Source organism: Oncorhynchus mykiss, chromosome 26, assembly GCF_057628025.1.
Source record: "Oncorhynchus mykiss isolate SJ-2025 chromosome 26, ASM5762802v1, whole genome shotgun sequence".
Classification (NCBI taxonomy): Eukaryota; Metazoa; Chordata; class Actinopteri; order Salmoniformes; family Salmonidae; genus Oncorhynchus; species Oncorhynchus mykiss.
This window is the reverse complement of record NC_143047.1, coordinates 16,988,785-17,118,817: the sequence shown is the minus strand read 5'-3', so window position 1 is coordinate 17,118,817 and position 130,033 is coordinate 16,988,785. Positions and strand designations below refer to the sequence as shown.

Genomic DNA, 130,033 nt, shown 5'->3' with positions numbered 1-130,033 from the left:
TATGCATTTTGTTGTGTTACAGCATATATTTAAAATATATACAATTTAGTTTTTGTTTTGTCACTGGCCTACACACAACACCCCATAATGTCAAAGTGGAATTATGTTAAAAATTTGAAAAACATCTGAAATCTGAAATGTCTTGACTCAATAAGTATTCAACCCTTTTGTTATGGCAAGCCTATATATGTTCAGGAGTAGACATTTGCTTAACAAGTCACATAATAAGTTGCCTGAACTACTGTCATCTGTGTGCAATAATATTGTTTAACATGATTTTTGAATGACTACCTCATCTCTGTACCCCACACATACAATTATCTGCAAATGTCCCTCAGTCGAGTTGTGAATTTCAAACACAGATTCAACCCCAAATACCAGGGAGGTTTTCCAATGCCTCACAAAGGGCACCTATTGGTAGAAGGGTATAAATAAATAAAAGCAGTCATTGAATATCCTTTTGAGCATGGTGAAGTTAAAAATGACACTTTGGATGATGTATCAATACACCCAGTAACTACAAAGATGCAGGTGTCCTTCCTAACTCAGTCGCCGGAGAGGGAGTAAACCGCTCAGGGATTTCATCATGAGGCCAATGGTGACCTTAAAACAGTTAATTGCTGTGATAGGTGAAAACTGGAGGATGGATCAACAACTTTGTAGTTAGTCCACAATTGGACTAATTGAAATGAAGGAAGCCTGTACAGAATAAAAATATTCAAAAACATGCATCTTTTTTTGCAACAAATCACTAAGGTAAAACATTCCAACAATGTGGCAAAGCAGATAACTTTTTGTCCTGAATACAGAGTGTTATGTTTGGGGCAAATCCAATACAACACATTACTGAGTATCACTCTCCATATTCTCAAGCATAGTGGTGGCTGCATCATGTTATGGGTATGCTTGTAATTGTAAGGAATGGATTGTTTTCCAGGATAAAAAAGAAGAGAAATGGAGCTAAGCACAGGCAAAATCCTAGAGGAAAACTTGTTTCAGTCTGCTTTCCACCAGAAGCTGCACACATTTTGAAAAACATGTTTTCACTTTGTCATTAAGGGTTTATCGTGTGCAGATGGGTGAGAACAAACATCTCTTTAATCCATTTTGAATTCAGGCTGTAACACAACAAAATCTGTTAGAAATAATTTTTATATACATTTGAAATATATTATAAGCACAAGATATTTAGTTACATAGAACACCACTGTTATATTGAGGTCTTTAGTTGGGCCTACCTGTGCCTTACATGATCTATGGGTGGTGGATAACCTTGTCATACTTTCACAGGACACATTAGGTAACCATGAGATAGGTTTTCTAAATGTGGAAGAGGAATGGCTATGCCATGACAGAAGGACCAGAAGGAGTAGGTCCCACAAAAGGAACAATATCTAGCTGTCACAAGATGACCTCTTTACAGTAGCCTTGGGTGGATCTCTTACAATGTCTTGTTACATATTCTCATAACATATTATGTTTAATAGGAATACTGATTTTAATAGGACACCTGCTCCACCCCTCATGAATCCAGTCACTGTTTGGTATTGTTGTACAGATAAAAGTTCAGAATCCTGCTCAAAGGTCAAAGGTTGATTTATGTGATGGCTGTCATTTAAGTGGGCGGTACCTTGCCGGCTTGGCCGCCACTACGCATAAGCTACATAAGCGGGCCCCGCGGCCACTAGGGGGACCCCCCCCCCCCCCAAAAAAAAAAGAAAATCAGTCACTGACAGTCACTCAATTAGCCCATGTCAGCTAACATTTTTAGATTGGTAATTTAGTCTAGCCATCAATCTGAAGGTTGATGGGTACAACAAAACTTCACTTAGGGCCCCCAAAAGGCAAGGGCTATGGGTCAGTGTGGTGTGATGTGAGAGGTAGAGGAGGTGGAGGAGGAGAAGGAAGAAGAGGAGGAGGCGGGGAACAATGCTGTTAATTAAGGCTGAGTTGTTTGTCCATAAATCCTATACATCTTGCACGTAAACAGCTTAAATTGCTCTCTACCTGTGTGCTCTGCTGGAAAGGATAGGCTTGGACACGTGTGCTATACCCGACCAACTTGCTCTCATTACTTCATGTGGGGACAATGTGAACCATCCTACTAATGGTATGCTCCTGCAGTGGTGTGCAGGGGGACTCGAAAGGGATTAAGGTGAAGAATTGCTTACAAACCATTAACTTTGGTCACCCCATGTCACAATGACAGCAACACAAATCACGCAGGGTTCCTTTCTATATTTGTATCTTTTAACCAGATAAGTAGAACAAAAGCAATCTATATTTAAATGTTTGTGTACATTGTTTTCACTAAGGATGGATACATTATCATTCCTTAACATGGTATGAAAAAAAATGTGGAGGAAAAGTCTGTATATGTCAAATGTACTATAATATGGTAGTTTTTAGCTTATGTCAATGTTCCTTTTATCATCTATTGTTTTGTATAATTGATGTTCTGTTCATACTGCATGTCCCCAGCAGGGGACTGAAACAGGTCTCTCACCTCTGCATTGTTTCTCCAAGGCTATGCGAAGCCATACCAGCTATCCTTGCTTTCCCTGAAATCTATAAATGGACCTCTATTTTTCAAGAAATGAGGTCACTAAACTTGTATTTATAATTTGACAAAATAGGATATATTTAGATGGTCTACATCATCTTTAATCATGATATGTGCTACCAAGACAAACACATTGGACATTTACAGAAACTGCAGTGTTAATTAAGATACGACGACTTAGGGATAAAACGATGTATCCCTTTTGAACATGTTAGAATGCTGTGATCAGCCACGAGCTATACGTGTATATCAAAGCTCTCTGGGGCCAGCCAACATCATGTCAAGCCTGCCCTCCTTCCTTCAATGTGTAACTGTTTTGCTCACTGAATTGTCTGATACACAATGTAGATATGTTCCTACATATCCATCCATCGTATAGTGTACATTTGCCATGTTCTGTCTGACTGCTTTGCACAGGTGTTAAGAGAGTCACATTGGGCTCTCTGGGTTATTGTTCACAGAGTGCATGGTAGCCTACATATACTCCAAGAACTAGCAAATGAACTTAAATGCCAAGTAGAGGAACGGCTCAAAGTTTGCATTATGTCCTCCCCTGTCTATACAAACAGTTTCTCTAAACATCACCAATGCCTTTCAAAACATAAATATAACAGTGCACTATCACCGTAAATGTCAAACATGGAGAAGCATTAAGACTACGTTAATATTTGTGATTCATTATGCCTGTTGACATGATGATTTTCATGCAATTTCAATGAGAAAACAACATCTATTTTAGATTAGGAAAACACAATGAGAGGTGATATTACGGTGTGAGGGACAGTAAATATCCACCAGCAAAATGACTCAGACCTTGAGGGGCAAGGTCTGGGTCATGTGACCTTGCTTTTGAATTTATACTTTATCATCTGAAAGGAAATTAAGGCTGCTGCTGTGTGCTCATGATGTACCTAAGGCACTTTTTATAAGTGTGTGTGTGTGTAAACATCCCAAATGCCTCTGCAACATCTGAAAAAGGTTTCAATCTGTCCAGTATCCCCCACAATAGCCACCATTAGCCATGGACAGGATATCAAACAGATGCCTGGGGCGATGTCTCTCTGCCATGCCATCCTGTCTGTCTGCTGTTTCTTAGGCACAAAACTTGCTTCCCTTTCCATTTCCACAGACACCACAAGAAGAGTCTAGCATAATTCTCTGCTTTCTATTCTCGGCACATAGTTACTCCCTTCGTTGCTTCCTTGCATTTCAGGGACCACAATTAGATGATGTTAAATTCTGCTTCAGCGGTGAACATTTGAAGAGGCAACAACTAGAACAATGAAAAAGAAAACACTCTAACATTCCAGCACAAATTTGAACGGAAGGGCTATGATCCCAGGGCAGCTTCTCAAAATGTAACACCTTCTGTGGACTTATACAGTTATACCAGCAGCACAGTGTGATCCTACAGAGACTACTGTAAACTCTTGTCAGTGTATCCTGCTGTGAAGGAGAAGACAAGCTGTATAGCTAATTGAACTCTGATAACTTATGCAGTGTTAAGATTAGTCCACATCGGTCAAAGTCAGCTTCATAAACACGTTCTGCAGAAACGGAAGGTGCCTGCCAGCTCTGAGGATGAGCTTTCACCTGGAACATGGAAAGTGAAGGCAAGTTTTCAGCTTCCTTCAGTAAATTGTCCAAAAAGGATGGAAAGATATTTAAAGAGGAATTACATTTTCAAAAACATTGATAAAAGTAACCGTTTTAATGTGCAGTCAATATGGATGTTCATTTGCATGGACAAAGGGGAATTCCCAAAGATCTCTGTTTAGATCAGAACACAGTCTCTATTATGGTACTACGCATTACTGAAAATAAAACTTGAGAAGTAGTCATTGAGGCAGGGGAACGAAAAAGCATTACTCAAATGTTTTTGCACATGTTTTTGATACAAATTTCATTTGATGGAACAATTAAAAAAACATGAACATTTGGATAACTAAAATAACTAATTAGTGGTGATAAAAAATTAAAGAGGCATGTCTGTGTAAATGTGAGAGAAAGTCAGAGAAATAGAGATTTTCCCTTGATCCTGACTAAGTAATGAATCCAAAGTTAAGACACACTCAATCTTTCATTCAAAATGAACTGCTCCAAAAGGAGTCAAAGCAGGAACAAAGAATCCCAGAGATAAAGGAATGTCCTGTGAGCTGTGTGAGGTTAGCAGAGAGACTGTGGATTAAAAGCTTGAACAAAATGCTAGAAGCTTGACATCACAAGTATTTTTCCTGCATGCGAATCACTACCCAGGACGTGTGGAGGAAAAGGAGGGCAGGGAAAGAGACTAGAGATTTTAATTGCTGCGTGGTTCTGGTGCAACACAATAAAATACGTAACACCATTCTTTAGCCACAAGAGGTCAGTATGCTTCCACACAGTTTAGTGGAATCAAATTCACTGGCAAGTTCCATTATTTGACAACTAACAGTATGTGTTATGTAAGCGATAAACACAGACCAAGATGAAGAGAGAGAGAGAGAGAGAGAGAGAGAGAGAGAGAGAGAGAGAGAGAGAGTGTGTGTGTGTGTGTGTGTGCGTGTGTGTGTGCGTGTGTGTGTGCGTGTGCGTGCTCGTGTGCGTGTGCGTGTGTGTGTGTGTAACAAGCCTGGCTACATCTGTAGGCCATGTGGACCCCAGAAAACACACAAACACATCAACGGGAGAAAACAGGGGTGCGGTTCTCGTGTGTGTGTTGGAAGTCAAGTGTCTTCTCTGCACACTAAAAAAAGCCTCTCTAATATTGGACCTGTAACATTGCACAGATTCTCTATTTTTATTTTTATTTCATCTTTACTTAACCAGCTAGGCCAGTTGAGAACAAGGTCTCATTTACAACTGCGACCTGTCCAAGTTAAAGCAAAGCAGTGCAACACAAACAACAACACAGAGTTACACATGGAATAAACAAACGTACAGTCAATAACGCAATAGAAAAAAATCTATATACAGTGTGTGCAAATGAGGTAAAATTAGGGAGGTAAGACAAGAAATAGGCCATAGTGGCAAGGTAATTACAATTTAGAAATTAAACACTGGAGTGATAGATGTGCAGAAGATGAATGTGCAAGTAGAGATACTGGCGTGCAAAGGAGCAAAAATAAAATTTAAATAAAAAATCACAATATGAGGATGAGGTAGTTGGGTGGGTTAATTACAGATGGGCTATGTACAGGTGCAATGATCTGTGAGCTGCTCTGACAGCTGATGCTTAAAGTTAGTGAGGGAGATATGAGTCTCCAGCTTCAGTGATTTTTGCAATTCGTTCCAGTCATTGGCAGCAGAGAACTGGAAGGGAAGGCGGCCAAAGGATGAATAGGCTTTGGACGGGTGAAATATACCTGCTGGAGCGTGTGCTACGGGTGGGTGCTGCTATGGTGACCCTGCTTCATACTCATCGCCAAACCCACTGGCTCCAGGTCATCTACAAGACCCTGCTAGGTAAAGTCCCCCCTTATCTCAGCTCGCTGGTCACCATAGCAGCACCCACCTGTAGCACGCGCTCCAGCAGGTATATCTCTCTGGTCACCCCCAAAACCAATTCTTCCTTTGGTCGCCTCTCCTTCCAGTTCTCTGCTGCCAATGACTGGAACGAACTACAAAAATCTCTGAAACTGGAAACACTTATCTCCCTCACTAGCTTTAAGCACCAGCTGTCAAAGCAGCTCACAGATTACTGCACCTGTACATAGCCCACCTATAATTTAGCCCAAACAACTACCTCACCCCTAATGTATTTATTTATTTATTTTGTTCCTTTGCACCCCATTATTTCTATCTCTACTTTTCACATTCATCCACTGCAAATCTACCATTCCAGTGTTTTACTTGCTATATTGTATTTACTTTGCCACCATGGCCTTTTTTTTGCCTTTACCTCCCTTATCTCACCTCATTTGCTCACATTTTATATAGACATATTTTTCTACTGTGTTATTGACTGTATGCTTGTTTTTCCTCAATGTGTAACTCTGTGTTGTTGTATGTGTCAAACTGCTTTGCTTTATCTTGGCCAGGTCGCAATTGTAAATGGGAACTTGTTCTCAGCTTGCCTACCTGGTTAAATAAAGGTGAAATAAAAATATATATTGTGCAAGAGTACTGTATACTATTTTATGCCTTTTTTTTCGTACTTTGTCACAAGACTATCTCTAAACTGAGAGCCCCAAAAGGAGGGCAGGGAAAGAGACTATGCTGCCCTGTTCTGTTGTTTTATACTGCCCACAACACTTTACATAAAATACGTAACTCCATTCTTTAGCCACAAGAGGTCAGTATGCTTTCACACAGTTTAGTGGAATCAAATTCACTGGCAAGTTCCATTATTTGACATTGATACATCTTATTTCAACAAGATTTTAAATCCTATCTTTTGCAATGCCTTTTTGTCAATATCTAGAATCCTGTCTTAACCACATGCCACATGCTTACAGCATAACTTTGGAGCCCTCTGTCAATGTAATGGGGAGGTACTGGTGATCAATCGGTGTCCAGGAATTGGATTTCTGCAGGCGAGGAAAGTGGTTTCGATTAGGAGTTCAGGCATTATGTTGCTTCAAGAATTATGATCTTATCCCCCCTCTAGAACTTTTCTCATCCCTCCAATGAATTAGCAGTCTTACTGTCTGGTCTGTAGTTAATGTACTGAAGTGGTCCTATAACTAATGAACTATTTCAGCTATGTCACAGCCTATTGGTTTTCATATGAATTTCTGAACGTTACTATTTTCCTTGTTCTACAATGTTGCAGAGCTGGTAAAGTGTAACAGATATAGGCAATGGACTGCAACCGGTGCATCAAAGTGTGTGTACACTTCAAATACACATTTGCGGCTGTGAGAAAGAAAGTTCTGTGGAGAAACTGGTATATTTCTGCACCTCTGGGAGTCTGCTCTGCCCGGGTGATTCCAGTGTGGTTCTTCCAGGATGAAGTGTTGCAGTGTGGTATGCCTGCGGAGGACTGAGGCACACTGGTTGATGACTGATAGGCAGGCTCTCTGACAAGCTGCACTCTGAGAGATGGAGGTCCAGCCTCCACAGTAACGGCCTGTCAACCACCTGACAGCATGACCCACCCTCTTAATATTGGGTCTCACAAACCAAACCTTGTATCCAAAATACAGTTGTGGGGTAAGTAGAAGGACCCTTCCCACCCTCTCCATAATCTGTACTGTATGGAATCTCTGTCCCTTTCTCTTGCCTCATAAATTACCATGCAGACATTTGTACATGCACACACGCTCATTTCAGAGTGTTACAGTAAGCTCTAAATTACGGTGTATGGTGTATGGGTCAAGGAGTTCAGAAATCATCCATTAGCAAAGGAAGAGTAGAAAAAAACTCTTTAGAATGCACATTTAATTGACTGAACCCTCAGCATGAATGACATGAATTACATTCAGAACAAAGGCTAGCTGTGCTGAATTATTCATATGAATCGGCTTATTGAAGCCCCTCAATTCTGGTCCTTAATAAATTAATTTCAGCTGTCTGAAGCGGCCAAACCTAGCCAATAGAACCATCCACACAGAGTGGTTCCTATAGGAGGTATCTCCAGGGAGTTTCCTATCAGCTCAGCCCAGCACACAGCATGTCTCTCTGGTATTGTGAGAAAGAAAGTGAGACAGCTGTTTATTTTCTGGGAAACCTTGCAGGGCATCTATTTGGCTCTCCTGCAATGAGCAGGGAATTCTCCAAGCATGCTGTTTGGAGCTGTTGGGGTCACGGGGTCAAAGTTGATGGACAGGGGTAGTCCTGACCCAGCTCCAACCGGTTAACATTCCACGCATATACACCTACCCGGATCTGCTGAGACACAGCAATGGCGGACATGAGATCTACAAATTGTGTGGGGGTTCAGGAACCGTCAGAGTCATTGTCCTCTGGCTGATTCCTGTGGCTGATTCCTGTGGTGAGCCCTGTGGTTGATTCCTACTCCACTCACACATCCAGGGCTTCCCACCTGATGAGCAAGCCTGTCTGCAGGAGGAATTTGCTGGCCGCTGGCACATTTTGAGATTAGAGGCGAGGCGAAATCTCTTGCTCTGAGGGGTCTCCGTGGACTGAGGTTCAAATGTTCTGTTTGAAGAGGGATGGAGAAAATGAAAAGAAGAGAAAATATCTTGTATTTTTTTTAAGAGAGAGCCCATATCAAATACTCTAGTTTAACCAACCGAGGCAGTGGGGATATTGTAACAATAAGACACACTTTTACATTGGTATTATGCCATTAATACACACAAAAACCCCAAAATCGGATGGGGAACAAAATGTGTGAGGATGGCTTCCCCGTCCGGATGTTTTTTTTTCTTCCTGCAATCCAGAGCCATAATCATTCTGCTTAATTCCTTGTAAAAAAATATGTTTCTTTTTCTGCATATATAAGCGTACCTCTGACTGGTGGTTATTTTAGGTGGTTATTATAGGTGGTTATATTAGGTGGTTATTTTTTTTTTGTAATTAAGAAACTGCTTCCCTGCATCTCTGCTAAAATCCGGGTAAAAAGATGTCAAGGAATGTGAGTCTTATTCAGTACATTTAGTAATTGCTTGCCAACAAAGATAGTTAGAAAAGCTTGCTACTCTAACTTGATTTCTAGTTTGAAATCTCTTCTTGGGTAGCTAGTTATGAGGTTGGGAGATTGGGAACCTATCTGGGCTAGCTAAAACCAACTTCATAAAATTGCTAGGTGGCTAGTAGTAATACAGAGAAACAACAACAGCAAATTTAACCAGAAAGTGCTATATCTATTTTTAAAAGAGGACAAATCTGAGGGGGCACCTTCCCCTGTGCCCCTATGGGCGTGACGCCTCTGGAGGTGTGGGTGTATTCCTACTTTCCAACAACAGCATAATTACTCACTGATCAAGTCTATAGTGAAACACACATTTCCCACAGTCACCTCTCTACACAAACTCATAACAACAGAAGTTGTGATCCATCATCCTTTGTAAGAAATCAGTCAATGAAATCATACTCTCTGCCTGCCTTGGGTGGTGAAGGCTTTACTGATACAAACATTCTGTAAGGACAAACAAGTTGTACTGTTCCACTTATCAATAACAGCAGCAGTAAACTATAAGCTACATTTAGAACCTGCACAATAGCAAGAAATAAGGTGTATTATCAAATGTTTAGGATTTATAGATTTAAAGGAAGGCTACGGCCTATTTCCATGAAACGGTTGAATAGAGGTATGGCATTATTTGTGTAAGAGTAGACCTGTGTTATATAGTCCAAGGTTTCACATTCTCTACTGTACTCTATGTGCACCACATACTCTGCAGTCTCTGTGTTCGTTTTATTCCCCAAGCATCTCAATCTGTGAGGAGGCTGGAGAGAGAAAGATTTACCCTGTGCTAAAGCCACAGCCCATGACATTTAGCACATCCTTGAGCACTTTATGTATCAGGCCTTAAACGACTCTGTCTCCTCAGTATTTCATCCTCTCCACAGGTGTAAGGTGTAATGGGATTTAGCTCTGACAGCCTGATCATGTTATTGACCTCTATGAAGTGAGTCATTACTACCAGAGTCAAGATTTTCAACAGTGCAATTCACATACAGTACCAGTCAAAAGTTTGGACACGTACTCATTCAAGGGTTTTTCTTCATTTTTAAAAATTTCTACATATGGAATCATGTAGTAACCAAAAAAGTGTTAAACAAATCAAAATATATTTTATATTTGAGATTCTTCAAAGTAGCCACTTTTTTCCTTGATGACAGCTTTGCACACTCTTGGCATTCTTTCAACCAGCTTCATGATGTAGTCACCTGGAATGCATTTCAATTAACAGATGTGCCTTGTTATTGTGGAATTTCTGTGTTGTGACAAGGTAAGGGTGGTATACAGAAGATAGCCCTATATGGTTAAAGACCAAGTCCATATATTTTTTTTTAACCTTTATTTAACTACGCAAGTCAGTAAAGAAAACATTTTTATTTTCATTGACAGCCTAGGAACAGTGGGTTAACTACCTTGTTCAGGGGCAGAAAGACACATTTTTACCTTGTCAGCTCAGAATTCGATCTTGCAATCTTTCGGTTACTAGTCCAACGCTCTAACCCCTAGGCTACCTGCCACCCCACATTATGGCAAGAACAGCTCAAATAAGCAAAAAGAAACAACATTCCATCATTACTTTAAGACATGAAGGTCAGTCAATCCAGAAAATGTCAAGAACTTTGAACGTTTCTTCAATGCAGTCGCAAAAAGCATTAAGCGCTATGATGAAACGGGCTCTTATGAGGACCGCCACAGGAAAGGAAGACCCAGTGTTACTTCTGCTGCAGAGGATACGTTCATTAGAGTTACTAGTCTCAGATTGCAGCCCAAATAAATGCTTCACAGAGTTCAAGTAACAGACACATCTCAACATCAACTTTTCAGAGCAGACTATGTGAATCAGTCCTTCATGGTCAAGTTGCTGCAAAGAAACCACTACTAAATGACTCCAATAAGAAGAAGATGCATGGGCCAAGAAACACGAGCAATGGACATTAGACCGAGTCCAAAGTGGAGATTTTTGGTTCCAACCACTGTGTCTTTGTGAGACACAGAGTACGTGAATGGATGATCTCCGCACGCGTGGTTCCCACCATGAAGCATGGAAGAGGAGGTGAGATGGTGTGGGGGTGCTTTGATGGTGATTTATTTCGATTTCAAGGCACACAACCAGCATGGCTACCATAGCACTCTGCAGCGATACGCCATCCCATCTGGTTTGCGCTTAGTGGGACTATCATTTTTTTTGTACAGGACAATGATCCAGCACACCTCCAGGCTGTGTAAGGGCTATTTGACCAAGAAGGAGAGTGATGGAGTGCTGCATCAGATAACCTGGCCTCCACAATCACCAATTGAATAACCAATTGAGATGGTTTGGGACGAGTTGGACAGCAGAGTGAAGGAAAAGCAGCCAACAAGTGCTCAGCACATGTGGGAACTCCTTCATGACTGTTGGAAAAGCATTTCAGGTGAAGCTGGTTGAGAGAATGCCAAGAGTGTGCAAAGCTGTCATCAAGGCAAAGGGTGGTGTCACGTTCTGACCATCGTTCGTGTGTGTTTTCCTTGTTTTAGTGTTGGTCAGGACGTGAACTGGGTGGGCATTCTATGTTGGATGTCTTGTTTGTCTATTTCTATGTCTGGCCTGATATGGTTCTCAATCAGAGGCAGGTGTTAGTCATTGTCTCTGATTGGGAACCATATTTAGGTAGCCTGGGTTTCACTGTGTGTTTGTGGGTGATTGTCCTTAGTATCATGATGTCCTTGTTCTGTGTTAGTTTTACACAAGTATAGGCTGTTTCGGTTTTCGTTAAGTTTATTGTTTTGGTAGTGTTTGTGTTTAGTGTGTTACTTCATTAAACATGGATTGCAATAGACACGCCGCATTTTGGTCCGACTCTCCTTCTCATCAAGAAAACCGTTACAGAATCACCCACCACAAAAGGACCAAGCAGCGTGTCAACAGGCAGGAGCAGCGCGAGGAGATGCGCAATAAGGATTTCTGGACATGGGAGGAAATCCTCGACGGGAGAGGACCCTGGGCTAAACCAGGGGAGTGTAGCCGCCCAAAGGTGCAGCAGGAGAAGAGGCAACAGGAGCAGCCCAAAGAGGAGGTATGGACATGGGAGGACGAATTAGAAGGAAGAGGACCCTGGGCTCAGCCAGGAGAATATCGCCGCCCCAAAGAAGAACTGGAGGCGGCGAAAGCTGAGAGGCGCAGGTATGAGGAGGCAGCACGGCGACGCGGATGGAAGCCTGAGAGCCAGCCCCAAAAATGTCTTGGGGGGGGGGGGGGGGCTAACAGGGAGTATGGCTACGCCAGGTAGGAGACCTGCGCAAACTCCCTGTGCTTACCGGGGGGCTAGGTGCGGTATATTCCAGCTCCGCGTGTCGGCCGGGCTAGATTGAGCGTCGAGCCTAATGCCATGAAGCCGGCTCTACGCAGCTGGTCTCCAGTGCGTCTCCTTGGGCCGGCTTACATGGCACCAGCCTTGCGCTCGGTGTCTCCGGTTCGTCTGCATAGCCCAGTGCGGGCTATTCCACCTCGCCGCACTGGCAGGGCGACCGTGAGCATTCAACCAGGTAAGGTTGGGCAGGCTCGGTGCTCAAGAGCTCCAGTGCGCCTGCACGGTCCGGTCTTTCCAGTACCACCTCCACACCCCAGCCCTCCGGTAGCAGCTCCCCGCACCAGGCTTCCTGTGCGTGTCCTCGGCCCAGTACCACCAGTGCCAGCACCACGCATCAGGCCTACAGTGCGCCTCGCCTCTCCAGCGCTCTCGGAGCCCTCCTCCTCTCCAGCGCTGTCGGAGTCTCCCGCCTGTTTAGCGCTGTTAGAGCCTTCCTTCTCTACAGCGCTGCCGGAGTCTCCCGCCTGTTCAGAACTGCCAGTCTGCATAGAGCTGCCAGTTTGCAAGGAGCTGCCAGTCTGCATAGAGCTGCCAGTCTGCAAGGAGCCGGCTCTATGCAGACTCTATGCAGCTCTATGCAAGAAGCTGCCAGTCTGCAAGGAGCTGCCAGTCTGCATAGAGCTGCCAGTCTGCAAGGAGCTGCCAGTCTGCAAGGAGCCGCCAGAGCTGCCTGTCTGCAGGATGCCGCCAGAGCTGCCTGTCTGCAGGGAGCCGCCAGAGCTGCCAGTCTGCATGGAGCCGCCAGAGCTGCCAGTTAGCATGGAGCAGCCAGGGCCGCCAGTCAGCATGGAGCAGCCAGGGCCGCCAGTCAGCATGGAGCAGCCAGGGCCGCCAGTCAGCATGGAGCAGCCAGGGCCGCCAGTCAGCATGGAGCAGCCAGGGCCGCCAGTCAGCATGGAGCAGCCAGAGCAGCCAGTCAGCATGGAGCAGCCAGAGCTGCCAGTCAGCATGGAGCAGCCAGTCAGCATGGAGCAGCCAGAGCTGCCAGTCAGCATGGAGCAGCCAGTCAGCATGGAGCAGCCAGAGCTGCCAGTCAGCATGGAGCAGCCAGTCAGCATGGAGCAGCCAGAGCTGCCAGTCATCATGGAGCAACCAGTCAGCATGGAGCAGCCAGAGCTGCCAGTCGACCGGACTCTTCCAGATCTGCCAGTCGACCAGACTCTTCCAGATCTGCCAGTCGGCCAGAATCTTCCAGATCTGCCAGTCGGCCAGACTCTTCCAGATCTGCCAGTCGACCAGACTCTTCCGGATCTGCCAGTCGACCAGACTCTTCCGGATCTGCCAGTCGACCAGACTCTTCCGGATCTGCCAGTCGACCAGACTCTTCCGGATCCGCCAGTCAGCCAGGATCTTCCGGATCCGCCAGTCAGCCAGGATCTTCCGGATCCGCCAGTCAGCCAGGATCTTCCGGATCCGCCAGTCAGCCAGGATCTTCCGGATCCGCCAGTCAGCCAGGATCTTCCGGATCCGCCAGTCAGCCAGGATCTTCCAGAACCGCCAGCCAGCCAGGATCTGCCGGATCCAACCACCTGCCTGAGCTTCCTCTCAGTGCTGAGCTTCCTCTCAGTGCTGAGCTACCCATCAGTCCCGAGCTACCTCTGTACCGAGCTGTCCTTCTGTTCCGAGCTTCCCCTCTGTCCCGAGCTGTCTCTTAGGAGGGTCACCTATCTAGGGACGCTAAGGAGGTGGACAAAGACTATTATGGAGTGGGGTCCAGCGCCAGAGCCGCCACCGCGGACAGATGCCCACCCACACCCTCCCCTATAGGTTTAAGTTGTGCGTCCGGAGTCCGCACCTTGGAGGGGGGGTACTGTCACGTTCTGACCATCGTTCGTGTGTGTTTTCCTTGTTTTAGTGTTGGTCAGGACGTGAACTGGGTGGGCATTCTATGTTGGATGTCTTGTTTGTCTATTTCTATGTCTGGCCTGATATGGTTCTCAATCAGAGGCAGGTGTTAGTCATTGTCTCTGATTGGGAACCATATTTAGGTAGCCTGGGTTTCACTGTGTGTTTGTGGGTGATTGTCCTTAGTATCATGATGTCCTTGTTCTGTGTTAGTTTTACACAAGTATAGGCTGTTTCGGTTTTCGTTAAGTTTATTGTTTTGGTAGTGTTTGTGTTTAGTGTGTTACTTCATTAAACATGGATTGCAATAGACACGCCGCATTTTGGTCCGACTCTCCTCCACACCTAGAAAACCATTACAGGTGGCTACTTTGAAGAATATAAAATATATTTTGATATGTTTATCACTTTTTTGGTTACTACATGATTCCATATGTGTTATTTCATAGTTTTGATTTCTTCACTATTATTCTACAATGTAGAAAATATAACAAATAAAGAAAACCCTTTAATGAGTAGGTGTGTCCAAACTTTTGACTGGTACTGTATGTTTTCCTAGAAACAATGATGACTCAACTTGCCCCACTCTCCCCTACGTTATAAATACTATTTTCCTTCCAGTCTTTCAAATGAATGTTGATGTAGATGTAAACACAATGTTGATGTAAACAAAATTAAGTTCAACTAAATTGGTTGAAAATGTGTCATTTAATGAGTATGAATGCAATACATATTATAGTATTTATGAGTGAATGAGGTTGTGAGGAGGTTGTGCCTTGGAAAATAACTATGATATTAACTTTGCCGCAGTGGGCGAAATCAGAGTGTTTCTTGGTAGTCTTAAACAGATTTACTTTGAAACAAAAGTATACACCCCACACACATGGTTACGGGCTTAATTAAAAGAAGACACCTGTACCATGTCAGACATAGAGTTGAAATGTATTACATTTTGAGTTTGATCCCAATATTTCTATCAGTTTTGAAGGTAAGCCCCAGGTGCAGACAGTGTCGAAGTAACAAAAATGTATTAAATTGTACACAGCAGGCAAAGGTATAGGACGGCAGGCAGACTCAGGGACAGGTCAGGCAGAGGTCGGTAAACCAGAGTGGTGGGGCAAAGGTACAGGACGGCAGGCAGGGTCAGGCAGGCAGAAAGGGAAAAGACTGGAAAATACACAGGGGATAATGGGGAGGATGGGCAACACCTGAAGGAGGGTGGAGACAATCACAAAGACAGGTGAAACAGATCAGTGTGTGACAATTTCACTGTATATACAGTGCCTTGCGAAAGTATTCGGCCCCCTTGAACTTTGCGACCTTTTGCCACATTTCAGGCTTCAAACATAAAGATATAAAACTGTATTTTTTTGTGAAGAATCAACAACAAGTGGGACACAATCATGAAGTGGAACGACATTTATTGGATATTTCAAACTTTTTTAACAAATCAAAAACTGAAAAATTGGGCGTGCAAAATTATTCAGCCCCCTTAAGTTAATACTTTGTAGCGCCACCTTTTGCTGCGATTACAGCTGTAAGTCGCTTGGGGTATGTCTCTATCAGTTTTGCACATCGAGAGACTGACATTTTTTTCCATTCCTCCTTGCAAAACAGCTCGAGCTCAGTGAGGTTGGATGGAGAGCATTTGTGAACAGCAGTTTTCAGTTCTTTCCACAGATTCTCGATTGGATTCAGGTCTGGACTTTGACTTGGCCATTCTAACACCTGGATATGTTTATTTTTGAACCATTCCATTGTAGATTTTGCTTTATGTTTTGGATCATTGTCTTGTTGGAAGACAAATCTCCGTCCCAGTCTCAGGTCTTTTGCAGACTCCATCAGGTTTTCTTCCAGAATGGTCCTGTATTTGGCTCCATCCATCTTCCCATCAATTTGAACCATCTTCCCTGTCCCTGCTGAAGAAAAGCAGGCCCAAACCATGATGCTGCCACCACCATGTTTGACAGTGGGGATGGTGTGTTCAGCTGTGTTGCTTTTACGCCAAACATAACGTTTTGCATTGTTGCCAAAAAGTTCCATTTTGGATTCATCTGACCAGAGCACCTTCTTCCACATGTTTGGTGTGTCTCCCAGGTGGCTTGTGGCAAACTTTAAACAACACTTTTTATGGATATCTTTAAGAAATGGCTTTCTTCTTGCCACTCTTCCATAAAGGCCAGATTTGTGCAATATACGACTGATTGTTGTCCTATGGACAGAGTCTCCCACCTCAGCTGTAGATCTCTGCAGTTCATCCAGAGTGATCATGGGCCTCTTGGCTGCATCTCTGATTAGTCTTCTCCTTGTATGAGCTGAAAGTTTAGAGGGACGGCCAGGTCTTGGTAGATTTGCAGTGGTCTGATACTCCTTCCATTTCAATATTATCGCTTGCACAGTGCTCCTTGGGACGTTTAAAGCTTGGGAAATCTTTTTGTATCCAAATCCGGCTTTAAACTTCTTCACAACAGTATCTCGGACCTGCCTGGTGTGTTCCTTGTTCTTCATGATGCTCTCTGCGCTTTTAACGGACCTCTGAGACTATCACAGTGCAGGTGCATTTATACGGAGACTTGATTTCACACAGGTGGATTGTATTTATCATCATTAGTCATTTAGGTCAACATTGGATCATTCAGAGATCCTCACTGAACTTCTGGAGAGAGTTTGCTGCACTGAAAGTAAAGGGGCTGAATAATTTTGCACGCCCAATTTTTCAGTTTTTGATTTGTTAAAAAAGTTTGAAATATCCAATAAATGTCGTTCCACTTCATGATTGTGTCCCACTTGTTGTTGATTCTTCACAAAAAAATACAGTTTTATATCTTTATGTTTGAAGCCTGAAATGTGGTAAAAGGTCGCAAAGTTCAAGGGGGCCGAATACTTTCGCAAGGCACTGTACATCCCAGAAGACTGGAATATAACGAAACCGTTTGACATAGAAACACCAGATTGTAAGCATAAAAAAAATATAAATTTTTATTCATTATGAAATTATGAAAAATATGAATAACATTCCACCCTTACAATCATGTTTGGCTGGTAACTTATTCTTTATATGTTTGGGGCTGCTGGTGAACCATGATGTGAAGGCATAATCAAAGTTACACTGGACTAGCACACTTGCCAGAGTCTTTAGGATGTCTATGGCCAGGTTTCCATCCAATTGGCAACAGATTTTTCACGTGAATATTTAAAAATCTTCATAAAAACCAAATGCAATTTCAAAGTTTACTTCAGGACAATTTGTTGCCGATCAACATGACAGGGGAAAATTTTAATTTACCAGAAATTTAACGAACATCCACATGCATTCAGAGCCAACCTTGCGCAGCCAGCACCATCAATAAATGAGGGATGTGGGCCAAATGAGCAACAATTACGTATCCTTAAATATAGCCTTTAACAAATTACAAAAACACTATTCATTGCATTTTGATGTGTAGCATATGCAAATCTTTCTAGACAATTTTTTTAGGGGGGGGGGGTTAAGCTCCTTTGCTACTGTCCATCTCACGGTTCAGCTGTCAGAGATTTGTGTACAAAATGTATCAGGGCATTGCATGCAAAGTCTTAGGTGTCCACCGAATGCACTGTATATAAGGAATAAGGAAAAATAAGCTTAGCCTAACCCCAGAGAGATACATATACCGGTGGCATGCTATGACACCGACATGCACTTCTTTATGTCAGATGACTACTGCGTCTGCTATACAGATATAGACATACAGAAAGAGGGTAATTATTACATTTTCGATTAGAATATTTCATGTGAAGTTAAGCATTGTATTGTTAGATTATAGGAGTCACTCTGGTAGGCCTGAAACAGTCTTCCTCACCACAAGGTCAACTGTCTCAGTCAACTGCACTGCCTTCATATCATAGGCCTGCTATAGCTAAAGCTTAATAATAGCCACAACACACCAAACCTTCAAAGGTAAGTCAAGCCATTGTTTATAGGTAAAATACGAGTAGAAGAGCTATGGTCTTGCCATAGCTTTTCAAGACGATTTAAGTCAAAACTGTAACTAGACAACTCAGCAATGTTCAATGTCATCTTGTTATTTATATATTTTTTTATATTTAACCTTTATTTGGTAAGTAACTCCAGTGTATATTTGGCCTTGCGTTTTAGGTTATTACCCTGCTGAAAGGTGAATTTGTCTCCTAGTGTCTGTTGGAAAGCAGACTGAACCAGGTTTTCCTCTATAGTTTTGCCTGTGCTTAGCTCTATTCCGTTTATTTTTATCCTAAAAGACTCCCTAGTCCTTGCCGATGACAGGCATACCCATATCAAGATGCAGCCACCAACATGCTTGAAAATATAAAGAGTGGTACTCAGTGATGTGTTGCATTGGATTTGCGTCAAACATAACGCTTTGTATTAAGGACATAAAATACTCTTCTTTGCCACATTTTTTGCAGTTTTACTTTAGTGCCTTATCGCCAACAGGATCCATGTTTTGGAATATTTATTATTCTGTACAGGCAAAAACCTGAGAAAAAATCCAACCAGGAAGTGGGAAATCTGAGGTTGGTTGTTTTTCAACTATTCCCATTTCCAATACCTCTCGGCAGGTTGCCCTGCCCAGTAATTGACTACTATCTACTAGTCAATTGCTTAATTAGATTGATTCCATAATCATTAAATAATTTACTTGAAAAAATATATTTTCTTACACTGTGCCATTAAAGCTGGAACTGCCATGTCTGTTTGGAATATTACAACAACGAAGAAATCACTGCAAACAAAAAACACTGTTTTTTCCCTATGTACAGAATTTATTAAAACATGCTGTTCACTTCCGGGCGCTCCTAGGATGCTCCTAACCTCTGTTTAGTAAAAAAAAATTTTTTTTACAAAAGCGCCTTGGGCGACCAGCGACACTGTTTCCACTTTTGCAGATCCCAGCTTTAAAAAGTTATGTATATATTCAGTATTGATCATAACACCCAGAGATTTACAGTGTTGGGCACGCATGTTTATCAAGGTTATCTGAATGAGCTGAAGTTTATTCATCGTAATTATCCAGAATCAGTAAGCACTGCATAAATTCTCTTCGGCATAAATTCACACCGCATCTCAAAGACCTGGCAAGCAGAACTGTCTGTCTGTCTCTCAAAACATAAACTTCATAATAACGTTTTACATTTCCTAATTAGTCTATTCAAACATGTTGATCCCATTCTCGTCTCAAAGTTCAGAGTTTGAATTAGTAGGCTAGAGTACCCTCTGACCTTGTTGTAAAGGCACCACTTCAGATAGCAATGCCTGCCAAATACTCAGAGGAAAACTAAGCAGTTTAGCTTAATTCCTTTTCTTTTTATCCTAAAAGTGCTTTATTGGCATGGGAAAAGCAAGTGAAATGGATAATAAACAAAAGTGAAAATGTCTAGTTAAATTAAGGTCAAATAAAATAAACAATAAAACATTTACAGTAAACATTACACTTACAAAAGATCCAAAGAATAAAGACATTCCAAATCTGTGCAGAAGTTCTAGGTGCTGCTGCAGGTCTTCTTTGGTTGGGGACAGAAGCACCAGATCATCAGCAAACAGGTGACGTTTCACTTCAGATTATAGTAGGCTGCATCCCTGTCTCACCCCCCGACCCTGTGGAAAGAAATGTGTTTTTTTCCAATTTGTTGTTTGCGTACATGGATTTTATAATGTCGTATATTTTCCAAAGCACCACTTTCCATCAATTTGTATAGCATGCCCTCATGCCAAATTGAGTCAAAAGCTTTATTGAAATCAACAAAGCATGAGAAGACTTTGCCTTTGTTTTGGTTTGTTTGTTTGTCAATTAGGGTGTTCAGGGTGAATACGTGGTCTGCCGTACGGTAATTTGTTAAAAAGCCAATTTGACATTTGCTCAGTACATTGTTTTCGCTGTGGAAATGTATGAGTCTGCTGTGAATGGTAATGCAGATGATTTCCCAAGGTTGCTGTTGATGCATATCCCATGGTAGTTATTGGGATCAAATTTGTCTCCACTTTTGTGGATTGGGGTGATCAGTCCTTGGTTCCAAATATTGGGGAATATGCCAGAGCTGAGGATGATGTTAAAGAGTTTTAGTATAGCCAATTGGAATTTGTGGTCTGTATATTTTATCATTTCATTGAGGATACCATCAACACCACAGGCCTTTTTGGGTTGGTTTGTATTTTTTGTCCTGTAGTTCATTCAATGTAATTGGAGAATCCAGTGGGTTCTGGTAGTCTTTAATAGTTGATTCTAAGATTTGTATTTTATCATGTATAAGTTTCTACTGTTTGTTCTTTGTTATAGAGCCAAAAAGATTGGAGAAAGGGTTTATCCATACACCCCCATTTTGGATAGATCTCTTCGTGTTGTTTGTTTAGATTTTTCCAATTTTCCCAGAAGTGGTTGGATTCTATGGATTCTTCAATTACATTGAGCTGATTTCTGTTCCTTCTTTATCCATAGTGTATTTCTGTATTGTTTTAGTGATTCACCATAGTGAAGGCGTAGGCCCAGGTATTCTGGATCTCTATGTTTTTGTTTGGATGGGTTTCTCAATTTCTTTCTTAGGTTTTTGCATTCTTCATCAAACCATTTGCCATTGTTGTTCATTTTTTAGGTTGTCTGCTAGACATGTTTAGATTTGATAGGGAAGCTGAGAGGTCAAATATACTGTTTAGGTTTTCTACTGCCAAGTTTACACCTTGTCCAGGAAATTGTCTAGAATGGATTGAATTTGTTGTTGCCTAATTGTTTTTTGGTAGATTTCCACACTACTTTCCTTCTACCTATAGCATGTATTAATATTATTAAGTTCCTTTGGCTTTGATGCCTCATGATTAAGCAAAGCTCTGTTCAAGTAGTGTGATTTTGCTGTGATCTGATAGGGGTGTCAGTGGACTGACTGTGAACGCTCTAAGAGACTCTGGGTTGAGGTCAGTGAAAAAGTAGTCTACAGTACTACTGCCAAGAGATGAGCTATATGTGTACCTACCATAGGGGTCCCCTCAAAGCCTACCATGTACATACCCAGCTTCGGACAGAGCTGCAGGAGTTGTGACCCGCTTTTGTTGGTTATGTTGTCGTAGTTGTGTCTAGGGGAGCATATAGGGGAGGGAATGCTGTCACCTCCACGTAGGTGTTTGTCCCCCTGTGTGCTGAGGGTGTCAGGTTCTTGTCCAGTTCTGGCATTTAGGTCGCCACAAACTAGTACATGTCCCTGGGCCTGGAAATTGTTGATCTCTCCCTCTAGGATGGAGAAGCTGTCATCATTAAGGTATTGGAATTCTACTGGGGGGGATATAGGTGGCACACATGAGATAATTTCCTTATTAATTTCTAGCCAGATGTTCCTGTTTTGACTAATTTAATAGAGTGGGTTAGGTTAGCATACCCCTGAGTCTCTTCCCTGTTTCACACCTGGTAGTTTGGTGGATGGGACTACCAGCTCTCTATAACCTAGAGGGCAACCAGTGGGTCCGCCTCTTTTATAACATGTTTCTTGTAGGATGACAATGTCTGTATTTCCAATTTCTTTGATGAAGTTTGGGTTCCTGCACTTTAGGCCAAAGGCAGATGACCTCAGGCCTTGTATATTCCAGGATGAGATAGTAAAAGCTTTGTGTTCCATAGTGTCTAGTGTTGTTTTGTGTAGGTTAGACCCGGACAATCACAGTTGGTGTGAGCAGGGCACGTTGAGCATCTGATACATACAGTTGAAGTCGGAAGTTTACATACACTTGGGTTGGAGTCTAAAAACAAGTTTTAATAACCACTCCACACATTTCTTGTTAACATACTATAGTTTTAGCAAATTGATTGGGACTCCGGTTTGCAAATGCACATGGGGACAAAGATCATACTTTTTGGAGAAATGTCCTCTGGTCTGATGAAACAAAAATATAACTGTAACTGGCCATAATGACCATCGTTATGTTTGAAGGGAAAAGGGAGAGGCTTGCAAGTCAAAGAACATAATCCCAACCATGAAGCACAGGGGTGGCAGCATCATGTTGTGGGGATGCTTTGCTGCAGGAGGGACTGGTGGACTTCACAAAGTAGATGGTATCATGAGGAGGAAAATTATGTGGATATATTGAAGCAACATCTCAAGACATCAGTCTTGAGTTAAGGCTTGGTCGCAAATGGGTCTTCCAAATGAACAATGACCCCAAGCATACTTCCGAAGTTGTAGCAAAATGGCTTAAGGACAACAAAGTCAAGGTATTGGTGTGGCCATCACAAAGCCCTGACCTCAATCCTATAGAACATTTGTGAGCAGAACTGAAAAGCGTGTGCGAGCAAGGAGGCCTACACCTAAGGTGTATGTAAACTTATGACTTCAACTGTACCTCTTCGGTTGCATGACGGAGCTTGGACGGGTGTAATAGTGAGGGTTGGGCCTGTTGCTCTGCTCATGGCCTGGACATATGTTCTGCTGTCATCTTGAGGTCCTTACTACAGGGGCGGGGGGGCATGGGGTGGGCAGAAGGGGCATAGGTCTGATGTGGGGGAGGTGGCTATATAGAGTTTGGCCAGGGTATGCTTGAGGTGGTCTTAGCTGGTTAGGGTGTGGCTGGTGATGCTCTTTCTCGCTCTCATCGCCCTCTCGCTCTCATCGTGTCCTGGCAGGCCTGTCTGGTTGAACTGCATTGACAATGACATTGATAGCTTGCTCCCTCATGGCATGCAGCTAAGTTTTGTTCCAGGAGTTTGCTACACATGCCGACAGATGTCACACAGCATAGGCACAGAAAGGGATACATCCCCACAGTAGCTGGGTGAGGGATCAGCTGAGCGACTTGGGGACAGGTTCCAGTTGAGTTACAGTAATGTGACTGTGTTTCAGACCTTCTGCTCAGAACAAGGAATGTCAGACATCCAGTAGACATGCCTGTGTGCCTGTGTGTTCAGCTCCCTCAGTCTGTTGCAGAGATTGTACACTGTATAGCCCTGCCTGCTATTGTAGACTGTCAGGAGAAATCAGACTCAAACATGCCCTGAATCTCTGACGCTCACTCACTAATTCAGCAAAGCGACTACATCCCTACAGGCAACCTGACCTGCCTCACATCATAAGAGTGAAGTCAAATTCACTTTTTTCTACCCAACAATACCAAACAACGACTGCTTTAAAGGCTAAGAAGCAGAAAAACTATAATGATTGTCACGTGCTCATACTCCGGCCTGAAGGTCACCAGGCTGCTCGTTATGGCGCACACCTGTCACTATCATTACGCGCATGTAACGGTTTTCTTTATGTGAAGGAGAGTCGGACCAAAATGCAGCGTGTCTATTGCAATCCATGTTTAATGAAGTAACACACTAAACACAAACACTATCAAAACAATAAACTTAACGAAAACCGAAACAGCCTATACTTGTGTAACCTAACACAGAACAATGACATCAGGACACTAAGGACAATCACCCACGACAAACTCAAAGAATATGGCTGCCTAAATATGGTTCCCAATCAGAGACAACGATAAACACCTGCCTCTGATTGAGAACCACTTCAGACAGCCATAGACTTAGCTAGAACACCCCACTAGCTACAATCCCCATACATACACACCACCTACAAAAACCCATGCCACACCCTGGCCTGACCAAATAAATAAAGATAAACACAAAATACTTCGACCAGGGTGTGACAGAACCCCCCCCCCCCTAAGGTGCGGACTCCCGAACGCACCTCAAAACAATAGGGAGGGTCCGGGTGGGCGTCTGTCCATGGTGGCGGCTCCGGCGCGGGACGTGGACCCCACTCAATCAATGTCTTAGTCCCTTCTCCTCGCGTCCCTGGATAGTCCACCCTCGCCGCCGACCATGGCCTAGTAGTCCTCACCCAGAACCCCACTGGACTGAGGAGCAGATCGGGACTGAGGGGCAGCTCGGGACTGAGGGGCAGCTCGGGACTGAGGGGAAGCTCAGGAGTGAGAGGAAGCTCAGGAGTGAGAGGAAGCTCAGGAGTGAGAGGAAGCTCAGACAGGTTGATGAATCTACCAGATCCTGGCTGGCTGGTGGTTTCGGCAGATCCTGGCTGACTGGCAGATCCTGGCTGACTGGCAGATCTGGCAGATCCTGGTCGACTGGCAGATCCTGGTCGACTGGCAGATCTGGCAGATCCTGGTCGACTGGCAGATCTGGAAGAGTCTGGTCGACTGGCAGATCTGGAAGAGTCTGGTCGACTGGCAGATCTGGAAGAGTCTGGTCGACTGGCAGATCTGGAAGAGTCTGGTCGACTGGCAGATCTGGAAGAGTCTGGTCGACTGGCAGATCTGGAAGAGTCTGGTCGACTGGCAGATCTGGAAGAGTCTGGTCGACTGGCAGCTCTGGCTGCTCCATGCTGACTGGCTGCTCCATGCTGACTGACAGCTCTGGCTGCTCCATGCTGACTGGCAGCTCTGGCTGCTCCATGCTGACTGGCTGCTCCATGCTGACTGGCAGCTCTGGCTGCTCCATGCTGACTGGCTGCTCCATGCTGACTGGCAGCTCTGGCTGCTCCATGCTGACTGGCTGCTCTGGCTGCTCCATGCTGACTGGCTGCTCCATGCTGACTGGCTGCTCCATGCTGACTGGCTGCTCCATGCTGACTGGCGGCCCTGGCTGCTCCATGCTGACTGGCGGCCCTGGCTGCTCCATGCTGACTGGCGGCCCTGGCTGCTCCATGCTGACTGGCGGCCCTGGCTGCTCCATGCTAACTGGCAGCTCTGGCGGCTCCTTGCAGACTGGCAGCTCTGGCGGCTCCTTGCAGACTGGCAGCTTTGGCGGCATCCTGCAGACAGGCAGCTCTGGCGGCTCCTTGCAGACTGGCAGCTCCTTGCAGACTGGCAGCTCTATGCAGACTGGCAGCTCTATGCTAACTGGCAGCTCTATGCTAACTGGCAGCTCTATGCTAACTGGCAGTTCTGAACAGGCGGGAGACTCCGGCAGCGCTGTAGAGAAGGAAGGCTCTAACAGCGCTAAACAGGCGGGAGACTCCGACAGCGCTGGAGAGGAGGGCTCCGACAGCGCTGGACAGGCGAGGCGCACTGTAGGCCTGATGCGTGGTGCTGGCACTGGTGGTACTGGGCCGAGGACACGCACAGGAAGCCTGGTGCGGGGAGCTGCTACCGGAGGGCTGGGGTGTGGAGGTGGCACAGGATGGGTTAAACCGTGAAGGCGTACTGGAGATCTTGAGAGCGGTGCTGGCACAGGACGTGCAAGGCTAGGGAGGTGCACAGGAGGCCTGGTACGTGAGACTGGCACCATCTTCACCAGCCGACTAACACGCACCTCAGGACGAGTATGGAGCGCTGACCCAGGTGCCATCAAATCCCCGACACGCTCCGTCGGGCGAATTCCATGTTTAAAACACCAACACAGCAACTCCCTCATTTCTCTCTCCTCCAATTTCCCCATTAACTCCTTCACAGTCTCTGTTTCGTTCACCTCCAACACCGGCTCTGGTTCTGGTCTCCTCCTTGGCTCCTCACGATAAACAGGGAGAGTTGGCTCAGGTCTGGCTCCTGACTCTGCCACACTCTCCCTGAGCCCCCCCCCCAAGAAATTTTTGGGGCTGACTATGGGGCCTCCGTCCGCGCCGCCTTGCTTGCTTCGCAAACTCCATTCTCCTATATCCTTCCGCGCACTGCTCCATCGAATCCCAGGCGGGCTCCAGCACTCTCCCTGGGTCGACCGCCCACCTGTCTATCTCCTCCCAAGAAGTATAGTCCATACTGTACTCCACTTTGGGCTGTTCTTGCCTGTTGACACGCTGCTTGGTCCCTTTGTGGTGGGTGATTCTGTAACAGTTTTCTTTATGTGAAGGAGAGTCAGACCAAAATGCGCTGTGTCTATTGCAATCCATGTTTAATGAAGTAACACACTAAACACAAACACTATCAAAACAATAAACTTAACGAAAACCGAAACAGCCTATACTTGTGTAACCTAACACAGAACAATGACATCAGGACACTAAGGACAATCACCCACGACAAACTCAAAGAATATGGCTGCCTAAATATGGTTCCCAATCAGAGACAACGATAAACACCTGCCTCTGATTGAGAACCACTTCAGACAGCCATAGACTTAGCTAGAACACCCCACTAGCTACAATCCCCATACATACACACCACCTACAAAAACCCATGCCACACCCTGGCCTGACCAAATAAATAAAGATAAACACAAAATACTTCGACCAGGGTGTGACAGCGCATCTGAAGCATCATCAGACTCACCTGGACTACATCTCCCTGATTACCATCCCTATATATTTCACTCCTTTTGGTTCCTTCCCCAGATGTTATTTTTTCTGTTCAAGTGTTAAGTCTGTGCGTTGTTTGTTTCTTGCTGTGTTTATTTAAAAAAAACACTCATTCCCTGAACTTGCTTCCCGACTCTCAGCGCACATCGTTACGATGATGTACCCTGATGATTTAAGAAGTTACAAAAATAAAAACTAAATCAAGGGAAAGTCTGGTAAGACTTCTTTCAGTTTGATGGAATTCATCTCCGGTCGAGCTGTAATGACATATAGATATCAGAAATGTTTACTCCCCATGCTATTCCTTTAAGGCTATGACAGCTCTGTGTCAAATTATTTCCTGTCATCATTAATTGGTTGAGTCATCAAGGCCAAACACAGCTTGAGTGGTGGATAATCAAAGAGATGGGGAGGCTCTGACAATCAAATCAAACCCACATCTTCAGATACTGAGACGGAGGTTCCACTCCCTGCCTGCTGGAAAAGGCTCCTTTGATGTTCACTGTGGTTGGGCTGTGCCGATTCAATATCCGGGAATGAGAAGTAGAGGAGAGGTGCTTGCTTAATTATTTCCTTTAGTACCATAACTCACTGCCGAGACAGGAGAGCAGAAGCTCCAGTCAAACATCGCCTGGTGAGAGAAACATTATATTAAATCACAGGTGGTGTTAACACAAAGTATGAGACTTGAGTATGAGAGAACACAAATGCAATTGCTCTGTTGGATGTTCAGTGTCAACCTTTTTTAAACAGATGAGGCAAAACAAGGTTTTGTCAAGTACCCCTCGCTCTGTGTGGGATTCCATTCCCTCTGTACTCTGAGACTCTGAGAGCTCCTGTCAGGCTGGGCCGGTGATATTCTTCAAATACAATGCCTATTTATCTCCTGCTTTCAACCCCCCCCCCCCCCCCCCCCCCCTCCAGTTGGCTGGATTTAGGACCTTGCAGACACCACAGAGTGTGTGAACAGAGGCAGCTGTTTTCTGTGTATGTGTGGTGCTTTTTCTCCGAGATGTAAAACCAAGCAGAGCAGAAGCTGGCTACTCTTTATTTGACTGATGTAGCTGGCAAGGTAACTGCTGTTTGATTTAACAGAAAAAAAAGTATTTATTCCCAGTGCTGAGCTAGTAGTGTAACTGACATGTAACTACCAATCTCTCCGATTTGGTCCTGCCATACATACCAACAGTGGCTTGCAAAAGTATTCACCCCCCTTGGCATTTTTTCTATTTTGTTGCCTTACAACCTTGAATCACCCTCTCCCAAAGTCAATACTTTGTAGAGGCACCTTTTGCAGCAAATACAGCTACAAGTATCTTGGAGTATGTCTCTATAAGCTTGGCACATGTAGCCACTGGGATTTTTGCCAATTCTTCAAGGCAAAACTGCTCCAGCTTCTTCAAGTTGGATGGGTTCCGCTGGTGTACAGCAATCTTTAAGTCTTACCACAGATTCTCAATTGGATTGAGGTCTGGGCTTTGACTAGGCCATTCCAAGACATTTAAATATTTCCCCTTAGAACACTCAAGTGTTGCTTTAGCAGTATTCTTAGGGTCATTGTCCTGCTGGAAGGTGAATCTCCATCCCAGTCTCAAATCTCTGGAAGACTGAAACAGGTTTCTGGGCACGATAGCATAGATTCAAGGCATAGTGTACAGACAAAGGTAAGGTAGGATGTGAGTACATTGGAGGTAAACCTAGGCATTGAGTAATGAAGAGAGAGATATAGTCTCTAGAGATGTTTAAACCAGGTGGTGTCATCGCATATGTAGGAGGTGGAATAACATGGTTGGTTAAGGCACATTGAGCAGGGCTAGAGGCTCTACAGTGAAATAAGACAGTAATCACTGGGGACACGGCGATTCAGACAGTTAGCAGGCTAACAAGCTAACAGTTAGTAGGCCGGGGCTAAATAAGCTAGCAGCTAGTGGCCTGGGGCAAGCTAGCAGTTAGCAGGCCGGGTTAGCAAGCAAGCAGTTAGCATGGGCCACCAGTTACAGACCGGGCAGGTAAGCTGGCAGTTAGCAGGCCGGGGCCAGCAGCTAGCAGTTAGTAGACAGGGGCAAGCTAGCTGTTAGCAGGCCGTGTTAGCAAGCAGTTAGCAGGGGCTAGCAGTTAGCAGACCAGGCAGGTAAGCTAGCAGTTAGCAGACCGGGCCCGGCAAGCTAGCAGTTAACAAACCGGGTTAGCAAGCAAGTAGATAGCAGGGGCTAGAAACTTAGCCTTTGGGGGACGTCGCGATGGGGGTAAGTCTGTTTTTTGCCTCTTTGTGCGGTGACGTCGATAGACCAGTCATGGAATTAGTAGGGTTCCAAGTAGCTCTAGGTAGCTAGCAGGCCTAGCTGGTTAGCATAATGGGTCTTCAGCGGGCGTCGCGCCTGAGGGGCCTGTTGTAGTCCTTTGGCATATTATATCGGTATTCCGGTCGTAGGGGATCTGCGGGGTTCCATGCCCCCTACCGGCTGTAGAAGGGGTCCGGATATTGTAGCCCATGAGTATACTTCGGTGGTAGCACAGGGGCCCTGGCCGGGCTAGCTTCAAGCTAATTGGTGCTTGCTCTGGGATGGAAATGCTAGCCAGGAGTAGTCATCTGGGATTGCGGTTAGCTAGTTGTGAAGATCCAGATGAAAATGTTCAGTTTGCGGTAGGAATCCGGGGATAAAAATAACAGGTCCGTTATGCTCTGGTTACAGTCACGTTGTTCGAACTGACAAGAGCTTTCCGAGCTGAAGGTTAGCTGATGACCGCTGGCAATGGTTTGCTGACTGATAGCTGGTAGTTACCTGGCTAGCTTGTAGTTAGCTGGCTAGCTTCAGTTGAGGGATTCCGGATCCGAAGTAAATATAAATACTTTAGGAAAAAAAAGCAGATCCACGCCACATTGGGTGAGGCGGGTTGCAGGGGAGTATTTAGATGTTGAGGTTTATCAAAATATTTGAAAGGATATGCGACGAAAAATATGTAAAACAATATACAAGGGACACGACAGGACAAAGACGTCTGACTGCTACGCCATCTTGGAAAAAGTAATTAATATAACGTTTACACATTCCTCTCACAATTCGTATCCTTTGTACGCTTGACAGATTTGAACTTTTTAACACAATTATATGAATGTTATCAATCTCTATCAACTAATTCTGAATGCATGATCTTTTTAACCTTATATGTTTTAAGATCCTCACATACTATGAACTTACTAATACTTTTTAATGTATAACAGGCTATGAGTATTTCCTTTAACCTGTCACACTACCTTGTCCCAGACCTGCTGTTTTCAACTCTCTCTCTCTCTACCGCACCTGCTGTCTCGAACTCTGAATGCTTGGCCAACTGACATTTACTCCTGAGGTTGTGTGTTGCACCCTCTACAACCACTGTGATTATTATTATTATTTCCGTTCATAGATGACCCTGCTGAGAGCCTGGTTCCTCTCTAGGTTTCTTCCTAGGTTCCTGCCTTTCTAGAGAGTTTTTCCTAGCCACCGTGCTTCTACATCTGCATTGCTTGCTGTTTGGGACTTTAGACTGGGTTTCTTTACGATGTAAAAAAGGTAATGTAAAAAGGTATTTTTATAAACATATTTAATTGGTTAGCTAATGTTTAATCCCCTCTCGACTGAAGTTCTGTCTGAAGTGAATGAACTCGCTAGCTAGTAGCTACCACAGCCAGTTCATTTCTTGGCTCTAGCTACCTATCAGGTAGCAGTATGTAGCAGCCTTTATTTTGTCCCTGTTACATCTGCTCCTGCCACGCCCTCTACTTCTTATCCTGTGTCTCTCTAACCTGCCGCCACTGCCCCAGTGCTCCCTCCCTCTTCAGTGAAACTGAATAACATGCAGTCAGAAATGTCATTCCTCTGCTGGAGGTGTAAAACACAAAAGGGGACATATTAGCATATGTTGTGTTCTTGTGAAGGATGGCCTAATTCTGGCAAAGAGTATGTAGTTTTATCTCAGCATGTCTACAGATCCTCCCTTCTCCCTGTTTTTGTTTGTTTGGAAATGTTGATACTGGAGACTGTTATCAGAAGAAAATGTGTAACCTAGCATTTAAAGTGGCTAAGAAATGCATTGCCATTAATTGGAAGGTTGTTAATCCTCCCACAATGTCACAATGGATGGCAGAAATGTCAAGTTATGTTTCACTAGGTTTTATATATTGCAAGATTAAGGGTATATTGTGCAACTTTCATAAGGTCTGGATGCCTTTAATGGAATACTGTATGACAAAAAGAGTCTGCATTGAAAACATGCTCACATCTGGGGAGATTTTTTTATTTTTTATTTTTTATTTCACCTTTATTTAACCAGGTAGGCTAGTTGAGAACAAGTTCTCATTTGCAACTGCGACCTGGCCAAGATAAAGCATAGCAGTGTGAACAGACAACACAGAGTTACACGTGGAGCTTGTGCTGCAGGTGGGTGTTGCCATCGTGACCAGTGAACTGAGATAAGGCGGAGCTTTACCTAGCATGGACTTGTAGATGACCTGGAGCCAGTGGGACTGGCGACGAATATGTAGCGAGGGCCAGCCGACTAGAGCATACAGGTCGCAGGGGTGGGTGGTATAAGGTGCTTTAGTTACAAAACGGATGGCACTGTGATAAACTGCATCCAGTTTGCTGAGTAGAGTGTTGGAAGCTATTTTGTAGATGACATCGCCGAAGTCGAGGATCGGTAGGATAGTCAGTTTTACTAGGGTAAGTTTGGCGGCGTGAGTGAAGGAGGCTTTGTTGCGGAATAGAAAGCCGACTCTAGATTGGATTTTAGATTGGAGATGTTTGATATGAGTCTGGAAGGAGAGTTTACAGTCTAGCCAGACACCTAGGTATTTATAGATGTCCACATATTCTAGGTCGGAACCATCCAGGGTGGTGATGCTAGTCTGGCGTGCGGGTGCTGGCAGCGAACGGTTGAAAAGCATGCATTTGGTTTTACTAGCGTTTAAGAGCAGTTGGAGGCCACGGAAGGAGTGTTGTATGGCATTGAAGCTTGTTTGGAGGTTAGATAGCACAGTGTCCAAGGAAGGGCCGGAAGTATACAGAATGGTGTCATCTGCGTAGAGGTGGATCAGGGAATCGCCCGCAGCAAGAGCAACATCATTGATATATACAGAGAAAAGAGTCGGCCCGAGAATTGAACCCTGTGGCACCCCCATAGAGACTGCCAGAGGACCAGGCAGCATGCCCTCCGATTTGACACACTGAACTCTGTCTGCAAAGTAGTTGGTGAACCAGGCAAGGCAGTCATCAGAAAAACCGAGATACCTACAGTATTTAGGCAATCCATAGCTGCTGGGCTCCTCAGTCCTCGCCATGGGGGCCTGTCATATCGGTGGTTGTCACTCTGGCCTTGGCCAAACACACCTGAAACCATAATGAATGTTTCACTTAGATCATAAAGCTGAGTGAGGTGTGTTGGGTTGGGGCACTGCAGGGTGGTGACCACTAGGGTGCAGGACGGAGCGATCCAGCTATAGTGTGTTCAAGTAAAATAAGCTCTACATGTACAGTACTATTAGGTCTATGGTATGAATTACAGTGCCCTCAGTAATTATTGGGACAGTGAAGTATTGAAATCAAAGAATGACTATGACGTTAAAGTGCAGACTGTCAGCTTTCTTTTGAGGGTATTTTCATTCATATTGGGTGAACCGTTTAGAAATTACAGCTCTTTTTGTACATATTCCCCCCATTTTAGGGGAGCAACAGTATTAAGACACATTCACTTATATGTGCATTAAAGAAGTAAAAAGTAAAGTATTTGGTCCGACATTCATAGCACGCAATGGCTACATCAAGCTTGTGACTCTACACGTGTTGGATGCATTTACTGTTTATTTTGTTTGTGTTTCAGATTATTTTGTGCCCAATAGAAATTAATGGTAAATAATGTATTGTGTCATTTTGGAGTCACTTTTATTGTAAATAAGAATATAATGTGTCTATAAACACTTCTACATTAATGTGGATGCTACCATGATTACGGACAATCCTGAAAGAATCGTTAATAATGATGAGTGAGAAAGTTAGAGTCGCACAAATATCATACCCCAAAGACATGATAACCTCTCATGATTACAACTGCAGGGGGGTGGAGGAGGAGGGGGGGTTGATATTTGTGTGTTTAAAACGTTCTCACTCATCATTATTCACGATTCATTCAGGATTATCATCCACATTCTTGTAGAAGTGTTGAAAATAACACCAAAAGGGTCATATTAAATTGTGTAGAAATGCAGGAAACCCCCAGACTCTCTGACAGGATATGTCCCCCCCCACTTCTAAAACCAAAGTTGCGCCCCTGGTTGCCAATAATGTTTTTCATTGAACGGGAATTGTTTGCTTCACAGTGAGACATTCACAAGAAGCTGCTATTCAGCATTGTACTGAGCCTCACAACAACTATAAAAGTCAATCAGAGCAGTTGCAACACAAAGAAAACACTCCTGTGGCCACATGCCCACTGTTATCACTGCAACCCCTCTATTGACCACTATCTCTGTCCTGTCAGAGAGCTTTCATCCTCCTGCGAACTCTACCCAGCCATGCTCCTCTCCCTCGTTATCTGACTGCCACGGAGGTGTGACTATCACGGATGACTGATTGTCTTTTGGGGGCGAGTTGTCCTTCAGTCCCATAGCAGCATCTAATCTTGTCCTTGTCCCTTGCTAAACTGCACTAGCAGTCAAGTGCATGAATACTTTTATTACAAAATATTGTTTACGATAGGCTGATCCACAGCTATAATTAACTGTATTTCTGGGTAAAATCAAACTCTCTCACCTTTCCTACTGTCTCATCAAGGACAAGGTCACTTTTATATTGTGATAGCTACTGACATGTACTTGTACTTGGAATCAGAATGCTACTCTCCCCTCCAACTGTATATGGGCTTTCTATGTCAAAACAAGGTACATTTTGCATATAGGGGAAGATGCTCTATGTTCCATGCCTTTATTGGTGGGCTTACAAGTTGTTACTTTTTAACATCTGATTCCATTGAGGAAAACATATAGGCTTCTTTATGGAAGATTATATGCATAAACAGAATGCAAATTATTTAGTATCCCATCTAAGTAGGTACCTGAACAATCAGAGCAATGGTTGCCAAGGGACCATAGACAGCTGCCCAGCATAGTAGGCACCCAGAAGGCTAAGCTTGATTGGTGCATCTAAACACTGGCTATCCTTTTTCTGTGTTAGAGAGTTACATTGTATTTCAAATCAATATATTGGTTTTAGATCATTAAAAGGGTGGATTGTTTCTCTTAGCTCTTGCCGATTATACAGTGATGTGCTCCCAGCCACTTTACTGATGAACACTTAAAGTACAGTACTTTGTAGTGTTTTTTTTGTTAGTTTATTATAATCTCTCAAAGACAGATTCTCGTGGACAGATGAAACGGTGATAATCTGTCATGGCTCACGTTGAATTAAACTGGTACAGTGATGTTCAAGCCTGGGTGTGGATGATAAATGTTTCCCACTAAATTCCATAGCCACAAAGTCAAAATTGGCTATATCATAAAAATTCATGAAAACAAACATGTCCTTTTTGACCATGATACATACGGTGAAATTAGTGGAAGGGAGGGGTTTGGCCGGGAGTTTCCGTTTGTGAGGGAGGAGACTACGCTTCCTTCCTTAGCACAAAGGTAATCACAATTGTTAATGGCATTCCCTCCAGAAGTAAAACAGGAAATGACAAACTTTTGCGAGAGAATATTAGGTTTATTCCAATTCTGCTCTCATGTTTATCTTTTCATTAACATGTTTCTCCCCCTGTTGCCTGAGTAATAAAGTGATCCCAATATTCCCTCATCTCACAAAGCTGGGGTAACATAGACATCAGTAGCTTAATCCAATTATAATGAAGAATACACAGACTGTGTAATGGAAAATGAGTAAAAATAATAATCTAGTGGATAACTCCTGCATTTAGTGTCCATCAGTTGACATTTCTGGGATGCATTACAATGAAAATGGAATAAAGTCATTTCTGGGTAGATCAAATATGTTAATTCATATTCCCAATTAGATGTGGAAAACATTTAAGATTTTACCTAATTCCTTATCTAATGAAGTCAATTACAAATCTGCACCCTCCGATTCGGGTACCTTACTCACAGTCAGAGACATCCACAACACTTTAAACACGTATCCAGTTTGGTGAAGTACTATGTAAGAGAAACAAAGCTTGAAGACAATTTAACACTCCTCTTTCCTCTGGTTCAATTTGCTTTGCCCAGCTCCTATTGATTTTGTTTCCTCGAGATTGAGACTGATGGGCACTAAGGTTACATTTAAATGAGATGTGGAAAGTTTTGTGTACTCATTCCCTGGGTGGCTTGTCTCTCACTTTCTTCTGGGCTCTGTGCAGTCACTGTATAATTCATTTTGCTCAGTGTGTTTGCCTTTAGGAAACAATTTACTGCGGCTTAGGCTTTTCTCTCCAACAAATGAGTGACTTTAAATATATTGTTTCAGATACTATTTTGAGTGACTCCAGGATAATTTAAAAAAGATGCATTGCAGTAGGGAACAAATGTTTTAAGCAAATGTGAATTGAACAGGAAGCAAATAATGACAAAACTCATGCTGTTAAACTGAGGAAGAGAGGAGGAGGGATGAATAAAACGTTATAATACACTTTAGTCTAGCCTAATATTTGATACTCTGTGCACTTAGTGATACTGTATGTATGTACCTAACTCTACAACAACAACAAAAACTGAGATGTGTCTGTTACCTTGATTATTACTCAACTCAAAACATTCCAAAACTCACCACCATTTATCGCATATTAGAGTTCATTCAAGTACAACAAACAGATTGTTTGACAGAATAAGACATTTTCAGACGTGGTGTTATGCTGTTGGAGTGGTGTGTCACTGAGCTGTCATCCCCCTGGCAGTGGCCTAATTCTCTGGGTGCTCCATTCCTGTAGACAGACAGGCGGTGTAGCAGGCAGACGCAGAGGGACCACCGTGTCTGCCTGCCTCTTCAAACAGCCACTTCTCTCACACACACACACACACACACACACACACACACACACACACACACACACACACACACACACACACACACACACACAGAGTGTTTGTCAAGGCTGGCGATGCCTGTCACAATATCTATCTCACAATACTACAACAGGCAAAGAAATAATCCTGGCCCATCCAAACGAGCTCTCTCATGAGATGTGGCAAGGACACAATGTGCAGCTCAATGCAGGCTCAGTGATCAATATGTTTGATAAACTGCTGGGTAAAATCAAAGCCCATGCTGTCACTATGACCACCACTCTGAATGACCTCACAGCACTTGGCCTTGCACTTCATCCTTCCCTGGCTGGCAGTCCTTCTGGTCATTCCACAGTCCAAACTCCAAGGGCTTCCATTACTGTGTCTTAGTGCTGATATGAGCACATCATCCCAAATGAATTACAGTAATGACTTCTTCTTTTCTCCCCTCTCTCTCTCTGTGTCACCCAGAGAGACACATTCTTTGTCTCTCTGGGTAAAGTGCTGGCATGGATCAATATTTTGTACTTGCATATTGGTGTGTGTGTGTGTGTGTGTGTGTGTGTGTGTGTGTGTGTGTGTGTGTGTGTGTGTGTGTGTGTGTGTGTGTGTGTGTGTGTGTGACCTTGCCCACTGTTGTGCAGTAGCAAACACCCTCCTCTGCTTACAGTTTTCTCCTGACAGATATCATTAGCATATCAAACTATCTCAGCATCAGTCGCATCCCTTGTTCCGGCCAAGGAAACAACATCAGAGCTGCTCACTGTTAATGCCTCTGTGTTTCATGCTACTCAGGTCAAATGGTCTCAGTGAGGAAGGAGGAGTGAGAGGCATATTAAATCTATGCCAAGTGTTTGTATGGTTTTGACCTAGAGGCTTCTCCTATTTGACTCTATTCTTCTACCCAACACTAAAATGATCGGCATGTCTGTAAATGAATGTTTAGAGAGTGCCATTTCTGTTTTCTTTAACATTGTCAAACCATAACTCCTTTTCATAATCAATACAATTGCATTGTTAACCCCGAGTACAGCAATGTACAGTCGTATATATATACAATATACACTGTATACTGTATGTTTTGTTCAGCGGAGGTAATAAAACACAATCTCACACACTGAAATCTCAATAGCTATTATATTCTATAATCTAATTGTATTTATGGGTAACAATGGGCAACACATAGTTTAAGACCTGAACCTTCTTTTGTCATATCAAAAGCTATCATCTTCTGGCTTGTGGGCAATTTGCTCCCTGGGAAACTGCTAATCTGAAACAATGTGTCAGAGGGCAGGTTTGTCTGCAGGCAGCCTAATCAGTTCTGCAGCCAGGTTGCATTAGCGGGATGAGGATGATAAAACCTGCACCGCGGAGAGTAATACTGCAGCATCTATGAGGCATGGAGCTTGTTATCACACATAGTTCTATCAGCATATTAATACAAAGGTAACGCTCCGTCCTCCATGCCACAGTTTCCCCTATTGTGTTTTGGATCGCAGCCATCAGACAATCATCGAAAGTCAGGAGAAGCGACGAATGAAAGAGAACCTGGGGTGATCACACTTGAAATTACCCATATAGACACTACCTCATAACACACACCTCCTGGCTCCTACTGAGGCATCTGTCTCTGTGGAATTGTTCATATTGTTTGACAATACAAACCACAATATGAATGTGATTAATGCTGTGGTGAGATTTGGTCCTTGTCTAGTATACACAGTGAGCATGATTACTCAGGTTGCAATATCTGTCCAAGATTAAACCTAAATCAAATCATATCATACATACAGTACACAGGCAGCCAATTTCTATTGTAGGCTAAGTTTCTAACCTCTGTTTAAATCTTTTGGCTCCGGGTCATGTCAGCCTTAGAAGGCCAGCCTAGTAGGAGGCATCATTTAGTGTTGCCTTCTGTTTGTATCTGTTCATCCCATATCACTGTTATGTGATCCCTACTTGACACAAGCATGGGGATGTGCTGACAAATGTATTCCTGACCTATCCAATTAAAGCAAATCTTAGCTCAGCTGTATGAAAACACTGCCTCAGTGATTGAGCTGACCTGCCCCCCTATCTACTCCCACCACTATGAAAACTGTCAGTCTTCTTATGGGGGGTTAGACCTCCCCTGTACTCTGAATGTATAAACGAATGGATTTCTTCGAAGTTGCAGTGTATGGCTTTCAGTTATCATCTATCCATGATAAAGGCCTGTTTTTCTTTCCCTCGTAAATTGCAGGTTGATGTTTACTTTCATGAGTCTTGTCCTGGAACTGAGAAATGACTCAGACATTTACAAATCATTGTGCAAACTAGGACTCTAAACCGTATTGCCAGGAAGCACATTATGAGTTTCAATGCCATAAGCAATGTATTTTATGAAGCTGATAATTGAGTCACAAGGCCTTTCAGAAGTATTGATGGGTTTGCAACTGCAATATACAGAGGATTAGGGCTTATTGTATTGTGTGCACAGCCGAGAGAAGTTCACCACCAGGTGGTCATAAAATGGGTCTTTATCCCTGCAAAGTAAATACCATTGAAATATTGAACTCCAACTTGAAAGGTGCCGTTTGCCTAAGAGGTAATCTATGATTAATTTTGAATTTTGGGTCAGTGTATTTGAGATCAAACATTTCAGTACAGCAACAAAGTCTAAAATATTCCTTCACACTAATTTCAATTGATATTTGGTTGTGTTGAGAGGTTTTCTGAGCTGTGTGCATGTCTATTTATTTCAATAAAGATCCACTCACTCTTTATATTGCCTCCCAGGATAGTCTCTCCAAGTGATGAGCTCATACTGAACAGAGAAACGCTGACTCTTTTAAAGATTCTCTCTCCTCTCAGTATGTAACGAATTCAGTTTCCAGACTTGCTCCAAATCTGTCTGCTTCATGACGCCAAGATACCTGGGTAATTTACAGCTTGATTTATTCACACAGAGCTTAACACAAGGTGTGGTTATATACAAGAGAAAAGTAATTTCACAACAGTCCATAGGAGGGTTTGGTGCAATTGGAGGACTGGTACAGTAACTATAGAAATGTATACAGTAAGACTTGGCAAAAGAACAAATGCAAAATGCACTGGTATAAAAAGACAAGCCAACCTTTATTTAGAGGATTGGAACTCTTTATTCAAACACCATTCCATTGGGCAATGGCACAATCCGTCACTGCAGGCGCCGTCAAACAGCAAAATGGTTGTTAGGCAGTAATTGAGGTGTACAGACATACTGTCTGTGTATTCCTTGTGTAAATGTACACTGTCATCCAACCTTACTGCTGTAATCCATAAGCATAAATAAAGTGTGGCACAGGAAATTAGCCTTATCACTTATCGGGGCTCCCTCTGCCTCTGTGATGATCCAGCAGTCTGACAAATACAGAAAGCCGTAATATTCAGCCTCATTGCTCTGTTTGGAGCAGAGAAACTGACACTGGCTGCTTCAACAACTTGCTGTATCATTCTTCTGATCATGACAGACAATCTGACATTTGCTTTGGAGGAGCTTTGAAGTTGCACTAGTGGATGTCCAATCGAAACGAGCACTGTCAAAACAGTGAGGAAATGGGAAAGGACTAGAAAAATACTTCAGAGTAGTTCATGGATGAGTTGCAAGGCTTCAATTCACTTCAGATATGGTTTGTGTCTGGTCTGAGATGTGCAAGGGGTGCCTAACCTCAAACAAGCTGATAGTACTGCATGCTATTGTGGTTGTCTTTTTAATAATTGTGAACCTCCGGAAAGCTATCCATCAGCGCATAGCACACAGCACGCCTCGTGAATGCTCTTTTACTATCTCCATGTCCCTTTTGTACCACACACAGACCATAGTCTATGCAGATATAAGATGTTTGTCAGTCAGTTGCTGTGCATAGCTCAAGGCATTCAAGCATAATATTAAAAGGTCAGATATTAATCCTGTATCAGCAGGAAATATGGATTTGTTGAGTTTGTATGTTCACCTCTGGTGTGACGGCTTGGGATCTGAAAATAGGTGACTTAAATTAAGCAACGTTACTATGGCAACATGCAGTGGTTGAAAAAGTACCCAATTGTCATACCTGAGTAAAAGTAAAGATACCTTCATAGAAAGTTACTCAAGTAAAAGTGAGTCACCCAGTAAAATATTACTTGAGTAAAAGTCTAAAAGTACTTGGTTTTAAATATACTTAAGTATCAAAAGTAAATGCAATTGCAAAAATATACTTAAGTACCAAATATAGGGCCTCCCAGGTGGCGTAGTGGTTAAGGGCGCTGTACTGCAGCGCCAGCTGTGCCACCAGAGACTCTGGGTTCGTGCCCAGGCTCTGTCGTAACCGGCCGCGAACGGGAGGTCTGTGGGGCGACGCACAATTGGCATATCTTTGTACGGGTTAGGGAGGGTTTAGCCGGTAGGGATATCCTTGTCTCATCGCACCAGCAACCCATAGACGGGCCGGGCGCAGTGCGCGCTAACCAAGGTTGCCAGGTGCACGGTGTTTCCTCCGACACATTGGTGCGGCTGGCTTCCGGGTTGGATGCGCGCTGTGTTAAGAAGCAGTGCGGCTTGGTTGGGTTGTGTATCGGAGGATGCATGACTTTCAACCTTCGTCTCTCCCGAGCCCATACTGGAGTTGTAGCGATGAGACAAGATAGTAGCTACTAACAATTGGATACCAAGAAAAGGGGGTAACAATAAAATTAAATTAAAAAAAAGAAAAAGGATCAAATGTAGAAGTACAAGTACAAATAATTTCAAATTCCTTAAATTAAGCAAACCATTTTCTTGTTTTAAAACTGTACAAGGGCACACTCCAACACTCACACATTATCTACAAAAGATGCATTTGTGTTTAGTGAGTCCACTAGACCATAGGCAGTAGGGAATATCACGTGTTCTCTTGATAAGTGCGTGAATTAGACAATTTTCCTGTCCAGCTAAGCATTCAAAATGTAACGAGTACTTTGGGTTGTCAGGGAAAATGTATGGAGTAAAAAGTATATTTTCTTTAGGACTGTAGTGAAGTAAAAGTAGTCAAAAATATAAATAGCAAAGTAAAGTTCAGATACCCCCAAAAACTACTTAAGTAAAAATATTTTAAAGTACTACTTAAGTACTTTACACCACTGGCAACATGAAACATCCTCGAAGAGATGGTATGGGTAAAATGCACTTTAGATTTGGAAAATAACTAACAGGGACATTTCACTATGTGTTGGATGTAGGGTCACACTAAACCAGAGTAAAGCTATTTGACTATAAATCTGTCTCTTTTACAGCTCAGTAAGCTTATGATATATATGCGAAATAGAGATGACAAAGGACTTTACTTTGAGCAGGATTTAATTGAATTTTCAATTGAAAGTTGGCCCCCCATTACCAGCCCCAGTTCTCGTATCCCCTGGGCCCTCCTGTGGTGGTTCTTCTACTTCACTTAGCCACCTGTACCTTACCTGCAGGATCCACAACTGATAAACTCTCTCCTCCAGTGAGTCCTGTGGGACATTTATTATTTCTCAATTCAGACAAGGCTCCGACTCCTTCCATATGCTACCCAAACCTTTTCTGATTCCCCCATAGTGGGCTTGTTTTGTGCCAAGAATATATCTCTCTCAGTCTGTTTTATTGCGGCTGTGTCAGGGGCAGCAGTAACTGCGAGTGTGCATGATTATCGAGGTGCACTCTCTCATTGCCTTTCTCCCAAGAGGCAGAAACCTGAATTATAAATGTGGGTAAGGGTAATGGGACTGTCTCACGCACACAGACCAAGGACACCACTGCTTTATTGGGTTAGGAATTCTAGATTTCTCAGAAAGCTCTGGTTTTCAGATGAACTAAAAAACAAGGAGCGATGCCATTCATAGAATCATCAAACCCGCATTTTGAGATATTGGAAGAATTTTTCAGTGTTCAAAGCAAGATGGTTATTACTCAGTGACGTATCCAGGAATGCAACCAGTATCTTTATGTAAAGTTTGTACGATATCTGTACGATAACAATACCATTTCTCATATGATGCACGTGTTTTTTTGTCATCTTAGAAACACTGTTACTGGGATTGATTGAACAGGTCCATGTTATTGTCATGTAATAAATCACACTTCCATTTATTTGGCTTTAATTCATGAAATGGTATGTAAATCCTAATGCTTTTACTGTGAGTATGAAGAGGCCATTTCAAAGCAGGTGCTATCTCATCATTATGGTCATCTGAAAGGTTTTAATCATTCATGATTAACATTATGCAAAAAAGCCACCTACTGTATGCGTTAACAAGAAGAGCTCCAGTGTCATAAATAACTCAATGTCACGCTGAGATTTAAAGATTTGAATATCTCACTTGGTGAAATCTGTTTGAAGAGTTCACTGTATGTGGTTCCGCATTAGTTTATGAATTTAGAGCAATACAACTACAATACAACTACTGTGACAAGATTATGGTATTCCAGATATGAGAACATTTGTGCATATCAACTCCCAACCTTTGGGAAATCAATTCCGTTTTGAATTTGAGAATGCACAAAAATATTTTCCGGATTTAAATCTGTTAGCGAAGGAAGTGGGTTTGCATGTACACTACCGTTCGAACGTTTGGGGCCACATAGAAATGTCCTTGTTTTTGAAAGAAAAGCACATTTTTTGTCCATTAAAATATCAAATTGATCAGAAATACAGTGTAGACATTGTTAATGTTGTAAATGACTATTGCAGCTGGAAACGGCAGATTTTTTTATGGAATATCTACATAGGCGTACAGAGGCCCATTATCAGCAACAATCACTCCTGTGTTCCAATCGACGTTGTGTTAGCGAATCCAAGTTTATCATTTTAAAAGGCTAATTGATCATTAGAAAACACTTTTGCTATTATGTTAGCACAGCTGAAAACTGTTGGTCTGATTAAAGAAACAATAAAATTGGTCTTTAGACTAGTTGAGTATCTAGAGCATCAGCATTTGTGGGCTCAAAATAGCCAGAAACAAATAACTTTATTCTGAAACTCGTCAGTCTATTCTTCTTCTGAGAAATGAAGGCTATTCCATGCGAGAAATTGACAAGAAACTGAAGATCTCATACAACGCTATGTACTACTCCCTTCACAGCGCAAACTGTCTCTAACCAGAAGCAGTACCCGCAAAACACCAGTCTCAACATCAACAGTTAGGAGGCAACTCCGGGATGCTAGCCTTCTAGGCAGAGTTCCTCTGTCCAGTGTCTGTGTTCTTTTGCCCATCTTAATCTTTTATTTTTATTGGCCAGTCTGAGATATGGCTTTTTTCTTTGCAACTCTGCCTAGGCCAGCATCCCGAAGGTTGCCTCTTCACTGTTGACGTTGAGACTGGTATTTTGTGGGTACTACTTAATGAAGCTGCCAGTTGAGGACTTGTGAGGCGTCTGTTTCTCAAACTAGACACTAATGTACTTGTCCTCTTGCTCAGTTGCGCATCGGGGCCTCCCACTCCTCTTTCTATTCTGGTTAGAGCCAGCGTTGTACGAGATCTTCAGTTTCTTGGCAATTTATCTTCATGGAATAGCCTTCATTTCTCAGAACAAGAATAGATTGACGAGTTTCAGAAGAGAGTTCTTTGTTTCTGGCCATTTTGAGCCTGGAATCAAAACCACAAATGATGATGCTCCAGATACTTAACCAGTCTAAAGAAGGACAGTTTTATTGTTTATTTAATCAGCACAACCGTTTTCAGCTGTGCTAACAGAATTGCAAAAGGCTTTTTCTAATGATCAATTAGCCTTTTAAAATTATAAACTTGGATTAGCTAACACAACGTGCTATTGGAACACAGGAGTGATGGTTGCTGATAATGGGCCTCTGTACACCTATGTAGATATTCCATAAAAAAATCTTTAAAAAATCTGTTGTTTCCAGCTACAATAGTCATTTACAACATTAACAATGTCTGCACTGTATTCTTGATCAATCTGATGTTATTTTTATGGACAAAAAAAAAAAGAGCTTTTCTTAAATAGAAATAAGGACATTTCTAAGTGACCCCAAACTTTTGAACAGTAGTGTATATTGGCATGACTCCCCTGGCCCAGCATGCATGTGGATGCTAACGAGGACTGGCATGTTGAAAACCGAATGCGCCACTCCTCTCCTCCCCTGGTACACACAACAGTCAGAAGAGAAAGGCTTCGACAGAAACAAGCCCTGATTCTAGACTGCTGTCTGCTTCTGTGAGAAACTGATTAGATGCCAGTTCTCAAATGTTCTCCCTGTGCTTATGTGTGTGCTCGCAAAATGTTGTTACATTACTGTACAAAACCATAAAAAAATGACACATGTAGGATATTCATTTGAAAATAATCCTGCAGCAACAGAAAATGTGAATAGTTAAGTGGATTATTTTTCGTTAGGCCAAATCAAGTCTGACATTTTAGAGAGGCAATTACACACTTCAGAAGCTTTTTTAAACCTTGAATACACTACAAGTTCCTGTTGTGCAGGAAAATTCTCAGCAACAAAAGAGTGATCAAATTAAGATCCTACATCTGTATGTGATCATTAATATAATTTGTGTAATCAGCTACCATTAAATAGTGAACATAAATGATTAACTTCTGTATGTTGAGAGAGCTGTAACCTTAAAGGCATGAGCTTTAGGGGAAAAACACACATTCATTTTGATAACATGACATTTGCCTTGTGTCACATGGGACCATACGCACATATGGGACAGCTGGTGGCTGTTTACATGGAAAGGGCACACTCAATATTGTACCATTGGAAAAAAAACCACAGTACCACACATTCATGTAGTATCAGTTCTTTTACTGGCATATATTATAAATATTTTGAATATTTACACTTAGAAAATAGTATATTATTTTCATATATATATATTCCAACATGTTGGCATTTCCCCAAAACTGTACAGCTTAATCGCATAATAAACTTATCCTACAAACCTGAGACACTAGAAGAAAAGAAAACAGCAGAGAACTTTTTGAAATGCTTGCTACACGGTAGCAGTTATGTACCAAGTACAACAATGAACATATAGAACCCAGTACAACCTTCAAGTCAACAGAAAACCAACTACACTCTTCACAAAATATGTTTCATAACGTTGTAGTATCTCATAATGAACAATATCAACCATCTATGGCTGATCCATAGGCAAAAGAAAATGTTTAACATTTATCATGTGATGTCAACTGGTGAACAAAAGACATCATGGTGCTCCAATGACTGTCATTAACCATACACCATTCTCCTTTATCCACAACAGAAAATCCAGAGGAGTAACAGAGTAAGCACCCCATCCAGTCCAGTGTGCTCCAGTATATTTGACCAGTGTTCTCTCAGAGGGGCTCATCATAGGGCACTGCCAGGCAGTGTGTTGGTGATGGACCATTTCTGTCCAGTGCATTTTTGAAGGACAAGCTGGTACCCGAACTCGTTGTCATTGCTGGCCACCAGCTCAAGGCATCTCTTCGATTTCCTGTTCTGAACGGAACCTCCCTGAAAGGAAAAACGGGTAGATCAAATTACAGTGGGATGCTGTCGCATCATTGGTGTGCATGTCGTTGATTGCTGTGTCACCTTAACCCCACAGTGCTATGAATTAATGGATGGGGTTGATGTGTATAGCTTAACAAGCACCCGCAGCTCTGTTTTGTACTGATTTCCCTTCGGCACCAGCACTGGGGCCTTCCCAGATAGCATCAGCATGCTCATGAAGCAAGAACAACACTATCTACCATTATACTCAGTAGCACTCTCAGTAGGAATGCCACGATTATGTGATAACAGAAGAAGATAACATTAGATGGGAAGAAAACATTTTTCACACGTCACCTGAGAAAACAACCCTCACACTTACAGGAAGAAACTCAATCTTTGTCACCTAAGGAATCGTGTGCTTCGAAGTGTCTCTCCATCTCATCTCTCTTTCCCATTTGTTAGAGTGGAGAGTCTCTCACATGTACGTGGAGGCCTTAAAGCTTTGTGTTGGACTCAACTGTTGGGACCAGTGTGATGGGAGTCACTGCACAGATCAGATAAGCTCACTATCTCTAACTTCAGGGCCTGGGATCAGAGAATCTCCCCTGTCACCTCTCAGTCAGGAGAACGAAGACTCAAGCTGGAAAGGCAACCGTTTTAAAATGGCCTTTAATTTTGGATCAAGACTAGATGCTCTATGGGAAATAGGAATGAGAGATGAGATGGAGAGACACTTCGAAGCACACGATTCCTTAGGTGACAAAGATTGAGTTTCTTCCTGTAAGTGTGAGGGTTGTTTTCTCAGGTGACACGTGAAAAATGTTTTCTTCTCATCTTTAAAGAAAGAGGCCAAGGGCATGTTAAGGTTCAGAAATTCAGACCAATACACATCATTAAGATTTGCACTAACCAATTGACAATTAACATAGCTTTTTATGCGGGATTCATCCTTATGTGGAGTCAACAACCACCTGTAAGCAATCTCGTTGTCAACTTGTCATCAATGTTTTGTTGCACATTCAGCATACGGATGATTTGGTCAGGTTAATTAGAAAGTGAATGAATCAAAATGACAAGGAGTCTAGTCGATGTCACTCTGATTCAGGGTATGATAAGTTTTCATTAGAATAGAATAGAATACTGTCTGTTTAGTTAAGAGTGCTTGTCAGGTCTTGCATGCCTAAAAGCTATGGAATGAAACAATTATCTGCTTGAGTGCATTCTGTAAAATACATGGGGGACGGATACAGTTTACATATTCACTAATAGTCTTTCATCAGTAATCAACATCTCCACGTGTAGTAATGGCTGTCAGATGTAGCATGAAATATAACATGGTGGATTCCATATGTTCAACCAAATGAAAGAACCATTAGCCATTAGATACACCTCATTGGCCACATGGTACATATAGCCTGGAAGGAGTCCCAGGAAAACAACATTACCTGCAAATAAGATAAGACAAAGAAAACAAATTGAGCTACACAATGCAGTAGAACCAAAAAGTCCCTATGAACAAAGTTGTACATGTACTTTATGTTATCATTGCTGATGAATTTATTTCAGCTCATCAATTGTTAAGACTATGTATGAAATTGAAGTTGTTTCAAAATATAAAACAATAACACATTTGTTTTTCATTCTGTCATTATCATACTTTGCCAGAGGCGCATCCCAAAATATTTACGAGGCATCTACCAAGCAGCTAAAACACATATTTATTTACAGAAAATATTCATAATTTCATCCTGATTCTATTCATATTTGCAAGATTACCATCTTGCAGCAGGAAGCCTGCCAAGTAACCTCAAGGCTTCGGCATAATGTTCTTAACCTGATGTTTGGGCTATACATGGCTAAATAGCAAACATTTTCTGAGGCAGTTGAATTCCAGTGGGTCACTGAACACTTCAGAACAATTTCACACAATAAAAAATATCAGCATTACTCAGCCTTTCTCTATCTGGGAAGTCAACATCAAAAGATGCTAAAAACCAATAACCATTATAACCTTCAGGGTGCTTAAAAAGCCTGCGTTCTCTCCAGGAGAAGATGCATTACAATACGAGGCCTGAGGTTGAATTCTGTACTGGCAGAAGACCAGTCCTGTTTGCTCCCTGTGCTTGATCCTGTGGGCTGCTGCCAAATCAACATATTGACTTGCTATAGAGAGTGAGCCATTGAGCCAGAATGATAATGGTTCTGGGTTCACAGGCAGCGGTGAAAGGTTAACCAACTCTCCTGTGTTCTTTCATCTAATTGATTATTTTTTAGTTTTTTGAGTGAACAGTTTGGGAGTCTGTGTGCATGCATGTGTTTACGTGTTGTGTTACATAAGGAGATATTATGGGCTGTAGTATGGAGACACAGAGGGTTTAGGTGTAAAGAGCCCTGCTTGGGAGACAATCTTAACACGCCGATTAAACACATCTAATTAGCTTTCTGTTCAACCTCAGTGCTTTTACTGACTCGATGACATCACCTTCCCAAGTGCTTCTGGGAAGTGTTTACAGTGTGTAGGCCGACATGAGAGGTAGAAGATACACCATGTAGTAGAAAAGCACAAAGGATAGTAGAAAACAGAAGCACTTGGGAAGGTGATGTCATCGAGTCAGTGAAAGCATTGAGGATGAACAGAAAGCTAATTAGATGTGTTTAATCGGCGTGTCAAGATTGTCTCCCAAGCAGGGCTCTTTACACCTAAACCCTCTGTCTCCATAATACAGCCCACACTACAGCCACCTTAACTGCTGACAAAATCTTTACAAATACAAAACACCCACTTCTTTTCTTCTGCTTCCCAAGATACATAACAATTATTTAACTTGAGGAGAGCATGTTGAATTTCCACTATAAGGCTCTAAAGCGAAGAAAAGTCACAAAATTGTCAGGCACATTCAACCAGAGAGATTCATCGATTGCTGCTCTTCTCCTCCTCTCCACCTCGTAGAATTTAAGTGTGGTAACGCTTAAGCTAGAATGGGAATAGGAACATTCCTCCTCGCTACAGTACTGTACAACCCTATGCTTGAGTTGTATCGATGCATTTCCTTTTGAGGTAAAAAACACATTTCACACTATGTCTAGCAGAAATGTGCTCAATAATCCATGGTGTCTGACTCTATTCCTTCTTAAATTATACAATGCTAAACCAAGAAACCACCTACAGAAGAGCCATGTAGATATGTGAAACGTGAGATCAAGCATTTCAATCATTTTACACTCCAGAGCTACCTATACTTCACCCCTTTTTCTCCCCAATTTCGTAGTATCCAATTGGTAGTTACAGTCTTGTCTCATCGCTGCAACTCCCGTACGGACTCGGGAGATGCGAAGGTCGAGAGCCGTGCGTCCTCCAAAACACAACCCAACCAAGCCGCACTGCTTCTTGACACAACGCCCGCTTAACCCGGAAGCCAGCCGCACCAATGTGTTGAAGGAAACACCGTACACCTGGCCACCGTGTCAGCGTGCACTGCGCCCAGCCCGCCACAGGAGTCGCTAGTGCACAATGGGACAAGGACATCCCTGCCGACCAAATCCTCCCCTAACCTGGACGACGCTGAGGCAATTGTTAGCCGCCCCATGAGTCTCCTGGTCGTGGCCGGCTGCAATAGAGCCTGGACTCGAACCCAGAATCTCTAGTGGCACAGCTAGCACTGCAGTGCCTTAGAACGCTGCTCCACTCGGGAGGCGCCAACTAAGAATTTTACACAGTTCCATCAACAATGATCTCCCCAACATAACATCCTTCACTCATGCTGCCAAACATATCCTTGTAAAACTGACCATCCTACCAATCCTCGACTTTGGCGATGTCATTTACAAAATAGCCTCCAAAACCCTACTCAACAAATTGGATGCAGTCTATCACAGTGCAATCCGTTTTGTCACCAAAGCCCCATATACTACCCACCATTGCGACCTGTACGCTCTCGTTGGCTGGCCCTCGCTTCATACTTGTCGCCAAACCCACTGGCTCCATGTCATCTACAAGACCCTGCTAGGTAAAGTCCCCCCTTATCTCAGCTCGCTGGTCACCATAGCATCTCCCACCTGTAGCACACGCTCCTGCAGGTATATCTCTCTAGTCACCCCCAAAACCAATTCTTTCTTTGGCCGCCTCTCTTTCCAGTTCTCTGCTGCCAATGACTAGAACAAACTACAAAAATCTCTGAAACTGGAAACACTTATCTCCCTCACTAGCTTTAAGCACCAACTGTCAGAGCAGCTCACAGATTACTGCACCTGTACATAGCCCACCTATAATTTAGCCCAAACAACTACCTCTTTCCCAACTGTATTTAATTAATTTATTTATTTTGCTCCTTTGCACCCCATTATTTTTATTTCTACTTTGCACATTCTTCCATTGCAAAACTACCATTCCAGTGTTTTACTTGCTACATTGTATTTACCTTGCCACCATGTCCTTTTTTGCCTTTACCTCCCTTATCTCACCTCATTTGCTCACATTGTATATAGACTTGTTTATACTGTATTATTGACTGTATGTTTGTTTTTACTCCATGTGTAACTCTGTGTCGTTGTATCTGTCGAACTGCTTTGCTTTATCTTGGCCAGGTCGCAATTGTAAATGAGAACTTGTTCTCAACTTGCCTACCTGGTTAAATAAAGGTAAAATAAATAAAAATAAAATAAATAATCAAAGAACAATTGCATTAAGATGTAAAACTGTGCTTGGCAGCATTTCAATAAAAACCTTTGTACGGAACATACGACATGATTTCCTTCTCAGTAAGTTCACAAGGCATCACACTAATGTCAAAGCTATAGAAGCAAATAGGTTGAATCCATCATTGACAATACCTTGACTTTTAGGAGGTTAGTGACAGAGATTCAACCAATCCCGGCATATGACATACAGTACATACTACTGTATAATATGTTTTCAATGTCTCACTCCTTGTTATCATTTTTTGGAGGGGATACGGTACAGAACCTACAAGTTTCTAACTTGTGCGGGCATCCACTCAAAATAAATAAGTGATCCACCAATGGAGAGAAACATACGTCTTTATCTGAAAACAATTCCTAGAAGTTGAATTCAAGGTTAGCACCCCGCCATTTTGAGTGGATATTTTGAGCGCATACATTATGATGACACTGAACATGATCAGAACGGTTTTAATTGCACCTTCAAAACTGGGTGAAGTGGGTGACGCACTCTTCAGACCATGTTGATGTAGCCCTCATTACAGGCCACTGTGCTCAGTGAGCCAGTCCAATAATGGAGACCGAGAGAGTCATTATGATGCATTTACTGTTGTGGAGAGGTCTGTGGACCGTAAAACTCTGTTATATCTGTGACACTCCTTAATGGAGACCAATCCAATCCCACAGAGCACTGAGCCATAGATTTACGCGAATATTACCCCCTAAAATGTACCCAAGATACCTACCTCCACTGGTGCCACATTTACTAATGATCCAACTCCCTTACAACAAAGTATTAATTTAGATCATTGACTTGCCATTTTCTATCGCTTGCTGGTCTATTTTCAGTGAGCAGTCTGAGTGTGTTGGTCAGGTCTGTATGGTTTCTTACCTGAGTAAATAGCCAGTGGAGCTTCATGCGCTTGGCTGTGGCGTAGCTACACTCGATGAGGCGTGGTCGGCTGTTCACATCCACCAGGCACTTGTTGTCATCGTCATCGATGGTGGGACTGAGCACCCCTATATGTAACTGCTGAGTGCTGGTGTAGTACACATTCTGGAATGACAGAAGAGACAGCACATACATAAGCTACTGAGAGCTGGAGGCATTCAAGCATTTCACAAAATGTTGATTTGTTTTAGGCTTTTCACTAGGACTTACTTCACCCATATGGCATGTCTATTCATGCAGCTACCCTCACTGAACTGAAGCACAGGGCAGGCAATGGCATAGTTTGGGAAATGGCTTATTGTTTATTGAGAGGAGCGCTCTCCATAAACAATACAAATCAATCAGCTAGCCCAAACACTTCTAATTGCACTCTCTGATGCGGTCCTTCCAGCCCGTATTTTCTAAGGGCACTTGAGTGCCCATATTTAGCTAACAGGCCGTAAAACACCACTGGAAGGAAAAAGCATCTGTTTGAACTGAGCGGAGCAGCAGAGGTAGTTGTGTGTGCTACAGATGGCAGCTGCATCTGTGCTCGGACTCCATCGGCGTGCATATGAGGGATGAGGAGGCTTGTCTGCACATGTGGGGTAGCTAGACATGTTGGGTAGCTAGAACCCTGGGGGAGGCGGGGGAATGTAACAGCTGGAGGGGAGGGAGGACATCACAGCTGGATAGGGGTGGGGATAAAGGCGGTAGGGAGCACAGGGTTACATTAGGAGGTGTTTAGTGCTACCTTGTCGTTCGCAAACAGTTGTCATAAATACACTGTGTATGTCACCTTAAACTACCCCATCAATCATACAGGTAGAATAAATCTCTTTAGAATGACAAGGCTGCCAATGTTTTTGTATTGTATCTTTTTACATGTCTATTTTCAAAAGGATAAAGCTATGAACATTAACAACTTCATAGTTAAAAAAACACTATAACGATATGGAAGAAAATAAAACGGATTTTACAGGATCCAAACCAAACAGACTGAGTGCTCACATCCCTATCATTCAATACATTCGCTTACGCAGGATCTGTAGTACACAGAGTGACTATGACAAACAAGCCGACTGTCTGGACGAGCTTTTCAGACAGCAGGGTTACCCAGAGGAATGGCTGCATGACGCAAGGGATTATAAAAAAAACTATGACCAAGAATGACATCCTCACACCCAAATCACCCCTCCCCCCTGACCAACGAGTTCAGTGTTCCTTCAATACTCCTCACTTGGCAAACAGTTTGACCATATCATAAAAAAAACACTGGCACATCTTGAGGCCTGATTCACAAATGGAAAAGACGTTTAAAGAACCCCCGCGGGTCGTCTTTTGACGCGCCCCCAACATCAGTCAAATGGTGGTGACGTCTGATCTTCCACCGGTGCCACGTGACAACTTCCTAGACAATGTGCCGGACGGACGGTAATTACAGATGTGGCCGATGTACCCAGTGTAACTTCACGAACAATGCACACAATGTTCAATCACCCTATCATGGGCAAGGCCATTAAGATTAAGGGCATCATTACGTGTTCCACCAAAAATTTGAGACAAGGATAGCATAACACAGGAGTAATATCAGGACTCTTGATCAGGATTTCATGGATTGCTCTCTGAGATACATTGGTATCGAACATGTTAAGACTCTTAGGAGGGGGGAGATACTGATCATCTACTACTAAGAAGAGAATTGTATTGGATTCACTATTTGTCGGCCATGTCTCCTAAAGGTCTAAACCAAGAGATTGATATCAGACCCTTCCATGAATATGTCACGTAGATTTGTCCTGCCATATTGGTCTCAACTTGGTCATTTTGTAAATATATTTGATTTTTTGTAACTACTGATACCAAATTATTAGAGGTACACAAGTTGTTTTTGAAATAGGTCACTAATTATATCTATGGCCACTGCGCGTTCCGCATGTAATGGTCATTTGGGCGGGTATTCCAACAGTAATCTAATTACTGTTGCCTAGGTTTGAACTTGGACCCATTTGTATGTATATAATACTTTATGACCATATGTACAGTACTTCTGTGATTAATTATGATTGAATATGCGCAAAAGGGAATATAATTGTTTCCAGATGTAGCCATGTGTTGTGTGTGTCTGTAAGTTGATGATCATATGTATAAGTTTGTTTAAAAAAAGACGTTTTAAAAAAGGGAAAATTAAATATTATAATAAAAAAAGTGTAAACTATCCTCACTATCAGTGGGAGGTAAAGCAGGAAGAAAATGACATCAGTAGTGGTATGAAATGAAAACGGATTCTAAAAGGAGTAACAGCACTGTAACCCGACAACTATTCAACAGAGACATCTGAACAGATTTCTAACATTAATGAGTTCTTAAATTAGCCTGCTCTCGGGATGTGAGATTGGGTGTTACAGTATGTTTTCTCTGGAGCTATCTGTTAAGAAAAGTGTGCAAGGCATCTTGGGAAAGATCAGCTCCGACTGGCTTTCTTTCTTGTAAGAGATCACAGGAGATTCCTCCAGAGCTTTAATTTGTAAACCAGCGTAAACATCAATACAGGTGCAATGAGTATGAATGGTTTACCATGGAGATGTTTGAATAGGCAAGGATGACAGTGGATGCAACTTTTTGCTTCACTTTCAAGGATTAAACCACTTTTTACTACACATCTGGCTAAAAGATTACTGTAGCTCTGTTGGAATAACTTTTATAAATAACGTTGACACCTTTTGGAAACAGAAGATACTCTACAGGAATGATGGAGTCCATCTAAATCATGTTGGTACTTGGACCCTGTCCTCCCATTTCAAGGCTGTGTTGAGACAATGACATACCGGTGACCCAAGCCCTGCTCAGATAATCCCTACCATTGTGATGCTGAGTTGTCGTCGTGCTGCTGCAAATGTACAGTTTCCCAAGAGAGTTATCAGTCATAATGTAAGTAACCTAATTTATGTTCCTCTAACTCCCTTGAATGCCTCTGTCAATCCGACAGCTATTGTCAGCAGTAATCATGCGCCTAAACGAACCTGAGTTATGCTGTAAGCACTGATACGGTTTGCCCTAGTAGGAAGCCCACTGGGAGTAGTTCACCTTGCACTATCAGCTCAAATATAAACATCACTGTCATGTCTACTTCTGATAAGCCTCCCAGTAAAGCAATAAAAACAATAACGCAACACAGAAAGGTGCTGAAAATAGCCCACATTACCATACTGTATGTAGCCAAAGAAACAAGGTTGATGAAATCAATACCTTGCTAGTAACAGATAACATTCATATACTGGATCTCTGAATCACACTTGGATAATTATTTGATGATACAGTGGTAGCAATACAAAGCTATAAAATCTGCAGAAGAGACAGGAATACCAATGGGGGAGGTGTTGCTGTTTATATTTAGAGTCATATTCCTTTAAAACTTAGAAAGAATCTCATGTCAAATGCTGTTGAAGTAATATGGCTACAGGTTCAATTGCCTCACCTAATGCCTATTCTTGTGGGAAGTTTCTATAGACCACTAAGTGCTAATCGTCAGTATCTGTATAATATGTGTGAAATGCTTGATGATGTGTGTGATATCAACAGAAAGATATATTTTCTGAGTAACCTAAATATTTGACATCAAGCTGTCAACTGAAAATAAAAGCTTCAAACTAACCAGTGCCTGCAACCTGGTTCAGGTTATCAGTCAACTTACCAGGGTATCTGCTCTAAATGGAATGTAGTGATCTAAGGCGTAGGCATATCTAAGAAAACCAAAGTGTGAGCCTAATATAGCGTTTAAGAGATCATAAGAGGTTTTGTACTGATTCCTATGTTGAAGATGTAAATAATATTTACTGGTCTGTGGTTTTTAATGAGGAGCAACCAGACACTGAACTTTAATAATTTATGAAATTGCTTATTCCATTTACCATTAAGAAATGACTGTAAAAACCGCACTCAAAGAGCTGTATAAGGCCAAAAGCAAACAAGAAAATGCTCATCCAGAAGCAGCTCTTCTAGTGTCCGGGGACTTTAATGCAGGCAAACTTAAATCCGTTTTACCTCATTTCTACCAGCATGCCACATGTGCAACTAGAGGGGGAAAAAAAACTATAGACCTCCTTTACTCCACACACAGAGACCCATACAAAACTCTCCCTCGCCCTCCATTTGGCAAATCTGATCATAATTATATCCTCCTGCTTACAAGCAAAAACTAAAGCAGGGAGTACCCGTGACTCAATACGGAAGTGGTCAGATGACGCGGATGCTACACTACAGGACTGTTTTGCTAGCACAGACTGGAATATGTCCCGGTATTCATCCAATGACATTGAGGAGTATACCACCTCAGTCACCAGCTTCATCAATAAGTGCATCAACAACATCATCCCCACAGTGACCGTACGTACATATCCCAACCAGAAGCCATGGATTACAGGCAATATCCGCACCGAGCTAAAGGCTAGAGCTGCCGCTTCCAAGTAGTGGCACACTAATCCGGACACTTATGAGAAATTACGCTATGCCATCAGATGAAACGTCAAACAGGCAAAGCGTCAATACAGGACTAAGATTGAATCGTACTAAAACTGGCTCTGATGCTCGTCGGATGTGGCAGGGCTTGCAACCTATTACGGACTACAAAGGGAAACCCAGTCATGAGCTGCCCAGTGACTCGAGCCAACGGGCTAAATGCCTTTTATGCTCGCATCAAGGCAAGTAACACTGAAGCATGTATGAGAGCACCAGCTGTACACACCTCCAAGCTGTGTAAGGGCTATTTGACCAAGAAGGGGAGTGATGGAGTGCTGTATCAGATGAGCTGGCCTCCACAATCACCCGACCGCAACCCAATTGAGATGGTTTGGGATGAGTTGGACTGTAGAATGAAGGAAAAGCAACCAACAAGTCCTCAGCATGTGGAAACTCCTTCAAGACAGTTGGAAAAGCATTCCAGGTGAAGCTGGTTGAGAGAATGCCAAGAGTGTTCAAGGCTGTCATCAAGGCAAAGGGTGGCTACTTTGAAGAATCAAAAATCTAAAATATATTTTGATTTGTTGAACACTTTTCTTGTAACTACATGATTCCATATGTGTTATTTCATAGTTTTGATGTCTTCACTATTATCCTACAATGTAGAAAATAGTACAAATAAAGAAAAACCTTTGAATGAGTAGGTGTGTCCAAAATGTTGACTGGTACTGTATGTGTTATGGCTTTACATCATCTTTAATTAAAGCCTCTCCCACATAGTCCAGGTAGAGTCGCGAATACCCCAGGGCAGCTGTCTAGGCCACTTACCTTTTTCAATTTTCACTAATGACCTGCCACTGGCACTGAGTTAAGCCTGTGTGTCTGCTGATGACTGAACATTATACATGTCAGATACCACAGCAAGTGAAATCACTGCAACACTTAAAGAGCTGCAGCCAGTTTTAGAATGGGTGGCAAGTAATATGCTAGTCATAAATATTTCAAAAACTAAAAGCATTGTATTTGGGACAAATCATTCACTAAACCCTAAACCTCAACTATATCTTGTAATGAATAATGTGGAAATTGAGTTACAAATTTTTTCAGTTGCAAATTACAGTTGGCCCGCAACAGAGCAGCACAGCTGGCCCTTTCGTGTTCACAGAGAGCTAACATCAATGACATGCATGTCAATCTCTCCTGGCTCAATGTAGTGGAGAGATGACTGCATCACTACTTGTCTTTGTGAGAGGTATTGACATGTTGAAAGCACCGAGCTGTCTGTTTAAACGACTAGCACATAGCTCAGACACCCATACATACCCCACAAGAGATGCAACCATGGGTCTCTTCACAGTCCCCAAGTCCAGAACAGACTCTATAGAGTCATAACTACATGGAACTCTATTCCACATCAAGTAACTCAAGCGAGTAGTAAAATCCAATTTGAAACGGATAAAACTATCACATGCACTCCACACATGTACAATGTAATGTTGTAATTATGTTGTATTGTGGTATTATACATTTTGTATTGTAGATATGTAGTGGTAGAGTAGTGGTGTAATAATGTGCTGTATGATGTACTGTTTTTTTGTGTGATGTAACTGCCTTAATCTTGTTTGGATCCCATTGGCTCACAGCGAAAACGTTACCTTATTCAAACAAATGTTTTGTTGTCTGTTTTAGTCAAGTACAAAACTACATTTAAGAAAAGTACATGTCTAAAGATGACTTTTCAATATTGCCTGTTCGCTAGTGTTCTCACTACTTAGAAAAACACATTATAAGACTTCCCTCCATCCCCTTTTTATGACGGTGCTAGCAGCCACTAGTGCTAGCTAGCTAGTTACTAATGACCGAAACATTAACCTAGCCAAGACCAACAACACAAAGAAATAGACTATACAGCTATAAGTAGTGAGTGGAGTTACAAACAGACTGTACTTAACAAGTTAAATGTTTTTTTCGATCTTGCCCCTGTAGGTCTACAGACCTAAGTGGAGTCCTGCTGTGCACGAAAAAAAAAGGAAAAAAAAAAAGAAATCAATATAACTTTTCTGATCCAGGCCAAATTATGCAACAATATTATTATCTTGAATATATCCAATTAAATGTCAATACAAAACCTATAAAAAAAAACGAAAAGAATTTAGCATTTGCTGCCCTTCCAGCTGTAGAGTTTGTAGCTTTAGTTGGCTAAGTGAGAAGACATTAGCCAGCCTGCATAGCAACCATTTTTTTAGGCATAGCAACCAAGTATTTTGTTTTTTGTGCTCAGATGGAGGGTTTAAATAGTATGAATTTACTAAATGATGTGCAGAATGCATTAGAGGCATCATCACAAGAATATGTCAATTAAGTGACATTGCAGATTTTGTGATTGGACAGTGAGCATTCCAGGCATTGTCCTTGACCCTGTTTCACACTGGCTATTTTGGCACTGTGTTTTCTGGGGCTAGCCCCGAAAAGTCAATGCTAACCTTAAATGACTGAGCAGGGCCAGCTAGGCCTGGGCTAAGGTTGGTGCTAGCCCACTTTAGGATGTGCAAGTGTAAAGACTTGCTTAAGCCCGGGCTAAAATCTCACCTTCTGCAAACTTGAGAGAAGTCTATTCAGAAACAATAGAACCAAATCTCTAAAAAGAAATGACTGCTGTGCATATTTATGGCCGAAAAATATACAACTAGGTAGCCGTTGTAGAAAGTTATTTTAGTTTCCATTTTGGTTTTGGCTTAACATTTACATAGTCCAAGGTATTTCAGTTTTCAAAACATTATGGAAATTGTTAGAGAAGGTGAGGCTGATAGTGCAGAGGCAGCAGTTGTGCTGAGATAGGACTGTATCAGGCTGCCAGCCTGACCCAGATAGAAACAGTGTCAGGGGATGCTCTCCATCTCAACAGCACTGTAGTGGCTTCCTGGAATTATCTACTAATGCCTGTCTGGAAACCGGGAAAGTATACCTTTTATAAAAAACTATTGGATTCCGTTTTTTTTTTCTCTCTCTCTCTCTCTCTGATGATAACGAATACAAACACAAAGTGAAGAAAGAGACAAGTTTTGTCTAATCTCTGAGGAAGCTTCCTGTAAGTTTACTCCTTCCTGCAGACTTGTCACTTTTGAAGTAGAAACTATCTACAAATGGATTCCACTTTGCATTCTGTCAATACAACACAAATGCAGCTTAGGCTGAAGTTCAGAAACATAAAGCCCATGGTGGATGGGGGCCCTTGGCAGCGAGGTGAATGATAAGTGGAGTCCTGCTGGTCAGCTGGTAGATCATGACGGCTGCTGCCATTACTAAGCCATAAAAGCGACGGGTTGTACTGTAGCAGAGTCGTGGACTGCACTTCATTGATAAGCCTCATGCAAGATAAGAAAGGGTCAAAAGGAGGGATAAGAAAAGGCGGACTATACACGTGGGAGATTTGACAGAGACAGAAATGATGTAGCAGCGATGTGGGCTGAAGAGGGCTCGAGGGGGTTCTAACCTGAGGTGTCATCCCATGACAGAGGTACAGGATGGGGACATTGTCGGTGTCCGGTCCCTGGTCCAGACACAGGTCACTCTTCAGAGAGTTCTTCAGCTGAGGGAGGACATGCACACAAAGGGAGTCATAATTTGATATGTCACTCAATCGTCTAGTTCAGGGAGAGGTTAGCTGTGTGACAGAGAATCAATGAGACCTTGAATTGATTACATTCCCACCTATCACAACGCCATATTTAATCAAACCAGAGAGCAGGTTTCTGGTATAACTTCAAAACAACACATGGAGAGAACACTTTCTGTTCTTAGCAGAACAACATGACATAAAACATAAATGGGATTTTTAATTCAAACATGAAGCCTTGTGTTTGCACAGTTATTTCAATCTGTAGCAACATTTATTTTAAAGATCTAATCAACAAGTTTGTGTGAGGAGAGGGGAGGTACTCTTGAGACTGGGATTGGTGGCTGGGAGGATTAAGATGTGTTTGCCTTGCTGTCCGTGAGGACAGGATTAGGTACGGATATGACATTACAAGGACACAGCCAGAGACTGTGCCTGTCAACTCCCCACTGGCACAGGAAATGTCTCATTCTGTCTGCTGATCATTAAAAAGCCAGGCAGGGAGTGAACATGATGGAATAAAGTCTAACAGACAATGTATTAAAAATTTCACTGACAATTATAACGTGCAAGGTTCATGTATGAGTGAATAAAACCTGGGGCTGCTTGTCAGTGTGGTGTGTAGCATAACCTTTGACCTGAAATGCTGTGCTGAACACAGTCTGCATTCTGGATAACGAATTATCTGACAAAAATGATTGACAAGTTCATGAAATGCACCTAGCAAATGCAGTGTAATGAGGATATGCTATTTTCGAACCCACTTACTCCTTGAATTAATTTTAATAAGGCTGACCTATTTTCCTCTCTGTATCTTTCTACCTTTCATAATAAATGGAAATACAGAGAAGGAAACCAACCATAAAATGAAGACTGTACTCCAATGAGACCACTTTTTGGGTGTGTCACTGTAGATTCAGGCATATTGCACTGATGCACTGTGGCCACACAGAAATAAAACTGTTTGTGTTGAACATGAATTGCTAATATAAATACCGCCAGCGTGCCCTCATGGCCAGAATACAAATTCAGAAACTTTTGTCTAGCATTGCTGAGAATTCCATTTGCCACACAGGCAGATCTCTGTGAGAGGAGGTGATGTAAAACAAGCTCTGCTCACCAGCCCCACCACTGCACAACAATATGTGCATACTCAGTGGTATACCCTCATGAATACACATTTCACTGTTTCTTACACGACAGTGCACAATGCTCTGTTCGTGTGTGCATAGACTACACAATAGACAACCTTTTATATACTATGTATACCAAACAATATTGAGTTGTGTGTGTACCCCCCCTTGCCCTCAGAACAGCCTCAATTTGTCGGGGCATGGACTCTACAAGGTGTCGAAAGCGTTCCACAGGGATGCTGGCCCATGTCGATTCCAATGCTTAACACAGTTGTGTCAAGTTGGCTGGATGTCCTTTGGGTGGTTGACCATTCTTGATACACACAGGAAACTATTGAGCGTCAAAAACCCAGCAGCGTTTCAGTTCTTGACACAAACCGGTGCGCCTGGCACCTACTACCATACCCCGTTCAAAGGCACTTAAATCTTTTGTCTTGCCCATTCATCCTCTGAATGGCACACATACGCAATCTGTCCCAATTGTCTCAAGGCTTAAAAATCATTCTTTAACCTGTCTCATCCTGTTCATCTGCACTGATTGAAGTGGATTTAACAAGTAATATCAATAAGGGATCATAGCTTTCGCCTGGATTCACCTGGTCAGTCCATGTAATGGAAAGAGGCTTCTGTTTTCTCCCAGAGTCTGAGTTCCTGCACCTTTTCCACATCATGCCCACATCATGTACAAGCTTTAGCGTGCCAACCCTGGCAGTGCACACAAAGACTGAGGCTATGGTAGGCATGTCTACATGTTTCAGAGCCAAACTGCCACAGAAATGCATCTCTCTGTGAAATGAATGTATTCCTAACTGCAGTCATCCAAATCGTAACTCAATGGATGATTATTTGTTCAGGCATGGACCGCATGGTTTGTTCTGTGGAGACTTTACTTGACATCGCATTTCCATGTTTGCAGAGGGCATGTTGCTTACCACTCCATATGCAATGGTGTCTGTGTACATCCTCATCTCTGGGTAGATGTTGACCAGGTACCACCGAAACGTCTTACAGTGGAGCCTCTTCCTCAGGGCCTTCCTCTCAGAGATATCTCCAATGTCTATTCCTGAGTCCTGCACACACACACACACACACACACACACACACACACACACACACACACACACACACACACACACACATGCAAACACAGAGCTAAACAGTTCGGCAGTGATTGCTGTAAAGATACAAATGCATAAAGGTATCGTGCATAGGAAAGGACATATGTGCCAAGCTCTTAGGTGGAAAAAGGAATCAGATTCCCAGTTTCCCTGATTTCAGAGAGGCAAGACTCACTGAGGAATAGTTAAGTCCGTTTCAATGTGACATAACTCCTGCGAGCCCTTCATGTTCCCTGTATAAAGAACTGCAGGACTAAGTGACTGACTTCAACATCATCTGCCATTTCCTCTGAGTCCTCACGCTGCCACAGTCACACTCTGGTCCAAACTTCCTTCTGCAGCAAGCTGCCGCTCCTGTCCACTCTACCCTAATTATCTTAATTGCTGCCTCGCTGACAAACTTAAAAGCTGAAGCAGACCTGATAGATCCAACATCAACTGCAATGGAGGCAACTTGCAGCCGACTGAGATACGATAAATGGACTGACGAGAGTCTAATAGACAAAACAGCAACAGCTGTGACTTGAAATAAAGTAGGTTTCTAATACGTTTGGACAAAATAAATTCACGAGACTAATCCTGAGACCAAATTTCCCTCCAAGCTTGTTGAGTAGAATTGCAGAACTCAGTTTATCGATATCAATTTAGAGATTTGCCTGCTGATGCTCATCTATTTGAAAGGAGTTTTTACATAATTGTGAGTATTGAGTGCAAACAAGAAAACTATTAAGCATCTAATCAACTCAGCCTTTGTTCAAAGAAACACCAGGCATCCCTGCTAATGTACTACAACATCTATATGTTACACAGTTGAAGTCAGAAGTTTACATACACCTTAGCCAAATACATTTAAACTCAGTTTTTCACAATCCTGACATTTAATCCTGGTTAAAAAAAAATGCCCCGTCTTAGGTCAGTTAGGATCACCACTTTATTTTCTGAATGTTTAATGTCAGAATAATAGTAGAGAGAATTATATTTCATTTTTATTTCTTTCATCACATTCTCAGTGGGTCAGAAGTTTACATATACTCGATTAGTATTTGGTAGCATTGCCTTTAAATTGTTTAACTTGGGTCAAACGTTTTGAGTAGCCTTCCACAAGCTTCCCACAATAAGTTGGGTGAATTTTGGCCCATTCCTCCCAACAGAACTGGTGTAACTGAGTCAGGTTTGTAGGCCTCCTTGCTGACACACACTTTTTCAGTTCTGCCCACAAATTCTCTGTAGGGTTGAGGTCAGGGCTTTGTGATGGCCACTCCAATACCTTGACGTTATTGTCCTTAAGCCATTTTGCCATAACTTCGGAATTATGCTTAGGGTCATTGTCCATTTGGAAGACCCATTTGCGACCAAGCTTTAACTTATGATGTCTTGAGATGTTGCTTCAATATAAACACATAATTTTCCTTCTCATTGTAAAGGCCGTTGTTGGTGGAAGAAGGTGAGGACCAAGGTGCAGCGTGGTATGTATCCATATTTATTAGAATGAACACGGAAATAACCAAAATAACAAAGAGAAACGACCAAAAACAGTTCTGGCTGGTGCAGACACAACAGACAACAGAAAATAATCACCCACGAAACACAATAGAAAACAGGCTACCTAAATATGGTTCTCAATCAGGGACAACGATTGACAGCTGACTCTGATTGAGAACCATACCAGGCCAAACACAGAAATAGCAAATCATAGAAAAACTAACATAGACAACCCACCCAACTCACGCCCTGACCATACTAAAACAAAGACATAACAAAAGAACTAAGGTCAGAACATGACACTCATGATGTCATCTATTTTGTATAGTGCACCATTCCCTCCTGCAGCAAAGCATCCCCACAACATGATGCTGCCACCCCTGTGCTTCATGGTTGGGATGATGTTCTTTGGCTTGCAAGCCTCCCCCTTTTCCTTTAACGATGGTCATTATGGCCAAACATTTCTATTTTTGTTTCATCAGACCAGAGGACATTTCTCCAAAAAGTATGATCTTTGTCCCCATGTGCAGTTGCAAACCGTAGTCTGGCTTTTGTATGGCGGTTTTGGAGCAGTGGCTTCTTCCTTGCAGAGCAGCCTTTCAGGTTGTCAATATAGGACTTGTTTTACTGTGGATATAGATACTTTTTTTACCTGTTTCCTCCAGCATCTTCACAAGGTCCTTTGCTGTTGTTCTAGGATTGAGTTGCACTTTTTGCACCAAAGTACGTTCCTCTCTAGGAGACTGAACGAGTCTCCTTCCTAAGCGGTATGACGGCTGTGTTGTCCCATGGTGTTTATATTTGCATACTATTGTTTGTACATATGAACGTGGTCCCTTCAGGCGTTTGGAAATTGCTCCCAAGGATGAACCAGACTTGTGGAGGTCCACAATTTTTGTCTGAGTTCTTGGCTGATTTCTTTTGATTTTCCCATGATGTCACGCAAATAGGCACTGAGTTTGAAGGTAGGCCTTGAAATACATCCACAGGCACACCTCCAATTGACTGATGATGTCAATTAGCCTATCAGAAGCTTCTAAAGCCATGACATAATTTTCTGGAATTTTCCAAGCTGTTTGAAGGCACAGTCAACTTATTGTGAGTAAACTTCTGACCCACTGGAATTGTGGGTCAGAGTAGATGTCCTAAACGACTTGGCAAAACTATAGTTTGTCCACAACAAATTTGTGGAGTGGTTGAAAAACGAGTTAATGACTCCAACTTAAGTGTTTGTAAACTTCCGACTTCCGTCTTCTTCACAATACAGGTGTAGGATCTTAATTTGAACCAGTTAACTACAGCAGTAAAATAATCCTTCTGCAACAGTTAATTTGAAGAATTTATTTTTTATTTAACTAGGCAAGTCAGTTAATAACACATTCTTATTTACAATGACAGCCTAGGAACAGTGGGTTAACTACCTTGTTCAGGGGCAGAACAACAGATTGTTACCTTGTCAGCTCGGGGATTCAATCTGGTAACTCTTCGGTTACTGTTCCAACAGCTTTAACCACTAGGCTACCTGCCGCCCACAAGGCTACCTGCCGATTTATGTGGTTTATAATTTATAATTTTGTTTAGGGGTTGATACATTTTTGATAAGGGAAAATTAAGTCTGACATTTCAAAGTGGAATTTACAAACTTCGGAAGCCTTTTAAACCTCAAATACTCTACAAGTTTAAAATGTCCTGCATTGTAGGAAAATTCTCCTGGGTGATCAAATTAAGATCCTAAACCTGTACACTAACGCACTACACATCACTCTTTATTTACAAATTACCACTAGCGAGACAATATTCCCCACCCTGACCACTTGCCCACCCTCCATTAGACATGGTTCAGTAGACATGTTTCAGTAGACCACATCCAGTTAGCAGCTGTCAGACTCTCACCTCCTGGGGGATGTTCCAGGCCATGTAGACATGGCTCTTAAACTCGTCCATCCAGACCTCCGCCACCCTCAGGGCGTTCCTCCTCACGTGAGACGTCAGATCCTCAGTGTAGGGCTTGTGGGCACGCTCTATATGGGCGATACGGGCACAGGGCAGGACTTCCACACTGCCCCCACACTGCCACACCTGGTGTCACACATAAAAAGACAGAGGGAACAACTTGGTTAATCATCAGTTGTGCTAAAATCATGTTGCCAGGCAAGAAAAGACCCAGAGCAGATCTAGAGCTCTAGAGGGTGCTCCAGGAGATAGACTCAGATCTGAAGCCTCTTACTCTGAGGCTGACAAGGCTACATAAGCGCCACCTCTCTACTTGATCCAAAAAGCCTGTCAGATCCAACCAGGAAGAAAACCTGGAGACACCGCTCCTTGGTCCAGATAATACCTCACAGTACTGAGGGTGCCAGAAGCCTCATCAAAAAGGAGCACCATGTTTTCACTGACATCTGACATGCTGTGTCTGACTTAGTGGGGTAACAGTTTTAATTGCTGATGTGAGATGACATTTGGAGTCCCAGTGCTTTATGCTTAATGTCATGATTAATGGCTGCTAGGAGAGCGAGAGGGAGAGAGATAGAGACACACACAGCAAAAGCGAGAGAGGGAGAAAGAGAGTGTGTGAGAGAATGAGAAAAAGGGAGAAGGAGAATTCAGAGTATGTCAGTAACAACATTCCTACAGTATGGCCATATATCCTGCTCTTTCTTAAATCTAGTGTAATGCTGTGAATCACTGTTGTGATAAAACTGTCTGCTCTTTGTCCCCTGTGGCTCTGTATATCTGTGCTCTGCCTGCTTTTATCTCTCTGCTCCGGCCCTGAAGAGCTCATAGCCTCCAGCCAGGAGCCTCTCTCCTCTCGACTCCCTAACACAGCACAGCACTAACTGACATCCAACCGAGCTCCAACGGGCTAACATTCCATCCTGAGAATTCCTGCACACCGACATTCATTCCACATCTCCTCTTGTCAGGTTCAACGCGCAAAAATTCACTACAAAGCTCTGATGTTCTTCCAGAGTTCTTCCAGAGTTTCTGGAGAGGTAATGCTCATTCCACAATGTTAGCATTTTCCTACATTGCTGCCCACAGCACTGCCTGAACTGGCATGGAGAGTAGATCCGCCTCAGCTGTCTGCAAGGAGTTTTCCTTCCTCTGTCTACCTATAGCACTCAGGGACAGCCACAGAAAGCTCTAAATCAAATCAAATTGTATTTGTCACATACACATGGTTAGCAGATGTTAATGTGAGTGTAGCGAAATGCTTGTGCTTCTAGTTCTGACAATGCAGTAATAACCAACAAGTAATCTAGCTAACAATTCCAAAAACTACTACCTTATAGACACAAGTGTAAGGGGATAAAGAATATGTACATAAAGATATATGAATGAGTGATGGTACAGAGCGGCATAGGCAAGATACAGTAGATGGTATTGAGTACAGTATATACATATGAGATGAGTATGTAAACAAAGCGGCATAGTTAAAGTGGCTAGTGATACATGTATTACATAAAGATGCAGTAGATGATATAGAGTACAGTATATACGTATACATATGAGATGAATAATATAGGGTATGTAAACATTATATTAGGTAGCATTGTTTAAAGTGGCTAGTGATATATTTGACATCATTTCCCATCAATTCCCATTATTAAAGTGGCTGGAGTTGAGTCAGTGTGCTGGCAGCAGCCACTCAATGTTAGTGGTGGCTGTTTAACAGTCTGATGGCCTTGAGATAGAAGCTGTTTTTCAGTCTCTCGGCCCCAGCTTTGATGCACCTGTACTGACCTCGCCTTCTCTAAGTCGTCTATCAGGGGATACGAAGCAGGACACATACATACATGCACACACACAGACAGACCCAGAAAGAGAAACAAGAGCACACAGAACAACACACAATTACAGACCACAACAGTCAGACTACAGCGTTAGAGGAGTGATACAGCTCAATGACGCAAGTCCTGTAATTGATGATGTCTGTGACTGCTGTGCTATGATCTACTTCCAAGGATGAGGCACTCTGTCACATTCTCTCACAGTGGCGTTCAGTCTTGCTTTCCAGAGTTACCTCCTCTCCTCTGTTTGCTGTGCTCATTTCTCCATGGTAAACTAACCAACTGGCAATGTCAACACCCACAGTCCTATTTCCCCATTCAGAGTTTCTACTAAACAAACTGAAGGGGCAAAACAGGCATCTGTGAAAAAGTAATGTACATGTATGTCAATATTTTCCCCTGACCTGAGTGAACCAGGTGAACTGGTGTTAATACACTACAGACAGAGAACAGACAGAAATCTGCATCAGTCTTTGATTGGAGAGGTGCAGTATAGGTCCTCAAGAACATCAAACTGCTCTCATCATCATTATCCTCCAATCTTCTCAGCCCTTATGGCATGGGGCAGAGTATGGACACGCCAGATGATGACCTCAGTGAACCTTCTTCAGGAAAACCATTTCACAACCCACTCATTCTCTCTCCCACATGTCAAGACTGTATTTCATGCTACAGGAGCTGTGCATACTAAGCATCACAGAGAATGTGTTATGACATATTTTTCCAGCCATTGGCTTATTACGTCAACATTGTGAATAGGGTGTTGAACGGAGCAGTTCACAACATACAGAGTACAATTGGCTTTGGAATCTATGGAATATGTCCTGACTACAATAGCTAATATAGTAAAACAGTCTCAAATCCTATGGACCTTAACATTAATAAAAAGTAAATAATTTTCTTTTACCTGACATTTTCAGTAAATTACTTCTGTGTGACACATAGGCTACATTAGTCATTCTATGCAGTATGTGTTAATTTCCATGCAGTCTGCAACTACATTTGCAGTTCCAGCACGTACTTATCAACCAGAGATACCTGTTGCAGAGCATACTGTTAGGTGCATGCTATGTCTCCTGTTTATACACAACATGACTGTATTGTATACTGTTTATATGGATAGGGCTAGGATATAAAGCTAGTTATGTTTTATTATGAAAATGTTCATGCTTTCCATACATATCCATAGTCATTCAAAAACCTTTATTTTAACAGGGAGTCCCATTGGGTTATTCATAAACAGTCTTAGAGAGCGTATAACATTTGCATAACTGATCTATAAGCTTCTTCACAGTGTTCAATGATCCCAATTTCTCCATCCAAAAGAAGTCACAATGGCTACATCTCCAAAATGTGCAGGTGTTATGAAAGAATATGCATACAAAGCCATACATTCTCAATAGGGTTGAATGGCAGGAACCTGGTTACCGGTGAATTATAGTAAATTATTTATATGAACAGCATGGCGTGAAATGGAACTGTTAAATTATATGCAATGTCTAAAACTGGTTTCTCTACGGCCTCAGCATGATGAATCAACGCTCAGGGTGGGGACAGACAGTCCATCTCACAATGCATGTAGACCTATCATTTCTAGGGATGTGCGATATATCGGTGAACATATCAGCAACCAACATCGGTATTGGCCAGATGTCAAATTTAACGCGGATGTGAAAAACCGATGTCAAAAGCTGATGTGCATACCTATATAACGTAGGCACGTGACGTAAAGAAGCTACGTTAAATTCCTCACTGTCTGCTGTGTGGATTGAGCAGTCAACAAGTCAAGCAGTCATTTGAAAGAGTAAGAACATTTCAGCGACACAACTCAAAGGCGAAATCCATTAGCGGCAAGATAATGGAATTCATTGCCCTTGAAAATCAACCATCATTTGTCGTGGTGATGTTGACTTTCGTGACTGGTTGAGCACCGGTACACTTTACCAAGTGCACTATTGTTCAGATGTTGCCCTACCATAGTTACACAGTAATAGTGTCACTGCTATTAGCTTCACGACATACTATGGAACGCCGTTTGGGTCTTTGCGTGTCAAAAAAGATACACGTCAAATAAAAATAAGTTTTTAATTTGACACGTCAAATAACACAGTTCTATTATAGAATGTTGTGTGTCCTGAATTTGCACGTGCAAGCCAAGCGCCACCACGATTATAAGTAGCACTGTTGACAGCAGTACAAAAAAAGTATGCAAAGAACCAAACAACAATGTATTTACAATAACGCGTTGGTAATAAAGCATTATTTGTTTGACCGCAACTTCTGGGGTAGCTAGCTAACTTTAGTTTTGTACCTAGTTAGCACCAATACAACCAGCCTGAAACAATGACCAGTAGAAACTGCAGTCATTTTCACTATTCTTAGCAATGATTTAGGAATCCTTGTGAGTAAGTATTAGATAGGTAGCCACTTGTTGTTCACCTATTGAAACTGAACTTCAGTTCATGAAAATAAATAGCTAGCCAGCTACTTAACCATGTAGCCCAAAGCTAACGTTATAAGCAGCCTGCTAGCGTCATTTGGCTAGTGAGGCTCGACCTGAACGGGGCTGTGTTGTGAAGCTAGCCACAATAAGGACTAGGCGGAATTTGCGGCTTGCCTTCAAATGTACCTCTTTGAAAGTGATGCAGAAGTTTACAATTGGTGGAATCATGCCATATTTAGACTTGATAATGTTAAACAAGATTGGAATGTGAGGCAATGAAATGGGATATCAGTCTACTCGGTGACCCCCATAGAACACAACTGAAGAGATTAAGCAAATATTATCGTTGTAGCTCTTATCAAAAAGGCTTCTCAAAAGTTTTTACCCCCAACCATAAGACTCCTGAACAGGTAATCAAATGGCTTCCCGGACTATTTGCATTGTGTGCCGCCCCCAACCCCTCTTTTTACGCTGCTGCTATACTCTGTTTATCATATATGCATAGTCACTTTAGCTATACATTCATGTGCATACTACCTCAATTGGGCCGACCAACCAGTGCTCCCGCACATTGGCTAACCGGGCTATCTGCATTGTGTCCCGCCACCCGCCACCCGCCAACAACTCTTTTACACTACTGATACTCTCGGTTCATCATATATGCATATGTAGCCGATGTGAAATGGCTAGCTAGTTAGCGGTGGTGCGCACTAGTGGCGTTTCAATCGGTGACGTCACTTGCTCTGAGACCTTGAAGTAGTGGTTCCCCTTGCTCTGCAAGGGCCGCGGCTTTTGTGGAGTGATGGGTAACGATTCTTCGAGGGTGACTGTTGACGTGTGCAGAGCGTCCCTGGTTCGCGCCCAGGTCGGGGCGAGGGGACGAGCGTAAAAAGTCTATACTGTTCCATTGATGCTGTTGACCCGGATCACTGGTTGCTGCGGAAAGAGGAGGAGGTCAAAAGGGGGGTGAGTGTAGCCGATGTGAAATGGCTAGCTAGTTAGCGGTGGTGCGCACTAGTGGCATTTCAAATCGGTGACGTCACTTGCTCTGAGACCTTGAAGTAGTGGTTCCCCTTGTACTGCAAGGGCCGCGGATTTTGTGGAGTGATGGGTAACGATGCTTCGAGGGTGACTGTTGACGTGTGCATAGCGGCACTGGTTCGTGGCGAGGGGACGGACGTAAAAAGTCTATACTGTTGCACACAGTCACTTTAACCATATCTACATATACATACTACCTCAATCAGCCTGACTAACCGGTGTCTGTATGTAGCCTCGCTACTTTTATAGCCTCGCTACTGTATATAGCCTGTCTTTTAACTGTTGTTTAATTTCTTTAACTACCTATTGTTCACCTAACACCTTTTTTTGCACTATTGGTTAGAGCCTGTAAGTAAGCATTTAACTGTTGTATTCGGCGCACGTGACAAATAAACTTTGATTTGATATCGGGTGACTGTAACAAATTCCCTCCCCAGTCAGCCTATTAAGTGTATTGACATTCATATGCACTATACAGATTGCACTTCACCTAAGGATTGGGGTTCAATGAAATGGGGCAACAGTCTACTCAATATATTTTTTCCCAACGTCCTCCTCAGAGTTATCTCCAAAATATCCACGCGGTATTGTTTTTCCTCTGGAATAGTGTTCAATACACATAGGTTGACAATAAATGTGGCTCAATTCACAGATGTTTCAGAGTCCCCAATAAGAACTACGATGCTAATGTTCTCTGGGTGTCACTGAGTAGACTGATACACCATGTCATTGATCCACATTCCATAGGTAAGGCTGTACAGTGAAATAAGTATGCCCCCAATGCAATTCTAAAGTCTAATACATCCAGTGTGATTTCAACAGATTTTTGTCAAATTAACAAATTATTGTCTTTTGTTGATTTTATATAACAACATTCCAACCTCGTTTAGCATGATCTATTAAATTATGGCATAATTCTACTATTTGTATTAATTTGCATCACTGCTAACCGCAACGCTCACTATTGTGGCTAATCCTTATTGTGGCTAGCTTCACATAGATGGGTCCGACAACCGTTAATCAAATAAGAACTGTGTTATAAATTAGGGTTGTTTTAGATGAAACAGATTGCCATTTTGCTATATTTTTGGGGAAGAACATTGTTTGCATCCTAGAAGGCCAGCATCCTGGAGTCGCCTATTCACTGTTGACATTGAGACTGGTGTTTTGCTGGTACTATTTAATGAAGCTGCCAGTTGAGGACTTGTGAGGCATATGTTTCTTAAACTAGGCACTCTAATGTACTTGTCCTCTTGCTCAATTGTGCACTGGGGCCTCCCACTCCTCTTTCTATTCTGGTTAGGAATACAGGATCTTGAGTTTCTAGCCAATTTCTCACATGGAATAGCCTTAATTTCTCAGAACAAGAAATGACTGATGAGTTTCAGAAGAAAGTTATTTGTTTCTGGCTATTTTGAGCCTGTAATCGAACCCACAAATGCTGATGCTCCAGATACTCAACTAGTTTACATAAAAGTATTCAGACCCTTTGCTATGAGAATCGAAATTGAGCTCAGGTGCATCCTGTTTCCATTGATCATCCTTGAGATGTTTCTACAACTAAATTCAATTGATTGGACATGATTTGTTAAGGCCCACACATGTCTATATAAGGTCCCACAGTTGACAGTGCGTGTCAGAGCAAAAACCAAGCCATTATGTTGAAGGAATTGTCTGTAGAGCTCCGAGACAGGATTGCGTCGAGGCATAGATCTGGGGAAGGGCACCAAAAATGTCTGAAGCATTGAAGGTCCCCAAGAACACAGTGGCCTCCATCCTTCTTAAATGGAAGACGTTTGGAACCACCAAGACTCTTCCTAGAGCTGGCCACCCAGACAAACTGATTGAAAAAATAATTTAAGCAATTTTAGGACAAGGCTGTAACCTAACTAAATGTGGAAAAAGTCAAGGGGTCTGAATATTTTCCGTAGATGTCATAACCTACATCTTCAGGTCATAAATTAAATGCAGTATTAGCTTTATATTTTGAATGATGGGTTATGCATAATAAGCTTCTAACTTATAGCGTCTGTCTCTTGTGATATACACACGCACCTGTGCTCCGCTGTCCTCTCTCCTTAAAAAACGCTCCTTAGCTCTTGGAGTCCCATGCAGGAAAATCTAGACTCGAATAGTTTGCTGGATTAGCATTTCTTATACCAATAGACTACTCGAAGAGGGACGGTAGCTCTTGTTTGCTGAGTTGAATAGAGCAGCCAGAAGAGTGAACGTGATATGGCGGTAGGCTATAGCAGTTATTTATTCAGACCCACAATCATTCAATCTTCGTGAAGAGAAGTGAAAGCCTTCTGTATCTAATTCTAGTCCTATATTATTCATGGGCGTCATTAGAATGACGAAGGTAAGGACAACAAAGCTTATTTAATTTAACTGTTAAACTTTAGGAAGGAATGAAGCAACAATAGAGAGAGAAAGAGGAGGCAGGCTAATAACATTAGGGGAAATATAATGAAAGGTATATGTGCCAGCCTAGTAATTTGAAAAATCAAATTCTTTAGCTTATACTTGTAACTTTGTAGGCCGCATGTGCTACACCAGAATTGGATGTTCTGTCCATGCTTTATCATGGTTTGATGTGCGTAAAATAGGCTACAATATAATAGGCTACAGTATAATACAATACAGTAATACAGTTCACAATCAAAAGGATTAACCTACTGGAGCTAGTTTCATTTATTTACCTAAGAGAGCATATAGCTAGCTACATCTATGGGCTTTTATGTTTTTCTGTCTTGAGTAATGTGCAGTAGCTTATATAATATCTATTGAATAACGGCACAATCATTAGGGCTTTTTGGGGGCTTGGGCTCATTAAATGTCTAATGTAGGGCCCATAAAATTGATTTAATGGCTCAGGCTTGAATTTTTCGATAAAAGCTATAATCAAATCCAGACATAGGCCTATTTATATACTTTATAATGGCACTCCCGGTTTTGGCGGGAAATACTCAGGATGCAACATTTGTAAAATACCAGGAAAATATTCAAACCTAATTCTCACCCTCTAGCAAAACATTTCTGCTTGTGTTTTATTACCGAATTAGCCTTGAGGGATTATCGTTCAGAAATATAATTTAGATTTGGCCGTCGTCTACAGCTGGGTTTTCATCAGAAAGGACAGAAACATGTTGTGCCCTCTAGCTCCAACAGCAGCCAGTCAGCACTACTGTATACTTCCATTCCCTAGCAACACATTCTGCAAGCTAAAGCAGCACACAGGGGACGGTTATGTTAAATCTCTAACACATACAATAAATAAATGAACACCATTCATTGTAAATGCCCTTCACATGACATTTCATGATCCTTGTATATTTTCTTCCAGTGAAAGAATGAAAACATGGTGCAGCTGTCATCCTGATACACCCAGGACATCTCCCTACAGATTAAGCCCAAGCCTGGACCAGAGAGGTCCAAAGCGCTGTGCAGCAGTGTTGGCCTTGTGTGTGAGTATCTCTGTGAATGTCCCTTAGCGCTGTTCTGGTGTCAGCCAGAGTGTGTGTAGGTAGGTGGTCTGCAGGCAGGACCAATATGCTGCAACAGGCCGGCCCTGCTGGAGCTCAGTGGGGTTGCTGATCTGGGACCAGTTCCAGGGCCTCTATGGGCTCCAGTCCTGCAGCTCTAAGTTCACTGCATCACCTTCTGTCAGACCAACGCCTCCCATCAGTCCACACAGAGGACACAGACAAGGACTGCAGGCTACGCCACATTAACCCTCAAACCAGGGACCAGGGGTCACTTCCTATACGACTCTGTCCAGATACAGACCCCAGCCATTAAAACAGCACATGGCTCAAGCAGCACATCCGGAGGCACAGATTTCCTTTGTCTCTATTTTTAGAGGTAGAGTTAACTGAAATGATTCATCAACTGTTTGTACATAGCGGTATGCAGGACACTGATGTATTATGTAGGTGATAAAATCACCAATGTTTTCAGCAGAAAGCAATCAGCAGGGCCATTATCAAGCCCCAAATCCTGAAAGCATGTAATTTTTTGAAGGAAAATTACTTATGGGACTAATCTCCTCCTCTTTCCTAAAGAGTGACTGTTGATTACATCTCTGTCATTACCGAGGATGGATATTTCCCCACGTTGGCATCACATGGTAAGCCTTCTCTCTCTCTCGCACTGTCTCTGTCTCTGTCTGAGGCTGTACTGTAATCTACAGAGTACAGCTGGAGGAAGACTGTGTTTGTCCCCTGTCTCTGGGTGTTATTGTTGGAGTTGTTTGCTGTTTTAGTGGCGGTATATGTACAGTGAGTGTAGCAGGGTTATTATTAGACCTCCCTGGGGAAGTCCTGCCTCCTCTGGCCCATCTGCTCATTGTACTGCTGAGATCACACTGACTCTGCCTCGGAGACAGAGCTGAGGCAGGGGAATGGCCCGTCACTCACACATACAGGGGATATACTTGACTGGGGGTATTCTCGACAGTTTGAAAATATGACGTAAGATTAACACAGATAAATATAACTGGCACAACCCAAAGCACTCTTTGAAGTGTATAAAAGGTGTTGATTTAAAATCGGACATATTTTTCTTTGCTAGGAACTAAGGGGGCCTTTAAAGACTGAAATAGAAAAGAAATATGACTTTGGGGTGGTATAACTCCTCCTAGTCCTCTTACTACACATTGATAATGTGTTCTAATTACAGACCGCACAATGCTTTGAGCCAGAGGACACTTTACATAAAAAGGTAGGGCTGCCAAAAACAGTGTGGGTCATTATAGCTGTTAATTCTCCAGGATCAGAGCCAATGCCTAAATGAACGATGCCCTGTGCCTGCTGGAGGTGGCGTCATTACTCACCCTGACCCCCAGCTCCACGTTCTCGCCCCCGTACACCTCCATCCCCTCGTCAAGCAGGCCAATCTCCTCAAAGTACAGCCTGTCCACCACGAAGCAGCCAATCAGAGAAGGGCTCCTACACCATCACACATGGAGTAGATACAAAATGTGTTTACATGTGTTAGTCGACCTACTGGATACTTTGCTGAACTAAAAAATAATAACTTGGGAGTCATGAACACAATCAATCAATCAATGTGTATTCCAATGTGTTTTCCTATGTGTTATTTCCTGTTTTTGTCCTACACGAGGAAATACGTGTTTTTACGCTTTCATGTGTCATCGTCTCGGTATCTTGTACTTAAATACTGTATTTTTTTATTTGTACAAACTGTTTTACCCCAAATAAAATATAGCAATCAATCAATCAAAATAATATTGTGTTCACATGACTTACAGTATATTCTAATACACCTGGAGGCTTAATTGGCATGTACACTGTATGTATGCATTTGCCTCGTAAATCAGAAAACACACGGCATGTTTTAACAGGTGTTATGAAACAACGCAACCAACACATTCTGCCTGCATACAAAAGATCTGAAAGACTCTATATTCATAAGTCCCCATATTTCTACCTACCTAATTGGAGCACTGTTGTTGGCCTGGTGAAACCAGGACTTGGGTGGGTTGAGGTAGCGGCACCACAGCTCCCAGTCGAAGCCCTGAGCAGACAGTGGGTACTCTTCAATCTCAAACGTGTCGTATTTGATGTTATCAAACGACGGAGAGATGATGCGTGTTCTGTCCTCCTGAATTCTCATGAGAACAGGCTCAGCCCTTCAAACACATAGTAGAACGCAATTAAGTTTGAGTATGTGAGAAGCTATCTCAATTACCTACCCTACACATGTAAACGAGGACCATGGGCAATATATAAAAGTTCTGCAACTGGCTTTCTGTAGGGTCCATTGTAACTAAGGGTCCAAAAAATTAAAAATATAAAAATGTGTATTTTTCTACTAGCACTGACTTTGCTGATAACTACTTTATTGAGGGAACATGTATTACTACGACTGTGATATGTGGTTGTCTAACCCAGCTATCTTAAGATGAATACACTAATTATAAGTCGCTCTAGGATAAGAGTGTCTGCTAAATGACTAAAATGTATATGTAAAATATAAGCTACTGAGAAAACAGAAACGTGAGAATAGAGCATAGATGTGTTAATGATTCATTCATACACAAAAACAATGCGAACAGTATACAATAATTGTGCAATCATGCTCAGTAATGGCTTGGATTAGCCACATACCGATAGTTACAGGTTACAGGGTGGCAGGTAGCCTAGCGGTTAGAGCGTTGGGCTAGTAAACGAAAGGTCGCTAGTTCGAATACCTGAGCCAAGAAAGTGAACAATCTGTTGATGTGCCCTTGAGCAAGGCACTTAACCATAGTTTGCTCCAGGGATGCTGTACTACTATGGCTGGCCCTATAAAACAACACATTTCTCTGCACCTATCAAGTGTGTGACAATAAAAACAGATTAGGTTGTAGAAGCTGAGTTGGAAAATGTATCTATTGTATTCTGAACAAACCATGTGCGTAGGCGCTCCTGCCAAGTATTCAGACTGAAACAATGAATCAGCCTGTAGCAAGTGCACATCTAGGTAAAAGCATTCCTGAGGGATGCTATTTGTGCTATGTAGGTTTAATACCGAATCAGCACAGATTAAAAACAGAAATACTTGGGATGCTGTTCAAACCCCCCTGACAGATTTGGGTCAGGCTGTTGAGACCACAATTCGACGGTATGAAAACTCTGTCAGAGCAATGATCGTTGTGCCCCAGGGAAGTATGGGAAGGGCCTGCAGAAGGCCTCACACACTTCCTGCCACATTGTCATCATAGACAACACGCCGTGCCAACACACTGGCAACTCTAAGCTATACCTCAGAAGGCAATAGTCTTCGATCAAATGTGGCTTTGAGCATGGCCATAGAGTGCTGTACCTGAGAACCCATATGCTTCACAAATCAGTGTATTGAAGTGTGTTAATGTACTTTGTGTGTATGTCATGTGACTCACCAGCCTATATTGAACTCCACGTGGGCGTCGAACAGGGCCACAACCGGAGCGGTGGCCGCCCTCCACCCACTCACTCTGGAGCGGATCAGACCCTCCTGCTTATCATGGCGCACCACCTTGATGAAGCCGGGCCGCTGGCTGTTGGTCGCAGACACAAAGTCCTGTAGCTTCTCCTTCAGCTCGTCTAAAGAAGAAACACACATGATTACGCACATACATACATACATACACACACATACACACACATGCACACAATAATGTGTTAAACCTTGAGTTTCCTCATAATCTTTGGTGAGGTAAGTAAGAGATGCTACTGATGATACATAGACGACACCACACCCAATAGACTCCATCTTATCCACCTTGGGGTATTTAAGGGTAGAGGGAGGCAGCCAAAAGCACTCATGCTCTACTGGTTTGATCACTAGACCAAAGAACTTGCCTCCAGTTGTAGGGCCCCATAGGGCTTGCTGTACAAGAGGGGATATTGCAATCCTGAAGAATCAGGCCGCAATTCTATCAAAAGCGTGAAAGTAAAAGCAGGAATTGGGCACAGTTCCTCAATACAGTATTTAACTTTCTGACAAACCAACAAGTCACCTCATAATCAGTTCAATATTATGCTTTTGAGTCACACAAACTGTAGGTTAATGGAAACGAATAGGCCTAAATAAAGATGGTGACATAGTGCCACAGGCTTGTAAAGTGTTGCTATAGAGGTCAACCAAAGACAGTTTTTCTCTTAACCCCTTACACTCATGGGTATTGGCCTATAGGGCTAAATTAAAATGTTTCTTACAGACGAAATATGGAAAGAATTCTGTATGCATTACCATGGTAGCAATTAAAAGGGAACAGATTGGAGATTATGGGAAAATTATTAGACTAAACAGTTCAACTGACACAAGACTCAATCCAAACATTACACTGTTGATTTTATTTACATTTTACATTTACTGTACTTTTTGCCGCATTTGTTAATAACGAAATCTTAAAATACTCTGGATACATTCAATAATATAAGAAAATTCACAGGAAATTTGTGGTAGATTCAACATAATTACAAGGGTTTGAGTAAGAGGTCTATTGTCACGACTTCCACCGAAGTTGGCTCCCCTGCCTGTTTGGGCGGTGCTCGGCGGTCGTCGTCACCGGCCTACTAGCCGCCACTGATCCCTTTTTCGTTGTCTGTTTGTTTTGTCTTTACTAGTTGCACCTGTCTATTTGTGTGCTTGATTGGCTTCCTTATTTATAGTACGTTTACTCGTGAGATTACTCATATGTTACCTGTGTATGTTTTTTTTGGTGTTCGTGCTCTGGACCTGGTGCCCTGTTGTGTTGGTCCACATTTTCCGCGCCCTGTTTTGTTGGGAATTATTTTCTGTGCGATATTAAAAGTGCATGTCTTCCTGTGGAACTATATGCTCTCTGCGCCTGATTCTTCCCACACGCACCAAGTTACCTGTGACATCTATCTGGTGTCTCAAAATGGCCACACACCTCTCCAAAGTGTGCACAGTTCGTAAGTTATTGCAATGCACTTTTATGACTCAAAAAATAATCAAGTATAAAGGTGCATTTTTTTGCACTCCTAGCCGTGAGGTTGAGGAACTAGAGCAAGCACACTTGTAGTGGTTTTTCTTGGAACACAGACCTGCATCCCTGCCTTCACACAAATACTACTGTTGTATACGCAATCAAAAAACAGTCCATTATAAATCACAATCTGGGTTAGGTTGGGCATAATATGAAAGCTTGTTCTATTGCCAGCATACCTAGCTAAATTCTAAAATATGATCTTACAGTGTTAGCTTTTCACAAGGCAATTCAGAGAAGCAGATTGTCATTTGTATGGGCATAGAATGGAATCACAAGTGCATGACTCCATTCTAAACTCAGCAAGAAAAGAAATGTCCCATTTTCAGGACCCTGTCTTTCAAAGATAATATGTAAAAATCCAAATAACTTCACAGATCTTCATTGTAAAGGGTTTAAACACTGTTTCCCATGCTTGTTCAATGAACCATGAACAATTAATGAACATGCACCTGTGGAACGGTCGTTAAGACACTAACAGCTTACAGATGGTAGGCAATTAAGATCACAGTTATGACAACTTAGGACACTAAAAGAGGCCTTTCTACTAACTCTGAAAAACATCAAAAGAAAGATGCTCAGGGTCCCTGCTCATCTGCGTGAACGTGCCTTAAGCATGCTGCAAGGAGGCATGAGGACTGCAGATGTGGCCAGGGTAATAAATTGCAATGTCCGTATTGTGAGACGCCTAAGACAGTGCTACAGGGAGACAGGACGGACAGCTGGTCGTCCTCGCAGTGGCAGACCACGTGTAACAACACCTGCACAGGATCGGTATATTCGAACATCACACCTGCGGGACAAGTACAGGATGGCAACAACTGCCCTAGTTACACCAGGAGCGCACAATCCCTCCATCAGTGCTCAGACTTTCCGCAATAGGCTGTGAGAGGCTGGACTGAGGGCTTGTAAGCCTGTTGTAAGGCAGGTCCTCACTGGACATCACTGGCAACAACGTCGCCTATGGGCACAAACCCACTGTTGCTTGACCAGACAGGACTGGCAAAAAGTGCTCTTCTCTGACAAGTCGCAGTTTTGTCTCACCAGGGGTGATGGTCGGGTTCGCGTTTATCGTTGAAGGAATGAGCGTTACACCGAGGCCTGTACTCTGGAGCGGGATCAATTTGGAGGTGGAGGAACCGTCATGGTCTTGGGCGGTGTGTCACAGCATCTTCGGACTGAGCTTGTTGTCATAGCAGGCAATCTCAACGCTCATCTCACAGCAAGAACTGTCAAATCTGGTGCAGTCCATGAGGAGGAGATGCACCGCAGTACTTAATGCAGCTGGTGGCCACACCAGATACTGACTGTTACTTTTGATTTTGACCCCCAAATATTTACACATGTTAATTTTGCTGAAAATAAACGCAGTTGACAGTGAGAGGACGTTTCTTTTTTTGCTGAGTATATATGTGGTCTGTGGAATTTTTTTTATTCACAATACAACATAGACTCATTCTGTTTAGGACACACCAGGGTATAATGCCATGGCATCTTGTAACTGATCATAAACCCCTGTATATTACATGAGTTTTATGATATGGAAATGTGAAGTGCACATGGCTTGCTTGTATGGCATCAAAGCAGTATTTATTATAATCCTCAACATCTCATATTTCAAAATACATTGAGTCCTCGTCATACACACACACCATTTCCATCACTCAAACAACAAAGAAGTTGCAAGTTGCTCAATTAGCGGGAGTGGTGGAGGCAACTTTGACCCTTTTCACACTATGACAGATTCTCTAGAGGTTTTGGGAGAACACCCTTGGCTATACTGTTTAATAATGTGAATTCGCTAACTCTCTACCGCACAACGCTACTTCAGTAGCTACGAGTTTCCCCCTTTGAAACAAGGCAGTATGAACAGAATTGATTTGTTCAGCCCAACACTCCTAGAGCAATAATTTTGAAACAGCTGAAATGTATAGACATTGTCCTCAATTTTGAGACACATTTTATTGAGTTTTTACCTGCACGGAGCCACTTAAAATTATGGAGGCCCATCCCCACCACCAAAATAAATGTAGAATGTCGATAGTAGATCATACAAAAATGATTTTTTTCCCCCCTTTAATTTTTAACATTGTGTGGTGATTTCAGAGGTAGCATCACAGGTCCCAGAGTAAGTTAGTAGCCTTGGCATGTGCGAGCTGGAACAGCACATAGCAGCAGGAGCCTACCGTTGAAGTCAGAATTTTACATACTATAACCTCACGGCTTCAACCGGGGGGGGGGGCAGATAACCGGATGTTCATTCCTGATGCGGTCCACTCCTCGATCCTGCCACCTGGGCCCCCCGGCGGACCATGGCCTTTGTGGGACAATATTTTTGGTGGACTTCCATGGTTCCTGACCTCTTTGCGTTCGTCACTGCATGCACGATCTGTGCACAGAACAAGGCTCCGGCTGGTCTCCATCAACCTCTGCCTGTCCCTCACTGTCCCTAGTCTCACATATCCCTGGAATTTGTCACGGGTCTCCCACGTCTGATGGCAACACCGCCATCCTGAATGTAGGGGAAAGCCACCCACTTCATTCCTCTCCAAGCTCGGCCCAGCTCATGGTGCAGCACGTCTTCTGGATCCATGGACTGCCTGTGGAAATGCCTCTGACTGTGTCGTCAGCCAACCTGTCCTACAGGGTTCCGAACCCCAGTCCAAAGGCCAGTCGGAGCGAGTCAACCAAGACCTGGAGACGACTCTACGCAGCCTGGTCTCCGCCAACCCGACCACTTGGTGTCAGCAAGTTGTGTGGGTTGAATATGCCCGCAACACCCTTCCTTGCTCTGCCCCAGGTTCTATTTCCCCTTGAGTGTTCCCTGGGATATCAGCCCCCGCTCTTCCCTGAGCAGAAGGAAGAGGTCGGCATACATTCGGCACAGATGTTTGTCCGCCTGGAAGGCTCTCGTACCTGGAAGAGAGCCTGGTCAGCCCTTCTCAAGACCACCTCCAGGTATCGAATGGGGGAGGGGGGGGTCACATCCTGATATTTGCATGTCTTTGTGCAATCTTCCCCATTATCCCCAATGTATTTATACCTGTGTTCTCTGTCTGTTTCCGGTTCGTTTTGTTTTGTGAAACCTACCCGTGTTTTTCCCCTTGCTGTTCTGTTCTAGTTCCTGTTTTCTAGTTTTTCCTGGTTTCGACCATTCTGCTGAGTCTGCCTGCCATTCTTTACCTTGCCACACCACACTGGATTATTGACCCCTGGCTGTTCTGACCCTGAGACTGCCTGCCGTTCTGGACCTGTTGCACCCTATCTGGATTACTGACCTCTGCCTGCCCTTGACCTGTCGTTTTGACTGCCCCTGTTCAAGTAATACACTTTTGTTACTTCGACACCGTCTGCATCTGGTTCTTACCTGAAACATGATATCCTAGAGCCATTTTACCACATGTAGACCAAATTATTTGCATGATATTGATACAAATTAAGCCTGACTTGTAATGTTGTAAGGTAGGCCTACTGTACTTTTATATTTGTATGAGAGGGGGTAGTAGGCCTAAGCTTTCATTTTTGACAGGCTAAAGTTACTTGATAAAGACATGCTGTTAAAAACTGTGCTTATGTCTTGAAGCTAAAATGTATTGTGTAGGGGAAGGGGATATTAACTGTTGGGTATTAACTGCATTGCTTAAGGGCAGAACTGCTGACTTTTCCACCTTGCCGGCTCGAGGAGTTGAACCAGCAGCCTTTCGGTTCCTGGCCCAACTTATTGTCTGCTACTGGCCAACTTGCACATGCTTGTGAATTGTTGCCTTATTCAAGAGTGTAATGTGGTTTGGTTCCTTTTTCAAATGTGTTATCTGGTTAAGATAAAAAGTCACTTGCATAGTTAAAGCATACTAGTTGTGGCTATAGCCTACTGGGATAGTTCAGAGGAATATTTACAGTAAATGTCCGTTGTCGAGCGCTGAATCTTCTTGCGGCACATGACCTTCTGTTGCTAATGTGAAACATCACGCTGCCTCATTTTTTATTGTCGTGCACGGTGCTCAAGTTCAGAACGGCAGTCATTCAATAATGAGCTGTAAAGAACCTGAGCTCTGGCGTCATGTATAGCATGCAACTGTACAGCCACTGCGTTCCAATTTAGGTGCTTATCAGTGTCCAAATCTGCCATTTTCAACTCGTATCGGGGTACGAGTGTAAAGGGCCACTAATCAACATAATGTCAAGCCAAGTCTCAGACTGACGGAAACATGAGGTCAACCACCTGATATCAACTGATGTCAGCGGACAGATAGTGGTTTCACCTGTGTGCTAACTGGAACTCTGTGGTACCACTGACTTAAAAACCTGAGACATTACAATTCCCTCTACAGGACAGGAAATCTTTACATTCACACTAATCACACATTGGGGAATAGCAGCCTATGAAATGCCAGCCAATCAAAAAGGTTTCAGTCAATTACAAAGAATATTAAATACACTTTTATGAGCTGTGTTGTGTAAACCTCCAGAGAAATGCCTACAGTGTGAAGAAGATAGTTAGACTTTTCCAAAGTGCTATTGTTCAAGTCTCAGCGTTCTGCAGCATCATTATAAAGCAGAGAGATGTGGTAAATTCATTCGCACACCCCCACCAGGCACCTGCTTGTTTGCATCTGACGTGCTATCAGTCATCTCTCGCAATATTCACCAGATGGTACGTCTACAGGCCAGGAACAGAGGGACCCCTAAACAGTACAGCTACTGTGCTCTGTATGGCTGACAGCCATAATCCAATAATCACACATTTCACCATGTGTAACACCACACCAAACAGTCCACCTGGGAGTAATGACTTACTGTAAACACTAATGGATCCACAGAGAATGGGACAGAAGGCCTCCCTGCCTACATTTTTTTGGGGTGGTTCCCTTTCAGTCAGTATACTCATTACAACACACAGCTATGCGGATTGCGCTCCACCGGGATTCACTGAAGAACCTTTGAAAAAGCATTTGCAGCTACCCAGCAAACTGGGAACCTTCTTAGAACATTAGCTAAGGTTCCCATTAAGTTCTAGTTTGTGTTTTATCTAACATTAGAATGATAACATCCCAAAAGCATTCACTCAAAGAATGTTTTAGATAACAAAATGTTGTTTTTCTTCAGAAAATGTTTGAAATGAAATATCCTAAAAAACGTCTAACGTCTGTAACAACCACCACAGAACATTCCCCAAACATTCGCATTAGGTTACCCGGTTATGTAATAACATAGAAATGTGTTCAGGGAACGTTCTTGCAACATCAGGCAATTGTTTTATACAAACATTGTATACTCATCAGCACAACTGGGCAGTGTTTGTGTTATGAGAATTTTTGCCGCACCCTAACAAATGTTCTGGGAACATTCACAGAACCAATTTTGGTATTCTGGGTAGACACTACACTGTAGACACTGCACAGCTACCAGCTTATAAGACACTTTGATGGTCATCCTGTTCAGAGGGATAGCATTGAGTGTCATTAGCGTGGTGTCACACAACGTCAACAAAACAAAGGAGATGATTGTGGGCTTCAGGAAACAGCAGAGGGAGCACCCCCCTATCCACATCAACGGGACAGTAGTGGAGAGGGTAGTAAGTTTTAAGTTCCTCGGCGTACACATCACGGACAAACAAACTGAATTGGTCCACCCACACAGACAGCGTCGTGAAGAAGGCGCAGCAGCGCCTCTTCAACCTCAGGAGGCTGAGCACTCACCTTCAACCTCAGGAGGCACACCAAAAGCACTCACAAACTACAGATGCACAATCGAGAGCATCCTGTCGGGCTGTATCACCGCCTGGTACGGCAACTGCTCCGCCCACAACCGTAAGGCTCTCCAGAGGATAGTGAGGTCTGCACAACGCATTACCGGGGGCAAACTACCTGCCCTCCAGGACACCTACACCACCCGATGTCACAGGTAGGCCATAAAGATCATCAAGGACAACAACCACAAAACCGCCTATGCCGTTCTGTACCATCACTCATTCATATATCTTTATGTACATATTCTTTATCCCTTTACACTTGTGTGTATAAGGTAGTAGTTGTGGAATTGTTGGGTTAGATTACTCGTTGGTTATTACTGCATTGTCGGAACTAGAAGCAAAAGCATTTCACTACACTCGCATTAACATCTGCTAACCATGTGTATGTGACAAAATTGGATTTGATTTGATTTATACTCAAAGAGGCATTGATTTCATTACAACCCAAGCAGAGGTAAGTAGAGAATGGAGAGTGTTAGCTTTACTTGGCCATTTTGCTTCCTCATTGTTTTCCATAATGCAGCCGTAGTTCCCCTCAAGCAGCAGTCTCCATTCTAATCTTCTCCCATAGCGAACAGCAGCATACTAAACATTGTCTGAGGGAGTTGAGCTCCAGGTACCATAGAATCTCACTGAATAAAAAAGCACATGAGATCTCTACTAGACGTAAGAGACTTGTGATTTCAAGGACAGCATACATTTCCCAGCAAATATGAGAATAATACATGGAGCAGAATCTGAAAAAAAGTCTATGAATCCTACATGATTAAATTAGATTATTTTATAATACAATGGTTACGTGTGTTTATAATAACCACTCCAGCACCATGCAGTCCCAGTTCAGGTCAAGTAGATTGTGTTCTGAGAGAACCTCGTTTGCTGCCTTGAAGCGCAACACCTTGCCCTTGAAATAGTTGTTCTTTTTTGGCTGAGCACCCTAGCGTTTTGTTTATCCTTGAGCAAAATGTGTCCCTCATCAATCATTGGGTAAAGTTCAATAGCCCAACTGGACGTGCTGTGAATGGTGGTGCTGTTCCTTTTCAGAAAAGGAGCGTTGGTTACAAGCTGCTAGATGTTTCACAAATTGTGTTAATGCTTTCAGAGTGGCACATATCAGTTCAGTGATGGAATGGGGAGTAGCTAAATGACATTCTCTGTTCAGATCATTCCCTTTATCAGTCTCCTCAGGAAAGCAATAGGCACCTTATGGGCACGTGCTGATGACGTTTCATCAGCCGCATTAAGTCATTTGTTTTATACAATTAATAATTAAGAGATTCAGATGTGTGTGAATTGAGAAGAATAATGATGAAGTGTAATGGTTTCTAATGAATCATAATAAAGCACATGGAGTTACAGGTTCATTACCCTGGGAACGGCTGATGACCAAGTATATCAATCTTTTATGACTGATATCCTAACTGAAGCTTCCTAAGAAATTCTCATGTTTGAATGTAATAGGCACAGTCCTACAGTTAGAGCTGTGGGAGTACCCAGCTGCACAAAACTGCAACATCCTCTCGATTTGTGAAGTCATCAAGTGCAAAGTGTTTTTCATATAGATTCAAAGTTCCTTTTATAAATATTATTCTGTTTTGTACATTTGTGGAAAAAGCTAATGAAGACAACTGCAGAATCATGGACATAATAGGTTGCTATAAAAACAAAATGCACAGTACAGATGTAGGATCTTAATTTGATCACCCTGTTGCAGGACAAGTTTCCTTTAAAACGTGTAGTGTATTTGAGGTTTAAAAAGTCTTTGGGATTTTTACATTTCAGACATGATTTTTCCCTCACGAAAAATGTATTAACCCCTACAAAAATGTCCATTAATTATAATACACATAATAATTCACATTTCCTGTTGCTGCAGGATTATCTTATATTATTATCTTATCTTGTCATGTCCCGTGTATATATATATATATTTATATATATTTATATATTATCTTTTCTTCACATATCTTTTTCTATATAGATTGTTTTTCTTCTTCTCACCAATTTAAACAAATAAAATTATTCACCTCAAATCTGAAATCCACAACAGAAGCTAGCCAGAAGCTAGCCAGGAATCAATCACCTATCCGGACCCGTTTTACTGCCGATACGGAGCCCCACCGGGCCTTCACAACTGGACTACTGACGTTATCTGCCCGAGGGAGTTATCCAACTGGCCCCTCTGTCGCGATGTAACCTGAACACCCATCTGCGGCCCGCTAATCGTTAGCTGTCTTATCGGCTGCTATCTGAATAGGTCTATCAATTTTCTTGGGTCACTATAACTATATATTTTTTTGCCAATTGTATTTGTCCCCTCTACCACACAGAACCCCACAAATCTACCAACGGAAACAGACGAGGTGGCTAAAAACAGACCTCCATCCTCTGCCAGCTTGCTACCCATGGCCCGGCTAGCTGTCTGAATCGCAGTGACCCCAACCAACCTCACTACTCACTGGACCCTTATGATCACTTGGCTAAGCATGCCTCTCCTTAAGGTCAATATGCCTTGTCCATTGCTGTTCTGGTTAGTGTTTATTGGCTTATTTCACTGTAGAGCCTCTAGCCCTGCTCATTATACCTTATCCAACCTTTCAGGTCCACCACCCACACATGCGATGACATCACCTGGTTTCAAATATGTTTCTAGAGACAATATCCCTCTCATCATCACTCAATGCCTAGGTTTACCTCCACTGTATTCACATCCTACATACCTTTGTCTGTACATTATACCTTGAAGCTATATTATCGCCCCCAAAAACCTGCTCCTTTTACTCTCTGTTCCAGACGTCCTAGACGAACAATTCTCATAGCTTTTAGCCGTACCCTTATCCTACTCCTCCTCTGTTCCTCTGGTGATGTAGAGGTGAATCCAGGCCTTGCAGTGCCTAGCTCCACTCCTATTCCCCAGGTGCTCTCTTTTGATGGCTTCTGTAACCATAATAGCCTTGGTTTCATGCATGTTAACATTGGAAGCCTCCTCCCTAAGTTTGTTTTATTCACTGCTTTAGCACACTCTGCCAACCCGGATGTCCGTGTCTGAAACCTGGTTAGGAAAAAAAAAAAAACTCTGAAATCTCCATCCCTAACTACAAAATTTTCAGACAAGATAGAACGACGAAAGGGGGCGGTGTTGCAATCTACTGCAGAGATAGCCTGCAGAGTTCTGTCCTACTATCCAGGTCTGTACCCAAACAATTTGAACTTCTACTTTTAAAATTCCACCTCTCTAAAAACAAGTCTCTCACCGTTGCCGCCTGCTATAGACCACATTCTACCCCCAGCTGTGCTCTGGACACCATATGTGAACTGATTGCCCCCATCTATCTTAAGAGCTCATGCTGCTAGGTGACCTAAACTGGGCCTTGCTTAACACCCCAGCCATCCTACAATCTAAGCTTGATGCCCTCAATCTATATCAAGATCTCAGCAATCATTGCCTCATTGCCTGCATCCGTAATGGGTCAGCGGTCGAATGACCTCCACTCATCACTGTCAAACACTCCCTGAAACACTTCAGCGAGCAGGCCTTTCTAATCGACCTGGCCGGGGTATCCTGGAAGGATATTGACCTCATCCCGTCAGTAGAGGATGCCTGGTTATTTTTTTTAAATGCCTTCCTCGCCATCTTAAATACGCATGCCCCATTCAAGAAATGTAGAACCAGGAACAGATATAACCCTTGGTTCTCTCCAGACCTGACTGCCCTTAACCAACACAAAAACATCCTATGGCGTTCTGCATTAGCATCGAACAGCCCCCGTGATATGAAACTTTTCAGGGAAGCTAGAAACCAATATACATAGGCAGTTAGAAAATCCAAGGCTATCTTTTTCAAGCAGAAATTTGCTTCCTGCAACACAAACTAAAACATGTTCTGGGACACTGTAAAGTCCATGGAGAACAAGAACACCTCCTTCCAGCTGCCCACTTCACTGAGGATAGGAAACTGTCACCACCGATAAATCCACTATAATTGAGCATTTCAATAAGCATTTTTCTACGGCTGGCCATGCTTTCCACCTGGCTACCCCTACCCCGGTCAACAGCACTGCACCCCCGACAGCAACTCGCCCAAGCCTTCCCCATTTCTCCTTCTCCCAAATCCAGTCAGCTGATGTTTTGAATGAGCTGCAAAATCTGGATCCCTAAAAATCAGCAGGGCTAGACAATCTGGATCCTTTCTTTCTAAAACTATCTGCAGAAATTGTTGCAACCCCTATTACTAGCCTGTTCAACCTCTCTGTGAGATCCCCAAAGATTGGAAAGCAGCTGCGGTCATCCCCTCTTCAAAGGGGGGGGGGCACTCTTTACCCAAACTGCTACAGACCTATATATTTCCTACCCTGCCATTCTAAAGTCTTCGAAAGCCAAGTCAACAAACAGATTACCGACCATTTCGAATCCCACCGCAACTTCTCCGCTATGCAATCTGGTTTCAGAGCTGGTCATGGGTGCACCTCAGCCACGCTCAAGGTCCTAAACGATATCTTAACCTCCATAGATAAGAAACAATACTGTGCAGCCGTATTCATTGACCTGGGCAAGGCTTTCGACTCTGTCAATCACCACATCCTCATCGGCAGTTTCTCAAATTATTGCCTCGCCTGGTTCACCAACTACTTCTCTGATAGAGTTCAGTGTGTCAAATCGGAGGGCCTGTTGTCCGGGCCTCTGGCAGTCTCTATGGGGGTGCCACTGGGTTCAATTCTTGGGCCGACTCTTCTCTGTATACATCAATGATGTCGCTATAGCTGTTGGTGAGTCTCTGATCCACCTCTACGCAAATGACACCATTCTGTATACTTCTGGCCCTTCTTTGGACACTGTGTTAAAAAACCCTCCAGACAAGCTTCAATGCCATACAACTCTCCTTCTGTGGCCTCCAACTGCTCTTAAATACAAGTAAAACTAAATGCATGCTATTCAACCGACCGCTGCCTGCACCTGCCCGCCCGTCCAGCATCACTACTCTGGACCGTTCTGACTTAGAATATGTGGACAACTACAAATACCTAGGTGTCTGGTTAGACTGTAAACTCTCCTTTCAGACTCACATCAAACATATCCAATCCAAAGTTAAATCTAGAATTGGCTTCCTATTTCGCAACAAAGCATCCTTCCCTCATGCTGCCAAACATACCCTCGTAAAACTGACCAGCCTACCAATCCTCGACTTCGGCGATGTTATTTACAAAATAGCCTCCAATACCCTACTCAATAAATTGGATGCAGTCTATCACAGTGCCATCCGTTTTGTCACCAAACCCCATATACCACCCACCACTGTGACCTGTACGCTCTCGTTGGCTGACCCTTGCTTCATACTGGTCGCCAAACCCACTGGCTCCAGGTCATCAACAAGACCCTGCTAGGTAGAGTCCCCCCTTATCTCAGCTCGCTGGTCACCATAGCAACACCCACATGTAGCACACGCTCCAGCAGGTATATCTCTCAGGTCACCCCCAAAACCAATTCCTCCTTTGGCCGCCTCTCCTTCCAGTTCTCTGCTGCCAATGACTGGAACGAACTACAAAAATCTTTGAAACTGGAAACACTTATCTCCTTCACTAGCTTTAAGCACCAGCTGTCAGAGCAGCTCACATATTACTGCACCTGTACATAGCCCATCTATAATTTAGCCCAAACAACTCCCTCTTCCCCTACTGTATTTATTTATTTTGCTCCTTTGCACCCCATTATTTCTACTTTGCGCATTCTTCCACTGCAAATGTACCATTCCAGTGTTTTACTTGCTATATTGTATTTACTTTGCCTCCATGGCCTTTTTTTTCCTTTACCTCCCTTATCTCACCTCATTTGCTCACATTGTATATAGACTTATTTCCTACTGTATTATTGACTGTATGTTTGTTTTACTCCATGTGTACTCTGTGTTGTTGTATGTGTCGAACTGCTTTGCTTTATCTTGGCCAGGTCGCAATTGTAAATGAGAACTTGTCCTCAACTAACCTACCTGGTTAAATAAAGGTGAAATAAAAAAATTTAACATTTAAATCCTGCTGTAGGAAACTCATATTAAGATCTTACATCTGTATAAGAAGCATAATGAATAGGTGATGATATACAGTGAGCTCCAAAAGTATTGGGACCGACTATTTTGTTGTTGCTTTGGCTCTGTACTCCAGCATTTTAGATTTGAGATGATACAATGACCATGAGGTTAAAGTGCAGACTGTCTGCTTGTTTATTATGCTGATGAAAATACCCTCAGATTAAAGCTGACAGTCTGCACTTTAGCCTCATAGTCATTGTATCATTTCAAATCCAAAGTGCTGGAGTACAGAGCCAAAACAACAACAAATTTGTCACTGTCCCAATACTTTTGGAGCTCACTGTTAAGCCGTTTCCTATATTCCAAATGTGTCTTTCTAAATCGAGCACAGTTGAGGAGTTTATAATCCAGGGGGGATGGACCCAATCCTTGTTGTTGAGTCAAAGTTTCTGTATGTTCTGTAGCTAAAAGCTGGGAGTTGGAGAGACACAGAGGCTGCCATCCATCACTCAAAATGAGCTCGGGTTGGCAACTCTGTCAGGGCTGTGAATGTAATACATGAACAAATCCTCATCACTCCGCCCAGACCAAGAGACAGCGAGGGAAAGAGAAAATAAAGTGTGTGAGAGAGAGAGAGTGCGAGAGAGAGAGAGAGAAAAGGCAAACGTTAGAGAGACTGATGTATGGAGTCAGAGAAGATGATGAGGGACCAGAGAGAGACAGAGAGAGTGGACAGACAAAGATGGTTCCTCCTTCATGCTTCTTTCTCTAGCCCTGTGATATACAGCCTTTCTCCCTGCAATGGAGAGTAGCTGGATAACAAGGCTGTTAGGATGTGCCTAAGGGGTTCTCATTGCCTGTTTGTAAGGATAATTATTTAGAAACTCACTCTGATACAACCCTGTCAGATGACCTCATACTGATTTGAATACAGTGAAATACACAAGATGACAGGTTCAACTAAGGACCGACAACATTCCAAACAATATACTGTAAGTTATGCTGTTTACAATTATCCTCAAATACAGTAGTGTGTAGTTCAATGTTGAAACATTGAGGAGTCATTGGCAGCCATTCCAAATTCTGCTTGGCTTCCAATGAAATCCTGAGCCTTCCTCCAATCAATCAGATGATTGGACACCTGTCAGAGTCCCTGTGGCACGGAGACATGTCTTCCTCAGGCCGGGTACATCATCCAATCAGCCAGGTAAATTGGCCCTTCTTCCCCTCAATGGTCACAGTGTCTCCTGCATGCTAATGCTGGGTGGAGGTGGAGGAGAACTCTCTCTGCAGACAGAGATTCACATTATGATGCTCCTGGTGCTGGAGGACAGCAGCTAGATGGTGACCCCCTGAAACGGCCTAAGCAGCACCATGGGTCAACAGGCTGACAACGTTTAGTAGAGATAAGATTAGCAATCATGACGATAATGATAAGGATAAATCTATCAGAGTGAATCTGACAGAATGCTCTGGCAAACAGGTTGCAATGCCATTAGCAAAATGTCACGGCGCAACTAGCTTTCCTGAGGGACCTCAGGGGCTGCTCTCTGCCTCCCAATTACATGATAAAATCAAAGATTCCATGGGACACGGTAATCCACTTGAGCTGAGGGAGGACGGCAACAACCTTTGGAATTTCACCTCACATAGGTGGGAAACAGATGGCATCTCCAGATAAGGGCACTCAGCCTACCCCCCATACCCAGGTAATAATGGACTGTCCCAGGAGGCTGTCAGCTCGCTGAGGCAATAAAGTGTGCCTCAGGTACCTAGGGATTAGCAGAAGGGTGCAGGAGGTTGAGTGCACAACCGGATAGAGAGGAGAAAAGAGACGAGGGAAAAAAGGAAAGAGGGGTATCTTTAAATTAGTTCTTATCCCAGCAGGGAGAGTATGAGGTTCTTCTGGCTGACCTCAACCCACTGACCCACCCATCAGCATTCTCTCCAATCACCAGTCTACACCAACTGATAGCTGGCATTATTGACTTTCAGTGATGTAGTCCTGCACAAACTCTACAACAGCAGGATGTTTGCTTCCACCTCACAGCTGGCGTCATCTTTAAATCAGCCTTCCCCTCCACACCAGACAGTGTGACGGTGGTCATTAGTAACAGTAGACACAGGCCGCTCACCGATATGGCTGCACTGTTTTAAAAGACTGTGTGCTTGTGGTGAGACTCCATAGGATCAGCTGGTGTTTTAAACCACAGTTTGAGACAGATCTCAGAACCAGTGGGCTCACACAGCTGGGAGGCCATAATAACATTCAAAATACTTAATTACCTCTCTGGATAGTAATCTACCATCAGGCAGATCTCCCTGCTTTTCCTGCTAATTAGTATTCTTTCACCTATCCTTTAAATCCAGTGAGCACAGCCCATAATTAAGGACATTAAAGAGCTAGATTATAGAAAGATAGTAATTACCCCTTTGTTTCCTGCAGACTAAGACTAGAAGATTCCCACTTATAAACTGGAGGCCAACAGAGCCAAGACCCAGAGCGAAAGAAAAGTACCGCCGCTCTAGTTCTCAAAGGAAAAGGCAATCAAACAAAATATGGGCAAGCTACGGCTGCTTCAGACAAAACACTTGGTTGCAATACACTTTCATCATGGGTCATTTCAGTTCAATACAGTCTAATGATGCTCACCGTTGTCACTGTAGTCGTCAACCAGGATGATCTCTTTGAGGAGGTGGGAGGGGGTCCTGTGCATGGCAGAGTGGATGGAACGCAGGATGACGGACAAGGCCTCGTTCACAAAGATGAACACAATGCTAACTTGAGGGAGGTTAGATGGATACGTGATGTTTTTACACCTGGGGAGAAAACAGACCTGATGTGAGCGGCGTGTGGAAAGAAGGGACCTGATTTAGAGAAGTGCACATTCAAAGCAATAACATTCTAGCTATATTAAAAATATGTGTCTGTTTCTCAGACGCCTGGGCAATTTGTGGTCTCAATGTTGAGGTGGTTGTTATGTTAATGTCCCTGGCAGACCTCCAAACCCAACAGCAGATGTGACAGTAACAATACGTGTATTTCAGTGTGATCCAGATTAAAGCATCTGAAGCAAATAATGGGATAAGATATGACATTTTTCACAATGTAACGTTATTGTATGAGAGCCGCAGATAGACAGAGAGGGGGAGTGAGGGTCTTTTATGCTCCTACTGGGTAGACAAGAGTTGGTAATTATGGGAGGTAAAATTGCACCCCACTGTTTTGAAGTAACACTTCCCTTCTGGGTTGCCAGTCAAAACAGGGCTTGAGTCAAATGCAGAGGCATATTCTCAACATGAAAACCCACTAGGCAGCTATGTTTTTTATGCTCTCCACAAAGTCAAACAAGTGGGGACTCTAATGTGTGCTCTTCCGTATAGTCTGTATCCCAAACTTTCACAACTAGTGTGTTATAGTCAGACCATAGTGAATTCAGACAGGTCCTGTTAGCCCCTAGGCTACTGGTATGACTTGGGGGGACAGCAGAAGTTTAAGTGGGTGATATTCTCAGTGCTTCATTCAGATAGCTCAGCGTACCCATCAGGTCTGAGGTCTGGGATGGCTCTGTCCAGGGAGAGGCGGTCGCTGAGGTAGCCGTTGTAGCCGTAGTACTGGAACATCTTCAGGGCCACCCTGCGGCTGTCAGCGCTCAGCTCCTGACCCCAGTGGGCAAACAGGGACGAGTCAGAAAACGATTTGTCTCCTAGAACATCTTCTCCTTTCACAGGGGTTTCTGTGGGAGCCAGAGAGAGAGAGAGAGAGAGAAAATGAATATTTGTATAAACCAGCCACACATAGATCCTGCCTGTTAATGAGGGTGCATGAGAGGTGAGAGCAACGCCTCAATAACAAGGTCAATGTAACCACCGTTAGAAGACATAGTAGAGCTCTTGCATTAATAAATGAATTGACGTTACACTGCTTATGTTCACACAGCTATCACACCTTAGAAAGCAGTAACAATACTCATATCAATATACAGTTCTGAATGTTGAGTAAATAATTGTATAGTATTACATTCATATACTGCGATAGAAAAGAGACTGTATTCATTTATACAGCTTTTCAAGATAATAGATTTCCATGGTCACTGAGAAAGATGTAGTCAAGCATGGTGATGTGAGCGTTCATGGAACGCAGCCAGAGGCTAGTAGTTTGTAAACCAAAGACACATTTAACGAAGCCAATAAAAATGAAAGCTCCAGTGAGCGTGATAAAGTGAAACATTAAATCTGTCAAACAGACAGACAGTTGGTACATGTGAATACACTGTTTACTCCTGGACTCCAATTGAATTTAAATAGATCCTGCGTCTTCCTCTATGACTCTCACAGCCACACACTGTATGCCCCAGGGCTGTCATTTAATGCACTCATTCCTTTAAATCCCAGTGTGGAGGGATTCTACGTTAGAGTGAGGACAGAAGGATACATCTGAAGGCTCTGTAAAGCTGAACGCTGCAGTGTGATTTGAATGTGACATTGTTGTACAGCTCGATGACATTTATGATCGCTGTGAAGACAATGAAAAAAGACTCAATACATTTGTGCAAATCGTGAATGTCGCGACATCATAAATTACTCTAAAGGGGATCAGTGGAAAAGGTTACGTTATGATGGTTCAGTGTAGTGTGTCTATCTAGGAGCTTTCAATAGATCCAGAATGATCCAAGAGAAAACTGCTGAAAATCAAACTGAAATGCTGTAGGTTTTCAATCTGCTCATTTTGTTCTGGCCGCTGTGAAGACCTTAAACCTACAAGGTCTCCTATTTCTTCTCAAATACACATCTCACATGGTGACCACAGTGGGCTCAAGTTTACCAGGAGGACAGTCATTGTTTAAGGGGTTTAGCCAAAACCTTGTAACACAAGGGAGTTGGGGATGTCACTGAGTAGTCATTGGTTTCACCGTACACATCACAGACAAACTGAATTGGTCCACCCACACAGACAGAGTGAGAGACTGAAGCCCACTGGTTCTCAGGAGACTGAAGAAATTTGGCTTGGCCCCTAAGACACTCACAAACTTCTACAGATGCACAATCAAGAGCATCCTGCCGGGCTGTATCACCGCCTGGAACGGCAACTGCTCCGCCCACAACCGTAAGGCTCTCCAGAGGGTAGTGAGGTCTGCACAACGCATCACCGGGGGAAAACTACCTGCCCTCCAGGACACCTATACCAACCGATGTCACAGGAAGGCCAAAAAGATTGTCAAGGACAACAACCACCCGAGCCACTGCCTGTTACCCCGCTATCATCCAGAAGGCGAGGTCAGTACAGGTGCATAAAAGCGGGGACCGAGAGACTGAAAAACAGCTTCTATCACAAGGCCATCAGACTGTTAAACAGCCATCACTAACATAATGAAAAAATGTATGTAATACATGTATCACTAGCCACTTTAAAACAATGCTACTTTATATAATGTTTATATACCCTACATTACTCATCTCATATGCATATACTGTACTCTATACCATCTACTGCATCTTGCCTATGCCGTTCGGCCATCTATATATCTTTATGTACATATTCTTATTCATTCCTTTACACTTGTGTGTATAAGGTAGTTGTTGTGAAATTGTTAGATTACTTGTTAGATATTACTGCATGGTCAGAACTAGAAGCACAAGCATTTCGCTACACTCGCATTAACATCTGCTAACCATGTGTATGTGACAAATAACATTTCATTTGACAAAACAAGGCAGAGTGTGCACGGCCATTGTAACAGAACAGTAAGGGAGAACAGCTCCAGAGGCACCGGTCAGGACACTGAGACTGTGGGGTCAGGGAGGTCCCTGGGCTGAATGGTCTGTCAGATGTGGGCATGTGATAGGATGCACACTCCCCAGATAACTACATGAAGAAAAAACAAGGTAACTCATATCCAAATGTACTATTATACAGTGTTTTATTCAGAAACCTGGGTAACAACATACTGTAAGAAAAAAATGAGATAATTAACATGAAAACAAATCTAGATTGCCTCCAGCTATTTCCAGATCAACTCAGCAGACTAAAACAATTGCTTTGACAAGCCAAATTAAATATCCCCTAACATGAGGTCATATGAAAAAAAAAAAATGGGGTGAGAATTAGACTAGAGTTGAAACATCACTATGAGAATCTGTTTGAAGGCAGCACGACAATGAACCATTACCCTTTCACAGAAAGGATGTTAAGCTAAACAGTGGGGGAAAAAACATTTCCATTTCTTTTCCAGATATCAAAAATGTGTTTTCCAAACCAAGAATAGATAAACATTAACAAGTAATGCTACTGTTATACATTCAACAAATTCAGAAGGAAATATGTGCTTTTAATGAATTATCTAAAACTCAAAATAAACATAGCAGATGGTTGATTATTGTTTACCTCAGATTGAATGGTATACTTTCAGAGACAGGAAACAGTACCTCCAATGGTCTGTCTATCTGTAGGTAAAGGTCTTTATCAGGAACACAGTACTGCATTATAAATCAGTGCAGCATCTCTGCCCTTGCTAGCCTGCTATGGTGACAAAGTATAGCATTTAATCTTATTACTTGAGTCAGTGGTATGTATGCAGAGCGGCATTGGACTTTCCTATGAAACAAACAACCTTGTTATTCTCTGCGTTTCAAACTCATTAAAAGACACACCCTCCTCCACTTACCCTGGCCTTATACCCTTGGTGGAATCCCCACGACCATCTTTGCCGTCGGTCCAAACAGTTAGCCAAGCAAGGGAAGTTGGCAACTGTGCGAATGTACAATTCTGTTCACTCTGGGGCCTGAAACGCCGCATAATCCAATTCGCGATGATTGTAGATCCGCTAAGAAAAGTATACCAAAACTTAAAACCAACACAAGTGTAAGTAATTAAAAAAAAATAATAATTAGAAACTGTGCTGTTGATACGCATGACGGCAAAAACACGAATCATAAAAGTAATTATGTTTTAGTTTGGCTAGCTTTTGGAAAAGTTAGCTTGCGCATTGAACTTTCCCTGCTATCACACTTATACATTGTAATTTTCGATTTACTTCATATCTTCGGATAGTATGCGTTGTCTTCCAGCCAAGATATGAAATGCAAATCATAATTGATTAGCGCATATAAAGCACACAACAACACTACTGGTGGTTCCATGATGACTGAAAACACAACCGTGGGACGAACGAGTGACACATTTCCATGCAAGGGCGGTCCATTTAAAATTAATTACTTCTTCCCTCGCCCCTTGTCCTGCAAGTGTCAAATCCTCATACGTCATTAGAAGTGTCCAAGTAATTTGAGGTCTGAGGGGAAGGGTGTGTCTTTCACGTGTTTGCAATGCAGCCAATATCTACTGTAAGTACTGTATTTGGTCACATGCTAATTAGAAAGAACATTGTGAATAATGGTGTATGATTATGAACAATCACGAGAGTCGCTTGAACAACAGTTCAATCACTCAAAGTGCAGTGTTCACTAATATTGGCACCCTTGGTAAATACTGTATGAGCAAAACGGGCTGTGAAAAGAATTCTCTGCTATTTATCCTCTTGGTCTTTCATTCAAAATATTCACAAAAATCGAACCTTTAATTTAAGTATAATGATTGAAAAAAAAGTTAAATATTTTTCTCTGAAACATGTGTGCCACAATTATTGGCACGCCTAGAAATTCTTATGAGTAAAATCTAACTTTAGTATATTCCCATTCATATTCTACATTTTTTAAAGTTCACTAGAGTGATTAGGAACACTTAAGTGGTAACCCATGACTTCCTGTTTGACTGGGGTATACACTACTGGTCAAAAGTTTTAGAAAACCTTCTCATTCAAGGGTTTTTCTTTATTTTTTACTATTTTCTACAATGTAGAATAATAGTGAAGACATCAAAAACTATGAAATAACACATATGGAATCATGTAATAATCAAAAAAGTGTTAAATCAAAATAAATTTGAGATTCTTCAAATAGCCACCCTTTGCCTTGATGACAGCTTTGCACACTCTTGGCATTTTCTCAACCGGCTTCATGAGGTAGTCACCTGGAATGCATTTCAATTAACAGGTGTGCCTTCTTTTAAAAAAATATATTATGTTTATTATTTTCCAATGAAAATCAATTTAAAAAAGACAGTGATACAAACATTGACATTCATTGTACTGTTGAATGGGATGGCCATATAGAGGACAAAACAAAACTTAACTCACACATACACAAAATAAAACTAAATCCTATTAGGTGGTACATGTATAAGAAGACAGAATATAGTAATTATAAGCAGTGTAGTTAAGCCAAAAATAAATATTGATTGGAGTACAGCACAGAAATTAATTTGTGGAATTTCTTTCCTTTTTAATGAGTTTGAGCCAATCAGTTATACAGGGGGTTTACAGAAGATAGCCCAATTTGGTAAAAGACCAAGTCCACATTATGGTAAGAACAGCTCAAATAAATACGTCAGAGTTCAAGTAACAGAAACATCAACATCAACTGTTCAGAGGAGACTGTGTGAATCAGACCTTCATGGTTGAATTTCTGCAAATAAACCACTACTAAAGGACACCAATGAGAAGAAAAGACTTGCTTGGGTCAAGAAACATGAGCAATGGACATTAGACAGGTGGAAATTTGTCCTTTGGTCTGGAGTCCAAATTGGAGATTTTTGGTTCCAACTGCCATGTGTATTTCCCACCATAAAGCATGGTGAAGGAGGTGTTATGGGGTGAGGGCGCTTTGCTGGTGACACTGTCTGTGATGTATTTAGAATTCAAGGCACACTTAACCAGCATGGCTACCACAGCATTCCGCAGCGATACGCCATCCCATCTGGTTTGGGCTTATCCCATCTGTTGTTTTTCAACAGGACAATGACCTGACACCTCCCGGCTGTATAAGTGCTATTTTACCAAGAAGGAGAGTGATGGAGTGCTGCATCAGATGACCTGGCCTCCACAATCCCCTGACCTCAACCAAATTGAGATGGTTTAGGATGAGTCGGACCACAGAGTGAAGGAAACACAGCCAAAAAGTGCTCAGCATATGTGGGAACTCCTTCAAGACTGTTGGAAAAGCATTCCAGGTGAAGCTGGTTGAGAGAATGTCAAGAGGTTGCAAAACTGTCTTCTATGCAAAGGGTGGGTATTTGAGGAATCTCAAATATATTTTGATTTGTACACTTTTTTGGTTACTACATGATTCCATATGTGTTGTTTAATAGTGTTGATGTCTTCACTATTATTATATAATGTAGAAAATAGTAAAAATAAAGAAAAACCCTAGAAATGAGTAGGTATGTCCTAACGTTCGACCGGTAGTGTAAATATAAGATGACACACAGACCAAGTTTCCATAGTCATCCATCACTATGGGAAAGACCCGAGAGAATACAGTAATGATGTGAGACAAAAGGTTGTTGAGCTGCACAAACAAGGAAATGGCTATAAGAAAATAGCTCAATGGTTGAAAATGCACATTTCCACTATCAGGGCAATACTTAAGAAGTTTAAAGCAACTGGAGGTGTTAACAATCGCCCTGGAAGAGGACACATGTCCTCTTCCAGGGCGATTGTTAACACCTCCAGTTGCTTTAAACTTCTTAATTATTGCCCTGATAGTGGAAATGTGCATTTTCAACCATTGACCCCACGCACAGTGAGGAGGATGGTTTGAGTTGCCCAAAAAATCTCTCAGGATCACAGCTGCAGACGTTAGTTGGGTCTTGGGGTCAGAAAGTCTCCAAAACTATGATCAGAAACTACCTACATAACCACAAGTTGTTTGGGAGGGTTGCCATAAAAAGCCTTTGCTGTCATTAAACAAACTGAAGCGCCTACAGTTTACCAAACGTTACTGGATCTTTCTATGTGACCGGGTTCTATGGTCAGATGAGACCAAAATAGAGCCTTTTGGAAACAAACGGCAGAGGTGGATTTGGTGTAGACAGAAAGACAGCCATGCAGAAAAGTACCTCATCGCAACTGTGAAGTATGATAGTGGATCTTTGATGTTGTGGGAGTTTTTCAATCAAAGGCCCTGGACACATGGTATCATGGACTCCAAGTACCAACAGATATTAAATCAAAACCTGACTGCCTCTGCTAGGAAGCTTAAACTGGGCCATGGTTGGATCTTCCAGTAGGACAATGATTCAAAGCACACCTCAAAATCAACACAAAAATGGTTCACTGACCACAGAATCAAGGTCTTGCCATGTCAATCCTAGTCCCCTGACCTAAACCCCATAGAAAACCTGTGGGATGAGCTGAAGAGGATTGTCCACAAGTGTGGACCTCGGAATCTGAAGGATCTGGAGAGATTCTGTATGGAGGAATGGTCTCAGATCCCTTTCCATGTGTTCTCCAACCACATTATGCATTATAGGAGAAGACTCAGAGCTTTTATCTTGGCAAAGGGAGGTTGCACAAAGTATTGAATGAAGGGATGCCTATAATTATGGCACACATATATTTGAGAAAAATAAGTTTTATTTAAATTGAGATTTGTGAATATTTTGAATAAAAGACCAGGAGGATAAAAAAATACAACAACAAAATTCCCCGCCCGTTTTGCTCATATTTACCAAGGGTGCCAATATTAGTGGAGGGCACTATAATGCCTGGAGATGGGTAGCGTAAGTGTAACGAATACTCAGGGAGAAATAGGTGTATATTCACACGCAGAGTGCAGCAGATGTTAATTAAGCCTTCGCAGAAGGCAGGAATCGTGGTCGCAGGCAGGCAATGGTCAAACATAGGCAGGCAGGCAATGGTCAAACACATGTAGGCAGGAATCGTGGGCGCAGGCAATGGTCAAACACAGGTAGGCAGGAATCGTGGTCGCAGGCAGGCAATGGTCAAACACAGGCAGGCAGGCAATGGTCAAACACAGGCAGGCAGGCAATGGTCAAGCACAGGTAGGCAGGCAATGGTCAAACACAGGTAGGCAGGCAAAAACAAACAATACCTCACAACCATACAAACAGAAAGAACTGAACTAAATAGGGAGCTGATGAGACCAGGTGAGAAACGAACACAGGTGAAATCAATGAACAAAAATGAAAGCCAGGGCTACGTTCCAGAACACAAAGAAACAGGGCTACGTTCAAGAACACAAATAAAAAGAACACAAGGTTGACTAAGAAAAGACAAGCAGAACCTTACAGTAAATTAAACATATAGCATTGAAAGTTTCAGTTGCTTTGAATAGCAAGGGAATGCCTCCCTTCTTGATGGGAGAAGAACACAGTGATTAGGCTCAGACCGGGATGATGTTCTAAAAGTCTGCCAATCCCAGCAAACATGCCTCCAGGCTCATTCATGTGACTACTTGTGCTGGTGATTAATTAGGCCTTCTGAGACGCTTTCCTCAGGAGTGAAAGGCTAGAGCGCCGGCTGGGTCAGGGGTTGATGTTTTGCAGACAGGGTAACCTAGGCAACTTGTAATAGTATGGGCAGTGTGTCATCCCAAAGGCTCTTTTGTTGGGACAAGAACTCAGAAACCCCTAAAACATGTAGGCAGCCTCATTTGCCTATTGAACACATTAGAGGAACCACTCAACTGCTGCATGCTCAGTGCTCTCTGACAAAAATGGTACAGTAATTCAGTGATGATCGCCTCTAAGACAAAGGAGAGTGTCGAGAACTCAGTAACACTATGAACCAAGTCTGTGTAATGAATTATAAATGAATGCATTAATATATTTATAAATGCTTATAGCTAGTCGTTTTATCCCACTTTCGTCTGACACACAAGTCCCAATCGCAGTTCAACAAAACAAGACTTAAAAAATGTAGAAGGCAGAAGAAAGGTATCTCAAAAACATGACACGAAGCAGATAAACTGATGTTTCAGTAGGAGAAGGAGAGGGAGAGTAGAAGGAAAGGAGGATGCATGTCAATACATGTCTGGCTGAGGAATGCTGAGTTTTGATAGCTGGTCATGTGATTTGTTAGCAACAACATTGAGTTACCAAGCGCATTCACGCTGAGATGAGCAACACAAATGAGGAAAAATTTGGTGGTTGAATTCAATAAACGTTTTTATTAAAAGTATGAATTTAAGCACACGTCGGAAGGACCGCAGTGGTACAGGACAAACATAGGTACAGGTAAGTGTTTTCAGAATTAAATTTTTACAAGTATCGACAGATGTTGGCTCAATGTTGTTGATAGCAAATCGCGAGAACAGTTGTCAAAACTGAACTCCGTCTCAATACAAGAGAACAGAGTTGAGCGTTCCTCAGCTAATACTGAGCGGTTCCATTTAAGTAACCTACAACTGCAACTCCTATAATAGGAAGAGGAACACCCTGCCTGTCTCTCTCTCCTGGCTTGTTTCTCTGTGGGTGGGAGTGTGTGTCTGTGTGTCTGTGTGTATGCGGTGGGTTTTGAAGGGCTCAGGAAGGGGGACCCAGCGGGGTTTTGCTTTAAACTGTGATGGCTCTGGTCCAGACACAGAGAGCAGCAACATAGGCCCAGAGCTTATCAGCAGCAGCCCAGCCTGGTGAAGTGAGTCAGTCAGTGCGCTCCATTGTGTGCACATCAGGACAAGTCAGTTAGGGCCATGTACTTACGGTGGCACATCCACAGAGGAGGAAGGCTGAGAGACAACATGAAGAGGGAAACAGGACACACAAAGTGCCTTTATTCCTGGTTCAGGAAGGCAAACGGCACAATATAGCGAAGGGATTATGGCAACGAGAGGCGAGGGGGAGGTTTACAAAAGGAGGTCCACCGCAGAGTGAGAGAAAGTTAGATACAGTGAGCAGGTCTGTACGCTGAAGCAAAACGTGTTCCCTATGCTAACCTCCATGACAGAACACACAGAACCAACCCAGGGCAAACCGTATGAGGGAAGATTTCTGCTGTTTTATGGGAAAACAGGGATTTCAGGACAATAAGACACATTGCACCAGAGCTCCACTCTTGCCTGCCGACCGCTGTTCTCCTCAGTTGTTCAGTGAGATGAATGTCTCGTCTGGGGTATAATAGGTAATTAAGACTCAACAGCTCTCATCTGTGCTGCTGTACCATGAGGCACCATATCAAACACTATCAGATGATATACATGACGATGGCTCCCCAGCAGAGTGAGGGGAGGTCAGCAGAGGGAAGAAAACACAATGAAGGTCTACATTAACCCTTTACATCCCCTTTCCAACCCAATTAAATCATTATGACGGACTACAAAGTATTATTATATTTTTAAAGCTATCGTATCATGCGATCATTTTCAATTACACTTTCCCCACAAAACACTAACAGTATCCTTTCTGAAGAAATCACCATTATAAGAGTACTCTGAAGATGAAAAGAGATCACATTACATCTCCTTGTGGCCTCACAGGGAGAACATATTTCAACCAGGGACCGTTTGTCTTTGACACCTCCAAGTTGAGGCACTGCATACATGGTAACTGACTGAGGCAAAGTTGTGTTGACAAAAACACTAAATCTTTGCCTATCGACAGAAAATATAGGAAAAATGTACACCCTCAGTACACACCTTAGGCCCTTATAAATTGCCCTTGTGTGTAACCTTATTACCCCAAAATCCGTCCGGTATGACGCAACATTGTGACAAAGTCACTCTCACTACACGGGAAGTTAATAGGAATACGACTTTTAGATTGCGAAACGTCTATCATACATGTCCGATTTCAATACTGGCCGATGTCATAACTGGAGGATGTCTTCTCTCGAATGAGCCATTGATCATATTTTTGCGATATTCCAACCTCGAGAAATGTATAATTTAATGGAGGGCTTAGGACATTTTTCCTATTTGTCTGCCTCTTTTGTTCAGGGTGCATTGCATGTTGCCATTGCCAGAGATATTATAGAAAGGAGATTGGAATCCAATGAACGATGGACCTTATAATACTCCACCCAGCAGACTGTTGACCAATCGCGCTTATGTTGTCATGCTGCGCCATGCAGTTGCTAAGCTAATAGTCACACAATCCCTTCTCAAAGACAGTGTTATGTCGAGAAACGTGCCTATTTTCCTTGAAAGCCCCTTATGTAACGATTCCAAAGCTATACGATACTACAGATTGCAAGTTAATCTCACATCTTGGAAAATATTTATAATGTTCTTGTTGATGTCTTGCTTACGAAATTCCTGCTAATGTTGGGTTTTTGAGCTAGTGCCCAATAGTGCCCATTCACTCCTTGAAGGAGAGCACTCCTTGTACCAGAATCGCCCAGAATGCACCGCGTTGCTCATTGACGTAGCATGGGCAACGTTTCCAATCTTCTCAAAAGTATATCTGCTGTTGCGAATGTTGACCCCACTCTGTGAGGCACATCGATCTGCAGGTTGAACATGGTATGATTTTAGACTAAATTGACAGCTGTAAAATCGCCTAAACAAACTGCACCAACTACAGCAGCTACGTTACATGCTGATATTGTCTTTGGTGTTATTGTGTCTAGCTACGTTTGTTAGTTACCTAGCTAGCTAGCCAACAAGTCCATAGAGAGAGCATAGCTTTACTCCACACAGGATTACAGGCAATATCCGCACCGAGCTAAAGGCTAGAGCTGCCGCTTCCAAGGAGCGGGACACTTATTCGGACGCTGATACGAAATCCCGCTAGGCCCTCAGACGAACCATCAAACAGGCAAAGCGTCAATATAGAACTAAGATTGAATCCTACTACACCAGCTTTGACTCTCGTTGGATGTGGCAGGGCTTGCAAACTATCACGGACTACAAAGGGAAATACAGCCGCGAGCTGTCCTGTGACGTGAGCCTACCAGACGAGTTAAATGCCTTTTATGCCCACTTCGAGGCAAGCAACACTGAAGCATGCATGAGAGCATCAGCTGTTCCCGGATGACTGTGTGATCATGCTCTCCGTAGCCAATGTCAGCAAGACCTTTAAACAGGTCAACATTCACAAGGCAGCAGGGACAGAAGGATTACCAGGACATGTACTTAGAGTGTGCGGGGACCAACTGGCAAGTGTCTTCACTGACATTTTTAACCTCTCCCTGACCGAGTCTGTAATACCTACAGTACATGCCGAACACCATAGTCCCTGTGTCCAAGAAAGCGAAGATAACCTGCCTAAATGACTACCACACCATAGCACTCACGTCGGTAGCCATGAAGTGCTTTGAAAGGCTGGTCATGACTCATATCAACACCATCATCCCGGAAACCCTAGACCCACTCCAATTCACATACCCCCCCAACAGATCCACAGATGACGCAATCCCAAATCCAACTCCACACTGCCCTTTCCCACCTACATCTTAGCGTTCAACACCATAGTGCCCACAAAGCTCATCACTAAGCTAAGGACCCTGGGACTAAACACCTCCCTCTTCAACTGGATATTTTCTTAACTCCATTTCTAGAACTGCATTGTTGGTTAAGGGCTTGTAGTTAATAATTAGGTAATAATAAGGTCTACCTACACCTGTTGTATTCGGCGCATGTGACAAATACAATTTTATTTTATTTGTGGATTTTGTAGTCGACTTAAGCTGCAACAGATTTCCACAACAATTTTCCATGTTCCTAACAACCTTATTATAATACCAAAATGAAACATTTGTTCACATATTAGTGTTATTTAACACTAAATTAAAGGAATTTGTGTTTTTGGGTGGATTATTTTCAGGTAAACTGGGGTGTTGAATAGACACTAGTGTGCTACTGAGACAAGAGAAACACCTGGCTCATTGAACAGCATCAGCATCCCATGTGGATAGACAGATGGAATACTTTGGCTTATGCACACTGACAAGAATTATTACCCCCAAAAACTTGGACCAGAACACAAACATTACCTTCAACATGCGAAATTGCCACTTAAATAAAGAACCAATGGTGCTGCTATTTTAATGTACTGCATAATCACCTCTTGACATGGAAAACTCTAGAATGTGTGGGATAAGGAGGCGGAGAAATGTTGTTATTCCCTGTGTGTATACGGCCACTACTTCTACCACTCGTCATCTATTCATGCTACAAGGTTACATAACTCCAATCCAGCCATCAACCCCTCCCCCCCTTTCAACAGTCAAAGCTCTTTACAACTCGCATCTTCACAGAACAAGACTTCTCCTGTGAAAATAAATGCACAATTAGCTTACACTCCAACTCCACACAGCTCAGCTCAGTGCCATGACATACTGTATCACTTCTCTCTCAACGACTGTAGTTTGGTTGGTGCCAGCGCCCGCTTGCTTGAAAGCACATATTACAGCTAATAGCCAATTAACGTGCTCACAGGTTGGGAGGCTGTGTACTCTGTCATACTGGGCCCCAGTGGAGACTGATGAAGTTCTCTGACTGGGTCTGTAAAAGGGGCACTCTCTCATTAGAACACATCAGCGGCTGACACGTCTTCCTGACATTGTTCTTTCTCTGGGAGTAGGGGAGGAAGAAGGGTGTGGTGGGGAGTAGGCCTACTCTCTGGGTTTATTCCTGAGAGGGGAAAAACACACTGCCAAAGTTTGGATGTAGGGTGGCCTCTGCTCCCCACAAGCTATTGTTAACCCTGCTCCTTCTTCCTTTCTGCTCATTAAAGTAATACAATCACTAGGCCCTTCAGGAAGGCACTCACATGTCTCACACTCACCCTGACATCCCTTAGGAAACCAATGGGTGGTTCACAGATGATAAATATGGCCTATTCCAACAATTCCAGGCTAGAAAATGAAAAATAACATTAAAAAAACAAGAGAACATCAGAAGGGGACATTTTTCTCTCTCCAAAGTAAAGTACATGTTAAAAAAACAGCACAAAAACATTGTTTTGTTTCTTGTGTTTGGGTACATTTTTCAGTCTCTTAGAGACTAAAAGAGAGAGACTAGATGAGAGACTAGATGTTAGATGTGCCACTCTATTAAACCAGTCAGTGGAGGTGCGTCTCCTGTTGCCTCCTATCATGTTGATCTGACTCCCACTACACTTGGTGCCTGTGGATTAGCGTTCACTCTCTGAAGAGGGAGATTTCAAAAGAGATTCTGTTTGCTTGGTGAGTCTCATCTGCACAGCGCTCTGAGCATGATTTCTCCTGAAGGGTTTCTATTTTCAGTGTAGGGTATGGCCTCTGCTCAGGAACAAACTCACCACCGCAGGAAACAAATCAAAACATTTCACAGCAACACATTAGTGTCCGAACAACAGTGGTTGCCAAAGGCATGCAAAGACAGTCAGGAATCAATATGAAAATACTGTGCATCTTCTTACCTAAGCATAGGCATCTTTACAGTACATGTCTCAAGTACCATTGATGATTGCCTCTCATCAGTTTTTGATGGTAGAGCAGCCACTTAAGCAAAGGTTTTTACAGTGAAATCCCCTGATCAATGTTTGTATAGAAATCAACAAGCGAGTGATATTTTTTCAAACAAGGAAATGTATTTCAGATCGATACATGTTTATTCTAGGACAAAACGGTCGAAACGTTGGACATAAAACATGTTTGCATCTGAGCTCCTAGAGTGTGCGGCTCTCCTTTATTTTTTAAAAGTATTCTAGGACAAAGACCAGGAAATACAGCGATAGATGCATTCTTCAGGAAATAGTCAGGCAACTATTTCTTCACCATTTGACAGGGCTTAAACAACTGCTACAAAACCCTTATACATTGATCCATTCTAGAAACTATAGAAGAAATATTCAGCGGTCTCAAGTTTAGAACCCCAAAAGCTATGTCTAATATCACATATAGCAGCTCATTGTATTCTGTGAGACGAGGAGTTGAGTATGGTACAAACTACTACCTACTAAATGCAGGAGGACAATTTAAAGAAGTATATTGAAAATGTAAATGAAATATGGATAGTGTGGGATAATGTGGGTGGGCGATGTTAAAAAGCTGTTGCACTGGTGCTATTTATATCTCCTTGAATCATTCATTAGGTTAAATGTCACATGGTCACAGATGGAGTGCATGGAGCATGCTTTAGTGAGCGCAAATTAGCATGGAAGTGTGGTTACATTTTAAACTCTAATTTCCTTTGGCTACTCCACAAAACTGCAAACCTAGAGGGGTATCAAGAAACACTGCTAACTTTATGGGACAGGCATATCCCCCAAAAGACTAATTTCTTATGTAAATGATCCTGTGTCTCATTTGCTCAGATCTATACTAGCCTGTTGGGAATCATCTATCTGATTTAATGTCCTCAGTTGCCGGACAGTCTGACTCACAGCACATCACTCAGCTAACAAGTTTGCCAGGGCCAGAGCAATTACACCAATGACATACAATAAGCTCTAGGGACGCACTGTCTGAATATTCTTCAACGTAAGACCTATAAAAAGTCAACATGGCTCACATTTGCTTTATATCAAATTAAGTTCTAGTGTGTGTGCCTTAATGTTGGACTACATTGATTTCCAGTAAGCTATTACTTGCCTTGATTGTTCACCACCTAAATTGAAAATGTTTCTCCTCTACCACAAAATTAAGTATTGTAACACTTTTTCCAAATTTAGAACATAAATCTGAATGTCACACCATAACATTTAGAGAGAAAGAGAGATAAAGAGAAAGAGAGAGAGAAACAGAGAGAGAAAGAGAGAGAGAGAGAAAGAGAAAGAGTGAGAGAAAGAGAGAGAGAGAGAGAGAGAGAGAAAGAGAGAGAGAAAGAGAGAGAGAGAAAGAGAAAGAGAAAGAGAAAAGAGAGAGAGAGAGAACAAGAGAAGGGGAAAGAGAGAGAGAGAGCGAGAGAGAAAGAGAAAGAGAAAGAGAGAGAGAGAGAGAAAGAGAAAGAGAAAGAGAAAAGAGAGAGAGAGAGAGAGAGAGAGAGAGAGAGAGAAAGAGAAAAGAGAGAGAGAGAGAGAGAAGCGTGATGTGCCTCCCTAAGCATTTTGAATATTTTCCAATATGGTAACAAGACTCTGAAGCTGGAAAGAGACAGAAAATGATTATCATGCCCATAACATTTCGCCTTCCCTTCCCTTTTAGATTGGATCACAAGATTCAGGAAATAAATACTTGGCTGAGCCAAATGAAATGAGATCAAGGCAGCTTGTCTGATGATAATAGAGAGTTATCTGGTCAAAATATATGATAAGTACAGAATTATGGTGCTTGATCCATTACAGAACATGAATTTCCATCAACTTGGATCAAAGCCCTACAGGTTAATAAGTTAGATATTTTTATCACAGAGATAATACTGAGATAAGATAATACAAAGATTTTGCAAAGGAGCCTGCTTAAGCAAAGTTCATCTAAGAGCAAGATAACTTTTTTTGTGGGTGACATTGTTCAAATAATGGGTCTGCATGTCTGCCATGATATCTAAACCATAACTACATCTTAATTATTGTATCAACCAAATGAGACAACATAATATTTTCTAAAGAAAAAACCCCAGAAAGAACAAAAAAACTCAAAAATCTCCAAAACATGCTCCAATCCATGAAGACACCAGTAGATAAAGTAAAAAGGAAATTGAGAAGACTCCTTTTGACACCAGTAGATAAAGTAAAAAGGAAATTGAGAAGACTCCTTTTGACACCAGTAGATAAAGTGAAAAGGAAATTGAGAAGACTCCTTTTGACACCAGTAGATAAAGTGAAAAGGAACTTGAGAAGACTCATTTAGACACCAGTAGATAAAGTAAAAAGGAACTTGAGAAGACTCATTTAGACACCAGTAGATAAAGTGAAAAGGAACTTGAGAAGACTCATTTAGACACCAGTAGATAAAGTGAAAAGGAACTTGAGAAGACTCATTTAGACACCAGTAGATACAGTAAAAAGGAACTTGAGAAGACTCATTTAGACACCAGTAGATAAAGTGAAAAGGAACTTGAGAAGACTCAAGGTTTCTTCTACCTGCTGTGTTAAATATTTCAGTAACAGACTGCTGTCTTTAAACAGCCATTCTACAGATGTAACACCCACCACTTGTGATGTGCACCTGAACTTGAGTTGTTTCTCACTGCATCTAAAAACAGACTTCACTGGCCTATATGCTAGAACACTATGTCCACATAGATTTCGATTGCAGGCCCAATCACTGGGATCTCTCATCATCATAACATCACAGTTATTCCAGCTGGTGTTGGTTTTCAATGAATTATTCAAGTTGGGAGCGCTCAGATTTTTACTGAGGGAATGTTGATGGGAATCTGGCACAGGTCAGTGCAGCCTGAGCCTTTTGCAAGTACTTCAATCAGATGAGCTGCTGCTCGCTTGGTGATTGGCTTTTGGCTTTTGGCTAAAGTTCCTAGGCTGCACCTAACTCTGAATGGAATAGATGATACTCTGTGGCAGAGGCTAGGATCACACGTACACCGCCCTTCTTCACCAAAGCACAGAGTTGATGGAAATACAGTAATGTGATTTATTTTTATTTATGTGATTTATTTGTCTGGCATTATATTCTGCTAACCCAGCTCTACTGAACCAGCCTCCTCTGTTCTGCTGCCGGTGTGAACAGGGGTGCCGCATCAGGGAGAGATGGGATGGGTGGAATGATAGCCTGAGGTAGTAGTGTTGTTGTTGTTTAATGGCAGAGCCTTCTTTACTGAACCAGCTGGCTGAATGTGTCACCAGCCATTGAAGGTGGAAAACAAGCCCCAGAACCCAAGAAGTCTCCCATAAGGGTACATGATGGAAACAGGCTGCCAACCAAATTCAAGACATCAGGATGGGAGCCTGGGAATAATACAACATAGATGGTGAGCTTCCCCATTATAAGATGTATTTTCTGTACCGGACCATCCCACAGGCAAACAGCAAGAAATATGTCCTCCATCTTTCTATTCTCCAGCTCGAATACAGTCCTAGCCTTTTCCTCCCACGCATTGACAGAATAGATTCATGATGAAAAATGACAAACAACAGCTGAATGGAAGTGAAGGGAAAGTCAGTCGTCTGTTGTTATCTATTGTCCTCCCCTTGCCTTTATTCATCACTTACATTCCACTCCAGTTAGACTGCAGACTGAAAATAAACAGTTTTCTCTTGAGTCCTGTCTCCACATCCTCCCAATCTCTCTGGGGGAGTAATATGGGCACAAGGAGAGCAGGATTGAAATGGTTACCTATCTCCAAATGAACCTGCCCCCTCCCCTCTACCACAGAGCCTCTTTAAGGAGCGTTCTGGTGACTGTGGAGACCCCGTGACAGGAACAGTGGACCCATGAGTACTTCCATTACCCCCATTTCCTTCTCAATGTGGCCCAGATCCCCTCCTCTCCACAAGCTTTTAGATCTCTAACCAGAGGGAACAGGACTAGAGGAGACTGAAGGAGACTGGGTGAGGCTGGGAAAGACTGAAGGCTGGAGCAGGAAGAAAGTGGCTGAAGCAGGAAGGGAGAGGGCGGAGGCTGGGGGTGACTGGATGAGACTGGCCTTTAAATAGGGCCTGACTGATTGGGGGGCTCATTGCTGCTGAGCGTGCTCAATCTGCATGCTGCAGAGACAGACATCCAGCAGGGAGCTTTAGGCTCCTCTCAGAGGGAGAAGTGCTTGGCTGACTCTGCATTATGTGTACCAGACAAACACCATTACGCTTTGTTTGCCTGGGGTGGAAGGCAACTCAATGAGGCCACAAAGATCTGCATTCAGATGTCTTGTATTTTTTTCCATAGATGTTTTTCCTCTCTAAATATTTATGGCAAGGTAAAAGCTTTCTCATTTGTGATAATTACCATTCACCAACCTTGCTACAGCAGAGCACTTTTATTTATCTCAAAACTGGTGGGTTTGGCCTCTCTACTTAGAAAAGTTTTTCTCAGACACAACAAACAACACATTCTCATTCTTTAGAGTGAATCACAACAGGGAACGGCAGCTGCATGGACCACAAGTTAATACCGCGTTCGTGTGCTAGTCGGAAGTAGGAAACTACGAAATGTCCAACTTGCTAACTGGTTGAACACGGCACATGTATGATGTATGACAACCTGTTAGCAAGTAAAAAATGTACGAGTTTCCTAGTTGCGGCATTAGATTATGGGAGTGCTGAAGAGTTTGTGAATAGGTATGAAAACAACAAGCTTATATTGGGTGGCAGGTAGCCTAGTGGTTAAAGCGTTGGGCCAGTAACAGTAAAGGTTGCTGGATCGAATCCCCAAGCTGACAAGGTAAAAATCTGTTGTTCTGCCCCTGAACAAGGCAGTTAACCCACTGTTTCCCGGTAGGTCGTCATTGTAAATAAGAATTTGTTCTTTACTGACTTGCCTAGTTAAAAAGGTTAAATTAAACATATTTATCCACAACCTATGTCTCATGAAAACAATAGAACAATAGATAACCATGGAGGAAAATGCATTTCAATTGTTGACTTTAAGGTGAATCGCCTACGGTTTACAGTCTAATTCATTGATGAGACTTTTGACAGTATGTAGTCCCTGGAAGTCTCTGCATTTTGGAGAAAAAAAGCATTCTACATCACACACGTCTATGCTGATTCTATCTCCTGGCATAGAAAACACTAGAGCCATCGTTCTTATACTATTAAGAGAAGTGTTACCTTCAAAATCATCAAACGAAGTAAAACTCCCATGTGAGGTGAACTTGATTAATTGAAATTGACTAGGGGATGTGGAATTGGCAGTAACACCGATACTCAGATGTGATAAGATTAAGTTTAAACTGTAGCTCTAATTCATAGAAAATGGCAGAGTCTCCTGGCATGTGCAGCACAGTGAGAGGAAGAAATGCTTAGACGTTCAATAATTCTGTAATCAGAGTAAAGCACATCCATGCTTACCTTACTGTTTGAGGGGTTTATGACAATAAACCCAGCTACCATTTTACAACATGTGCTATCACTATCACGACTGGGGTTGCAAATTCATAAATTCTGAACCAAACAATTGCCCTAACTTAAATTCCAGAAAGTGCTATGAGAGATTTAATGGACTTGAAAATGTCTGCAGTGAGGGAAAAATTTAAACAGTCCACTCCTTATCACCACTCCGCAGATGCCCCACTAAAGCACATGAGAGGGAAGGTTTTCGCTGTGCAGCTTCGCTAACACCTAAGGTCAGACAGAGCGGTTGGCCGCTGATGGCTGCCATTGCCCTCTGTGCCAGACTGACAAAGCCCAGCCGGGTGGCTATATCCTTCCTGTCATGTTTTGTCAGAATATCTGTTTTCCAAAGCTTCAAACTGGGTTTTTATGAAAGGCAGCTCAGAAGTAACCATTTAGAGCTGTCAGAAGTAACACACAATGCCCTGTAGCCTTTTAATTCAAGACCATTCTCTTTTCTGTTCTTCTCAAGCTGCTGGTGGCTGGACAATATTCTCCAACCATAGCATGAAGACATTCAAAGCTGTGAACAAAGAAATAATATCTTGTTACTAAATAGGCATTATTTGCATTGTGCTCTGTGCAGCATGCCTGCTGTAGAGTTATTAGTAGAGATGGGGGGAAAACATTTATTCAGTTTAATATCAGGATATTATTTTTTACAATATATTGTATCGTATCAGTTTGAATATATCGCAATATTAGTTTTGCACTAGTTGGCTGTACCTGCACCAAAACTCCAGTTTTTCCTTCATAGCTGTAGTGGTTATTTCTATATTATCACACAGTCTTTAAACTAAATCTTTATTCCCGTATTAATAAGGAGAGCAGGTCACACACACACAAGTGAATGACGTGAGTGCCCTGCAATAACGATGGCTGGTCGACAAACCACCCTCCGACAAAGAATACCAAAAGCTTTTATATGGCAAAGATACACCCCCTTAGTCTACATGACAAACAACAGATGTGTGGAATGAGTCCCAAGGTGAGACTTGATATATGAGAAAGGGATATCCCCCAGGCAGATAGCATTTGCTATGAAGACTGTACAGTTTGTCCCCTAAGACAAGGCTCTGATCTTGTCCCTGGTACTTCGCAGTACAGAAACACCAACTCATTCTATGGCATAAATCAATTGTCAGCTCCAGATACCCCTATCTCAAAAGCTCCTCTCAGTTCACACAGACACAACAGAGTTCTAAGAACCCTATTATATTGCATAAAACAACGTAGCTTGTTCTCCATCTCATTTTTTAAATAGGGAGCTAATTTGTTTTTAGCATTTTTATTTCTATGGCTCACTCTTGTCCCTCTGCAGCAGATGTATCAGACAAATAGTTATTTTATTACAGAGCAGTACTGTACTATCCTTTCTACAATGGGGAATTGTCGTCAGAATTGATATAAACATGTAACAAGCGAATACAATACACTGTTGTGGAACTAACTTTAGAATGTAATACCTGCATCAGGTTTGTTGTTAACATTCCTCTAACCTTCTCAACGCCGTGCTATTTGTCTTCATAAAAAATATGCGTCTGAATAATTGCGGATTAGGAAATTGATTAAATAGCTGATAGAGAGCGGGAGTAGCTAATGAGGCTGAACCTGAGGCTGAACCTGAACCTGTGACCTGAGGTCTGAGGGGTCATGTCATGAGTGTGAGAAGTACTAGCTGATGCACATCATACACTTCAGGCTATCCTCTTTGATGAATGCACCACTACCATTTCAAGGAGCCTTTTGTGGGTCCAACAGAATCAGACTGCAGCGAGCCAACACTATCGCTGTTGGAATGCTCAACCTGAGTTCATGAGAGTTCTGTACAAAATTCAGTGGAGGGGGTCTGATGCGAATGCAAACAACATTTTAAGTATATTTTGGGAGAATGTGTAATGACTTCAGTCCTTCCAGTATCACCACCTTAAAACATATTGGATCTATTTTAACACTTTGCATTTGCATTCTAAAGGCAGCAGTGAATATTTGATGGCTTGCACTTGTGCAGTGAGGAGGCGGAGCAGAGAGGAACAGAGAGGCAGAGGAGAGAGGCTGGTAGAGCAGAGCAGAGCAATCCTGGCATAAACTCATTTTATGACCAAAGATTCTGGCTCCACTTCAGCCTCTGACTGGCGTGGGCTACTTCTCCATACAAGCTGATGGCCTTGATTCTAAATCAATCGAAAGAATAGCAGCTCTTTGAGATACAAACATTCACAGATGAGGTTTTGAAAACAAAAACAAGGCCTGCAGAAGATGAAGGTTTCATGAGGAAGTGGAATATAGAAACCACACATGCTAAAGATATCAGTAATGAGGTTTACAGATCAATGTCTCTCAAATGTACAAAAACCTCATGTTAATTGAGCACACATCTGTGATGCCTGTGTGTCAGAGGCAGTTGTGGGAACAAGTAATACATCACTCAGACTATTTCAGGAGTAGAGATGCCATGATTCAGAACACCACTCATATCTCTGGGCATTCCTTCAGGGATGGCCTGCAGTGACTTAGTGACAGCTCTTGAGAGGTGGACAGGACTTAACCAGTGTTGACAAGTTGAAGAGACCTTTTTAACATTTAAAACAGAAAATATTTGAAACTTCTGAATATTGTGTATGATAAATACCCCCACATTGTTTCTGCTGATGCACCTGCTGCAGTCAATGTGGAAGATGTCCCCTGTGACACTGATGCAATTCAGGTGCAAGCTCTGAGCTTCAAAGGGCCTGATAACTTCACCTAGCATCACGTCCTACAGTAACACAAAGTCGTCTCTGTAGTGGTTCCCTGTGGAAACAGATGCATAAAGGGCTCTCCTCCTCCAGCCCTGTGGTCTGTGCTCTTCAACATGAGGCATCTGACACCAACACCCCAAGTCTAATAGTTTACTGAAACAGCAGAGGACAGGCTGCTATCTGTCCTCGGATCTGACGTATGCTAATGCAAATGTCACAAGGGGCTTTCAAGTTCAACTGGAGAGAAGAGGAAGAGTGAGTTGAACTTGGAGGGTAAATACATTATCATTCTCTTAAAATTATAATTTAAGGCTACTGTCTTTCATGCTAATGTCACAACTTAAAGTGAAAATAATTAGGGTTTCTCTCTGACGTAAGGTGAATGAAGTTATCAAAAGAGGATGGGATAATGAGAGTGGTTGATATTCTTTGAAGCAATTTTCTCTCGATTCAAAGGCTACAAGACGCGCCTACATGGTAATGCCAGAGGTGAAACACACCGACACAGGTTGCAAAGTTAACACAGTGGGAAGGTTTACACATCATTGGGTCTTCTTTCAGAGCAGAGCAGATTAGGGGCTTGCCTTGAAGCATACCTGAACCGTTCCTGGGAAACTGCTTAAAAAATCTTTAAAACACAACTATTAAACCCAATCCAACGTTATGTTTCAAGACAGTCTCTTGAGTGAGCTACACTTAATTTGAGTGTCTTGATAGGCCACTTTCTGCTTCTACAGGTCTGTCCTTCCATACGAGATGAGTCAGTCGATGAGACAGAGATGACTAAACCTCTGCCCTCCGCCCACTGGCAGGAATGGAGCGGTTTGATAGTGCAGGCATGGATGATTTCCCCCTCATAACAACATCTGTTCAAAGTTAATCTTTTGAGTCGTCTGTGGTTTACAACAAAAAAACAACAGCGGGTGCACTCAATGGGATTCAACCGAACCGTGCACGCTCCTCTGGCTTCAAAGCAAATCATCACTTCTAGTCTTTGTACCTGCATGCTTTTACCACTAACAGCATTTCAAAGAACATCATTGCTTGCAAATGTTTTTGGCTTCAGCCAAAACTCCTGACGCAATGAGGCCAGAATGACTCTTTGTCTTCACCTGCAACTGTCTCTTCTGGCCTTGAAACAGACAGAAGGGTGCTGTCTTATGTTCCCTTTCAGTATATGACAACTTCACATCTAGACTGCAATCATACATTACTAGTTTTACTACAACATGTCTATATGTCCACATCAATACAACTACAGTAGTATGGCTAATGATGGACATCGCTAATGCCCAGTGACAGTTGAACATGCTTGGGATTAGGGCTGTTTCGTTGACCGTATTACCACTAAATTCCACAAGACCATTTAGTCATGGTAACCTGGCTTCTCCAAGCTCTGATGCTGCTGATGGTCATTAGTAGCCTACCAAACTTGCTAACTGCCTGGTACTCAGCACTCTATTGTCCCTCTAATCACTCTGACATCAATGCAAATGTTTTCGAAAAATCAAATCAAACACTTCATGAGAGCATATGACCTCATGTTGCGCAACATTTCTATAGGCTATGCAATTGCGTGAGAAAACAGTTTTGATGGCCTCTTTTAAAAATAGGAGGATCCCATCAGCTTTCAATAGGCTAAGTCTACTATATTTATTTATCCTAATATTAAAGCAGATTGCTTTGCTTAACAACAGGAGCATAGCCTTCCTGGCTGGCATGAAAATGAACCATGGGAAAAGTGTCCTCCATTCACGACTTAAGTGCATGTTTCGAGACAGGAGCATGATAATGGTCTATTCTAAATCAAAACCAATTTCACATATACATTATTGAGAATATGAAAAGACAACATTAAGTTAAGAATCATCTGATGGGTGACAATACTTGTGAATTATGTATTATCACTTGTTAATGATGCCCAGTGTGTGTAGTAAGGCAAGAAACAGTGCATGCCTTTTTTTTGCTACTTTAAAAAAAATCACAGTCGCACACCTCATGTAGCTTAGTCCATAGGCCTATATGTTTGATACTTTTTGAATCACAATTAAAGTGAGGAGTATTTGTGTCTGCAATGAAGTCCTTTTGTGGGGAAAAACTCATTCTGATTGGCTGGGCCTGGCTCCCCAGTGGGTGGGCCCATCTGCCAAGGGTGCATCCCTGCCCAGTCATGTGAAATCCATAGATTATAGGGCCTTGTGAATTTATATCAATTGACTGATTTCCTTATTTAAACTGTAACTCAGTAAAGTCTTTGAAATTGTTGCATGTACCGTATGCATTTGCAGTCTCTTTTGAGAACAGTGTTTTCCTGCTAATTGATTGCATTTTGTAACATTCGCGCTTATAGCTTACTGCCGTGTATGCATTGCTGCAATTATGATTTGAAGAAATAGCCTAATTGTTTATTAACATTTTAAGTCAAATGTTGTAATCTGTTGTATCAGCCTCATTGCTTTTAAAAATGTTTAGGTCAACTTTTGTACTATTGGGGATAGTAGATTGACATAGGCTAGTGCTTTAGCTGTTCGGTAAGCCTAGTTCTTCTAACATCTTCAATATGCGCCTCGGAACTCAATAAGAGGGATGCGCGCAGTTGTGTCTCCAATGTGTCTGTCTTCACTTGTAGCCTACTTCTTAGCTGAGATGCCTGTGAGAAGGACCTGATAATGTGACGGGCATTGGCTAAGAATTGAGATATCTGAGAGAGCCACATGAGTGAGAGGCGCTTTGGAGTGCCACAGCCGGGAGAAGGGAATTATAATTGTTATATTCAGCCCAAGGGCACAATGTCCACCGCAAAAGGCATGGATTTTTTTAGGGGGCATTATGGCCACACAAGGGGGATGCTGCTGGGAAATTCATGGTCTGTTGAGAATATTATCAAGTGCTTGTCAAATTGAGAATGAGTGATTGATGAAGTTTGTGCAGCCTGCACAAGAAACAAATCAGAGCTCATGCCTTTCATGAGAATTTTTTCCAATCATCATTAGAGTTGCATCGTGCTGCTTCAGAATGTATTAAAATCTAAACATATAGCCCAAAGTTTATATCACAACTAAAGTTGCATAAATAACTCGATATTAAGCATATATGAGGACCTATTTCTTTGTGAACCGCTCAACGCAGAATTGCGTGCACTTCCTTGGAAATCGTTTGGAGAAAATATATTTTCAATTTTATTCAGCTATGTTCAATTGTAATCTTCATACTATAAAATAATAAAAAATAGTGTGGATTCTAAGGAACTCTTGTTGCTAAATGAACTAGTGTAGCCCACAGCCATATGGCATAACCAGATCAGGGCCTAACATAAGGACAACTGCTATTCTGTTCTTCTGAAATAGACTACATTTTCTTCATATCATGTTTTTTTTATACCTGTCTAAAATAAATCATTGATTTATTGTGAAGGTCTAGGCTATATTACATGGTTTTATTAACCTTTTTAAAATGTAGATGTTCCAAAGGTTGCATCAGTGGCTTGTAGGCTATGTGTGGAAGCCAGGAGATGCTAAGCGTGTTTATGTTAATTAAGTCAATTGCCGTGAGACCGGCAGTTATTTGCTTGACAATCACCGTCTGACAAAATTTCATGACCCCCACAGCCCTACTGTACTTGCAATATGTTCAATATAATGATGAATTAATTAATATAAAGAGAGCCTACACAGGAAGGCACATTACTATAACTGGTAGTATTAATGTGCACTATAAGAAAACACGACAGCATGAATGGGGCATGTCTTTAATGCGCACAGGGCAGATTGTGATTATATGGATTGGTAAAAACTATTATGAATAACAGGACGTGTTGCAGCCCAGTGGACAAAAGTGGCCAGATGCTAATTGCTGTAGTGATTTTAATGAACATCTGAAAATAAACCTGTGTGGTGTGTGTGTTGCCTTCAGGTGGTTTGTGAGGAATACTGAAAAACAATTAGATAACAGGAGAATTTAGCGGCACGAAGTAATTAAGTTCCAGGGTAAAAATTATCAAATGAGACATGGTGATAATTGAGGCTGATTTTCAACATCCTGTGGGTATGAGATGCCTTAGTAGCACTCTCTCCCAATACATCAGCACAAATGCCAGTCTGCAATGGAGCACTAATTTCTGTCAGGATCAGGGAATGTTCAACTCTGGCTGATTGGGCCTATATTCATAGCTCCTCACAGGTTCTTCATTCCCTCTAATTAACTAGCAATTAGGTCCCATTGCCGCTAATTAGAATCCGCTGCTCAAGATATGGGAGAAAAAAGTGGCTCCTCTGTAATTAGCTGCTTCATTCACTCAATAGTTAGTATAAGTTAGAAAGCCTCTCCACTCAGTACACTCCGTAATAAGAACACTGACGCAGGAGGGAGTTGTTTCACTCACTGACGGTTCAACAACAATGACATAGCAGCAACCTCAATAGTCTCACAGCTACGCATGTGGCAATGAATAACTATCATAGAATAACACACAATGACCCACAGTATAACAGTTAGTTAGGTCCATTCGGTTCACTTCTGGATCAGTGATGGATTATTAATGTTTTTTAAGCCCTGGGAGCCAGTGAGTAGGGGACATGATGAGACATATGCATTTTGATTAACATCCCAATTAGGGTTAACAGTGATGAATCCTCGGGCAGGCCACTGGTGATGCAGTCTCCTGCTGAGTCTCTTCCTTCCTTCCCCTCATCATCTCTCTCTGTCTCACTTCCTTCAGTCTCTGGGTTATCAATCCATGGTTTACACCAACCTTCAGCAGGATACATATGTAGGATATTCATTTGAGCCAGTTTGCTACAGTGGTTAAAATATCATGCAGCAACAGGAAATGTGAATTATTATGTAGATTATAATTAATATACATTTTTGTAGAGGTTGATACATTTTTCATACGGGTAAATTCAGTCTGAAATGTCTGTGAAAATGTCAAACTTCAGAAGCCTTTTTATACCTCAAATACACTACGTTTGAAAGTTCTCTTGCAACAGGGTGATCAAATTAAGATCCTACAACTGTAGTCTGCTGATTCATCAGGGAGAGGTGCAGAGGCATAGAGAAATATGGCATGCAACAAGAACAACTCTTCTTTTCCTCTTTGCCAATAGACTCCAGCGATACCCTACCTTAAATGTCTTAACCTGCAACACACTACCTACGGAATAAGACATCTTCATTACAGATATAGGATCTTAATTTGATCACTCTGTTGCAGTTGAACCTCCCTGAAATGCAGGACATGTATTGTATTTAAGGTTTAAAAAGGCTTCTGAAGTTTGTAATTGAACATTTCAGACTTGATTTTCCCTTTGAAAAATGCATCAACCCCTAAAAAAATGTACATGAATTATAATCCACATAATACTTCACATTTCCTGTTGCTGCAGGATTATTTTCCTGCTGTAGCGAAATAGCTCAAATTAAGATCCTACATCTGTACATTTCTCCAGACCTGTTTTCGAATGCAGTCATCGACTGTTCTGTGCTCTGCACGACCTCGATTTGCACCACCGAGTTTCTGTATGAATTCCTAAATAAGAAAATGAGTTTGTGCATTTCCCCTGTGTAGTACATCCTGGTATGTTTCCTGCTCTATGAGAAAACAGTCCTACTCATAAATCAATACATTAAAGAATAATACAGTATTAGAAAACTAGAAAGACTGTAGAACTCCAGAAATAAAGGGCTTTTTCTGCTCAAACCAAAATGCTACTTTCTTACTCAGAGGCATGAATTATGAAGTAAATAGGATGGCAGACAAATATGGGTAGACAATCTAGCATGTAAAAACAAAGCACTCCAATTTGTCTAAGTTACTGTCACCTTCACTCAGCTTCCTCGTTTCGCCACATGGAGATGAGCCTTCCCTAAAAAGTCTGTATGGTGGAACACAAGCTGTCTTTGTGCCCATGTGTGCACTTAGCAAATAGACCGGGCAGATATGAGGGACTGAGACAAATTGCTTGGGATGATGGTTGGGTATAGAGGAGAGGCAGCGTCTGCATGGGACCATCTTAATCATGGTATAGCCAGAGAGGGCTGTCAAATGCTTTTGTTTCAGTGGGACACTTCTAAACGCTGCTCTGAATTATCTGTACGTTGCTTTCTAGATATTATAGCAGATACGGAGTAAACCGTAAAAATAACCTCCTCCTTACACTTCTCCAGAAATGAGACATAAATCTACCTCAGAATCACAGTAGTGACTAACAACAATTACATGAAGACACCATCTTATTAGTTAATTCAAATAAACAAGGAACAGCAGCCTTGAAGAAGTGCCATAAATAGTTTCCTGTTTAGAGTAAATTGTCAGGGGACACTCTTGGAACTGAATTACTTGCAAGGGAGGTTACAATTTCAATTTATTTTGATTTTCTTCATGATGCTTTTGCCCTCTGGATTCAAGGTAATTAATTGTTTTCATTGGCAATCATCCTCCAGTGCATTTGTTTCTCTGTAACTCAATAATCGTTCCATTACTGGTAAAGCAAATCAACATTCTGGAGACTCCCTTTCCACACTCTCACACTCCACCCCTGCTTCAGCACCCTTTCACTGACACCACATTCCCTTTGGATTGGTAGATCTGAATTGTCATTCCAGTAAATTGTCAATCCCAAAACCACTACATACATTGAGGCTGTACTCTGTAAAGAACAGACACCCTGTAGAGAAAGGACAACATTTCTACTCTGTTACCGTGGCACCAATGCTACCCTGACACCCAGATTCTACCAACCCATAACCTGCAAAGGTAATTAACTGTGGGAGTTGCTAAGAGGCATTGAGAGTTAAAAGGCAGCATGGGAGAATGAAATACGGTATCTCCACTTCCCTTTAAGGGAAAAGGGTTACAGCATTTCTGCATTCTGCTCTGAAATGAGGATATTCATTGGTCCCTCAATAGTACATAAAGATTGTCAGTACAAAGCCGGGTACTTCCAGTTGAAGTCGGAAGTTTACATACACCTTAGCCAAATATATTTAAACTTAGTTTTTCACAATATCTGACATTTAATCCTATTAAAAATTCCCTGTCTTAGGTCAATTAGGATCACCACTTTATTTTAAGAATGTGAAATGTCAGAATAATAGTAGAGAGAATGATTTCAGCTTTTCTTTCTTTCATCACATTCCCAGTGGGTCAGAAGTTTACATACACTCAATTAGTATTTGGTAGCATTGCCTTTAAATTGTTTAACTTGGGTCAAATGTATTGGATACCCTTCCACAAGCTTCCCACAATAAGTTGGGTGAATTTTAGCCCATTCCTCCTGACAGAGCTGGTGTAACTGAGTCAGGTTTGTAGGCCTCCTTGCTCAGACACGCTTTATCAGTCCTGTCCACAAATGTTCTATAGGATTGAGGTCAGGGCTTTGTGATGGTCACTCCAATACCTTGACTTTGTTGTCCTTAAGCCATTTTGCCACAACTTTGGAAGTATGCTTGGGGTCATTGTCCATTTGTAAGACCCATTTGCGACCAAGCTTTAACTTCCTGATTGATGTCTTGAGATGTTGCTTCAATATATCCACATAAGTTTCCTCCCTCATGATGCCATCTATTTTGTGAAGTGCACCAGTCCCTCCTGCAGCAAAGCACCCCCACAACATGATGCTGCCACCCCCGTGCTTCACGGTTGGGATGGTGTTCTTCGGCTTGCAAGCACCAAAGTACGTTAATCTCTAGAAGACTGAATGCGTCTCCTTCCCAAGCGGTATGACGAGTGTGTGGTTCCATGTTGTTTATACTTGCGTACTATTGTTTGTACAGATGGACGTGGTATCGTCAGGCGTTTGAAAATTGCTCCGAAGGATGAATCAGACTTGTGGAGGTCTACATTTCCCAAGCTGTTTAATTCACAGTCAATTTATTGCATGTAAACTTCTGAACCACTGGAATTGTAATACAGTGAATTATAAGTGAAATAATCTGTCTGTGAACAATTGTTGGAAAATGACTTGTGTCATGCAAAGTAGATGTCCTAACCGACTTTCCACAAATTTATTGTTAACACACTATAGTTTTGGGGTGGATGAAAAACGAGATTTAATGGCTCCAACCTAAGTGTATGTAAACTTCCGACTGTAACTAAATATCTAATGAAACTGCTCGCGCGCACCAATGAGCGTCTGCATTGCCAAGGGCTAAAATATAAGTAATTCCTATTACTGACGCAGATCACGCTGCAAGTCCTGCTTCTCCCATCTCCTCATTGGTTTATAGAAGCAGGTACCCACGTGCCATCTCCTCATTGGTTATACCCACGTGGGTGATTGAAAGACTAAATGTTTTGTCGGTTGTCGTGGTAATACTAGGAAAACGTAGATGCCAATCACTATGTAAGTTGAAAGATGAAAAAGCCTGGAAGGAGGAGAGATGACTAGAAAGTAGTCGGTTGGCCGTTTTATGTGTGGATTAATTGAGTAGAGGACCTTGTGCATTTCAGGTAAAATAACAACTCAATGTTTATATCACAGGACAAATTAGCTAGCAACAGCAAGCTAGCTAAATAGGACAAATTAACTAGCAAGTGCAAGCTAACTAGATAAATTGCCATACATGTTTAATGCTTTTCGACCTGTCCCCAAATTATTGTCATTGGTTCAGAGTTTGTTTTGATATTTTAACCTGCGTGTCGTGATTGCGTTTGGTGTCGGGGGACAAAGTAAATTTGAGCACGTTGGTGCACGCGCGTAGCCGGTTTGGGTTGCGTGTTAGTCTTTGATGCATTAAGTAACATTTACGAAAAACAAAAGTAACCTGGCATCGCCAATGATTTGATTAATATTTTGGGTAGCTTCCCAACAGTCAGCAGATCAGCTGAACACGGCCTGTGTTCTAATGTTAGATCAAGAGAACCACTTTTTTCGATCCATATTCAACCTATATTCAGCAAGTTAAGCATAATGTATTATTATGACACTTGGTCAACGCCTGCTGCCTCTTGCAGCCATTATGTCATTCAATATTTAATTGAAAGGATGTGGGGGCAAACTGACTTGGCATGGCAGAATACAGGGGGTGATATTTTTGTGGAAGCAACAAGGCAGATAGTGCTCTATAGCCAATATAAGTGCTCTATAAGTGCTCTATAGCCAAAACCATGCAAAAAGATAAAACCATTGGCTATACATGTCTTCTTCCATTATACAACATTTATTACCTGCCCTCCAGCAAGGAGTGTATAACACACACACACACACGTCCCCTCTCTCGCTCCTCTTCTCAAGAGTAAACACTCATTGTGATTTAGAGGGCTTTTCAATTGATTTGACAGGTTGATTTGATTGAGGCCTTCCAATCAAATAGCATCATCATCTCCCTCTGAATCAGCAACATAGCATTAGTTATCCCCCGGGGTAATATACAACCCCCGAGGTAAAATAAACCAGAGGACCACTGCCTTCTCACAAAAACAATCACCATTAAATACACCCATACTTTGTCTTTGCTTTCCTCGTGTTCAGAGAGGAGATCTATAGTAAAGTCTCTGAGGCACAGCTGTACTTTACGGAAGAAAACTCCTTTGAGTTCTGTCATGTCTAAATTCATATTCACTTTTTGATGACAGGAAGACCTCTCAAGTGAATTCGCAGTTACCTGTGTAGAGGAGCACTCTTGAACGGCTCCAAATGTGAGCGCTGGTATGCTCATAAAAAGACAGGTAAACACATTGCAGGAGGAAAGACACTTCACACTTACAATACAAACACCATCATTCTGAGTGGTTGACGCCTGAATGATGCCCAGTGTTATACAGCACAAGACAATTCTATTAGAGGTCGACCGATTATGATTTTTCAACGCCGATACCGATTATTGGAGGACCAAAAAAAACAGATACCGATTAATCGTCTGAATATAGATATTTGTAATAATGACAATTACAACAATGCTGAGTGAACAATGAACACTTTTATTTTAACTTAATATAATACATAAATAAAATTGATTTAGTCTCAAATATATAATGAAACATGTTTAAAGAAGAAAGTAAAAGTGCAATACGTGCCATCTAAAAAAGCTAACGTTTAAGTTCCTTGCTCAGAACATATGAAAGCTGGTGGTTCAATATTCCCAGTTCAATATTCCCAGTTAAGAAGTTTTAGGTTGTAGTTATTATAGGAATTATGACGCGTAGACTATTTCTCTCTATACCATTTGTATTTCATATACCTTTGACTATTGGATGTCCTAATAGGCACTTTAGAATGCAGTAGAGTGCAGTAACAGCACTTATGGTGGGCGTGTGTGGACTTTTTCAGCACCCAGCCAAGCCTCATTCAGTGACTGTGCTTAATACAAATCAAGGGTTGTGTGCAGTGCCTTATGCGCTCTTTAGACAAATGCAGACCACTGCCCTCAATCATCAAATACTGATATGAGGAGTTTTCAAGCCGTATTATTTTGAGTATGGAGGTGACATCAGTCAGACACATTTTAACGGACTGTCTGTGTCCAACATGGTGAAAATGTACCGGTGAAAATGTTCCCTTCCCACATGCAGTGACACACTGTCGGACATGGGGCATTATCTTTACATCTCAAGCAGCGCTTGAGGTGTGTGTGGTTTTGTTTTACTATCCTTGTGGGGACCAGAAGTCCTCACAAGGATAGTCAAACAAGAACATTTGGATAAGTGGGGACATTTCACCAGTCCCCACGAGGAAAAGGGCTATTTTAGGCTTAGCGGCTAGGTTTAGGGTTACAATAAGGATTATGGGTAGAATTAAGGTCAGGGTTAGAGGTTTAGGAGTTAGGGTTAGATTTAGGGTTAGGGAAAATAGGGTTTTGAATGGGAATACATGTGTTGGTCCCCACAAGGATAGTAAAACAAAAGTATGTGCGTGTGTGTGTGTGACAGTTACAGGGACAGCAAACTAGAAATGTTTTCATTCTTGGCAGTTACATTGGCAAGATAAACAGAACTCTAGATGTGTTCTGAGAAGTAGTCTTCCTAGTTTACTATTCTACAAAACGAATCCACATTTTTTTATGCCTGCCCAAGCCGTGTCTTTAAACCTATCTCAAATATGAGGTCCTCTAATAGGCTAAGTGATGATACATTCTAAATCAACATGCATGTACAGCTGAGTTACAGTGCATGCTTTATCAGTCCACCCTTCATCCATACAGTATAGTGCTATAGACAGAGGGCATTCTGTCCTTCCAGTGTTTCCGTGTTCTGTGCCACATTGAATTGATCTTTACAATCTGACCTAATGCGACATTTCCCCTTTTGAGTAACACAAATAGTCCAAACATTTCCTGAGGAGATGAGACAGTTAGGCAGACACTCTTACACAGAAAACGTACAGAGCGCTGTTCAACAGGCTGCTCTCTGTCAGTGCCAAATAGTGAAATGTAGTCTTGGCACCACAACTGGCCAGCCAGGCTTGACTATGTATGGTGCCTCACAGCTCAGTGAAGTCCACCTCTGCCCGTGACCTGATGGGTGTCTCCCTGTAACTCATACTCTACCTGTCAAATCAGAGCCTGGTTCACATTATTCTCTTGTGTTGACAAGAGTGAAGCTCAAATCATGACACAGAAAGGGAGTGAGAGAATTACAGTATGAGTATGGAGTAACTGGATGCTGTAAGCTAGGGGCAAAGCCTGAAGGAATTTGAGAAGGGAAATCCAGACATTCCCAAGAACACAAGAGGAATCCAAAGTCAAAAGGATATTCAATGTTTTTTTTATACCAGATTACCATTAGATTAATTGAATTAATGGCCCCATTATGTAGCAATTGAGCTTGTGAGATAATACTATAAAGAACAGTATAACAAAAATCATGTCTGTGGAAATTCACTCGCTGCAAGTTCAACAGTATCTCCAACGCTATGTCTGGGGAAAACAGACCAACCTCTGTTTGGGTACAGTATATACTGTGTGTGACGTATTACATTGATATAACATCCTTCAAAATGTAGTCCCAGTACATTTGACATTGAGTTTTAAAGCTCAAAATAGATGACATTGTAGCAGATACGTACAGTACGCTGGGCTAGTTTTCACATTCACAGTCTACACTACAGTTTTCATGAGACTATTGGCCTAACAGAAAGACAAACGTCAATAGTTTCGCAATAGGCAGTCATAATACACCTGATGAGCAGATGCAAAAAAAAAAAAAATAGACAATTATGCCAAAATGTATATGTATGAAAAATAAGGTTTTAAGCTTCAGCATGTGAGAGACAGCAAACAATGAGGTTGAGTATAACTGCAGCTACACATTGACTATATGTATATTTCACGCTGTGGGAGAAGCCATTAAGTTCACCAACACTGCTCCAGTTATAATACATAGACTACTAGGAATTTTGCCTCCAGAGAGAATAAATGGCTTTTGCAATGATCTCATTGTCCTTTTCCCTTTCTGTCACATGGTCCAGACAGGCAGACCACTCAAAGTAAGGAGATGACAAATGGCTGTCACATTATTCATAAAGGAAAATGTTAGGGTCATCTTATGTTATAAATCAACAATGTCATTATTTGCTGAGTTTGGAGATATAGGCTCATTCACATAGGTCGATATCAATAATACATCGCAAACCATCCATTCAATGCAATTAAACATATGCAACTCAGAATCTATCAAACGGTACGTAAAGGATACTTGCTCCGTGTAGTGGTTACTTTACCTTGTATGTGCTGGTTGACCACATTCTCAAGTCGATCAAGTCTTTCTATGATCCGTAGGGTTTCCCCCTTCTTGTCGCCTTCTAACTTTTTCTCTGGGACAGGCATAGGGACTTTGATGTATACATTCGCGATATAATTAGTGACCCATCCAACATAGAGCAGACACACGATGTTGGTCATGCCACTCAAGATCACGCATGTAGACACCAAAGTTTTGGTTCTCCTGGTGCAAGCCATCCCGACATCCCTCCATACAGCCAACGAAATTCAATACACCAGAGGACAAGTGCGACTGTCGCCCACCAAAATCCTAGAATGTGCTATGCGCGTCACTTGAGAGCAACCTGGATAAATTACAACTCCACAACGATGCAATTCGTTCTGCAAATGCGGGCAACCATCGCCTCCGGATCCAATAACCGCACTCTGCCTTCACGCGCAGAAGGCTATGATTTAATCCAAATAGGTAGGTCAAAAATGGAGAAAAAAAATCTCAGTCGTTGGAAAGTAAAGGTGATTGTCTTGGTGACGAACGTTCTCTATTTCGCTTCATTTGCAAGTCCACACCAGTCGCGATTTCACCGACAGACAGAAGGCGTATGGAACATGCGTTTCAACCGCTGTCCAATGAGAAACAATAGTGAAATTGTGTAATAGGCTACTGTGCATTCACTTCCACAATTACCCATTTAGATTAGAATGTGGGGTGGGGGGGGGGGGGGGGGGGGGGGTTATTGTGAAGGTTTTCAATTGCACTAATAATTAATATATAGTAATTACTCATTTAAAATGTCGCAGCAATTATTAACTGTAATTGTTTCAAGATGTTCCTATTTTGATATAAAGGTAGGCTACTGTACAGTCCAAGAAGTCATACAATGACTGAAGTTTGACTTTACTGTTTTCCAATCAAGGAATAGATTAAACCTAGGCTACAATTTACATTGTGAAATGTGACATTTAAATTCTTGTCAAATACTTATTTCTTGTCACATGCATTCTTGTCATCTGCAACCTGTCACATACTAAGAGTAGGCCTAGTAAACATATCCTAGAGATGACAGCATATAAAATATTGCCACCTTTACAGACAATCAGACTGATTGGCTTGGAGAAAACACTCAGTTGGTATGTCATGTGTTGTTCTTGTGACAAAATTATCCCCATATCGCTTAAGGTAATTGTTGACACCTAATCTTTTTTGTATCCAAATAAATTAATGACCAATTAATGACCTAATAGCGTCTCCTTGCAAATTGAACGTTCAACTTTGTTTCCATTGGATTTGGCACTGAGTAAGAGCGTGAGAGATCACTTGCAATACTTTATCAAGCCACAAGATAGAGACACTGGGACCTAAATGGTAAGGTGTATTATAAGTGTTTGTGCACACTACTTAATCAGTTCGACAGGAGAGGTTCATGTTGGAAAATGAACACGTTTATCTCATAACAGTGTCCTGCTTGTTGCTTGTAGATTAAGCCTATTCTCTCTCCAAAGGGGGGAACACTGGATAACCCAATTACTACATTTCCATTGATCATCACAGTTACGCTATGTGAGGACACAGTGAAGTAGACAAACAGACGGCCAAACAAAACAATAAGGTGCTGAAACACATTTTCATCCTCATCATCATTATTATTATAATGAAAGTCACTTGGAATACACATTTTCCCTGCATGCACAACAACATATTTCATTGCACAATGGCACAGAAATCTATATTTGCTGTGTGCATTTAGGTGTCCCTGAGTGAGAAGCCTACTTGAAACAGGCTACAACTGTTAGAGTGGGGACCATGGTGAAAGCATTTGGCCCAGTTCTTCCTTCAATGGTCTTAGAACCAACCCCATCATGCACAGTGGCTCCTTCTGGAGGGAACCC

At 42.3% G+C, this 130,033-nt stretch overlaps 1 protein-coding gene across 1 annotated transcript; it reads right to left on the bottom strand.

The window, feature by feature from the left end:
• Positions 1 to 44,362: 44,362 nt before the first annotated feature.
• LOC110506485 (polypeptide N-acetylgalactosaminyltransferase 18) lies at positions 44,363 to 128,798 on the bottom strand. Its single transcript, XM_021586128.3, has 11 exons — positions 128,146 to 128,798; positions 93,564 to 93,759; positions 92,676 to 92,842; positions 76,653 to 76,836; positions 75,204 to 75,401; positions 74,583 to 74,697; positions 64,367 to 64,552; positions 60,806 to 60,943; positions 58,618 to 58,713; positions 50,628 to 50,792; positions 44,363 to 45,076 (listed from the first exon to the last, which is right to left on the bottom strand). The coding sequence occupies exons 1-11, from the start codon at positions 128,381 to 128,383 to the stop codon at positions 44,930 to 44,932; spliced, it is 1,830 nt and encodes a 609-aa protein (XP_021441803.2). The 5' UTR covers positions 128,384 to 128,798; the 3' UTR covers positions 44,363 to 44,929.
• Positions 128,799 to 130,033: the final 1,235 nt, after the last annotated feature.

What these genes read in the sequence shown, in the direction of transcription:
- LOC110506485 (XM_021586128.3), bottom strand. Translation starts at nt 128,383, where the DNA reads ATGGCTTGCACCAGGAGAACCAAAACTTTGGTGTCTACATGCGTGATC. An exon ending in AACAACAGTGCTCCAATTAG is followed by an intron (nt 74,698 to 75,203) that starts GTAGGTAGAAAT and finishes GTGATGGTGTAG; the next exon opens with GAGCCCTTCTCTGATTGGCT. An exon ending in ACGTGGAGCTGGGGGTCAGG is followed by an intron (nt 64,553 to 74,582) that starts GTGAGTAATGAC and finishes GTGTGACACCAG; the next exon opens with GTGTGGCAGTGTGGGGGCAG.